Raw genomic sequence first — 111922 nt, forward strand, 5'->3', positions numbered from 1 at the left:
ACCTGTTTGATACTTCATTTATAATTTCATGTTCATATAGTATACGGAGTAAGAAAATTTTGTCTTAAAGTGGGCCCACTCTCGAAAGGCGAGGAGCTTCCCTGGGGGGCAGTTGCAACTATAGTTGCAACTATTGGAGGGAATTGTCAACTATAAAAGTTGAAAACGAAATTGTGGAATTCCTAATAGTGAAAATACAAAGTGTGAACGATAAATAAAAGCAAGAATAAAAAATGAGGAAACATTCTTTATTCTAACACATGGGCTGCAGGACATGAATCACCCAAGGTTATGTACCACGCTGAGAACTATTTCAGGTATACACATTGGAATATGTGTATCAATTTGATACACATGGCAGCCAATGTGTTTTAATTCCCTGAATGAAGTTAAGAAATAAGTGATTCAGGTGTTTTTCCGTAGAATAGTGTTGTGTGTGGGGAACGAAACATGAACACTATAAGAAATTAAAATAGTAATTTAAAACACATTGAGAATAATATACAAAACAAGTATGGTGGAACAAGAAGCAATCAGGAAAAGTGGAGAACAAAGAAATTGGATTTTGAAGAATGATAGAAAAATTGTTGGAAAATGGGGAAAGTGATTTCAATAGATGGATGACGATGAATATTAAAGCTTATACTGACATCAGGGTTACGTTATTAAAACTATACATTGAAACTACTCACTTCGACGCAAGAGAGTTGTTTGTCATGACATATTTCTGGTGATAATTTAAAATTGAACAGAACATTGGGTGACCATAAAAATGGTATACTTACATTTAAACTGAATTTCCATTTGTTACCTTCTGAATGTTTTCAAATACAAATGAACTCCGTACGTAAGTTTCATAGAGGTTATATGCCAACGTTCATTGTACTTTTAACCATGATCATACAAGCCAAACAAATTTTATTAAAATATTCATTCTGAAGTTAGGCAAACAAATAATACAAAACCAAACGAAACAATGAAGCCATCTTGAATATATCTTTTCAATACATTCAAAATACCACGAGATATACGTATTAATAATAAGGATGCAACAAACTGAGTCTAAATTAATTGTGGAAAGCGAACTTTCGATTCAATTACGATTAATTCTTCAGAGCAAACCATAAGTTTCAATGAGATAGTTTTCCCGTCCTTTGCTTAGTTTTGACTTTCTGTATCTCATTATTTTGTTGGTTATTCTATACACGACTTCACTTGAAGTAGGAATCAAAGCTCACTGAAAACGTACTTACTTGTGCCAGCGCAATTAAAATCAAGGTATTACGCATTTGTAATACTTATATGGGTGCCAAAAATGACGTACATAATTATATTGTTTATTGACACGAAAATATTTTTGAACTTAAACTAAAGGGAGACATACAGATGGTTATCAAAATAATAGATATATCTGTAGTTTGGAACACATTAAGATCTGTAAGGTGGTAATACGCAGAATGTGTGTGCAGTATCTTGTTAATGGTATGTAAGGTGATTATCTGTAGTGCATCAGACTAAGTAAGTCCAGTGTAATGATGCTGGCAGACGGTGGCAATGGAAAATGGGAGACTTCTGAGTTTCATAGAGGCGAAATTGTGGGTGTGTGTTTCGTTGGCGCAGGTATATTTCGAGTGACTGAAGCACGTTTCAACGCACACTGACCAACAGTCCAGCAATGTTCTTTAATAGTGCTACACGCTGCACAGTATTTCGGCCGTGTTTCAGGCACAGAGTAGAGGGTTACAACCAAGTTTTGCCAAATTGCGAAAATCAGCCATGAAAGCCTATAATTAGCTACAGAATGCTTACGGGCATGTAATATTGTCTAGACATGGTGTCTAGCAAATTTCTCTCAGCAATTTCCCGACTTTTTCCAGACTTTTCCCGACCATTTCCAAATTTTTCCCGACTCACTCTAAAAAAATGTTTTCGTAAAATTAGGAAAGATTGAATGTAATGAAAAAGTGTACGAGTTTTTACCTTATCATAGAATGTCTCCTTCTTCATATATACAATGAAACAATCTAATCGTGCAATTTTTTGATCTCCTTCTCTATGGTAGCAACCTGTTCTGACAACTGATTTACGATTTTCTGTTTCTTTGCTTCAAGTTCCTTTCGTCTGTGTTCTGCTCTTCTTTTCTCAGCGGCCCTGCGATCTTTTTCTGACATCACTTTTCTGCGGTGTTCTTCGGCTTCCTTGAATCTCGCGTATGCGTTTCTCATTGATAGAATCATCTGCTTTAGGATAGGAATGGCTTGTATGCCACCAGCCTCATTGACAGCATCATACACTACACGCTGTGCTACTAAAGAATCCTCTGACAAATTTTCAACTACTAATTTCTTGTTTACCGAAAAACCCCTTTCTAATGCTACATTACCGTGGGAAAGAATTAGGCATATCTTTACTACTTTGCACAGATATACATCATTTGGTGGTAACACACTCATCCAGAAGTCATCAAGTCTGTGTTCATTTCTTTTGTACGACTCCATTTTCTCCCGCACTTGTGTCTGATCTACTAGAGCATTGTATTCTCTGTCTGCCTTTTCTGCATCAGACGCTGAGGCAATATCACTCTGCACTAAAATTTCGAACGTTGCTCTCATTTGTCTAACAGCTTCTTCCTGTGAATGACCAACAGTTAAGGGATTAAGAAACGTCAGCGCTTTTGTAAGGGAATATTTTAGCGGGGACCTCTCCCGCAGCTTGGACACTAAATGTTGATAACATTCACGTACTTGCTTTCGGAAACACATTTCCTTTTCACTAACTTCTGTACATCTCCTCAGTGCTGACCTAGTTGCATACCCAAGGTCAATTTTCTTGATACGAATTAAATTAATATTGTGGCAACACTCGTTTTTCAAGTTAATAATTAGGTATAATTTCAAGTTTATTTTAATTAATGTTTGTATTGCAAGGATCGCATATTGTAAAGTATTAAGGTTAAGGTGATTAAGTATTACGGAGTAGATATAATGCAAGCTGCAGAATGTTATTATTTAAGAGTCAGCACAATGTTGTAAATAGAATGTTAATAAAATGTCTTCGTTGAGAGTCTGGCAATGCAGGAAGGTAATGTAGATAATGCGTTTATTCTTGCATTGGCCAAATTCTGTTCATTGTAAAAAGAGAAACTGTAAGCTTCCACACATTTCACAAAATCACGGATATGAGGAAATTGCTTAGAATCGAGAAATCAGAGTGTGTCGAGAGTTGCAGTTTTTGAGTCTTGACACATGGAAAGAATTTGTTTTTCCAAGTGAAAGGGGGTCGCACGTGCCGTCCAGCAGACGACAGAAGTTGGACCGGATTGAACAAAACTGGAGGACGAGAGAGCTTCAGGTTCAGTTTGAGAGGAGTTGGATAGATGAGTTCGAGAGATCAGTTCGAGAGATCAGTCTCCATGAGCAGTTTTCAGGAACAGTATCAACAAGAAGTAATTAGTAGTAATTCACATGATCAAGTCTTAGAGAGATTCGTCTAAGATTGCCAGACCGTCATCCTAGAAAACTTTATTCGGTCAACGTAGAACGTCGAGTCAACAAGAGCATTTGGGAGAGGTCCATAACTCAATGCTCGTCCACACCATCCAGTAGTTCGGAGTATCAGCTTGGAGAATCCACGTCCAACACCGAGGTCATCAGAGGAACATCAGAACCATCAGGTATGTGTTACTCCTACTCAGGGCTCAAAGGCTCAATACTCGATCATAGCAATACTCGTCTGGCAAATATTCCGATTATCCACGATTAACGCATCACAAACGCTTGCAGTCTCAAATCTTACTTATGAGAAATACAATTTTATTAATCTAATGAAGTTACTTTCTTATTTGTGTTAATCCCCATTTGGTAAACCTCTCGCACTTGAATACTGTATCATTCCCACTCATTCTAGATGGTGAGTGGAAGGCACTCAGGTTCACTCGAATTTGCATCCCCAAAATAGGCACAGAGTGACTGGGTTGTCAATATATAAGTTTTCACTTTTCTCCATAACATCAATAGCACTGATACTCTTCCTGGCCATTATTTCTTTTTTAACGAAGCGAGACAATACTTTCAATAACTGAGTAAGGCTACCATGCAAAAATGGAGTCATAAGAGTGTCTGACTTATATTCAGTCAGGAAAGGCTCACAGTCCTCAGCAAGAGATTTGAAAAACGCTAATTTTGCATAGAGCAACTTGTCGTTCAAATTTCTAGCTACTATTCTGAAACTGTTACATTGTCTGTTACCTTAACCGTTTCAACATACTTTCTCACATGCGGTAATATTTCTTGGCTTCGCTTGGCTACCTTCGCATTTTCTACCCAACGAATATGGCAAAATGGAAGTGGAAACAATGACGGACCTGTTATTTCAGAATGCTGGGCACGCCTTGCTGGTACCATTTCGTACAAGTTATACAAGGCTCTAAGAGAAGAAATCAAATCCCATCCAGTTTTTTGTATGCCAGTCTTAAAACCACCGTGAACAACGTGAAGACCACACGAGCCAAGTTCAAGGAGCTGTGGAGCGTCTGTACCAAGGGAGGCACAACGTTCCTCTTTCATTAGCCGTAAAAGCGTCCAATTTACATTTGGCCCATCCACTGAAACTTGCAAAAACGGATCAAGCGATTGCAATACATTCTGCAAACCTTGTAGTAGATCTGTAGCTGTACTATGATCCATAAAAACAGAATTCAAATACCGTGTTCTGACTCTGTTCGTGTTATCGTCCCAGAAGCGTACACTTACATCCATTTGAGTTCTTTGCGCAACACTATTTACTTCATCAAATCCAATGACATAATGTTCGCACCCTTGTAATACGGATTTAAGTTCACGTTGAAAGTATGGACACAATCCGTACACGATGCTATATGACATTTTATCCTTGTGCAATTTCATCTCGCTAGCAATTGTAGTGTCTGGAAACATCCTAGTGAAAAGAAGAACACTACTTTCAGCACTGCGTAAAGAGTTGTGATTCATCACCTCGTTTATACACCACAAAATCTCCGCCTGTGTGACTCTATCATTAGTTTATATTTGTCCTGGGTCGAAGTAGACCTACGAGTGGGAGAGCATGTTTCGCTGGATGAGCATGGAACAGGGCCAGTGCTGGTGCCAGGTTGATCTACATTTAATGAAGACGCAGGAACATCTAAAATTTCTTTAGGTTTTGTTGGGAAATGATATGTCATTGCGAAAGTCTTCTGTCGAGTCGCTCCAAGGTTTTGATGCTTCTTGCTCTTTGAATGACTGGTAAGAGCTGTACGTCCCATGGTGCCAAACAAAAATGTGTCATGACACCACACACATTCTGCAGTTAACTTCGTCTTCCCTTCTTTTACCCAGGGAAATTCATCTTTCCACCTTTCTTGAAAATTCGTTGACTGCATGATGTGCGTCAGACTCTGAAAACACAAAAGATAAATCATGGCAAAACTACGCGAATATGTTCGGTGCTGAGCTAATTCGTGGCCTAATTGACGATTACGTAAATAAACGTTAACCTAACGTTAGGAAAACTTTGCTTAGTTTTTTTTTTCTTTTTTTTTTTTTAATAGTTGGTGAAAAGTGTTGAATTATTTACGAAATCATTCCCCAGATAAACTTACCTGTACGTGAAAAACAATCCAACATTTAATTTATACTAAATATTATATACGCATAGTACGATGCAACGCCCAATTAACCACCCGTTACTCTTGAAACGCAAAAACCTTTCTGCTGTCAGCAAACACTGTTGCCAACCACTCGCTCACCACTCTTCTTCCCCCAGCACCACAGCAGGAGACATACCGCGCGCCTCACATAAATCGCAGAAAATCCACGGTGTACGAGATGCAACGCGTACCACGTGACCACTTCTACGTAGAAAATAAAAAAAAAACGGTTGAGATGGATCGCGATGTATTTAGGAACACTTTTTAAAAAAATACGATGTAAACGTACTACATCGCGATGCATTTGGGAACGCGAGGTTTATCGAAGTCGCTCCGACAAGCGTCAGCATCATTTCCAACATGTGGAATTTAATTCCATTTTTCCCGACTTTTTTCCGCAAATTCCAGACAAATCCCCGAATTCCCGACCATTTTTTAAATTTAAGACAAATTCCCGACTTTCCCGATTTTCCCGACTGCTAGACACCCTGCTAGAACAGGGGGTCCACTCGGGCAGGCTCCAAAATTTTGCCCATCTGGGCAACTCTAGGCTTCTCTGCTTGCTGTGTGCAATAACCAGTGTCGAACTCAGTGTTGCCAACTAAATGACAGTGAAGTGTATTTTTAGTCGCTCCGAGTTTCAGTGTAAGGTGGTGAATAAGGTCGAACGTGTTATTTAGTCTCGCTCCTTCTGTACAATAAACGACCAAGCAAGCGATGCATATTCCAGCGTATTAAAGTATGAGGAGAATGGCTGATCAAGGTAATTAGCAAAACGAGAAATTTGGAAAGCCGACCAGTCAGTACATCGAAATACAAATACAATCTCTTATTTTGTAGCAGTAAATGGTGATGGTGTTTCGTTTCTGTTCAGTAATGCACCCTTGATACCAGACACATATAACATTTAAAGACTATAAATGGAATCACGCAGGTGAACATGCACTGAATGACGACAAAAGTTTAAAGATTTTAACCTTTACAGGACGGATAGGGATTTGAGGAAAATCATAGACCTTTACATTGGCGGCCGTAGTACCCCTTCAAAATGTAACACGAACATGAACGATATCTCGTTGTAAAGGTTATGGAACACAGATTTCAATGAGCTAACTTTTGTGTTCCCCGTGCCAAACCCGTAGATGATGATTTTTGGAAATTTGTGAGAAGTTTGACAACCTGTTACTTGTTGTACGTAGGAAAAATATTTTCACGTGTACGTCGGACGTTGGGTACAATCATGTAAAAAAATGAAGGGTTATAAGTTCAATACAAAATGAAAAAAAAAAAATCGAACGTGTTTCTAACGAGAATCACCCTTTACATATTTTTCGAAATATTTTGGTCTACCCCGCCCCTAATTAGCACAGAGATATAAGCCATACGTAGTTGGAAAGTGTATGGGACGCAGATTCCAATGAAGTAACTTTTGTGCCCCCCGTACTCAAACCGTAAAAGATGAAATAAAAAAAAAAAGGGAAAAATTGTGTGACTATGACAACACTGTTATTTGTCGTATGCTGGAAAATTTTCACGTGCACACCAGACATTGGGTACAATCATGTAAAAAAAATGAAGGGCGAAAGTTGAATACCAAGTGAGAAAAAAATCCAAACATGTTTCCTACGAGAATCACCCTGTATATACGAGGCCTGTCTAAAAAGTATCCGACCTTAATTTTTTCCACGCAAAGTAGTGATTCTCAGGCGGCGCCACCGTGCACGGTGGAAGGAGGAACCTTAATGCGCATGCTTGAATTTTTTCACCGCGTTCGCGTGTGCCAGTCGTGAGCTGGTGGTCGCGAAGTGAGGTGCTGTTGGTAGTGTTAGTCGGATTTAGTGTTTCTCGCAAGATGACTGAACGAATTGAGCAAAGATACTGCATCAAATTCTGTCAAAGGCCGGGTGATTCTCAAAGCCAAACAATTCGTAAGATTCAGCAGGTGTTTGGAGAAGATGCGATGGGTTTAACACAAATTAAACAATGGTTCAACCGATTCAAAGATGGCCGCACATCAGTCGAGAGTGAGCAGCGTAGCGGCAGGCCCCAAACTGCTCGGAATGCAGCTGTTGTTGAGCGGGTGCGAAATTTGGTGATGGCAGATCGCCGTTTGACAGTGCGGGAGATTGCAGATGATGTTGGAGTGAGTAAAGATTCTGCACATGCAATTTTGCGTGACGATTTGAACATGAAACGAGTGGCTGCTAAATTTGTACCCAAGTTGTTGTCTCAGGAACAAAAAGACACCCGTTTTGACGTTGCACAAGACCTTCTGGACACCACCAACACTGATCCTGGGTATCTGAATTCCGTGATAACTGGAGATGAGTCATGGGTGCACGGGTACGACCCAGAAACAAAACAACAATCGTCTCAATGGAAGCATCCCGATTCTCCAAGGCCGAAGAAAGCGCGGCAGGTGCGAAGCAAAATCAAGGTGTTGCTGACTGTTTTCTTCGATGCCCGTGGAATTGTGCATCACGAGTACGCACCGGAAGGACAAACAGTGACAAAGGAGTACTATCAAGATGTTCTCAGGCGACTCCGTGACGCAGTCCGGCGCAAAAGACCAGACATGTGGACAGCGAAGAACTGGCACGTCCATCATGACAACGCCCCAGCACATTCATCCCAATTGATCCACACGTTCTTAGCCAAACATGGAATTACAACCGTTCGCCAACCTCTCTACTCTCCAGACCTGGCTCCTTGTGACTTCTGGTTGTTTCCAAAATTGAAGACGCCTCTGAAGGGATCCCGTTTTGAGAGTAGAGAAGACATAATGCGGAACACGACGACGGAGCTGAACAACATTCCAAAAGAAGACTTCCAGCGGTGTTTCCAGCAGTGGAAGGATCGGTGGGCTAAGTGTGTGGAAGCACAAGGGGCCTACTTTGAAGGGGATTAGGGTCCCAAATCTGTCAGGTATTCGCAACTATTTTTCTGGCCAAAGGTCGGATACTTTTTAGACAGCCCTCGTATTTTTCGAAATATTTTGGTTTACCCTGACGCACAGTGGACGAAATGCACAATCTAGCTGTGCAAAAGTCCGAAATCAAGTTGCTTGAAATTGCACCCATTGTACCCGTAAGGGATCACAAGTATACCACAGATGACAGAAACAACAATAGAAAAATATTACGTTATGCAGGGAAATGGTTTTGCACGAATAAAAGAGGAGTTGTGATACAGCCGCTGGTGTTACTAATGGTAGTCATATTTAGAGAGTGAAGGTTAACCCATCGTGCTCCCAAGTTTTTCCGACTGTTAGGAATCGAGAGTTGAGGCATTTCCTGCTGCAGGGATGCAGAGTTATATAAATAAAAAATAACTAAAAAAAAAAAAAATAAATAGGGTACCACACTAGCACGCATATAACATCAGAAGATGATTTTCCTACAAAAAATACGTTATATTGCATTTTAATGGAAAAACAGTAAAGATATCCGCCTATATCCACCTTGAAATACGTTTATGTGCAATAAATGAATGTTCTTTTAAGCAATAATAGTGATATCAGCTGCAGAAAACTGCAACTTTTTTATGTGTTTTATCTTTTCAGATACGATGTCTATATCCCGGAGAGAACTATTTCATATTTCACATGAAGAAAGGACCCTAAATGCCAAAAATTCTGCAGTTGCAACGTATGTCTGGAGCAGACTGGGACTGAACAAGACAAACACAGATAAAAACGAGTACATTCAGCAGCAAGTAAACAATTTTAATAGCAAGGTATATCAAAAATGGCAGAAATCTAATCGTATGCTGAAGGTATTTTTATCACACGAAGGTAAATGGGTGGATACCAATGTCACCTTTGTTCCTCAACATCAACAAGATGATCCAGAACCAGGGCCATCATCCTGCAGCACACTCGGAAGGCCACTGAATTAATTTGAACAATTGTTCATATCATCGAAAAAGAGGAAAGTTTCCTCGTTAGTGAAGACACATTCAACAGAAGAATTAGCATTTGCCGCCCAAAGTAGTTTACGTTTGTCTGGAAGAAGAGATGCCGCAAGCGTAGTGCGTGAGGTCACTGAAACAACACCAACGAGGGCTATGAAAATTAAAAAATCATGCAAATCATCGAACGTGGAACCTACTAAGTATACGCCGGAAGAAGCACTTGCATTGTATATAAACGGACGTTTTACCAAACATTCTTACAAGTTAGTTCAGTCTGGCGCTAAGGCACGTAATGCTAATATATATCCTTCCTACGATCAAATCCAGAACACAAAGAAAGACTGTTATCCCAATATGAAATCAATTACAGTTAGTGAAACATCAGCAGAGGTATCAGTTCAGGCACTGGTGGACCACACGATAACTAGATTGGTCATGGTTCAAGAAAATGTCTTATCTCAAAACGTTGATCATTTATCGGATGGTGTTACAGTTATTTTTATGTGGGATTGTGATGGTAGCTCTGGCCATTCCACATACAAGCAAATATTCTATGATAATGATGAAGATGCTAAAACAGATTCATTTCTATTTGCAGTGTGTATAGTTCCACTACATATGCGTGCAAATAAAACTAATGCTATTATTGGGCAGAATCCTCCACCTTCCTCCACAAGATTCTGTAGGCTTATTAAACTCTTATATGATCAAGAAACTGTGAAGGTGTCCAAAACGTGAAATAGGGATTGTTGAAGAGCAGATACAAGGACACTGTCACACTGTTGCCAACATTTGTGGCCACGATATCATATTTACTTCTATGTGTAAATTAACAATGATTGATGGGAAAACGTTGATATTTCAACTCAAGCATGTGGAATTTGTGGGGTGACTCCAAAAAACCTGAATAACTTCAAATTCATAGAGAAACTTTCGACGGATGGAAGCAAATATGAATTTGGTCTTTCAACACTGCATGTTTGAATAGGTGTTTTGAGTGCATTCTACACATCGCATATCGTCGGAACGTCAAAAAGTGGCAAATTCGTACGCTAGTGGATAAGGAACAGTTTCGTCAAACTAAGAAATGCATTCAAGGTGACTTAAAAAATAAAATGGGACTCTTAGTTGATATTCCAAAGCCTGGGTTTGGTACAACGAACGATAGTAATACTGCCAGGCGCTTTTTCGAGCAGTCTACTATGGCATCATCTATCACAGGAATCGATTAAGAATTAATAAAACGGTTCCACGTGGTATTGCAAACAGTTTCATGCTGTTATGCGATGAATGTGAAAGCGTTTCTTAGTTACTCAAAAGCGACTGCTCTATACTAAGGTTTGTTGAACTGTACCCTTGGTACTACATGCCATCTAGTGTGCATAAACTGCTCATTCATGGGGCAGATATCATCACAGCTGCTGTTTTCCCTATTGGTATGTTTTCAGATGAAGCTATGGGAGCGAGAAATAAAGATTTAAGACGACCATATACGCAAATTTAACCGTGTGCAAACAATGACAGACTTAATGAATACTATGCTATTTTCCTCTGATATTTCATCTCTTCCTTTTCTCAAAGTGGCCACATTGCTCGATCACGTAAGATTTGGGGACTTGATGATAACGTCAAATCTCTCTTGACACAACCCTATCTCATTCCTAACTTATCTCCAGATTGTCAAAGCGACCCTGATAGTAAATAATGTTCCGGTGACTGCTTCATACGTTCATATTTAGATAAAATGCACACTTATTGTAAGAACAGTTTTGATTTTTCGTACAAATTGAGGTGGCTTTGAACACCTTGATTTTGTCACACACAAACTTAACCTTACACCTTGTAACTATGTACCTATTGGAAAAAAAAAATTTATATTTTAAAAAAATAAGACTGAACAAATGAAAACTGAAGAAGAATAACCGGAAAATGAAAACAGTAGATTTCAGTCATCCCACCGGTCAAATTCACCCCACTTTACGGTACCCATGCTTTTGTTTAGTTTAGTTGTTACTATAGTGTTGCAAATAAATGTTTATGTACCACAGTGAGGCATTGTTTTTGATATATGACTTTTGCACAGCTAGTTTATGCGTTTCGTCCACTGTGTGACGCCCCTAATTGTCACAGAGATATAAGCCATACCTCGTTGGAAAGCTTATGGGACACCGAAGCCTTAAAAACTATATACCATGTTGCATTAAAATCTTAGATTTTTAAAAAAACGAAAGTTCCCACCGAGCCTATGTTTTTTAATTAAGGGAGAGAGAACTGGCCCTACATAAATTGGGCTAAATTCCCCACTCGTTCTTGACTGATCTTAATCCCAAGCACTCGCGATTCTGGGAAATCGACGAAAATATACTTAACATTAAATCAAAACTAAATAATTTTTACGAAAGTTATGGAATTTCTTTTAAAACATCGGGGAGAGGATAAATCAATTCCTTTGTTCTTTACTCATTTCGATTCTATGAAGAAAATGCGTGCTTCAAAGAAAATATTAAACGAAAATTGTCATGGAACATGTATCTTTTTTTTTAAAAAAAAAGTGCGAGTATATTAGCGCGGTACAAAACAAACTTACTTGGCGTTGAACTTTGGATTTCTTAAAGCTATTCATTTAGTTCACAAGACTGGTTGTTTTGCCTATTTAACCGAGGTAATTAGTATTTTAACTTTATTCTTCCTAATTTGTGGTACTTTTCAATGTATCTTAATATGGCTTAAATTGCATATTTTAAGACATCCTCTGTTCTTGTCTTTATGAAGTGCTGTCAAAGAAGTAATGTATATTTGTCAGTGGCATTACATTAAACTTCTTGGGCCTTATGCAGAGTCGTTTTGACGTATGATTAGCGTCATACTAAACGCCTGACTACTGCAGGAAATATATGTTAGTCGAACTCTTTAGTACTAATCACGCGTCAGAACGACTCTGCATATGGCCCCTTAAGTTTGTCCACCAACTAACTTACGCTTACACGAAAATTAATGCTCAAATCTAAATATAGCTATGGTACTTGTCTTAATAATAAACAACAAAGCATACAGTTCATCATAATCACTATCCTTCAGGAATTAAATTGAAGCTCAATAATTTTTAAGTTGCAATTAAATCGTCTCAATAGTTTTAAATCTGGAAATTGCATTCACGCTAGCGACATAATGTCTAAGCATGACTATGAACTATTAAGAATTAGCATTACTGACAGGCTGAGACGTTTTCCTTTTATACGTAATTATTAATATGTCAAAGAACTTTGCTCAAGAAAGTGAATCCAGCTAACGACAAAAATAATTTCGAAATAGGTTATCTTCCACTTTAGACAAAAAGGACTTTCCTCTATTTTAACAAAATGAGCTTATCAAGATTGAAAATATAAACAGAAACTAAAGAGATGCAGACCAAAGGCTATTAAGGATTAACTAGTTCATATAAAGGATTCACCCTTTTGTGTTAATTGAAAATACTTGTTACCTTTACTAAAATAACAATAATTACGTCATTGTATTCTAATCATTTAATATTTATTTCATGACTCGTATCTATATTGTTTCTTTGAATTGTGATTTCTAAAAGGAAATTTAGATACAAGACTGGCCACCCTGTGAAAAGTCTCTTTACAGCCGCAAGTGGATACTGCAACTCTGCTCGAATTCCGTAACTATGCATCGTTCTCTACAACGTACATTACACACGCTCTTATTCGGATTTGAAAATAATAAATAATAATAATAATAATTCTAAGATGTCGGGACATCTTGAGTGCTTAACTGTAATATTTTTCAGCACATGGTCATTTCAACCCTACAATGGCCAATAATTTTCTTTTAGGCAAAGCTTTAGTGCCACCATTCACAACTTTATTACGGACGCTGGGTTATGGTACCGGTATCCGAGGAAACCAAATGTTTAAATTACCATTCACCGTCATAACGATCATTTACATTTTGTTCTGACTCACTAACCATCGTATTGTGGTCGCTGGATCAGGGTACATCTACCGAAGGAAACCAAAGCTTTAATTCAAACTTGACTTGCACTCTGATCCACGCTGGATGTTACTTAACTGTTTATTATTATTATTATTATTATTATTATTATTATTATTATTATTATTAGACGACTATAAATCTTAAACCAACTCCACAAAAATTCAGTTCATTTTAACTATAAAATACACTTGATCAGCTCACGTCTAAAAGTATACCTAATGTTAATGTAGATTTTACTTACAAAACCAAAATAATGTTAATGCTTTCGTAGCCTATAGATCAATATAACTGTGCGTTGCCTTACAACACTTCGCAAGAAAAGCGTAAACTAGAGACGAATTCTGGAAATAGACATTGATTTCCTAGTACCGTTAATGAATTAGTCATTTACTAATATAATCATTTACAATTGATAATCATGCTAGATTTGTTGCTTGAAGTACAAATAAAACACAAACATACTTTCTGCACATTTTACTGTCCTTAATTTGTTTACTAGAAGACCATGTAGGCAAGTAATATCTGATAGTACAAGGTGACATGTATAAAGTCACGAAGAATTTAATAAAATTGCTACTAAAGTTAATATAAAAATAGTTAAGCAATATTTGTTATCACACTATGATATAAAGCAGAATAGAAAATAAAATATCACTTTTAACTGTTCTTCCAAGCGTCTGAATATACAGATACTACAAAGCATCATTACTACAATTTTCACACATCCTACATTGCATTATCACTTCTTTTCTTACGCAATTTTCAAGATTATAAACAAAGGATACCGATATATATGATTGTCACGTACTCACATTTTAAATAATATTCGTAACAGATGTATTTATCCAATGTTTGTGGCAAGAGAACTTTGAACGTAAACATAATCAACTATTAAATCAAACCTCTTACATATTGTTAGTTATGTTGTCCTAATTTCATACATTTACATCTTCCATTGAACTTTTTTTTTTTTAGTTTTGTGTGTGTACTTCAATTTTCATAAGGCTTTCCTGGATTGATGTTATTAAATTTACGATACAGAAGAAAAAGAAAAGTTCCTGAACAAAGAAACCAACAATAAAAAGTTTCTGAATATCTAATATTGACATGCTGAGAACTCTCTTAACTTTCCCCTCTTACACTTCAAGTCTATTACGAAGAATAATGCTAAACCTCAAAATCTATTGAAAAACCTATTGAGCAAGTAGAAAGACAACAGATGGGTGTTTTTCTCCAAAGCTCACAGAACAATTACTATTACTTATGCTAGAAACGACGTACACAAGCACTTTCGCAAGACGTATTATCAGATAGAAAGAAGTATGGAGGGAAGAAACAAATTAAAGAACAGAATTAACTTAGAATCGTCCAAGTAGCATCATGTTTGAATTCAGGATTACAGTCTAGTAGAAAATAAAAATGAGGGTCTAGAAAATAATATGAGGATCAGTAAAAGCACGAGAGGGAAGTAATTACTAAATAAATGAATAAACAAACTGAACAGTAAATGGAACAAAGAAAACGAAATGGTAGAATGAAGAAAGTGGGAGGAAACGAGACAACCCCGAGCAAACACACGCACACGCTGTTTGTCCACAACAAAGTTCATTTGGCGTGAGCTGGGATCGAACCAGGGGCCCCATGCACTAGAGGTGAAAGCTCTTCCACTGGGCCACCACGGCGCGATATGGAATAAAGAATTGAAAAATAATGAAAAATAAATAATAATTAAAAAATAATAGACAAAAAAAGAATGAAAAATATGTAAAAAACGTAAGTGTAATAATGGCAAAGATAAGGCAAAACATTGAAAAACTGTTTGTGTGTATGAGTTGCATGTTCTGAGAAGGGTAGATGCGAAATTTGAGCATTGCAAGAATAGTATCGGTGATTGTTGATGTGAGCCGAAAGAGAAGTGTGTTTCGCCAATATAAAAAGACAGTGGATACATGTAAGGATGTGAATTAACTTGCAAAAATCGCATCTTCTGGAATGGTGGGACGATGTTTCTTCGAGACAGGGGTTGAATAGTCAAAATGGTAGCGAATAAAGGACAGCTTTTAGATTTTTCTGACATTTTTTTGGGTAGCCAGCCCTACAGCTCTTTTTTGTTCCTTGAGCTTTTTTTTTTTTTTTTTTGCCCTATCTTATGAAAGAATTTTAGCGAAAGAGTTTATAATGTATTTTTATTTCTTAGTGCGTGATTATATCGGTTATTTTCTAGTAATTCGTTTCTTATTCGCACTTCCAAGTTCCTATTTTACAACACACACTTTACATCCAACAAACTCTGCATTATTTGAGATTTTTTTTTTTCATAATGTACTAAAATATTTCAATTTTAACAACAAAAAACATATTCATACAAATACATTAAAATAAGTTGTATTGCGTATGAATCTTTTTATGTAGAAACACTCATTTATAATTTTTCTATGAAAGTAAAAAAGAGAAGGTAGATGGTTACAAAAAGTCAATCACACATTTTATATATTTTTAAAAAAATATAACTGTCTTCGTTAACTACTTTATACTGACGAATTAACACACGAATGCAAATATCTAAGTAGATAAATACTAAAAATAAATATAACCAGCTATTTTAATTACCATGACAAAAGTCAGCAACAAAGTATATAATATTCCTTAAAGTCTCGAAGTTATCATACAAACTGGCTATTAAAAAAATATGTCTATACAGAAAACAAATTGACTTTGTATGATCTGACAATAAACTGCTAAAGCTGTAATTTATTAGAAAATATCGTAGTTACAAAAAATCTATTAACATAATATATAAAAATTAACTTTTTTACAAAAAAAAAATATAAAAAATATATATATATAACACCTATATATCTACTATAAAAATTCTATTATTCTACATTCGACAGTTGCCATGTAATAAAAAAAAAAAAAATCACATTTCTTCTTGTCTGTATATGAAATCTAAAGACCGACAAAGTACACATGGAAATAGTTTGGTAGCAAATCTTCATGTCCTCCTCTTTCAGACTTTATTGTACAGAGACAACGTAGTACAGATACATCATCCCCACTAAACCTAGATTATTAAAAAAAAAATCCCGTTTCAATTTTCCATCCCAAATTAATAAATGGATACTATGCAATTTAAAATGCTATTCTAATTGATTAAGTTAGATATGCAACATCACAAATATCAGAAAATAAAAAAGTAACAAAGAAAAAGGAATTAATTTTAACTAGTAATGTGTTTGTTTAGCACATTATCTTCTTGCTCGTTTGTTGTTAGTTTCCTTTCATAGTGATGTATTGCTTTATTCCATTCCTTTTACAATTAAAAACTATCCTGCAACGAAATGTCAATATAGGAAGAAAACATTTTACAATCATACATTATAATATTAAACAACACAAAGCCAAAAGTTAATATGCAATAACTACGAGCACAATTCTAATATAATTATTATCGCCTAGATGCGGTCTTGAAGAGTTCTTTCTATTGGATTATGTTACCTGTTACTTTCCCTTGAGCTGCCCAATTTTATTGGATTTTTCCTCCCTTTCCCGTCTCTCTTCGTAGTTTTCGGATTTTCTTTTTTCGTTTCTTTCTTTCTTTTTTCATTTTTAATTTTGTTGCGTCGAAGTGTGTGATTTTGTCCGATAAACAATTATTCGCTGCAGAAAAGTCTTTTAAAATTTTTCTTTAGTTGACTGTAAGAATATAAATACAGATTTACTTTCCTGATATTAATTTTAGTTATGAGATATTATGTTATATCCATTATCCTATTTGTATTTTTCACATTTGTCAGACAAAAATCTAGAAAGATCACCAAGTATTACAATAACTATATGTAAATAAGTTCTTTTAATATTTTCATTATAAGATATACACGATTACATCTATTAAAAGTAGTATTACCTGTACTTTTTCGAACTTTCCCTTCAAAAGTATACGACCTAATTTTACTAAGTTTTCCAAGTTGATGGATATCTGTAAATAAGATATTTATTGTGGACTAAAAGAAATCTCAGTACAAAATTTCCAAATGATAAACATATATTATAAAAGAAATTACATTTTTTTTTTTAATTATTCGTTTCATAATTTGCTAAATAGGAAACTATTTTGAAAGAGTCACAAGTGGAAATATGGTGAGCTTTCATTAGTTCTAAAATATACCGCTACCTGGCGTGGATAATTTTCTCAGTCTTGACATAAATTTGAACCGATCCATACACTATGCAAGCACGATTTTAATTATTATACTATCGTAAGTGATCTAAAAGACATCGCACACTGCCAATATAATTTCACCTTCAGAAGAATTTTTTCTTCACTTTAACCTGTAAATTCTCGATAATTTATATGTTATATACCTAGGTACATACATACAAATATACATATTTAATCTTTGGTTAAACAGCATCAAAACAAATATTTTTACTGGCCATGAGTGATATGAGAACTTGATTGAAAACCACAATCATTATATTAATATTTCTAACGTGAAGTACATTACCTACAAAACAGGGAACCAAAATCAAGGAACTACCTATATTCTGAAATATATGTGCCCCATAGGAGTGTATAATAAAAATTGTGTTTTTTATCTACACATTTTTAATACAACTATTTCTCTTTAAAATTCATTAATGCATGAGATAATCTTAGAATATTGACAAAAATAGCTTTCTTCTGTCTATTGTGCCACTTATTTAATTACAAAGAGAGGAAACTTGTTTTAATCGCGTTTAGCATCTAATGAAGGATCAGCATCAACAAATTGAAGAGATGTTTAAACTTAAACAACATCTAAACATAATCTGGCCTCCAGAAATATTAGACTTAGGGCGTAGAACGCGTTATATGAAATACTTGTCAACAAGTGCTCCTAGCTAGATGTATTCGAAATATCGGTCAATAAATATATTCAGTTATAAACAAGTATTTCAAATCAAAAATATATTTGCATTGACTTGAATATTTACTCCATGACTGCTAATATATTTCCTGTTAGAGTGTAATCACTACTCCGACGGTCGCATCTTCGTCCCTAGCTCGCTTTATGACTTCATCATCATGAAATAGCAGTCAGTCTCCAGTGTCACACGTCGCTCACTGCATAAATTATTCCAACAATTCTTAATCTTGGCCTGAATACACAATGCTGCGTACAGTCTTACGGTGTGCCGTCCACTTTATATATACACAAAATTAATCACTTTTCTTGCATTACCTTATTACATTTTAGTGTTATTTTATTGGTGCATGCCCAATTAATTGTATATAGAATGATAATATGTATGCAAACTGATATGTTATAAAAATGATTATTCATCCAAAAACACACCAATCTGCGACAGATGGTTACTACAAGCAAGAATTGTATGTATTCTGTTCAGAATAGGGCGAAGCTGAAGGACCTGCGTGTGGGCGAAGCGACGTTGGATGAATATTTTCTTAGAAACTACAGACACTATTCATATTAAAACTTACCTAGCATTTATTCTTCCTCTCCACGGTTCGCTTTGTGCAATACCGGAGAAATTCATGTGTAAGATTCTAGAAATTAATGTTGTCTTTGTCACACTTGCTATATCTGGCAGGTTATATCTTTCAGTACGCACTTTCAAAACGAAATGTTTGGAAGGTGTGGACAAAATTACGAATTTCGACAGTATGTATTTTGCAACACTGTTGTAACCATGGCGTTCGGCATGCAATTTGCATGTACTGCGATCGTGGCTGTGTGTGTCGTATTTACTTGTACCTTCATGTGTTTTTTGCAGTGGTTGAACGTGTAAGACATATAGAAACTAACTTTCGTGATATAAATAAATAATTGTCGCAAGTATTAATGTAACTACTTAGAATTAGCAACAATAATACAACTTATAGCATATAGCCTTAATCTCGTAAACTTAAAATACAACTCTCTTAGTTTGTGTAAAGGTACAGCGCTGCTGGAAATTAGTCTTACACATCCTTCATTTTGATCGTAAAATTGTTAATTTTTTGGGACGATAGCTTAAAATTGCACCGTGCTGATCTCCCGTTAGTCGCTACCATGCTAAAATACTTCATACAGAATACGCCCTATTTTGAATACTGAAGCGATACTCCTAACTCACCAGCTATATGGTTAAAAACTATTGCCGGTCAATGACAAGCCTCTACAACGAAAGTAGCTAAACTGCACCTCCCGCTCTAAATGGCAATACATAGGATTAAAGAAAATATCTCCCAAAAACTATACATAAGAGCTTCATCCGCAACTTCCAGGATTTTCTTCTAATTAGCTTGTGCGCAATTTCGTAACATTTTCAATAATCCCTACAATATTCTTTCTCTTCAGTGCGAAGAAAATTTTGACTATATTAGAGCCTCATAGTAGTTTAACCCTTCGCCACTATCCTATGCTTTTCTAGAAACCAGTCTTCAGCTTTTGTGAATTTCTCATATTTTGGAGTAATACGAGTTCTACGGATGTAGATGCTTTAATGGAGCATCAGTGAATCCATCGGGAAAGTTTTCAAGAAGACGAATTCATGTACGGTACGAAAGGTGATGCTTAGAAAGTTGCATACACAATAAATTCTTAGCTATATTCTAGATTTCTTGAATATGGAAGGTAATACATTAGCAACAGATGCTACTAAAGTCAATGCTAAGAAAGAAATCGATAAAGCGTTAGAATCTTATCTCCACTTTCGTTATAATACAGTTTCATATATTGTAATGCAAAACTGAATAAACAATTAAGAACAATAAAAATGACAATACTTTCAACATAAAATCGCTCTTTCTTTCTTTTTATAAGTGGTTCTTTTAATTTACAACGAAGACAATCATTCCAAGAATAATAATAACTCAATTGTTAAACTGCATATTACCTAACTTACAGATCTGTCTTGACATATACACAATAGACACATAAAAGGCTCCATAACTAACATACACATAAACTGTTCCATAGTTAATACAGATACAATATTTGATCAGGAAATTGAATTTGTCTGTATTAATACAGAGATAGGCTCCAACAATACCCAATTTTCACTAACCGTGAGCTTCGTAGCGTGAGGCTACGAAATCTTACTTCACGCCTGCCTAATCCAACTTGTAAAAAAACAGTTATTACTAGATTACTGACATAACAATGAGAAATAATATAATTGACTTCAATATTGCATAGCATATTATAATCAGTTTTGCCATTCTCTTTTACGCAAAACACCCTACAGGAACGTTTACAAATGAAAGCATTTATAACTAAGGAACATGAAACAAACAATATCTTTTCCCGTTATCCTATATCTTTCTAATAACTAGATTTTTCTTTGGTTTACACAGTTGGCAATACTTATTAAAATGTATATTTGGAATGAAAAAAACAGTCTTTTCATAGCTGAAAACAATCTTTTTCTATAGAAACAACAGGAATATACATACAATCCACTGATATATATTGATCATCATAACAGTCATTACTATTATGAGACACTCGCATAAGGATCACTCCACAAAAGTTAAAAATAACGAAATATTTACACAATACAGAAGTATCATTTAATTCTACGATCTTTCGTTCGCACATACTAATGTTATTGCAGGAAAAAAGAACTAAAGAATTAACATGAATTATAATCAAATAGTTTGCAAAAAAGGCACAGTTCTTCTTATTATCCCATAACACAATCTACCACCAGCGCGCACACAATTTTCCATAAATCCAAGGTTATCGTATAAATCAACCACTTAGCATTCAAAAAAAGTTTCGAATAATAATACCGAGATCTATTATCTTAGAATTAAAATCGAATGTTTTTATTACTACCTTCTTAGCTTCTTTAAGATTCAGATTTACTTCACTTCTTTAGTTTTACGTCTACTAAATGCTCTATATGCTTGTGGAGGCTGAACTTTACCAGAAAACACGATCGAAAGGCAAGAGTACTACTAATTTTCGATTTCTCAGAAGCCCCACCTGAGAGCATGAATGAAGTACGTAAGTCACAAATCCTTGTTTTCCAGAAAACAGCAAAATCACTTAGTTAAGCACTAAATACATATTGGACATACTCTGGCGTATTTACGATTTTGTTTCGGGGAAGGGGGGGGGGCTTTGCTAACTTTCGGGGTGGGCTTTGCCTGAAATTGTGAAAATTCTGCAAGATATTTCATATACTTTACTATAGTTAGTAAGATTTCGGGGGGGGGGAGCGCTTAAGCCTAGAACCCCCCCCCCTAAATACGCCACTGGACATACTGCATTATGTACTTGGTTAATTACCAGTATAGAGCAAAAATACTACCAACCATTCGTTGCGGACCTCCGAAAGATATACAAAACTGGTTTTAACTCATTTCGACAAAATTGGACTTAGGGACTTTATGCTCTCAGGTACAGAGTTAATCATTCTGTTTCATTTCTTCATACAAGTAAAAATATGGATGGAAAATCTTAAGTTTACAGTGACAGTCACTCAGTCTATATATTTTCACAAAGAGCAAATCCTGTAATATAAACGAAACTGAACGGTAGGCCATTACTCGCTTTTAATTTTTTAAATGATCACATCACAGCAACTAATAGGCCTACTTATATACAATTAACAATATAACAAAAGGACTACTGTCCAATAAAGTACGACTGTTATTCACTCCCTCTCAGAAAAATAATAAATAATACTAATTAAACATGACATGCAGTACACAGTAGATACTTAATATGTTAAGTAGTAGTTACTACCTGTATTCATTTCCCTAACATTTGTAAATTTTTCAGCTATTTCCTCTTATAAAGCAACCAATATGTTTAAAAGTCACTCTGTCCTTTGTAGATCTTAAGACTTCTATCCTTAGTAGATGTCATGATTTCTTACAAGTTACGAATTTTCATATATTAAAAATACAAAAAAAAAAAATTGTATCATATTCAAAAATTTATCACCATCAAAGATTTAATAATTAAACATTTTGAGAATATTTTAAAAAGAAAAGCAATCTCAAATCTTCCAGAGACAAACAGTTGATTACTTAACACGATATTCCTACAAAAATACACCTATCACTGAACTTGGTTACCTCTCTTTCTACAGCAAAAATCTTATTGTCACTCATTTTACACTTCTACTGTAACGACAATGACAATCTCGATTTTTATACACACACACAAACTAGGCCTTCCAAAGGCATAAAATCCCTTATCTTTGCTTTGCTATTCTATATTATTGTCCTTATTCTCACACATGATATGATTAGTTTAAAGAGTATTATGTATTATTATATAGCCAAATCATCTAATAAATTTTCATGATACAGTAAGTTCAAAATCGAATGTCAAAATTATTATAAACAATTTACTAAAATTGTGATATGTATGGCAAATTTATATACCAAAAAATTCTCAATAACGAGCTCTAGAAAAGTGCTCTGTCGAATGTTTATTTCACTGGAAAGATGTTCGTCAGACTAGAACAATCGAAGATTATCACCGCTATAATCTTGACTGGCGGTCAATGCCTTTATTTGGACTCATTGCATAAGATTAAGTTTACAAAGTTTCTGACGATACTTTTTCTAGGGATTTTTAACACGATTTCTCGATTATTCGCTTTCACAGCCAAGTTTTCGAGTACTTATTATATTCCTCTTCAATAATAAATACAATAAGGTGTAAAAGAGAAAAAGAAACAATATACTACGAAAAAAAAATTCTAAAATGCCTTTTCATATATGTGTAACAGTGCATTCATATGTAAAATACTTATCAAAAAAGCATTTCATCTATATTTAAGCCTATCTGTATGATATTAGTCTTCTTTGTAGCATAGTAACTTTGCTTAAAAGCCTCCAAAGTGCATCATATGAACTGTTTACAATATTCCATCGAAGCTGGATACTTACAAATTTATAAGACATTTAATACCATCTCATTACGGAATCTCTAATTGAAGTATGACATCTACATATACATACTACAGATCACTACAACAAACACTTTCCAGGCAATCATAGTATCACATATCCTTGAGAATATATTTATCCCGTTCGATCTGTCAAATACCAATTTAATGAACAAAGTAATAGATTTAATTATCATAATTTGATTTCAATTATATCACCACGCTATATTATAGTGTTTTACTCTACAATCACACTTTTTACACAAAAATTTTACACATCTGAAATCAAAACAATAGTGATATTTCTAATCTCATTGCATCGATACAAATTTATCGAACAGATTAAAGCCTTTTTAATTCCAAATGAATACATTAAATTAAATTATTTATCTTAACTCCCGCCATTAACGAGTACAATATTCAGTTGGGTCGTAAGAAACCGTGTTTACAAATGAAGGGTAAGGGAAAAAAAGAAGGAATGTCACAAAACTGCATTTTCGAGAAAACGGCGTTTTAATATTGCAAACCGCGTAAGAAGAATAGGGTTAGTTAAATCTTTTGCCCATTTTATATGGACATTTCTACATCTACGCATGCATGGCATATACAGTCAAACAGAACCAAGAGTCACCAACAGATAGGGCAAAGCACCCGAAAAAGCACATACATGGACATTCCTTGTTTTTTCCCCTTACCCTTCAAATGTTTTCCACGAAAGAAACACTCTAAGTTCCGTTTCCATGAACAAACTACCTAGTGTTTTCTTCCTGGTCTTGGAACTCTTCTTTCAACATTAATAACGGTTCGTAATTCTGTCATGCTATAGATCATGTTGAACTAGTGTAACACACTGACACATTTTTATATTTTTTTATTCTTCCTTTCCTATACTCTGACAACGATTTGAAAACATAATATACACTTATTTTTAATATTAGAATAAAAACCAAAAACAAGTCTTACATCTTATCAATTTTTAATTCCTGCAGTATTCTCTCTGATTTGAGAGAACCGGAAGTTCATCATAGCAAACTAAAGCCTGCCAATGAATCCGACCCTTACCAAGCTAATACAGCCTTTATTATAATCATTAAATGAAATAGCAACTGACAGAATTAATATATTACATTTTAAGAAAATCAAAGAAGCCTTGAATGATTCAAGACAAATTTAGTATAATCCTGGTTCTGAATTTGTCATATTTTAATATTATTACTGTGCATCGAAGAGTCAATCCTATGACATTAAACTCTAAGTTAGCACAATCATAGAATAAGGAACTGCTTCTCGCTACCACCACGGAAGACCATACTCGAATCAAATATATACCTCATTAAAATTTTAATTAATATGAAAATAGGAGTTATATCATACAGCATCCAGTTTCCTCTATATATAGTTTCCTGCTATTGTATACTTCTTACAAATCAATATATGGGCAGTATTACATGGTAACGGACAGGAAAAAAGCTTTACACGAACAACAACAATACTATACATTTCAATTACTTCTGAATTTGAGTAACATTTCTTTGGTTGCCTGCAAAATGGTATTCATATAATCAGCAAGAAGACAAAGCAGAGTATCACCACAAATAAAGAGTATCTAACAAAAAGTAATGGATTTAATATGCTTAATAGAATACTTTTTGAAGAAGAATAAATATTTTTACATCATTACAACTGTTATAAATGTTTCTATTTAAGAATGGCCAGTTTGATTTACGCAACACGTTTCGTCGTTGGGTTGGTAATATCGTTCTTACAATCTTCTTTATCAGTGATTATTGCACTGATAGGACACTATTGTTTTCAAGGCAAAAATGGGAATGCCGTGACAGTTAATGGAGAACAGTACCACGATATGGTTTCCCGTTGTTTGTAGGCGCATTTGAACAGAATTGACACTGAATTCACATGATTTTAACAAGATGTCGCAAATTTGCCATACTTCCCAAACGGTTCTTGCTGCGTAAGAATTTCCACGTCTGAGTTCTCTTCCCGGGAATGGTGGCCAAAGATGGTCAGCTATGTCATGTGACCTAACTCTTTTGACTACTTCCTCTGAGGCTTTCTAAAATTAAAGGTCTAATCCAATCAACTTCAAACAGTGCGAGAACTCAAGAAGGATGTTGTTAGCTACCTAGATTAGAAGTATGTGAAAAAGTGATCATAAATTTCATAGAGAGAGTGAAATCCTGCAGAGAAAGTCGTGGGGGATATATATCGAATGTCATCTTTCATTCTTAAATCGGATCATTTACCCGTTGTAATAAGTAAAAATAGTCCACTTTTTGTAAATACACAATATTTCCTTAAGCGTTTTAGATCCACCGCTTTTAATGGGACACCCTTATGCACTGAAACGACAATACCTATATCTACTTAACAACTAGCATCATTACATGATACACATAAAGTAGAGCACGGCCCTTATTACATAAATAAGTCAAGTCTATAACAGAGTAGTTTATGGCCCCTAACAACAAACATTTAAGTTAGTATTACTCACTGGCGCAAATCCTGGGGGTAGACATGTTCCCCTCAATCTTGGAACTGAGGGGGACTGTCCCCTCCAATAATTCGATTTGAAATGTGTTTTTGGGGAGAAATGTGATAATTTGTGTCTGACTGCCACTTCATCTACTTTGCCTGATATATAATATAAAACTGGTTCACCTCAAAAATCAGATTCATCTACCGTAATATGAGTCGTATCTTCGCCCCCCCCCCCCGAATAAGCCGCAAATCTGCCCGCCTCCCAATGTTGACGTCTCTGTTCCCCTGATTCTCCACAACATTGTTTATTGTTCTTCAACTTCAAAGTATTTTGAACATCGCTTAAAAAAAGGTCTTACCCCCCCCCCCCCCCCCCCAATGCTGAAGACGGATTTGCGCCGCTGGTATTACTTCACAATGATCTAATCAACAATTTTATACTTTATTGATATGTATCATGCACGATACATTTCCAGTCCTTACAATCATTTACATAAATAATTGTCCAGCATTCAAATGCATTTAAAAAAAGAAATCAAAATTATATTATGGTATATAATGCATACAAATTTTTGTAATATTAATAAACAAAAATAATAAGAAGCACCACTTATCAATTGAAGTATTAAACTCGAATAGATAATTTGTGCAACATATACATTTTTTACACGAACATTATGGAACAAAATCAAAATGGTTTTAAGCACCAAGATTCAAAATTGTTGAAATTTACGAAATGTGCTCAATTATTATTCAAAACAACTCTTCCATACAAATGCATTACGTACACATGATATTAAATCAATACATTTTATTACAGCAATCCTAATGAGCAAAGATCATTATATTGATAATTGTTATGTTGTTCCTTACATTTCTCCCAAATACATAGTTTTTCTTTCTTCCTTTTTTATTTTATTTTATTTTTATTTATTTATTTTTTATTTTTTTATTTTACTGACTCTCTAAGCATCTCCAACGTGAACCAACTGTTTACCAATATTGCCGCCATTCATCATGTTGACGAAGGCTTTTCCAGTGTTCTCTAGACCTTCTTCTACTGTCTGCTTTACCTAGAAAAATAATAATTAGCATTTCTTAAAGCGAAAACTGATTACATGTTATTAAAAGGAATTTTCCTTATACTAATATTACAGAATAATTTAAGGTGTACAGCAGTATTTTCTATGAATAATAATAATAATAATATCATGAAACAAAAATGTATGTGTATCACTGCATAATTACCAAGTATACACTTACACTTCAATATTATTAGCATTTCATAAAAAAAAAATAAATAAATAAATAAAATAAAATAAAAAAAAACGAAAAAAAATCTTCAAAAATGAGTCGTTATGCCAATCGATAGATAATAGCGAAGCGAAGTGATATTGGTAAGTGTAAAGCCTAAGGTACAGTTTTCGAGGGAAAAAAGAGTGAATTTGTTGATAAACCTAAAAAATGATGCTGCACAAGGACCACGCCATCTATTCACATGAAACTGATAAGGAAGTATACCATAATCAAGCTTTTCATTGTATCACTATAAAATTGACAGTACATGGTATGATTACTAAGATATAGCACGAAACTACTATTAACTCATAAACCTTAATTTCTGTTTAAATAAAATAACGTCCGAAGTTGACACGAAGTTATATCGAGCTTAACAAAATGAGATAAACTGAGAAAAAATTCCTGTGCGTCATTTTTTAGAAAAACAAACTTTTATGGAGCTAAAATGTGTCCAGTTTTGGCCAACAATATCAAGAAGTCTAAAAAAGTTTTGAGTCTTTTGCACATGAGATGGTGATGACGGCGTCCCAAATCTCAGGATATATGAGTCGCAGCGGGTCAGGCCTAACATCGATTGACGCTGGCAGTTGAAACTAGATGAGAAAAAGTGCGGAAATTCTTACAGTAATCACGTGCAAGATCTTGCGCTGTGAAAATAAGTGACCTTTCCGCAAAACTGAGCTACATTTTACGATTTACGATTTTATTTCGATAAAGGAACAAATGCTGGACACAATTGTAAAGAAATTGTGCTGCTTATGAGCATGATACGTTATGGAAACACCTAACAACAAAATATGCAGAAGATCAGGTCGTACTTTCAATATCAGTGCCAAATTCTGAACACAAATTAGTCAACTGTTTACCGCATTAATATCTTAACAGCAGCGCCATAGGCAGAAAGAAACAACAGACGCATTTCGTCTTTTGTACAGGACATGATTCATAAATTATGCACACTTTACCCATTTAACATTACTGTCTTTTTTAATTTCACTTTTGCTACAGTTTATATCCCTGCCTCATGACGCTTCATGATACTAAGTCCCAGTGAAGGAAACACTTATAATTCAGAAACTACTCAAGTCTCAGTAATGCAATTTTATCCACTTGTTACTTTGCAACTATCGTCTATTTTACGCAAATTTGGTAATTTTCATTTTTGTCCTTCCTGAGATATTTGACGGTGAAAATACTAGATTTTCGAAAATTTGCAATGTTTAAAAAATTTCAAAACATTAAGTACATGATTTTCAGACCTGCAACTAGTTTGGGACGTTGTCTACTATCTAGTCTCTATGTAGACAAAAAAGATTGAAGATGAGTCTCATTTATTTAGTTTCAAAATGGCCATTTCTAGGTTTCCAACCTCAATGTTCACAGTTTTTTTTTTTTTTCGACATTCTACAGTACGTCACAATTTGCACAGAACACAAAATGTTGTCCATTCCATTATCTTTCATATGGTTTTCGTGTGAACTCATTATCTTTAAAGCCTAAAAAGATACAGCGTTTAACGGAAACCTCTCAATAGTGCAAAATACGCTCAGGCGCCTATATAAAATGGCCGTTACGACAAAACATGCGAGGCTAAAAAATAAATGAATACCCGTTTTCAACTCTCTGAATGTAGTACAAACTTAGAAAATTAATAAATAAATAAATAAATTAATTAATTAATTTTCTCAGCAACCATCATTGGTCGATTTCATTTGAATAGCCCCAAACGTAAATGTCATTGGAACTCATTTTAAAAGTCTAGTACTGCCAAAATTGGAATATGCATCAGTGATCTGGACAGCTAAGAAAATAAAGTAGAAGAAGTACGAAAAAGATTCCTAAGGTACTTATAATTATTATAAGAAAACAGGACAGTTTGCTCTTGTAAATAGAATATCTCACTTTAACTTGTTAAGTGAATTTAATTATATTAAACTTTCTGATAGATATATTATTCCATAAGAAGTATGTCTACACAAAATAATAAGTGGCATATTTAATAACAGTGAAGTTTTACAATACATTAAATTTAATATCAGAGATCTATGTTGAGAACAAGAAATCTGCAGTGGTATTCGACATCCCAAACAAATACATACAATAATTCACCGTTGGTCAAATGTGTAAGCTGTATAGCAATATAGCAAAAGTGTAGAAGAATTTGATCTTAACCAGCAAGCGTTTATAAAGTTAATCAAATAGATTTTTACTTAATAATGATACGGAATAAAATAAATAGCTATAGGCGTAATTATGTCCTCTACCTATTGATGTATTGATGTCTTCTTGCTTGCAAGTGTATGTGCATGTGCCTATACATGTAAGCATATATGTATAGCCTATATACGTGTATAGTGTGTACTTAAATATGTGTATTTGGAAATATTTAGAAGCATAGACCTAAGAGTTGTTTATATTGATATTTATTATCTAAAATTTGTATCTAAGAAGAATGTTTCTTGCTATTTTTTATTTTGTACTTTTTTCAATTTTATTTTTATTTTTTCTCTTTATCATTTATCAATATTTTAATTGTTCCTTTAATGTATGTAATAGATAGTAAGAGCCTTCTGTAAATGGAGAATTTTTCTCTGTTGAAGGTAAATAAATAAATAAATATTCTGGCAAAAATCGAGCAAGACCAGCATGTAAGAAGTCATGACATCGCCAAAGACCTACACATCAATCACCAGTGTGAAACCAATCAGAGAAATCTAGCTACAAAAAGAAGCTCAACGCTTGTATGCCGCATGATCTGATGACTCAAAAAAACATTTCTCGATTCTACTGAAACGTAACGAATTCGAGCCATTCCTTAAGTGGTTGATCACAAGTATTGATAAGCGAATAATGTACGATAACAATATTTAAAAAAAGATCATGATCGAAGCACGGAGAAGTTCCACAGTCTGTAACAAAGCTCACACTGACGCCCACGAAGTTTACGCTGTGTGCTTGCTGGAACGGAGAGCATTATGCATCATAAAGTGCTGCCACTGGATAGAACGATAAGAACAATAGACTCTGATCTGTAGTCTACTATTGGCTATTAGCCATAGTGCACCTAGGAAGAAACAGATTTAAAGAAAGGGTGTCGTATACCACGCTGACAACCCTACACCGCATACATCTTTGACGACTCGTCAGAAATTGGGGAAACTTCCCTGGGAGGTTTTAATGCATCCACTGTATGGCCGGCATCTGGCATCGCCAGACTTTGTTTCGGTCTCTACAGAACTCCCTAGATGGTGTTAAGTTTGTTCCCGCCAATGTCCGGCAAGTACGCACTGTTTCAATTGAACGTCACCGCAGCGCTAGTGTCGGCGCTCCACGCATGTGTGCTAGACCCACTTTTTCATTGCCTCCCCACTGACACCAGTACAGTTGAGTCGCGAGTGTACTGTGTCCTGTAATCGTTTACAATGTTTAACCCGCATCTTCCCATTGCCCCAAAAACGGGGCGGTCTACTTTTTATTTTTTTTCCCTTTATCTACTATGTTATTTAAAAGTAATTATTTTACTGTTCGAAGGGTTTGGTATCTGGCAACATAGGACCTACAATTTCTGTGTCATTTTTTTATTTAGTGCTTATGGAAAGGAGTGAATTTGGCGGAAACTCAACAAAGTATCGAGTCGGAAAGAGTGAATTTGTTTTTTCTATCTTTTAGTATTTTAAATTTGATTGATGTCATTTACTCATTGTATTACGTCCTTTCATGTTCAAAAACAATATATATCTTCTTCGGATATTATAACTTTATATTATTAACTAACATAAAACTAGACGCCCCAATAATGGGACAATGGGAACTGTAGGCATGGTGGAAGTATAACCTACATTAAGTTGTTAGTTTGCGTAACTTTATCTGATAAATGCAATCTGGATGTAAATAGAAAACGATATTTACAATATTTACTTCTTTTATCTCCATTGCCTGTGCTTAACTCCTGACTGACATAAACACAAGTGAAATAATGGACAACATTCCGTATCAGTCAACGCAAAATTTGCGTATTGCAACACCGAAAACAATGCAAAAAGCAATTATAATACTTATGTCGATTAAGATTACGCAAACTAAAACGCAAGTTTTGCGTTGCGTCAACGCAAACCACTGTGGAATGACACCCAATATGTTCAATAGCGTTTTATTTCGCTAAAACCCTTTATTTCAACTGCTAATTAATTTGATTTCTCTTCTTGTAAACAATATTCATTCACAATTTCGATACGTAGACATGATATTGCAATGTAACTTATATATTCTGTGGACCTCATATCGTAGCGTTTGTGGGAATGTCAAGAGCGTGAGACTGTTAATATTAACAATCAGACTTGGATTCAAAATTTGGGATATGTGTACACGTCATATGTGTACACGTCTCGGGTATCTTATTACTATAGATCTCTATCACGGGTCATCTATACGAAAGAAAAATCCTGAGCCTAGAGTAGCAGATTCAGTCGTTTTGAATCTATTATTATTATTATTATTATTATTATTATTATTATTATTATTATTATTTAAGTTCTGTGCGGTTGTTGGAAGAGCTTAGGAGGAAAGGACATAGTGGAACATGAACTGTGGTAGTTAACAGGGTTGAGAAGGCATCTCTAAAACAATCGGAAGAAATGAAGAAAATGCTAAATGCTCATATGATCAAATAACATATAGTATCAGGCGTAACAGTTGTAAGGTACAGATAATAGTATTGTTAATGTTGCTATAAATAAGGAGGCAAATCTCCATTAAGGAAAGGATAGCATTGGAGTGAAACACTAAAAAGGAAAATTGATATAAGTCAACGAACATACACTGCAGTATACATATGTTGATGGGAGTGTTGACAGGTTAAATGAAAATGTTGTTGCTTACAGAGTCCACATTCGTATGAAGGAATGGTATCAGCAATTTCGAATGTATCCTCTCAATGCAACGACATGCAACGCGTATCATTTATACAAATTAACACATAGTAGATGGCAAAGCAACAACGACTTTTTGACATTCATGAGAACAGTCATCCAATCATATATGGGAACTACCTATGTGACACAAAAACTACCACCATATACACAAAGTAACTCGGAATGCAACCAACAAACATACTCCTGACTGCGTTCAGCTACACAAGATCGGACATCCAATAGGAAAAAGTGTAACAAAGGTGTGGAGAGTACCATAAAAATATTACTGAAGCATAATGTAAAGTGTAATGTCGGACTTCATCTACTGTTAAATAAACTTTCCCTCCTAAAGATTGATGGAGTTACGAATCGTGCTGTACGTGTCTGCTTTAGAGGCGGATCTAGAAGGTAAAAACTGGGGGCAACCAGAACCAAGACTATTATGGTAGGTATATTATGAATTTACTATAAACTTTCAAAAATATATAAATAATAGCTTCAATTATTTTTGTTACTCAAAAACTGGCGGGCCTAGGGTCCCCGGCCTGGCCTAGATTCGCCACTGGTTTGCTTATAGTAATGTATCAATTAATTACATTATTTAGTGATGTATTTTTACAATGATCTATATACACACATATATACTTTTTTCTCTGAATTACATGCTACTAGCATATGTTACCGTTTCGCTGGGTTGAAATAAATAATTTACATGCACACTGATATTGCTCATTTTGGATCATTTTAATGTATGTCATCCTTCCTCATCCCCCAAGTGTCAGGGCTGAAAATGGACTTACACAGCATCAGAAGTGTCACTGTTCATTCCGTGACCGCAAGAACTATAGATTCAACAGTAGTATCTGTCATTTTTGACCATTTATATATATTTATATATATATATTTCCCCACCCCCATGTTGCGGGCCATGTCATCGGATGTGTCACCGTTCATCTCAGCGACCTCAAAAAATGTGGATTCAGCACTAATATCGGTTATTTTCGATGATTTTTAAATATCTCTTCAAACCAAGTTGTGGGTTTGAATTTGGATTTAAACGAGATCGAAAGTACCACTGTTCATCTAAGGAGTCCAGAAAACTATAAATTCGACACTGATAGTGGCCATTTTCGATCATTTTTATATATCTCTTTTTTCCCCTCCCCCAAGTGGCGGGGCTGATTTTAGATTTAAACCGGATCAGAAATGTCACTGTTCATCTGAATGATCCCGAAAACTACGGATTAGACACTAATACTGGTCATTTTCGATCATTATTATACATAACTCCCCTTCCCCCTCCTCCTTGCTGCGACACACGGTCAGAATTGTCATTGTTAATCTCAGCTACTCCTAAAACTATGGATTCGACACTAATATTAGTCATTTTCGATCATTTTTAAATGTTTATCCTCCTTCCCATTGTTGTACCCTCCCCTCCCCAACTATCAGGGCTGAACTTGGATTCAAAACAGCATCAGAAGTGTCACTGTTTCTCTCATAGACCCCGAAAACTATGAATTAAACACTAATATCGGTCATTTTTGATCATTTTGAAATTTCTCCCCCCTCCCCTACGTTCCATCGTCAAACTGAATAGCCTAAAGCAATCCCTGCCCCTAAACTCATGTATGTTGAAAATTTGATTGAGATCGGTAGGGTGTTTCAAGAGGGATGAAGTCACAAAGGCAGTCATTTTTATTTTTACTTTTTTTTTTTTACATGTATCTCCCCTCCCCCTCCGCTACGTTGGCTCGTCAGAGACAAACGATAAAAAAAACTCCCGACCATCATATATGTTGAAAATTTGATCGAGATTGGTTGGGTGGTTCGAAAGTTATTAGATTTTATTAGTTTTTACTTATATGTTCCCCTCCCCTAGGATCTACCGTTAAAGTGAAATTGCAAATATGTTTTCAGATCCGAACCTTTATGTTGAAAATTTGATCGAGATCGGTCGGATAGTTCAAGATTTATTAAGTTACAACTATGTTGAAAATTTGGTTAAGATCAGTTGGATGGTTTAAACGCGATGAAGTCACAAACATAATCACTTTTATTTTTATATTTATTGATTTTTATATTTCCCCCTCCACCCCCACTCTACGTTGCTCCGTCAAAATGAAATTATTAAAATCATCCCAGTCCCAAACCTTATCTACATTGAAAATTTGATCAAGATCGGTCTGGTGGTTCAAGAGTTATTAAGTTTTATTTATTTTTTCTATGCCCCCCCCCCCCAGTTTTACTGTCAAAGTAAATAGCTAAAAATACTCCCAGGCCAGAATCGCATCTACGTTGGAAATTTGATCGAGATCGGTCGGGCGGTTCAAGAGATTGAGAGTTACAAACATAGTCACTTTCAATTTTATAATATAGATAGATTTTTTTTTTATTCCAGTTTATAAAATATAAGAAATAAAGTGCTAAATAGAACAAGATGTTCAAGATGCTCTCTTTTTTGCTTGTAAATATATACTACAAGTGCCTTTAGACTTCACTGTTACTTTTCATGTCACCTACACTACTGTGCCCACTGCCCCATTTTTGGGGCGGTCTACTGTGCACTGGTAAACGGTCAGAAAATAAACTGTCAGTTTCTTAATATCACTTGAACTCTAAATAGACTAATTAAAGCGAAAAACTAAAAAAAGAAAATAATTGGGAAGATATGGGTTAAAACCAGGGGTAAAAGTGGGGGGAAACGCGGGGGACCTCATCCCTCACTTCCAGAAAAAATCTATGGCATCTCCCCGTTTTCTAAACAATTACAATGGGCAAAGATAGGCACAGGGGACGGCTTTACGTCATGCGTCCCCATACCTTTACAGATTCATTTTTACACCTCCTTAAAACAATTGCTGAGCCTGCCGACTGTGAGATTTGTTCTAGTATCCTTTTTTTGAATTCAAGGAACATTGCGCAGGCCGAAATTCAGAGCCTTACGGTGAGCTTGGCGGTAAGCAATTTGAAAGTGACGACTAAGAAAGAAGAAGAAAAAAAAACGCTGTGGAGTTATGGTTGTCTTCACTGATGGGATGATTTTTTGAAAAAGGTTTGGACAAGTTAGTCCCCCGCCATGAGAAGTGTTTGAACATTGGTGGAAACTATGTCGAAAAATAGTTTAAGATGTGCTCTTTCATGTAAAACTAAATTTGACTTGGACAAACCTGTTTTATTTTATTTTACTGTTTTTTTCAAAACGGTACTTCGTTTCCGGACACGTCACGTATATATATGTACCAGAAACCACTAAAGTTCTACAGAGATGGAATCTTAGTGTTGCTGGAAAAATCTCACAAGATTATTGGACAAAATTATGCATGTGCTTTTATAATAATATTTTCAACTCAAAAGAAATTTATTTTCAATTTTGACCTCTAAAGGCTCAATACTATTTACGCAAACTAATAGCTGGCAGCTTTTATTCTGCTGGAAAATGTTTACTTATCTACTGTATATGTAAAAAATACACTATTAGCAAATTATATCTATTGTTATTGTTGTTCAAACGATGACACACACACACACACACATACTTCTAACAATGACATAGGTACTCTTAACATACTACTTGTACTTGAGGTTATGGCAAAAGGGTTCCAACGTAGAATATTGAAGAGACAATAAAAGTCACTTAGGCGTATATTATTATCTTTGGTTTAGCACAAAAGTAAAGTAAGTGTATTAATATTTTTAATCATTAACCCATAAGTAGGGGCCCGAGATTTCGCACTACGAATTTGAAAATTTCGCGTTTTGTCGCATTTTGCGAAGAAAAGTTCCACATTTTGTAGCTTTTGTGGAAAAGACATTTTTTACAACTGTTCCTGTTATTCATAGATCACTATAGAAATAAACCATTAATTGCCTAAAAACAAAATACACTGAATACTTCACTTGACACTGTAAATTTCACTTACAGAAAATTATATCTTTTTAATCAAACTGAAGGAAAGTCAGTAACTAAGTTACTACGAATAGAAAAGTTTTGCTGTTTTCTGAAAACACATAGACACAAGTTACATTTAAGCATTAAACATTAGCATGTTACATGTTTCCACATTTTCCTCCTCCATTGTTGTGCGTCAAGCAATTATCACTTCGGAACTGTCCATCCAGCTACGATGGTGATAGCAAAAGTGCACCATGTTCTCAATAGCCGTGACGGAATCACCCAAGACGCACCGTTCATGCCAGGTTCTACCATTTCGTCAGCGGGATACTAGCGTTTTTAAATTAATGAAAAAGTATTTTTAAAATTTCGCAATATTTTGCGTATTGTTGCAAATTTCGCGCAAAACTGTCAATTTCGCGTTTTATCGCGCAACGGAAGCCAATGAAAATACGCATAGAATATCATAAAACATCAAGAAATTGAAAACTACAAAATTCTGATGCATTTCGTTTTATCGCGCATTGCGAAAAACTCGTGCCTCTACCCATAAGCGAAAAAGGTTTCTGGAAATTAAAATGTGTTCAGGCAGGGTTTTCAATTATTTTACAAACAAAAACTGATAAATTGCACATATTTTGCAATCATTTAGGACTAACAGGAAAATCCTACATAGTCATACAACCTATTAATAAAAACTCTATTTAATGATCAAGTATATTCAGCACACGTAATTTGAGTTAGTAGGGAGAAACGAGCCGGAGGGATATGAGAAAAATTTCCATGTCTTCTTTTTGTTTTTTTGTTTTTTATAATTTTTAATCAATCTTCCCCAGCACGCGAAAAAATAAATCTGTCTCAAGTTTGTCTTACAATGTTTATTTCGCTTCGAGTGTAATGTCTTATTCTGCGGGTACATTTCATAACGGAAACTTGACGAGAGAAACTGTTCTAAAATTAAAATCCGAACCTCGAATAGAACCCGGAACTATGCATACATACAGGATCATGATGCTTAGCTATTATTTAAATAAGAATTCTGCCAATCCTTGAGAACACTTCAGTCGAGGAGTAAATATATATATATATATATATATATATATATATATATATATATATACATGCCGTATGTGAGATTAAAATTTACAACTGACACGCATCGTCTTGGCCAGACTATCGTCTTAATCCATATGACTACGCTAGCTAACGCCATCAAATAGGCATGTGGAAGATACAACTCTTATTTGAATCCCCTTCGCCAGCAAAAATCCTAAAAGATCTAGTAGTAAGAATGACTTGAGCTTAAACGTATTAACAGTACACTTTTTTGTTTGATTGTATTGCTACCAGCGGAAAAAGTGACTATGTCCCAGCGGACGAAACAAACTCTACGTACGCCAACTACACATCCGTTCGACATCCAATACTAGTCCCGTAAAACTAATCGATAAGAGTAGTTAACTGTATAAGAAAAATTTACATATATGCCCAATACTTATGTACTTAAAAAGATTCGACTAAGGCATGCAGTTCATTCAATAATATAAGACATCACAAAAATACTGAATATGAACTCCATATATCATTGACATTATAATTAATTGTGTGTGTAATGTATTTGCTTATTACATACTGCATGCAAGAAGAAAACATTGATCATACATGAATGAAAAACTCCAACCGGAAGTAGGCTCAAATCTTGCAAACGGTGCAAAATATTGAAAAAGTAATCGAAAATATTTCCCCTTTATGGTATCTCTTGCCAATTTTTTCCAAGATGTCTTTCACTTGTGTTTGTAAAGGAACATGTACAGATGTGAGGAATAACAAGGAGATTCATGCTCATATGTGAATGATGCGCTGTGTAGAGAGCGCAGGTTCAGCTAGTAGTATATGAAAATTTCTATACATGTAGCAAGTGACCTACCAGTAATGGAATAAAATCATAATTGTACTGATACAGATAGAAACCGGATCCCACTACCTTTGAATTCAAATAATTTTCCAATGCGAAAGGGAGCAAAAAAAAAATAAAAAAAAAAAAAATAAAATAAAATAAATAAATAAATAAATAAATAAATAAATAAATAAAATAAAATAAAATAAAATAAAATAAAATAAAATAAAATAAAAAAAAGTGTTCTAGAAATCAAAAAAGTGCAACCAAAACATACTCCGGAGTGTTTATTTAATATTTTCTTTGTTTTAATAAAAAAAAGTTAAAAAATAAGATGCAGCTCCTAAAATTGCCTAGCTCTAGTAATAAGCATACAACTACTGGTTAATCTCATGCTTATTGTTTGTTTAACTATGTACAGTAGTTTGTTTATAGTTTTTGTCAAAAATATTGGCGGATAAGGCAACTCTTCAAACAAGGTAGAAACTAGGATTAGCGTATCGTTGCATTGGAATACTTCTGTGCTATCTTTATCACCTGTCGATGGTTCGAACAGACACTATCATAGCGATTCTTTCCGAAAATAATCATATGAAGTGCAACTTCACGCATCAATATTTTTGAATACTACTCTTGTTAAAACTGGATATGCGCCATTCTTTTAATGTAATAACTAATTATTTTTAATTCATCTGCTCAACCGAACAAAATGGCGAAGAAAATAATTCTAGTCTAGATCTTCGAATGAGTTAAATAAAGTAAGCTGAACGACTGAATTACTTATTGCTAAAATTTTGTATTTTAGGCAATATATCTCACGCAGGTAATTTAGTGAGAAAACAAATTAAGATTAAAGATAAATACTACTGAAGTTTACTTTATAATTTGGATTTCATTGTTAAAAAAAAAAAAGTCAATCTACAACCAGATTATTCGTAATGTCCTTGATTTCTCCGATATTTACTGTATGCCGAAACCCAATTTTATGATAGAAATCTTTGAGCTTTGCGTCCCGCGGTTATACCGTGTGGGCTAAAGAAGACGGCGATGATGAGAAATGAATGAAATGTTGGAATAAAGAAAAAAGGGGCGGGAGAACCCCGAGAATACTCACGCACACAGTATGTGACCACCACAAAGCTCACTTGGCGCGAGCTGGGATCGAACCAGGGACTCCACGCACAAGAGGTGAACGCTCTACCATTGAGCCACCGTGGTCCTTCCAATTTTATGATAGATGACAAAGAATATATTGGTATAGATACATGATTTTCAGTTCAATGTACAAGCTAAAGAACTCACACGTATATACATGAATTTTTCGTTTGCAGCGATTAAACTTAGATGTACGATAAAGCAGGACAATTGAGAACGCAATTTATTCTAATGTGAGGGCATTTCGGCGAATGCAAGCATACCTGTATTAAAGGTGTAATTGGTTATTTTGTTATTACAGAGCTGGTGTTCTGCAATATACAAGACGATCAATAATGTAAGGAAAGATTTAACGAGTTATGTATTGCGAATGCTGCTAATTTGTAAAGATAATCGATTTTAATATAATTATGAGGACGACGAAAAAACCATGCTCCATTATCAAAATCCTCAACTATCTATCAGATGTTTCACTGCCAGCCACTTCAATGTAAAAGCATATTCAAATTAGTTGAATAATTTCGGATTACTGAAAAAACTCACGACCATGCTGTATACTTTTAGTATTTTAGTGAAATAATAAAGTTTTCATATTACTTGAACAGTCATATTTAATTATATAATAAAATTACCTTTCAATGCAAATATTTTGCTAGTTTTCCAATTTCTGAAATCTCCATCAGAACTGATGGATTCAGAGGAAAATTCCAATTGTCCTTTTAATTCCTAACTACACGATTCAAAATAGGGAATTCTCCGTATATCAGAAACTACCTAGACAGAATTGGGAATTGGCAACATTGGGTACAAATATGGCGAACTTTATTGGTGGCTGATAGTGTTAACAAGCTTGAAACTTTTAATCAGGTTATTATCTCTTAAATACAACAAAATTAGAAAACAACAGAAGAACGTAAGAATTATTGACTTTTTCTATATATTAAACATAAAATCTAAAGCCGAGAAGACAATAAAGATATGTGATATTCGAAATTTTTGATTCGAAAGAGCAACTCAAATTTTCCTCTAAAACTGAGTCCTCGTTTACATCCCAGGAGCTTGTAAAGGTGAAGTTTATCGGAAAAGGATCAAATAATACGCACTAAAAGGTAATTATTGTCATGGACTACATTAAATTCATTATTAAACTCATGTCCACGATTGCACTTTTAGTATATTACTCTTCAAACTGACTTGCAAAAAATGGTGGTCGGAAACTCTGGATATTTCAAAACTCATTTTATGATTAACTTTAGAATTTTTTATCTATAAAAACAGCTTTGTAATTCTGCCTTTGAATTTACTTTCACGTACCGAAGTCAGCTACCTTGCACAAGTCATCGTGTAAATTCATGTACTGAAAAACATGATGAGAGAAGTATATTCCTGTAGGTACTATTTCATCACAAGTACAGTAAGTGTACGACTTCAGCATTAGTCGAGGAACAAGACGATTTGGATTCCCATTGCGGCATTACATGATTGTAAGAAAAGGACACGGTATCCGACATGATCATTAAAGCTATATTTAAGACTACTGAATTGTATCATCTACAGGACTTATACCAATATCAAGAAGTGTAAGGTATGTACTCACTTCATATTTGTCAATGCCTAGTCAAGATACGGTACTTGGAACAATTGTATAGAACAAATACACGTAACTTACACGCATGAAAAACATTCCCCGAAACTCGATTTTTTTATTTCATCATAAACATTTTGTTCATGAGTATTAGTATAGTAATTATAGATATCCAGATTTTTAAGAGAAAGTTTGTTATTGCTATGATTACGATACTTCATGGCATAACCACATTATATTAATTTTATTATATAGTATAAATATACATTATAAGACAATGTATTATAGTTATTACACTGTATGTTTCCCATACCATTTTCTTTCTTTTTTAATCTCGCTTAGTAGATTTCAAGAAACCGACATTTTCTCTCTAAATTTTGAATCTTACCACTAAACGCCATTCAAGTGCGATCTTGCCAAGCATTATTATGGTTGGTTAGCAATACATTTGCAGTCCAAGTTGTCGTTTTAGTGAGAACTGTAATAATTCAATGTGTACAGAGTTGAAAGAGTTAATGAAAACATGCAATAAGCAGAATGTCTTACACATCATTGTTAACTTCACAGGAACAAAATTCACATTTCTACTGGTCAAAATTAGATAGTCCAGTTTTACTTTAAAAAAAATAAATAAATAAAATTAAATTAAAAAACTAAAAAAACTTGAAGTTTATCATCTCTTGATGTTCTGATGAAGCAAATCCCAAGAGTGTGCCCTCTCAAAAGAGCAACTGGACATGAAGAAATGTGAAGCACATACTTACTCCGTTTATATTCAGTGAGCGGTTACTGTTCAATGAATGCTCCACATTGTTCGCTTTCTCAGTTATATTATTATGTCTTTCAGTTTTAGCAAATCAGTTATGAGTGGTTTTTAACCAGTGATTTTACTCTACGGTTGATTAAGTTAAATAAAAAATGTCCATTTCATTTTGACTAATGAGAATGTGAGTTTTGTTTCCATTTTTTTCCTCCGTAGATCGTGACGGACGAAAGAAACATAAGAGTTCCTGGAAATCTTCACAAAATAAATATATACGCATAATGTAGTTTTTTTTTTTTTGTTTGTTTGTTTGATTTTTTAAGTACGTTAGTTAATGAAAACATATTTTGTAGAGACAGATTTGTCTTTCTTTAAAGCTGTAAGTCAATATAAACTGTGGTTACCTTCAGCTTCCCTTGTTTCAACCACAATGCCAACTGTACGAGTCCATCTGTAAACTGACTCTCATAGTTGAGAACCAAGAACCTCTCTCTTGTTATGTTTCGTTCCTTTAGTATTGACTGAATGTCATCACTTATAGGCGGTGGATACGGTACATCTTTATTATACTGGGAAATCTGACCACACAGAATAACATGACTGTTCTTCGTCATCTGTAATGGAGAAAGAGATAACATATTCGGTAACTCGTTCTCTTGTTCTAAATGTATAATCAATATTATACAACTAGTGCATACTCTTTATTTGGTTAAAAAAAAATTAGTTCTCGGAAATACGTTTCTAAATTACTTTCGTTACTTTGTACAAATATGTGAAAATAAGCTATTTTGTGCATAAATACAATGCCTATTAGTGTAATAAAATGTGTAGGTTCCGGAATATACACATACACAAATGCTGGTTTCCTACAATCTGTGATGCGATTCAAACAAAAAGAAATTTTGTTCCAAGCTCACCACAAACAACCGCAATAAACCACTATATTAGAAGTTATGGATTAAACAATAATAGCTAAGACATACTACACAACGAACTGTTATGCACAGAGGAGAAATCCTGAATTAAATGCACACATGGTCCAACTTACTATATTTATAGTATGCATGTTCTTAGCTTTCTACATACTTACACAAAGGTTAAGAATTTTTTAAAATTATAAATAGAAAAAATGCACAATTATCCCTCGCACGTCCATACGTTACGCAGCCATCTTTCTGAATAGTCTATTGCTCTTCCCACTTCTCTCACGAAGCCCCGTCCATAGGTCTAAAACCCAGGGGTAAAATGAAGTCTCCCACCCCGCATAACATACGAATTTTTATTCATTTCGTTTGCACTCTCATTGACTGTAGCAGTATCATGACGTATAAGAAAGGTATGTGAGAATATGTTATCAGACGTGAACACGGGTGAGGTTCAAACGTAAACAAAGAATGCATTATAATGTAAAAAAGAAAATGCAGAAATAAAACAAAATGCACTTCTTTAAGTCCAAAGCATAAAATAAAATGAATATTCTCAAAATTAGTTCATAATAAAAATCACTATAGAAGTTCAGTTGGCCGACACCCCAGAAAGCAAAAAGAACATTTGAATATCGTCCGTCAGGAATAAATGTGGCAGAAAGAAAAAGACATTTCCTGTAATGGAGCATCAAATAAAGGATGTGGCACTGTGAAATAGAGGAATTAACTTTCAATTTTCGTTTGATTAGAATTCTGCGCTGAAAACAAACTTCCCGCCGATATGCACGTGATCGTCTCTTCATGAAGGGTGCTCGACAGACATCACTGGCCTTCTTCAACTGTTCTCGAGTCCTGAATGAATGCGCAGAAAAATGAGAGCGATGAATGGCTGTCCCCGTCTTTTATTTTAATCTCAGTAGGCTCGCTTTCTGGCTGATGCTGATAGCTAGGCTCGCTGGCTGACTATTGGTTCTCACCTCGCAGTCATGATGGTGCACATAGAACTACTCTAGTGGATGTGACGCCATCTATATCTCTCAGTGATCGGGGACGCTCACAATATATAAACTCACTAATGGCCTACGGAATCCAGAGATTCAATGTCGCATTCACAAAAGCTCTCCATTGACTTCTGTCCTCAGCTAACTGGATCCAGTTTTACTTTGTATTCATATTTCTGTGATATTATCCTCCCATCTGCACCTAGATCTCCCTAACAGTCTTTTTCCGATTAGGCTTCCAGTTAAAATTTTGAAAGTATTTCTACTTTCTTCCATTCTGACCACATGACCTGTCCACGTGAACCTTCTAGACTTACTGATCGTAACAATGTTAGGTAAACCGTATAACTTACGCAGTTTTTGGTTATGGAAGTTTCTGCCATTCCCCATTCCCGTTTGTCTTGGGTCTGAATATTCGCCTTAGGATTTTATTTTCAAATACTTTCAGTCTGTGTTTTTGCCTTAAAATGTGCGACCATGTTTAGCAACCGTACAGTATAAAAGACATAATTATCGTTTTATGTATTTTAAACTTCAAATTCTTCGACATGATTCGCGAAGATAAAACATTTTAGACTGAATAACAACACGGACTCTCTGCTTTCAGTAGACATTTAATTTCTTCGTGGATATAGTTTTGGTCTGTTAATGTTGATCCTAGACATTTGAAAGTATCCACTTTGTCGGAAGTATTGTTTGATATTTTAACTTATCCATAACTTACAGTATTACGGTCACGGAGAACTTCCAAGTGTTTAGATTTCTTTGCATTTACTTCTTAACCCATGTGTCTACCAAGTGTTTAATAAAACCTCTCCGCTTCTTTCAATTGTCCTCATATCATCCCCTATTAGATTTACATCATCACCATAAGCCATAACCTGGTGAGTGCCACTCAGCTCTAGGACCAGGTTGCTATCGTTGATTCTTCTTATAGCATATTCTAGAACAAAAGTGAACAACAATGGAGAAAATGCATCTCTGTTTCACCCATTCTCGACGTGAAAGCTCGTAGATAAGTATTTTCGTACTCGGGTTTACTTTGAGATTCATTTAAACACATCTCAATCTAACTAGCTTTTTCAGTATTCCAAAATCGGTAAGAATGTTACACAATGCTTCCCTCCTAACAGAGTCGTAGACTTTTCTAAAATCAATAAGTAATTGATGTACCGAAGTACTGTATTACCATTTCTTTTCGAGTATTTGACGAATGGTAAATATCTGGTCAATAGTTGATCAATTTCGCCTAAATTCGCACTGGTAATCTCCAATAACTTCATCTGCATATGGCGTCAATCTTGTTAACGGTAATTTTATAGGTGTTGAGAAAACGGAAATGTCTCAATAACTATCACAATCAGTTTCGTCGCCTTTCTTCTGAACTGAGACAGTGATTGATTTCGTTCTTATCTTCTGGCAATTCATTCTTGTTCCAAGTGAGGAGTATAAATTTGTGCATCTTGTCCTACAGTTTTTCTTCTCCAGCTAAGATTAACTCAGCCAGAATTCCCATTACACACAGAGATTTGTGTTTATTTAATTTCTTTATAGCAATTTCTATAACACTTGGTTCAATCAGCACAAGAGAAGATATATTGAAATCATCAATAGATAGAAGAATAGATATCAAATAGACTATGTTATGATTCAGGACAAGTATCGGAATAGCTTGAAGGATGCGAAGACCCTTCCTGGGGCCGACATTTTCACTGATCGTAAGTTCTGGCTGAAGTGGATGTTCAATTGAAAAATGTAAGCACCAAGATGTTGAATGCTGAAAAGTTGAAAAACGAGGAGGTAAGAAATTTTTTAGTTGAAAAATTCAAAGAAAAATACTCAATCGAGGAAAGGATAGGTGCAGGTAGTAATAGACTGTGGAAGCATATTAAACTTTGCATACAACACATTGTAGAAGAAGCAATAGATTACCGCGAACACAAAACAGCTAAGAAACCATTGGTTACAAAACAGAGGAACCTGCAGAAACCTAGGGAAAGGAACACGTGGAAACAGGTTGATACAGATGAGGGCACAAAAATGTACAGAAGTTAAACAAGTTACAAAGGGAAACAGACAGGGCAAGGGAAGAGTTTTACGAAAGAAAATGCGAGGACATATAAGAATTAGAAACAGTGGGAAAATATGAGGAAATGTACAAGGAAGTGAAATCTATGGAACATAGGAGGACACGAGGGAGTATTACGATGACAGTAGAAAATAAGAATGGGAAGGTAATAAACGAGAGGTAAGGTCTTAGGAAGATGGAAAGAATATGTTGATAATTTGAGAGTACGAATCGACCGTGTGGCCTAGATGTTAAAGCAGAAAATGAAGTACGCACGAATGATAACGGGTTCAGTGTTTTTCGGGATGAGTTTGAAAAAGTTATATCCGAGATTAGAAATGGAAAGGCAACCAGGATAGATAATATACCAATCGAATTCATTAAGGATATGGGAGAGAATGGCAAGAAAGAATTATTCCAAGTCTGCAATGAAATATATGGAAAGGAGAGCGACCCAAGATGATCATGTTACGGATGGCTAAGAAATCGAACCAAGAGAGATGGGAGGACTATAAAACTATTAGTCTCATATCATATGCAGCAAAAATTTTGCTTCGAATACTGAATAGGTTATATGGAAGAGCAAATGAAAAAAAGTGAGATAAACAGTTTGGATTCATTAGAGATAAGGGCACAAGAAATGCAATTGAATTATTAAGGGTGATCAATGAAAAAATTTATAAGAAGGGAAAGAGGTTATATTTATTAATCTAGAAGAGTTTTTGACCGTGTGAATTGGGAATTGTTGTCGGGAGTTCTATAGAAATTTGGACTGGAATGGAAAAATCAAAGACCCATAAGAAACTTATATATAAACCAACAAGTAAGTGTTAGAATGGGGGAGGAAATGACAAAGGAGAGCGCAACTGGAGGGTTGGACAGAGATGCTGTCTCTCACAAACATTATTTAATATCTATCTACAAGAGATAGTAAAAAAGTCTTTTTCAAGATAGCATTTCAGTAGGAGGTAGAATGATTAAGTGTATACGGTTTGCAGATGATATGAAGCTTGTCCCGCAATCTGAAGAGAAAATCAATAAGATGTTAGAAAACCTGAGGAAGGGTTGTGAAGAATATGGGATGAAAATAAATGTTAGCAAGACAAAACCTACGCGATTGGAACGAAGCAGTCGGTGTCAAATATAGAAGTAGGAGGAGAGAAAGTAGAACAGGTGACTAGTTTTCGATACCTGGGTAGTATTATTAGAGGTAATATGAAATGCGAATGTGAAATAAAAGCAAGGATAGGAATGGCAAAAGAAGCTTTTATGACGAAGAAAAGTCTATTTTGTGGGACCTTGAATAGAGTTGAAAAAAAAAGACTTACAAAATTCTTCCTGTGGAGTATTGTACTGTACAGGGTAGAAACATGGATATTACGCAAAAATAATGAGAAACGACTGGAAGCTTTCGAAATGACGGTGTTGAGAAAAATGGAGAGAATTAGGTGGGTCGAGCGAAAAACGAATGAGAGGCAGTTAGAAATGGTGGGGGAGAAAAAGGCAATTTTAGATATTATTGAGAAGAAGAAAAACTGGTTGTCATTGGCTAAGAAGGAACTATATATGAGGGACGTACTAGGAGGTGGTGGCAGAAAAGAGAGGGAGGGAACAAGGGAGGCTACAATTGATGAACGATATCGAAACAACAAAATAGTACGTAAAGACGAAGAGGTTAGCGGACGACTGTGGAGCATGGAAGCTTCTTAGTTGCTGCAAGTGATGACCTACCAATAATGGTCAAATAACTATGATGTTGATGAAGCTCTGGAATATACGATTCCACTATATGGTTTTTACACTCTACACATTCATTATGTTTGGTGCATGTTGAGCAAACTGTCAAAGAAATCTTTCCATCTATTCAAAACACTATCCATAACCGTAAGTATTATGCCGTCCGTTTTCTTTAATATATACATGCAAGTTTCATAGTTTACATTAATCCCACTGAAGTATTGTGCGAGATTTCGTTGTTAAACTGTTTTGTTAAACTTATGTTAGGTAATCTATCATTTAATGGCTTTCTCCTATTATTCATTAAGATTTGTTGGGTGATGAAACTAATTGTTTTTAAAAATGCGAATGCTGGATGAGGTACATGCAACTCCTATGCTGCTTCATTAATTACTGTTTCGACAATTATTCTTCTACTGCCTAAGGAAGACTTCTTTTCTTTCTTTCGTTTTTCGTTGAATTATAAACCTTCTTCCTCAGGGATCAATGACGTCGTGACGAATTATACACTGTTTGTTATATAAATTCACATCGTTGGCTTGTCATATTTTTAGATAACTCTAGGGAAGAAATCGAAGGCTATTTAGGATTAGAGTTACCGTTATACTTCTAAATAACTCTACGGAGGAGACCGTAGGCTATTTAGAATTTTCTTTTCATCTTTCTTTATCCCCGGGCAACACTAGGTACTTTAGCTAGTTCGTTAATATTTTCCAAAATTTGACCGTAACCGTCATATATCCATTCGCAACTGAAGACATAGGAAAAAAAAAGGGGGGGAATATTGTAAAAGGAAAATATACATATTTTATTAAAGTCCGACAAAGATTCTACTTTAAATACCTGTTGGATGACTGTATCACTTATACTCCCACCAACATTGTCGAAATATACTTGTACTCCATTTGGGCATGCTTCTTTTAAGGATTTTGACACATCTTGTTTTTTGTAGTTAATAGCAGCATCAAAACCCAATTCTTCTGTAAGAACTCGACATTTTTCATCAGTACCGCAGATTCCAACTACGTGTGCTGCACCATCAAGTCTGCAAAAAAATATAAAAGATTACTTCCTTAACATTATTTTTTCCCTCCTTTCAATATATTTTTACTACTTTAATTAACATTTCCCTTCAATATTTTCCTGGGACTGTGAGATTATTCGGGATCTTCATTTTTAGGGGAAGAAAGAATTAGAATTTCACATTTCTCTTTCAACGAACAAAAAATATTTACCTGTTTTTAAAATATACAGACTACTGCAATTGAAAGAGTAAATGCAACATATTTATGACAAGCCAAATTTTAATTCGATTTTAATAGTGAGTGAAGGTAAAAATAAAAATTAATCTCATTTATTTCTATAAAATATCTAATTACCGGTAACAGTTACCTTTTTTGTGATTCTGTGAAAATTTACCTCGACCGTAATTTTTACTGTAACTACACCAGGCTAAGAAAGTATATTTCGGTTTATCTGTGATTAACCAAGCTTTAAAAGATCAGTACTTGTTTATCGGTATCATGTATCAATCGGCAATAACAAAGGAAATTTACTGATATTTCCTTCTGCAAATTTCAAAAACTCATATAAAATTTATCTGTGCATCAAGAAATCTAAAAGATTTCAAAAAATATCCTTACTGAAATAAACATCATACAAGGTGAAAAAAAAAAAAAGACTAAGTGTGTAGCTTGAAAAAGAGTGGAGTTGGCAAGAACTGTTTTGGAGACGTCATCCACACACCTCCTCTATCCATGCGGCCAGTTTCGACTTAACCTATCACGCCAGTTGGGAGTACTGCGTCATTGAATGAACACATGCAAATGCATTCTGCCGGAAAAATGTCTTAATGTAAAAACCAAACAGCGAATCAACATTAAGTTTCTTGTGAAACTTAAGAAATCAGCCACGGAAACATTTCAAATGTTAACTGAGGCTTATAGAGATGAAACTTTGTCTCGTGCACGTGTGTTTGAATAGCATAAGCGGTTTTCAGGGGAAAGGAACAGTGTGGAAGATGATGAACGTGCTGGGCGCCCAAGGTCAGTGATTACAGACCAAAACATTGCGAAAGTTCGTGATGTCATCCGAAGATTAAGTGTTCGCGCAGTGGCGGAGTTAGTTAACTTGGATAGGGAAGCTGTTCGACGCAGTTTAATTGACGAATTACACATGAAGATTTGTGCGAAGATTGTTCCAAAAGTTCTGTCCGATGACCAAAAACAGCCCTATCTGTCAGGCAGTTTCTGACTAGCAAAAACATTACTGTGATGGGGCATCCTCCTTATTCACCTGATTTGGCTCCATGTGATTTTTTTTTTCATTTCCTAAAGTTAAATCTTGCTTAAAGGGAACCCATTTTACCTCAGTTGAAGAGGTTCAGGCAAAAACAGAGAATCTCCTGAAGGGCCTTCCAAAAACCTCGTTCAAGAACTGTTACCAGCAATGACAGCACCGAATGCAGAGTGTGAGAATGCTGAAGGGACTACTTTGAAGGTGATAATGTCATGGAGAACTGATTCTGTAAGTAGAATGATTTATTGGACCAGTCTCTTTTTTTTTTTTTTTTTTCTTCACACCTCGTACACAAGTTTCAAAACTCAATTACTCTTTTCATTCGGAAAAATGCGGAAAATTGATTTTTTTTTTTTTCGTGCAGTGAATCTATAGAATCATTCAGATGGACGTACTTGTGCTCCAGATTACACAAAAAATACAAATCATAGCTTCCTTTACTCAAACACACTTTTAAATGATACTGATACCGAATAGATGCAGTATTGGCAGCGCAAAATATAGAAATGGAAAGAAAAAGAAGTTAACACATCAACAATACGGTTATGAAAGCTGAGTTTTTTATTACCTTTATACGAGCGATAAGTTTTTATATAGAATATAGGTATTTTCTGTCGTGATCCTGGCTGATTTTTTAAAAGGCACTATTAGTCGTTCTTGGAGCTCTGAGACACAAAGACACAAATACTATATATTAAGATATCAACAGAGACTTAGCTAGATGTACATTTAAATTTACCAATTTAAATGACGTCACAGGTCCCTGCTAGATGTTAAGTGCTAATTGTGGATTTAAAATGGAAGTAACATGATAAAGAAACAACAAAATCAACAAGCAAACAAGAAACAGACTTTTCCTGAAATTTGTCTTCCTACGAAATATACCAATTTACATTACCTAAGACACATACATGTTCAGACTAATGTTGTAACGATACTTGACCATACGTACCACATTTACCCAATTTTGCTTTACTTCTCACCAGGGCCGTACTGCAACCTAGGGGCCCACCGGGAGATACTTTCTATGGGGTCATGCACATGTATGTACTGCCCCCTTCCCCAACATGTATGTACTGCGTAAAAATGTGAAAATCTGCTTTCGCAACATCATGGGCTAGCAATGCTAGTCTGGAATTAGCTGAGTGTATTGCCGGTACTCGACGTGTTATCGTCCTCCCGTATGTGAGGAGTGCGTGACGTGTGCCTTTCTGTACATATACCGCTACTTACGATACGAGGCGGAGGGCCCACTAAAAAATTCACCGTCAGGGACTACCGGGAAATTTCTCGGTTTCCCGCCTGGCCAGTAGCCCAGCTTCTCACAAAGCTTAAAAAATGTCCCACAGCTTGAACCATATCGTTAACATGGCGTGTAAAGCTGGGACACGCTTTATAGACACAACAGGACGAAGTTCCGAATGATATCGCCAGATGCCGCCACAAGTTTTTTTTTTTTTTTTTTTTTTTTTGTCAAGATCTAATGTTACCCAGTCAGTGGATTTTCTTCTAATTATAGCAAATTTCAGTTTTTATTTTTAAAAAATGCAAATTTTATACTGCTCATGTTTGGATTTAGCAGATATTTTAAATACTCACAGCAAGCAAATTCAATTTATTTCCATAAAAGCACATTAATTTAACAGAATTAATTAGTATTTTGCAAGTATGCTTGGTATGCTGAATTTATAAATTTCAATTTTTCTTTCTAATTTCATTTTTGATTCCGGAAGATCGTTTTGCAATCAATGTCTGGTTATAATCAAATAAATATGGTAATTGTACACTTAGTCCTTTCACTAAGTGTAGTAACCGATACACGGTTTCATTTTTTATCTGGGTATACAATGTACTTTAACCAGCATTTATTTTTTCGTAACATTTCTCATTTTCAGTCAAAAACGTACAAGCCAAAACATTCTGAAATCATTAATTTTCTTTTTGATTTTTGCAGCGGACAATGTACTTTTCTATTCAAGAGACTAGCCAGTGTTTTCCAGACCTTTTGGTGGCAACGAGCTCTTGATAAGACATGAAATAACGTGGACACAATACTGCTTTTGTGAAGTTGAAAGCGTAACTGGGCGAAAGCCAAAGGAACGGTAACACATTCAGAATTGCTAATTTGTTATGAGTTGAGTTGATTTTGATTTTAACGTCCCTTTCAGCTGCGAGGTTATATGAGACGGGACCTACTGATTAACGTGGAATCCGAATCACATGAGCTTCCGCCAGGAATCGAACCCGGGTCTCCCACGCCAAAGGCGAGTATGCTAACCACTTAGCCACAAAGGAGCTCTGCTAATTTATTATTTTTTAAACTTATTCTGTGTATCGTTAACCTAAAACATTTGATCAACTCCATTACATTTTCTATTGAAGTCTGTTAAAATTATGTATAGGAGACTGTAAACTGTAAGAAATATCGGTTGGTCCTATTCTCAAGGAGGTAAAAGCGTGTAGTGACTTTCAGTGTTGCTCGAACTGAGCATGTCCGCCTAAAGGCAACTGTAGTACATTCATATATAGATTTTCATACCTCTACTAGTAACATCTTCAACAGACTACTACCAATACCGGGATTTTCCAGGTTTACAAGATAACGCCCAAACCTCACGATAAGAAACTTTATATTTCTCAAACAATGCATCCGTGTACTCCATTAGAATAACCTCGTTAGGTCGTTCTTCCTGTATTGAATATAGTGCAGTGATGTTCAACGTTTGTATTTTATATACATAAATGCTGTAATATAGTGAAAATGTGCTAAGGCGACAGTTAATATTTTTCACCCGCGGGAGATGGTTAAATCGTTTCCTGTGTCGTCCCTGGTTGATAGTGTGAGATCGTTGTCGGTCTATACATAAGACCATTGTTGTAGTCTAGCCATTCATCTTCACGCCGCTTGGATAATCACCAATACCATCTTCGCCAGTGATTCTGTGAATTATAGTGTATCTTGGTGAAGTGACACATAATGTATTTAAGATATACCAATTTGAAGAATGAAAATAGCAGTGAAAGAGCATAATAAAAGTGATAAAATTTTAGGTGCTTTTATCATTCATACATATTAAATCTGCGCTTAACGCGTGTAAGTGTTCATGTGTTATATTTTCAATAAATACTTAGTATTAAAGTAACGTATTCGAATTATTTTTATATGGTTGTTGGCATTTCCTCCACCCACTAGAACGTTGTATGTATATTTACCAGTAAGGAGAGAAAAGACTTAGTCTCTCCATATCTAAGATTTACATCTACGATCTTTTCCAACGTATTACGAGTGTTGAAAATGTCCAGCTTTTTCTTTGATTTTTTCGCTTTCTTTTGAACATACTAGGTTCCCGAACTGAAATTACCTTGCCCGAGGTATGTAATAATTACTACTCTTTCAGGCCAGAACGCAATTTTAAGGTTACCAGGAATAGCTTAGTTCGATGCAAATTCAATATTCTTCTTCCAAGGACTGGGATATAGTAAAGATTAGTGTTACATTCCCCTGAAATGTTCTAAGTGCCACATCTTTTCTTCAAAGAGACAGATGTTCCAAGATACACAATACGCAAGTTCATTCTTGTTTACGATTCCTATATCTTTCCGACCACGTCTAAAACCTTGTTCTTTTTTCTTCTAAACAATAATGTTTAATTCCGTTCATAAACCTAAGGAATTGAGAATTCAGGAGGACAGAATAATTTGATAACTTAGAAGAGAGATATAAATTGGATTACAATGTTCCAACGTGATCATTGTACCTGCTACTGTAAGCAGGTCATTAAATAAAAATCTCTAACTTTACTCAGAATGACAGACGAATGACTTTTTTCTTGAATGAAAGGTATTAAAAAATAATAAATAAAAAGAATCTCACATCGGAACGTCAAAAAGATTAAATTATAATATAACAGAAGTCTTAAAGTATCGAACTTGGAATTTTGAATTAGAGTGCACAATTACTTTCGAACACCGTATCCTGAATTTTAGCCCCAATTTGAAACTGAAAACAGTACATAATGATATTTTTAAAAAAAAGTGGCTTGTCTTGTGCCTTCATATTTGATACTTTAATTGAATATTTCCTATCTCTCTGGGAAAATCATCAGCACAATTTTTATTACTGTCACCGAATCCTTACTTTTACAACGCATTGTAAGTTTTGTTTTCTTTTAAAGAACAATTAGCACTCAGTATTCCGTGACTTAACTGAGGAAGGAAAAATCTAATTAAAGTATTGAACACGAAGATACAAGGTAAGTCACTTTTCTTATGAGTATGTGCTCTATTGATTCTATAATTGAATAACAATATTTTTACTTAAGTTCAGAAACAAAATCAACCTTGCAATCTGTCCAGCCAAAGATCCACAAGCGCCAGCTGCAGCACTAACTACTACAGTCTGGTTTGCTGTCGGCTTTATATGTCCCATCACTCGGATTCCTAACAGTGCCGTCAGACCAACCAATCCAAGACAACTCAGTATCATCGAGCTATTGTTATCAACAAGATCCATGTCCACCTGAAAATAAGAAAAAAATCACACTATATCATCCTATTTCTTCTAACAATGCCCACCTAAACAGGTAAAACTGACAATTAATATACAAGATGTTTTTGGTAGTCCCAACCAAACGACTCATCAACAGAATATAGAAAGAAAAGAGAAAATTCTATACAGAGAAAGAGAGAAGTTCAAATCGTCTGCCACTGCTAACCATTTTGGATGATGGTTATAACGTTCGCTAAGAGTGTATCTAGTACTTCCAACTCTTACTCCGCAGTAATTCTTGACTCTTTTTTGTATGTAGTCAAAAACTGGCTGTCACTACCGATCATTTCTTCTCGCAACATGTGTGGCCAACTCTCACTTCAGTGTCTTTATTTTCAAACATTTATAACTCCTGTTAATTTCCCGATCCAAGGAGTTGTTTCTCTATCTTAGAGCGTTATTCCAGATCTATATCTCTCTCCATGTTACGATAAGTAGTTAGCAGATAGGGGATGTCTCATTTTCTCAATGTCCATATCTCCGATCCGAATGTCAAAATAGGTAGAATACGATATAATATGCAATGTACCAATTGTTGATAACAGGTAAGTTTATTAATTGCTCGTTCTTTAGATTAAGACAAGAAAGTGGTTAGGAAAAAGCATGCAGAAATTAAAAGGATAAAAGTCAAGAAAAGTTACTTTCTCATCTTTTATGAACGGTTCATAGTAATTCGAAATATAATAGAAATAGTGAGTATAATTGTGCGTTCTATTACGATTTAACGTTTCAGCCAACTTTCGAAAAACACACAGAATATATTCACTGTATATTTTCTATTTCAGACACATTGACACTGCTACACACCGGTATGGGACTGCTTTGAAAAATTAAGTACCATTCTGTTGTCTTGAACGTTTGCTTTATTCGTAATAAATAGTGCTATTTGTGTGTGTGCTAGCCTTCCATGACTATGCACAGAGGCTAAGGGAGACGGTGATGATAAGATGGATGATAATGGTGGAATGAAGAAAGTGCAAGGAAATAGGAGAACCATGTAAACCCATGCACACGGTGTTTGTCTACCACACAACCCACTTAGATAAAGCTGGATCGAAGTAGGGATTCCATGTTACAGAGATGATTGCCCTACCACTAAGTCACCGCGGCCCTTAGATAGTGCTACACTAAGCGTGAAGTAATTAAGCTTCGTTTCTTTCTATATTTCATCACGGATCAAAATTTGATATGGTGGAATTTGTTCTCTATAAGATCTCAGAATAGGAGTCCTTGTTTTCGGTATGTTCCCTTGCCTTTATCATTCTGTTACACTAAGTGCTCAAAATAATTATCTCTAACTTTGATCTTAACTTCAAATGATTGCACATGAATTACAGCAAGCATTCTTTAGTCGCTCCATCATGTTTTCACGGATTTTGACACTTGCTGATAAACTTATTTTGAAACCTCAAAAAAGAAATTGGCGACGTAAGTCTGACTTCTAATAAGCCATGGACCACCTCTGTCAATCCAGCAATTACTGTAGTCTCAATTTGATACCTCACGTACTGTTGCTAAACAATAATCATGTTGAAATCACATGTTCTGCTCCTTTACGAGACATAGGTCTTCAACCAGGCACTTAGTTTTCGACAATATGTGTGTTTTGCTCACCGTTCATATTGTTCTACATAACTGCCGTGAAATAGGGCTAATGAGTTTGCCGATATACATAACAGATAAAGGATATTAATGTTCAACTGCCCTAGCGTGTGCTGAATAATGCACGAGGCATAGAAAAAGGCCGGAAAATGATAGAAGAAATTGATATACAATACATGCGTTGGCTATTTTTAGACGTAGTTACCATGAACCTCCAGACATTTGTGGTAGCTAGGCATATGATTCCATACACCCTCTGTGTAAAAATTTGCCGCATAAGAGTGCAGCTAGTCCAGAACTGATATGTTCAGCACTTCACTGTCCTTGAAACAGTGCAAGCCACTTTTTCAGGTGAAGAAAGAAATAGCTGCGAGCAAGGTCGGAGCTGTAAGGGGAATTATTAAATATTCCCCATCGAAATCTTTGAATTGTATCAACAGTATGAGCAGCTGTGTGAGGGCGGGTCAGATAAAAATTCCAGACAGTAGCATTGCTCTCTGCCGATTTTGGAAATCTTTTTAAGTTTTACATCCCACGATTATGCCGGTTAGGCTAAAGGAGACGGTGATGATGAGAAATGAATGAAATGGTAGAATGAAGAAATTGGGAGGAAACGGGAGAACCCTGAGAAAACTCACGAGCAAGGTGTTTGTCCACCACAAAGTCCACACGACGCAAGCTAGGATCGAACCAGGGACTCCAAGCACCGGGGGTGAACGCGATACCCTGAGCCACCGCGCCCCCACTCTGTCGATTTTGAATGGCACATCGCAGACTATTCAGTGTTTGGCAATATGCATCTGTTGTAATTGTTCGTTCTAGTTAGAAGAATTTCACAAGACTTCTTTTGGTTCTAAAACAAGGATGTCATGACTTTGTGAACTTATGGTGTTCTTTGAATTTTTTCACTTTAGGAAAACCAGACTGCTGTCATTGCATTGAGTGATGCTTCGACTCCCCAGTGGCGTACGATATCCAGATTTCATCCCCCGTCGCTACGCGAGAAAAGAGGTCATCCACAGCCTCTTCCCAGCGGGCCAAAAAATCACGTGCAGCTGTCATTCTTTGCTCTTTGTGAACGTCTCTCAGCATTTTTGGCATCTACTTTGCACACAGTTTGTGATAACCCAATCTCTCATACAGAATTCGATGCACTCTTTTCGCAGATACTTCTAGAAACTCTTTGAAGAGTTCAATTATTGTGAACTGACGATTGGACTACTCCACTTGGACGATTTGATTTCTGAAGAAAGCACAGAATACTAGGGCATGCTTCTGCTTCTGCTCAACTTTTCAGTGTTGCCAGCCTCACATAAAAAAAAATTATCGGCCCTTTGTTTTGACATGTGCCTCGTATATTGTGAAGAATTAATTTTTTTTAATCATAATAATTTAAATTAAATAACATCACAGATCTTGGATGTAGTAACGAATCCGGGTTGGAGACGTCAATTGAAGAATTTAATAAAATTTATATTAAAAAAAAAAAAAATTCTGAAGGTAGTCGCCGATTCGAAAAGTAATGTATTTGTATCTATCTATCTATATATATATATATATATATGTAGTTATTAATTGATTGAACTACATTTACCGTACCGATTTGAAAACTGTTATTGTTATTTCAAAGTCATTATTTTAGGATTTATATAGATACATTCTCAGTTAGATTCCAAGATTCAAAACGAAAGCAGTAATCGATTGTGAGAAGCAAGAAGAAAACAAATATAATTTCTTGTAACTTTTTGAAATGAGGTGCAATTACGTTCATTATATAGACACTGGAACCATACTGTAGTATTATTCTATTATAACGTAAAATTTGAAATATTATACTCAACTTTTCCATTATTGACTTCTTTTATTGCTTACAGCTGGTGAGATACAACAAATCTTTAACATTTTGACTGAGATGGACAACATCGATTTAGTTCAGCAAATAAGATCCGAAGAAGAAAGTTCCAATTATCACTCAGCTATAACTTTTGACTATTTAAATTTTATAACAGAATTTCGGCTGTATTTTCTTCTTACAATGGAATAAATTGTATAATAAAAGAAATTTCAAGGTTTTGGTCATGTAATAGGAATATCCCATCGTTATCATACAGGCAGCGCACACACACACACACACACACACATATATATATATATATATATATATATATATATATATATATATATATATATATATATATATATATATATATATATATTGTATTCAAGGCATAACAACAAAAATATGGCACATAAACAGACTATTATCTTCTCCATTCTGGCAACATTATATTTCATTAACCCATTTTTTTAAATATTCACACTGTCGAGTAAAATGTGTCGGTTTACTGAGCGATAATATCATCACTTATGTATGTCATCATTTCACAATTTCTCCATTTCAAAGTTTGGAGAGAAAAGTACAATGACAGATATGAGGAACGCTCTTTGTGATTGTAACATTAACTCACTTAATTCTAACCACTAAACCATACACAATAAATTAAACGTGAACTATATACAAATGAACATGCAAATGAAAAAAAAAAAAAAAAAAAAAAAAATACTGGATAGTGTTTTAGCGTTATTCCATTATTCATATTAGCTACTTGGGAACAGATTACACAGAAAACCAGATTTTGTGCCATTTTGTTCCTTAGAATTAAAAGAATTCACCCAGATACATAATATTCAGTATCTTGCAACTAAGGGCAGCAAGCTGATGCCTCAGGTGCATCTATGAACGAGATCAATATTACATCAGTCTACACCATGAGCCAAACTAATTATGCCATTCGAAAAACAAAAATATATGTCTAAAGTTTTCAAAGCTATCTGATTTCTAAATTGATCCAAGCACACTATATATATATATATATATATATATATATATATATATATATATTTCCAAATATGGCAAATTAGTGACACTAATAAAATAACGTAGCAATAAAGATGTTACCATCATTGTTCCAGAAAATTCTAACAGCCTGTTACGTAACTGAGACATCAGTGAAGACACAATTAAGGAATGTCGGGGATGTGTGACGCCGCACAAATTTTTAACCTGACATTTTGATATTAAACATTTTCATCATATATATCACAACACAAATATAAATAGTCACTAAAGATTATGCGCCAGTAATTATGATAATAGTGTGATCGTCGCCATATTGATTTTAGAAGTTTCGAGTTCCTGGTTATCTAACAAGATTAAGGAAAATTCGTATTACCTGAGTTTTGCAGATTTATATACCGGTAACAGCCTCCTGACACCACCAGAACTCCATCCCTCTCTAGGTATGAATCCCGGTCGAGTCGTGATGCTGCTCACGATAAAACAAGTCCACTAAGCCAATTCCATGACTGGCAAGTTGAACGTTCCAAAGTGACGACTTCAGGCCACATGAGATTAAACAAATTTTGCTTGGAGCTCCTTTTTCTAGTCAAACGTAACCAAGGTTAGTCCGAGATGATAAATTTTCACAGGTTCGCCGAAAGTTGTAATTCCGCTCACCAAATTTCTAAATCTAAGGGCTCCACGTCGTCACTGTCGTTTTTCTCAAAATGACACTTTCTTGTTTCTTCGTTTGTACCCGACCTACTTACTCGCACATCAGGCGTAACATACCACATAATAATAATTATAATAATACCTGTCATTACCAGCTTGGAATTAGAGACATGCATTGTTATTATTAAATATGTGCAGGGGTGTAGCCAGCAGGTTTGTGTAGGGGGGACCCGTCGTTTTTGAGGGGGGCCAGCTAGAATGTACAAAGCCAAAAAAAAGTGTGTTGCTGCTAGCGTTTTTGAGGCCTGAAAGAAAGGAAAATTTTGGTTTCCTTCTGGAAGACTAAAAACACTATTTCTTCTTCTTCTTCTTCTTCTTATTATTATTATTATTATTATTATTATTATTATTATTATTATTATTATCCATAAATTATATTCAATATAGTTTTTATTATGCATAATCATGAACTACTGCCAGGAACCAAACGCTATACTTTTGTGCATAACTATAAAGGTAACCAAGAAATTTCTGTCCCTTTTCGTGAAGGTCTGTGTTCAATTGGACCTCACACTGTGAGTTGAATGCAAGTGGAGATAAGGCGAACGTCAGTTGTTGGTGTGGGTATATCCGACATACTACCTGATTGTGGCAATTCAGACACACCGTGAACTTGCGTAAAGACAGAGGGAACATGGGACGAGCATGTATGCTGAACGAGTTCAAATGGAGGTCAAACGCCGCTGTACAGAGACATAAGATATGCCAGGCCTTTGGTGAGGGTGTCGTAACGACGCGGACAGTGCAGCGGTGGTTTAACAAGTTTAAGGACGGTGACGAAACACCCGAAAACACCACGTGCCAGAAGATCAACACATGTACAAAGAGGAACTGGGACTACAATTCAGTATGTGGTGAAACCATTCGGCAGCACATCCATCAACTTGTGAAGCACTACAAGTTGGGTCGATGGGTCTCTCATATTTTGACTACGGGCCAGAAGGCAACGCGGCAGTCGCCTGTGTTTATTTACTGTTTCGGAGCCATTTCTGGACAGGGAGTTGACATGTGATAAAAAGTGTGTCCTATACGAAGCTCCACGGCGCCGTCATCATTGGTTAGCATCCCATGAACCGATTTTAAAACAGCAGAAACCAGCACTGTACCAGAAGAAGGTCCTTCTGTGTGTTTGGTGCATCGTGCATCGGAAACTGCTACCAGCTGGTCAGAGTATCAGTTCAACTGTGTACTGTTAGCAGTTGAGCTGTGCTCAACAAAAACTCAAAACTCTGGAGCCATCACTTCTGAGTTGCAAATGGGTCCTGGTTTACGGCTAGGATGACTCAGGACACTATTTTCCGCCTTGGATGGGAAACAATATTGCAACTACTATATTCCCCGGGTATTGCACCGTCCGATTATCACCTGTTCCATTCTTTGGAGGATCACCTTAGAGGACGCCAGTTCAAATCCCTAGTAAAAGTCCAAAATGCATCTCATACTTTCTTCGTTTCACTGCCCACCAAGTTCTACCGCGATGGATTGCATGGCCTTTTAGGACGTTTTCAGAAGGTCGTCGATGCTGATGAGGACTACTTTTGATCTTCCAGGTTAGGTGACATATCGATGTTCGAAGGTGGTGGGTCAAAAAGCAACAAAACTTTTCTTGGTTACCTTTATATTTAAATTTAAGACCTTGTATACAGAACCTATCTACACAAAATGGATTTTCTTTGAAATTTCACTTAATTTCTTTATGGTTTCCTGACAAAAAATATTTATATTATTCGTGACTAAAACAAAACAGAATTATTTTATTACACTGAGTAGAAATAAAAGAGAGCGAATGAAATCCAAATTGAATAAAAGCATTGTTTCTCACCAAATTTTCCATCCTCTATGTCTTTTAAAACACTTGTTAAAGCACATAAAATATACTGTACTTACAAATCAGCGAGCCATTTATCAAACTCGACTCAACTTGAAACTCGACCTAAAAAACAGCGACTCGGTTCGGAACTCGACTCGAGAAAATTACGTTTGACTCGACTCGGAACTTGATTCGAATTCGAGTCGAGTCGAGTTTTAGCTCGACTCGTACCCATCCCTAGAAGGATATTCCTAACGTTGAATTAGAGGAATGACGAAGTTTACAACAGACATTCTTGCTCCTCTTTGTTAATTCTTCCTCGGCCGGAGTATATTGAAGGGGCAAGGACCCCACCTCTAAATATTGGGGGGGGGGGCAAAAGTGTCCTGCCCCCCCAAAGTCGGCGCCTATGTGCGTATGTTTCATGTAACTTGATAATTCAATTTAATATGCATTAGCCATGTTAGATTATGAACATAACACTTAACACATGCAGTTAATAGTGTGTTGCGTGTACTGCTCAAGTATAGAATCACCGATAAATACGTACTAATTATTTAATATAATTGTTCTCCACTGATATGGTCTGCAGATATAGAATATCCACTGATATGGTCTGCAGATATAGAATAGACAGGCCAATGAAATACCATGTATGTTATAACTTGACAATTCTAGTATAAAACATATCACGTCTCATTATCAAATTAATTTGAATGAAGGCCTACCACCAGGGTTGGCAAAAACCATGGTTTTTATTGAAAAAACCCAAAAAACAGGGTTTTTTTTGGTTTAAACCTTTTTTTTTTTTTTTTTTTTTGTTTAAACCAGGTTTTTTGGTTTAAATAATTTACTCTATGTATTTATATTAGATATGAACAGAAAAGAGTGTTTCGCCTTGGTGTTATTATGCAACAACAAGGTTATGCTGGAAGGGGTCACATAAGCTTAAAGCGGAATCCAAACCGCTTCTCGACTTATATCCAAGAGAAACTGTCCATTTGGACACGGACATTACACAAATACGATTGCCGACTCACTCACGAAAGACTCCTGATAAAAGTACGTTGTACTGATCTTTACATAGGCCTACTTGTTAATATAATTGTCAAGAGTCAATTCAGAAGGACAAAAAGATAAACAATTACACAAGTAAAAACATTATACCAGAATTATATATGAATCGGGAAACTCCCGCCTTAGCCATTGGGAAAATCCTGTTATTACTTTAAATGTATTTGTATGTAAAATTTTAAGGTCAACGTATCATAATCACTACGCTAAAACTGAGGTATTAAATTACAAATTTGGCATGTAGATATCATTCAATAAAATTAAAGTCAAATCCAAGTTGTTGTTGGAAGCTACGTAGGCAATTCATAAATTTTGCCAATTTCTATCAATATATTTAAACAAACTTGCTTCTTTATACAAGAACAGGCATTGATTCAATAGAAATATATAATTTGTTTTCATTTCGTATGTTTAGGCTTAACATCCTTATGAAATACCAAGGTTACCACGGAGAAGACTTTCGCTTAAAGGGACACCTCGAATCGCTACTTGGTTTACACTTGAAAGATGGGTTGTGGTTCGATCGAGAATTGAACACGAGATCCCTTGATTAAAAGGTGTAAAGTAGATAAACGTAATGCGGATGGTTTGATATGTGGAGACGTCACCATGAAGTTCACACGATTTAAAGCATTTTTCGTTGTTTTTTTTTTAACCAGTTTTTTTTTTTAAAAAAAAAAACAGCTGGTTTAAACCTCGGTTTTAACCATGGTTTAAACCACCTTGGTTTAAACCAGCCAACCCTGCCTACCACGTCATATTACTGTTTACGGCGCAGATAGAGATTATGTGCACCATCAAGGCATCATCTCAACAGTACCAAACATTTAATAAAAGGGAACATCAATAACGAATTCATAAGAAACACGAATCAAAACAAATTAAACACGAACACAAATTCAAAACATACAACCCAAACAATGTAATGTATCGTGACCGATAATTGGTACGTTACAATTGTGCCTATTAACTAATTAATATTTATTGCCAGATTCTCCATGAATGAGAATAATTTCTATTTTCTCTTGTACATATAAATAATTCATGCTTATGGATTGACTAAAGCACATAAACGATAATATGAAACGTAGCTAAATAAAATTACGAAACTAGGCAAGCTAATGCGAAATGTAACACAAAATAAATAAATGAAAGAACTCTCAACGAATGGAGTAAGAAGTGTCAAATTTAATAGTGTCAGTGGCATCAGACATCCGAACTGGTAAAAGTAATACAAAATAAATTAATGAAACAACTTCTGAACGAATTGTGAGAGTTTTTTTTTTTTTTAAACCAAGATATGCACTCCTTATTACTTTAAGTTGGCCACTTGACAGCATTGAAGCAACGCTATTTATATGCTGCTAATTGCAAATTCGCCTCTAATATGTTGGATACCTCACTTGCTCAACTGAAAATTCAATTCTAAATTTATATATTCTTTCTAATTCCTGGAAACATTTCAGAAATACTTTACTGTAATGTTTCAAAAGATCTATAAACTCAATTGAGAGAAAAGCAAAAGAGCCGTCCATTGCAAGTAGCTTTTTCAAAACTGCAGGAGGCGATGCTATTCTTTTTGTGGTTTAGTATGTACAGCTTAGCGTCATGAAGGATTCCCATTCATATTCTACAATTGCAGATTTGAAGTCAAGTTCAAGCGGATTTATTAAGCTACTTGATGCACTTTCTTTCCTCATGTATTAGAAGAATTTGCGTTCTGGAAAACATTTGCAGGAAAATACATACAAATGATGTACAGATTAATGTTTCTAAGTGTAAAAGAAAGGAAAGTCACGGCACAACTTCTTGTTTGTGAATCCAAAAGTAAGGCGGCAGTAGCGTCGTTCTTAGTGCGGCTACACAGAACGGATATTCCAAGTTCACATCTTGAAAGTGATTATCTTATCTGCATTCATCACTATAGAGGAAAGAATGTTTCATAGCGTTTTAGAAAGTTGAATTTATATTGAAACCAAACTGTGGAAAAAGGCAAACTTAAAGAGATAACTACTACACGCAGTGTTTCATGATGCAGAAATTATTTTCACTAAATATAATTTATATTTTCATTAAATATAATTTACTTGCTTCAAAAATAATTTATTTCTGACCATCTAAACTTGTCACTTTTGAACGGAACTAATGGTGTCCAACATACGTAGGTTTCGCTCATAGAAATTCTCAATGGTATCGTTCTTATTTATATACTTAAACTGGCAGGAAAGAAGCATAATGCCACAAACTCAAGGAAAGTCAGTTCTGGTTCCCAAGCCCTTAGGTACAAATAAAGATTTATGAAAACAAAATCATCTGCCCTGACTGCTGTTGCTTTTCCTTTACTTATATAAACTTTGGAAAGAGAGATCTTTTAAAGAAAGAACTTTTCATAATATTTTCTCATACTAACCTTGACCAACTGATCAGCTGAAAATATGTTGTACAACTGCCACGGCCAGACTAATGAAACTCCTGTTATGATTTGACCTTCAGCAAAATGACTACTATTGGTTCTTATAACAACTCCAATGCCACCTGCACCAACGCATGTTTCTCCAATTTGCCACGGTTTCAGATATGTGACACCTGTTTCTTCATTCATACAGCATCTCTGAAAGATAAAGAATACAGATGCTTCGTAGAAAAAGCATAATTTCGGGCATTCACTAAACCTTCGATCTAACTATAAATATTAATTCGATCTTTGCGTAACAAAAAGAAAGTGAAAACCGGACCCCCGAAAAGGGATGTTCAGTTTAGTTAATGCCTAACAACTCTCACTCGTGTTTTCTAATATGAAATAGTCACTTACCAAAACACCAATCTATCGTAAATTGTAAGAATATACTGAAAGACTCATTATTTGATGAGATGGGGACAGAGTGGACAAAAGTACCATATTTTCTATAGGTGGTCTGCATGCTTGGGAAAGAAGGTTTAAATATACTTTTCAAACATTTGCCATAAACTTATTCTTCCCGTGCTAAGAACGGGCATTGCAACTAGCTTTTAATAGGTAGAAAGAAAAATTTAAAATATTAAAAAAGAAGTCATTCTTGATTAGAAATACCTTATCATTTAAAATATAGTACATATTGTTCTATTACTTTTGTCATAATGGATGCAGATAACTGGAAATCATAATATAACCTAATTTATATTCATGTACAATTCATATTGATATGCAAGTTTACCCTGAATAATTCCACAATTTTAAAGCAAATGATACTGATATTCATGATTAGAAAGTTATGGTGAAAGGAGTACACAAAATTGTACTTAATTTAAAAAGAAAACACTTTTAAAAGGCTATATACTAGTTGTGTAATGCAATGCAAAGTTTTTGCAGTTTGCAAAATGGTAACATATTCTACACTGTATATTTTATTTTTCTTGTTTACTGATTAAAATGCTAAAAAAAAAAAAAAAAAAAAAAGTTAATACTACCATACATTATCTTTCTTTCGTCCAGTCATTGTGAACTGAATTCGCAAGATCATGGTGAAAGCGCCTGCTGTAAGATGTTGGGTGGCCAAAATATTGATACTTAAGTAACCGTGAGAAACACCCTGCAGAAAACAAGATAAATATCGGGAAATTCTGATTTCACTTTTATTCTAACATCACTTAAAGAAACCTAAAATCCTCGTTGATTACCAATTAAGAAAGGAAACATTATTTAAATTTTAAAAAATCAATAAAAATGATTTTTTAAAAAAAAGTGATTTTTTTTTCAACCTTGATGGGTGCTGATCACATCATCAAACGAATGGCTACTGACCAACAGCAGGTACTGTCAAGAATTGCTCTTCGAGATGAAGTAGATTTAAATGGCACATATCATTAAAACTGTCTGCTAGTTCCGGAACCGCCATCGCACTTTCTTAAGGATTCAAAGGAAACAAAAAGACACTTATGTGAGACAACTAGAAAAAAGAAAGAAAAAGCTTGCACTCTTATTGAGCTGACAAGCTACATAGAAACTTCAGTAGAAGATGGGACTTTGTTTCAACTTTTCTGTGTTGAAGCAAATGTATGAAGCACGCCTCGCCGCACGAAGCTGGAATTCAGAAAGTAAACAAGGTGTGCTTCAAAGAACACATTCTCCACTACAGTCCCAAAGAACAAGAACAAAATGATGCACAAGACGCTTATATCAGGTAGTCTACAAGTAGTGAGTTTTTGCGCACGAGATGGCATGTTATGTCCCAAAGCTCAGAACAGCAGCGAGTCCGGCAAAACATCGTTCAACAACTGATAGATGAAGCTCGTATATATATATATATATATATATTCTGGAATTCTCATAATCAGACGTAAGGTATTGCGCTGTAAAGATAAGTAAATTTTCAGCAAAACTGTGCTACATTTCACAATTTTATTTTGATAAAGGCACAAATGCTGCGTAGACTCATTAAGAAATTTGTGATGTTATTGGAATGTCATCAAAAGCAACAGCCAAAAGATTATTCAGTCGCTTTCGTTATGGAAATTTGGATGTCCAAGATGTTCCCCGCAGTCGGCGACAAATCAGAGAAAAGTGGATGATGTTCTACAAAAAGTCGAGCAAAACCCTAATGTAAGTGGTCATGACATCGCCAATGACCTAACACACCTCACGAAAGTGTCCGAACTTTGAAAGTTGGCTACAAAGGAAGTTCGACGTTTGCGTAACATGATGTGACTTACAAACATTTCCTCGATCGAATTTCTATATGTGGATCTACTGAAACGTAACGAACTCGAGCCACTTTTAAAGCGATTGATCAAAAGTAATGAAAAGTCGGTAACCTAGAACGAAGTGTGAGAAAGATTGTGGACGAAGCAAGGGACGCTTCACAGTCTGTGACAAAGCCCAAACGGACATCCAAGAGGGTTATGCTGTGCGTTTGGTAGGATTGGGAGGATATCGTGCATCACGAGCTGTTGTTGCCGAGCAGAACGATTGACTCGATGTGTAGTGTCAACATAGCATGAATGTATCTAAAAATTAAAAAGCAACGGCCGGAACTGGCCAACAGAGAGAGTGTCGTATATCACGGTGACAACGCCAGACCACATCATCTTCAACGACTCATAAGAAATTGAGAGAACTTAGCTGGGAGCTTTTAATTCATCCCACGGTATAGCCCGGACCTTGCTCATTCAGACTATCATTTGTTTCGGTCTGCAGAACTCGCTGAATTGTGTTAAGTTACGTTCTATAGCGACGCACAGTGGGACCAAAGCACTGAATTCTTGGCAAAAAGTAGGAGTGCGCAATATGAGGCACAAAATTGTAAGAAAACCAACTAGTTCGGTGTGTACAGTGGTTACAATAATGTATTCAATATGTAAAAGAAAGATTTGGACATAAAATAAATTTACAAGCAAACAAAAAAATGCAGCTTTTGGGTGGCACGCACCAAGATGCACTATATGAACATGTCTTTGGAAGTGTAAAAGAAGATCCGTGGGCGTGGATGTTTATATTATTTCGACATTATTTCATCAAAAATATAGAGTTTTACATCACAAAAGGGAATATTCCTTATATTCGAACCTAAATTATAAACAGATTATATGATTGGCATAAACACACGCATGGGCAATATGCTTTGATTTGGCAATTTCCGATGGACTTACATTCTTGCGCATGAAAGGAGAAAGTGAACAACTGAAGAATAATAAAATTAAAGAAAAGTTCTTGCTTCTCAAAATTATTTCAAAATTGCAGAGGATTCGTTATGACAATGAAGATGCAAGGACCCTTCAAACATAAAATTATCTCATCACAAGTTCTCGATATGAATATATTATCAGATATAGTAAACATTTTATGATTTATACGCATCGGTGATCTGTTCAGGCTGTTTCATATATTGCATCGTGCAACACGTGGGCTCATCTCAGGGCTTTGATTGGAACATTCTGAGCTGGAGCGAGCGGAGGCTCATTACAGTTGATTCCTATGTCACTTCTGTGCACGCATCACAAAGGTCCATAAAGATCTATAGAAATAAAAGAATGAGGTCTCTCAGGTATGATTGACAACATTGGTTTGTATATGGCCTGATAATTGTGCTTGATTTTCATACACTCCTCACAGTTGTTAATGAAATTCTTGATTTGAGGCCGTAGATATTTCCAATAAAAAGTTTTACTGGTTAACGAATATACCTTCTGATATCCAAAATTATCGTGGTATGCTTTTAATATGCGAGGTACTAGCTTTGGTGGTATACATATTTTTTTCTTTTTTTATATTTAAAGTCATTAATCACTAGTACATCATTTGATATTTGATATAACGAATTCCAGTTACGTGGACAGTCACAAATTTTCGGACACTCTGTTAAGTGTTTTATGATTTTCGCAAACTCTTCATATCTTCTTTCAATTCTTGCAACGATATTTCATTTATTTCATCCTGCAGAACTTTAAATGAATTTATAGAAAGTACTCTATGTTCAAAACTTGGAAATAACCTTGATGACATATCCACAGGTATGTTATGAACGCCTTTGATATACTGTATTTCAAAATCAAAGGATTGCAGTTCTAATGATCACCTAAGTAGACGACTATTATAACCTTGTATAACCCATATTTGCCCCCCGGGTCGAAAACGACCTATTTACGTCTTTTGTTTATTTTTCTGTAACTGTTACTGGGAAGAAAGGTTCTGTTGTTACAGGTGTTTTGTTGTGTTGTATGACTGACAACACTGTTGTGGAGTCAAGCAGCTCAGAGCGCCAATTCATTCTCAGTGTCGCCGAAACTGTGAATGGGACGTCAAGTTTGATTTTCAACGATGGAAGGACATTGAAATTTGTTAGTTGTATTATTATTTGCAGCAATGTTAATTATGTTTTGTGTTTATTTGTTCAAAGAAACTCGAAAGACCTAGAAAATAAATACAATTGTTTTGTATATTATATACACTTTTGTTGTTAGTGTTTTGTTTACGAGTGGGTCGTTTTCGACCCGGCGGGCATATCCGATAGCAATAGGCGTTTATTTTCTTTTTGAGTTGAAACCCTAAACGATAGTTTTTCTTGCAAAATATAAACATCTTTACATCCTGATTATCATTCTTATATTATTATTATTATTATTATTATTATTATTATTAGCCATTTTTGGCTGAGAACACCATTCTTTGGCAGAGCGTACTGCTTCACTCAGTTTTCTTGTTTCCCGGATTCTAGGGCAAAACTTGCACCCAGAAAATTTATGATGGAAATTTTGACATGTCACATATGAACTATACTAATTTTAGGGGATTAGAGCTAGTTGATAGGGCTATTGCTATAAGGGTTCTGGCGTGACAAGCAGTGGGTCGTGTCAAAGCTTCAAACTACTGGGATGAATCTAGCGAGGTTATGGAGGCGTTATGGTAACGGGAACAGTTAGAGAAATCGAGTTAAAAATTGCCCACTGACTGATGTGAAAACTATGAAGAAGACTGAAAGGGGAAATATGGATTGCTGCATTAATGAAAGTAAAGAAATATGTGCTATAAGATGGAATGACAACAGCGTGGTCACTATTCTGTCCAGCGAGCATGGAACGCATCCCCTTCGATCAGCCAAGCGATACTCCTTTGCAACTCTTTCATGGGAGGGGTTGATCAAATGGACAGTAATGTTGGCACGTACCGAATCAGCATCAGTGGAAAGAAATGGTATATACCAATACTATTCTGGATGATCGATGTTGTCACAAACAATGCCTTCCTTTTAGCAAAACATTATGGATATCCGAATGACAGTTTACAGTTTCGAAGAGATCTTGCTCGTGCATTGTTGATGAAGTACGGTACTCGACGATTGCTTCCAGGACCTAATCGCATTCTTCATACCGCAAAATTTTTACCGTACACCGTACGCAAGAGTGGTTCAGATCACCTTACTGTAACAGATCAACCAAGAAGAAGGTGTGCCATGTGCAATAACAAAACAGTGAAGGCGTGTTTTAGGTGTGGTGTAGCTCTCCATGACAAATGTTTTCATGATTTTCACAAAGCTTAAAAATTACCTGCCATTTCTCATATACTAACGATTGAAAAATGTTCGTAACGAATGGACAAGAAACATAAGAAAATCGTATATTTTATAAATTCGTTAGAAAATCCTACAATAATAATCATTAAAAGCACGTTATTTGATTTTAAAAGAGTATGCGGTATGAACCTGAAAGTATATTGACAAATATTGTACCTCAAATATTCAATCAATAAAACTTTTAAAAGCGATAAATTATTTATTTCATATATGGTAATGATACTTACACATTTTCCCCCTGGGTCGTTTTCGACCCAAGAGTAACAATTGCTGATGCTTATATATTTGCTCCCCGGGTCGTTTTCGACCCAGAGACGTAATTAGCCAATGGGAGAACAGCAATAAGCAATAACACGGAATTCACAAATAATAAGGCGAAAACTATATATTGTCAAAAATAAATAAAAATACGAAACAAAAAAGGATACGGGATTATATGGGTTAAGACGCCGTAATAAATTATGATCAGTCAATACTATAAAATGACGGCCAATAAGATATGGGGCGAACTTTTGAAGTGCAAAACGTACAGCTAGCAGTTCAATTTCCGTTGTTGTATATTCCCTTTCCACATTCTTCAGAGTTCGGCTAACACAATGTATCACTGCGGGGTCCTCAACAGATGCATTAGGTTGCCAAAGTATCCCCGAAATTCCGGATAACGATCCATCACATTGAACGTAAAAAGTACGATCAAAATCGGGATAGTTCAACTGAATATTTTTTATAATACTGGTTTTCAAGTTATTAAAACTTCGTTCTTGAGCATCACTCCATTGCCAAGGAGCTCCTTTTTTGGTCATTAAAAATAATGGTTCAGCAATTTCGGCAAACCGAGGTATCGATTTCCGGAACCAATTAAACAAACCCAAAACTTGGCGAGTTTCTTTTAAATTTGAAAATGGAGGTAAATCTTTTATTGCTTGAATTTTTGCTTCACTAAAGCACATACCCCGTGCACTAATATTATATCCAAGGAACTCAATAGAAGTCTTGAAAAATTTTGACTTCTCTAAATTAACCGTAAGTCCTGCGTTTTCAAGACGTTCTAAAACAGTGTTCAAACTTTTCAAGTATTCTTCAGGATTCTTTCCCATTAATAAAATATCATCCGCATAAAAAAAACTACGTTGGACCGAAGATCTTGCCCTAATACTTGATTTAAGCAAGCTGCCAAAGCAGCGCTTCCATTAATTAATCCAAAAACAACTCGGTTGAACTCGTACAACTGTCCTTCGAAACAAAAAGCTGTATAAGGTCTAGAATTCTCTTCTTATAATACCTGATTATAAGCCGAGACGAAGTCCAAATTCCCAAATATGGTATTGCCTTGTAGAGAACTGAGAATTTCATCAATATGAGGATACCTTACTTGCTGTAACCGTATATGTTTGTTTAATTTTCTCAAATCCAGGACTATTCTCGCTTGTTTTCCATCTTTCTTTGGTACAACATGAATAATAGGATTAAGATGTATACTTTGTGATGGTCTGATAATCCCATTTTGCAACATATCACAAATTTGTTTCCTCACTTCATCCCTGAATCTATACGGTATGATATAAGGTTTGGTTAGTAATTGGTTGATTTGTATCCACATCAATCGCATACATGAAATTCTTACAGCACCCTGGAACTTTTGAGAACACTTTTGTATGTTGGTAAAGTATATTCTTAAATTCCGAAATAAATTTACAATGTTCATTATCAAAAGAATCAGTACTTTCCTTTACAATATCATCAAATGTCTTATTTTTTTTATAAGGGTTTCAGTTGTTGAATTTTCTGTACTAATTTTACAATTATTTACATCTAAATTCACATTATTAATGAAAGGCTGACATTGACTTGCTATATTATCTGTAGCCGGTTATTAAATTCAAAATAATTTTGTCATTGAGTGAATTTACCGTAAATGTTTTATTTTCTAAGTCTAGCACAGCGCGTAGCTGAGTAAGTAAATCTAAACCTATTAAAATATTTTCATTTAATTCTTTAATGATTAGCACAGGCATAGAAATTTCGTAATTTTGTAAAGAAATTACTATTTGAACCTTCCCCATAACCCTTTTTTATGCTTTCCAGTATAATCAACCAAAATTAAATTGTCAACATTTTGCAGCCTTGGGTTAGAAATATCTTTCGTGAGGTAACGCCAAAATGAATATGAAATAAGAGATGCAGTTGCGCCAGTATCAATCAAAGCTTGCAGTGAAATATCATTAACTTTAATTTGTATTCTGGCCGTACAATATGTTTTTAGGAAAATAAAATCGTTATCAGTTACGTAGTTATCACTAATATTATCATCTGATAACCAAAAACAATTACGTACAGGAATATATTGGTAATTATTTGTACAACTTAGAATCTTTGGAATTGTTTCATCACTATTATCATATTCTTTATCTGCAGAAAATTTAATACAAGATTTTAAAGTATTGTTATCAAAAGAAGAACTCATAATTTTAGGATTTGGTATTTCAGTTGCTGTTGGTGTTGTTTCACCCCATCCCCACCAGCTGGCGTTAGTTTAAAGTAGAATTGTTCATCACATCTGCTAAGTCACACTGAATCGCACATTCTTTTGTGGAACTGTTACAAAGATTCGGTTCATTTCTTATCTGTCTACGATTATAGACATTTCTGCCATTTTCACGACTATAATTATGACCAAATTTGTTTGCATTCGTTGTATTAGGTAAAATACACCTACTGCTTCTGTAATTTACTTCATTTGTAATATCGGTAAATTTAGAACTTTTATTAGGTTCGTCTACGTTACCTGTAAATTTGGAATTTCTGTTTGTTTGATTTACGTTACTATTACGTCTAGAATTTCTATTTCCTCCACAGTTACTTTGTTGAACACTTATGTTATGTATAGGTATAGGATTATTACGTACATTATTGTTTGTATGACATTGTGTAACTCTTTGATTTTCGAAATTTTGTACTACTAACAATAGGTTATTGAAATCTATACATTGCGACGTCATCAAAACTTGTTGCAGTCTATAAGGCAACAAAACTAATAGATGCGATTATTCGTGAGTCAGGTTGATATGGATTCAATAATTTCAACTCATTATATGTGCTAATGACAAAGTCCATAATACTCTTATCTACACGTGGGTCATACTTTTTACTTCTAATATGTGCATCCCTGTTAGCCAGTATGAAATCATTCTCGAAGTTGGCTAATAAAATTTTCTTAAAATCATTATAACTACGTATGCCTGACTTAACTGCAAACTGAAATGAATCTTTAAGTTTTACGTCCCACGGTTATGCCGGATAGGCTAAAGGAGACGGTGATGATGAGAGATGAATGAAATGGTGGAATGAAGAAAGTGGGAGGAAACGGGAGAACCCCGAGAAAACCCACGCACACGGGTCCACTACAAAGTTCACTTGGCGGGAGCAGGGTTTGAACCCGAGACTCCAAGCACCAGAGGTGAATGCTCTACCACTGAGCCACCGCGGCCCCTCTGACTTAACTGCGTTAAACCATATAGAGCAAGGAGGTAATAAGACATGAGGAAGGATCTTAAGAAAGTTAGACTTACCGATTCCTATTAACTCACATTCTGATTCAAATTTTTCAATAAAAGTGCTCGCCGGTATGTCATCAATTCGACCACTAAATTTGGTTAATGACTTGATCTCACTAAATTTTACCGGTACTTTTAGACATTTTACATGATTAGGTTTAGCAGATTTTAACTTCCTACTGTTTACTTTTACAGAATTCTGATGTGTTCTTTCTTCACTCTTCTCACTTACAGAATCGGAACTAGTATCATCACTGTGACTTTCCAATTGACTACAATCTCCATATCCATACCGTGGTATGGCAGGATTTACTTCACTACTGTGTACTGCTTGATGCATTATTGGGCGTTGTATTTCATTATCAATTTCTGGAACTAAGAAATTTATGCTATCTTCTTTATTAGCACTCCTATTATTTTTGAGTTCCAAAACTTCCCTCTGTAATTCATGTATTTGTGCTGTATTACTGTCAATTCGAGCATCAATTCTATCAAATTTATCTTTCAAACTTTGGGATAATTGTTCCAGTTTGAGAGCCTGAGGTTTCTCAAACTGTTCTAATTGATCTTTATGCGATGTTTCCAACTGTTCCAAGTTTGCTGTTTGTGAATTTTCAAACAGTTCCAATTTCCTTATCATTTGCTGTTCTAAATTATTCGTCAGCTGTTCTAATTTTACTGACTCAGCTTCCATTTTAGTTTTCATTAACTCTTTCATTTGGAGTATAAAATTTTGAAAGTCCGTGTTTGATAATTCATGCGACTGTCCTTCTACAATTTGTTGAATGGTTTCCATCTTTTGACTGGTATTAATAACTCGTTTATTTCTTAATATCATACAGTCTAAAATTTTGGCTAACCTTACTAAACTTCAGATTGAATCCAAAAAGTCCTGGGACGAGTTCACCATTTAAGATATAACTATCACTCCAGTTCGTTTATGTATTATTAATATATTTTAATTTTATAACAAATCACTATAGGAAATTGCATACCTTAGGCAAAGAATAGTATTTTAAATCAATATATTTAAAAAATATATTTATTTTTCACTAACAATTGAAAGTATATTAGTACATAATGGCGTCATTGTTCATCTATATCCTTTTCTTCTTCCTCTTCTTCTTACTTGCGTTTTCCATCGTTGCCAATAGCAGAAATTATACAATATCATTCGTTGTACTCGTTGTACATATATCGTTGTACATTAATAACTTGACAATATGGCATTGATTTCTCGTCCATCCAGGTTCAACAAATTTTATACTCGGACTTTTCAGTGCATGCTTCCAGGAGACGTGTCTCATTATCACTTTTCCCCTTTAAATTTACTAAAGCTCAAAACACAATTTCCTCGATTCTTCACACCTGCTCTAACAATTCCATTAATTAATTTATCATTAATTCCCTTATATCAGTGAATTTCTCTAGGTAAAAATCCAGGAAAGAACGTTTCCAAATATCATAAATCAAAGGCGTGAGGTTCGGTTTTGAATGGAATCTAATAATTACATAAAACTACAGCTAAATGAAAAAGTTAGGCATTAATCCTATTATAATAATAGGTAGCCTCAAAACTGTCTATGAGAGTACGAACCTAACAATAAATGAAAACTAGACAAATACATTACACCAATAATTCTGAGTAATATGACTATACATACCAGAGCAGGATCAACTGATAAGTACGTAGTTCTCACTAGCACTTCACCTTTAGCCAAGGTCTCCGAAGGCATTGAGCATTCTTCGTAACCAAAGTTACTTTCTGTTGGTACACCGTCACGACCTAGTAACAGGAAAATTTGCAATAAATAAATCCGCTCCTTGCATAATTATTTCAAAATATGAATTGATGCATATTTATAATAATTTCTATACGTACGCTTTTCTTTATTGCGCTAACATTTAATGTGCTATTAATTGTAATATTTTAGTGCTTTCCGAAACCTTCTTCCGTAAATCCTGGAAATTTACTGGTAATCCATCTCACTTCTCGGAATTTTCTCTTGATCCCTATGACGGTAGGATCTTAATAATCCAAGTTTAAAGAAATATATCGTTCCTCAGAGTATAGTTAATGCAACAAGAATTTTGACAATGAACTAATTTGATCATTCATATTGTGTGAGAGACTTGAGGAGAAAGCTTGAATCCATTTAACATTCTATATTCACAATTTTTAGTTGAGAACTGTGCACGTTGTGATAACACAATCATAGCCTTTTTACCGTAACTGTAATGTTTACTCATTTATAACGGATTGAAACTTTTGAAATGAATTTTTGAACATACTACCTATATTACCTACTTCCAACTGAGTTTTCATTATGTCACTTTGTATAAAATGCATATCCTACGAGGGGAGGGAATGAAACTTTAATTCCAGAAAATCTTGCGTTTCAGGTCTATGTGATCAGATACGGGGTCTCCTCTCTCTCTCCAGCCACTGTCAACTTCTACACAGAATATTTTTAACATGAAACTCTTGGTGCGGCGGTTCTTAAGCCTATCTGTTTCTTCAGATACGTTGATGGTACTTCAGCTATCTGCCCACATGGATCTGAAACGCTACAAGATTTTCTGGAATTTCTCAACAGTCGCAATCCTCTGATCAAATTCACCATGGTGTTCAAGCAGAATGAATGTCTCTTTTTTCTTGATAATTCTGTTTGCCGTAAACCTGACGCAACATTAGGAACCCGGTGTATATAGAAGCTGACACATACGCACTTTTATTTCAATGCAAGCAGCTGTAATCACAAGTCACAACGTCTTACAGTTCTAAACACCTTGGCCCACGGAGCAGTCTCCGTAAGTGACCAGAAAAGTTTATTAGAGGAATTGAGTCATCTTTGTTCGTTGCTACAAGAGAATGACTACAGTTTTAGATATCAATATGGCGATAACAAGGCAGGGGCGGATCCAGGACCGACTTCTGGGGGGGGGGGGTTGTCATACTGCTACTTTTAAGGGCTACAAACTTTGGGATGGGTTTTATTTATATATATAAAATAAGAAAGTTTCATCTTCTGGGGGGGGGCGATCGCCCCCCCCCCCTGGATCCGCCCCTGTAACAAGGACCGTTACTTTCCAATATAAAGTGAACGAAACAGTCAAGAGTGAGAATTCTCTCTCCACTACTGTATTGCCTTTCTTCGGCCACACCTCTAGTAATCTCATCAGAATATTTGCCAGAATGATGTAAGAATTATTCACAAACTTCCACCCAACTTCAAATTGTTACTCAAACCAGTGAAGGACAATCTGCACCTGTACATTCCTGAAGTATATTGTATATCTTCTGAATGTGGCGGATCATACATAGAGCAAACTGGACGCACCATAGAACAAAGATGCAATGAATGCAACTGCTACATCAGACTTCAGCAGTCCAAAAAATAAGGACTAGCAAAACATAGCTTAGAACTGGGATACAAGAGTCAATTTTACAAATACTGCCACATAGTAGCCAAATCTAGCAATTTTTGGGACACAATAATAAAGGAAATCATAGTCATCTCACGTGAAAGCAACAATCTCAAAAGAGACAATGGGTTTCAACTCAGTCCTATTTGTCAGCCCTAAAGCGTTGATCAAAGACACTTCTCGTAGCCACAAAAACAGCTAATCAGGAGCCAGCGTTTCCCTCAACCAACCACAAGCCCCCATTCATAGCTGCGTCTTTACATAATCATTATACACATATCTTTGGTCTCTTCACAACAATCCCTGAAGATGAATGCAATGTCTACTTTCGAAATATCGCAAGTCAATAGTTTCACTTGGCTGATAGCCCGATAAAACTTACTAGAATATATAATTACTATACTAGCTAAAATGCCCCTTTTCGCACGGTGAGAATAGGTGTATGGAAAGTATTTGAACCCCTTCTCCCCTTAGGATATACATGGGTGATGAATTTGGACTAAATGACATTGAGTGTGTCACTAATTATCTCAGCGATGCCGAGATATATGAATTGGACACTAATACAGGGTTTCCAACAGGGTTTGCCCAAGTGGGCCCAGCCCGAAAAACCCCACCGGGTTGGACCCACCTGAAAAAACCCACCTGGGTTTTTGAGCGTTTTGTTAGTATATTGTTGGTACAACTAAGGTGATTACATTGAAAGTTATTTTTATCAGATTTTGGACTTTCCTGGGCAAATTAGATGCTTTCACGTTAAGGTATACAATAACATAAGACTTTTATAAACTTCTGAATGCACTGAATGAAATAAAAAAAAAAAATTAAAAAAAAAAAAAAAAACAATCTTAGCGTGAGGTAATTATAGAACAAATTAATGTATAGATTATGCGTATAGCCTGTTTAAAGTAAGATATGCAATTTTATATTTTAGGAAATACTTTCCGTGAAAAGTGTGCTCGCTGACTCGGCGACGCCGAAGGACGTTATCCCTCATCGGGTTTAAGGCCATAGGTGTTGGTACTCCCAGTAAATATGTAGTGCATTAGTAAAACTATTAGTATTATTGTTTTATTACCTTTGATGGTAACATAAGTATTCTTCAGTAAAATTTGTTTTTCCAACAATTACAGTTTAGTTCAGTTATTTGTTGCTACTCTTCCGCAGAATCAACACCAGCAATAGCGTAAAAATTCTTGTCAAATTTAAGAAGCTTAATGCTCGGAGTTCCGGAGATTACGTAACTCTTACTATTTCAAATGCTGAATTCAAACTTTCTTACTAGTGAAAGTTTTGATATACACCTAGAAAAAGCTGTATTTAAAAAAACCGTCGCAAAAGAAGTGCTCGGGAAATTCCCACAATACAACATACAAAGCGTCGCAACTGAATAATTCAACAATAACTATTTATTTTACACTGGAAGATATTGAATTTCATTTAAGACATTTTGAAACATTTAGTTTATAAAATATGAATTAATTTTCTGGGAAGTTAATTGTTTTAAATTAATTTTCTGGGAAGAGCCGTCTTGCAACAAGTGCTCGGGAAATTCCCGTAATTGAACGCACAAAGTATCGGAAGTGAACTCCAATCAGTGGAGGTGGTTGGACATTAAAAGTGGGGGGGGGGGGGGGGGGCAAGACATGATCTGAATATTTGATATGAATGTTAGTTTTCCTGGTTACTTGTAACACTTTGTTTGACGAAAGGTTGTATAACTATTAGGATATTGTCTTTTTCAGTTAAAATACCATATGTCTTGTTTCATATTTTATTACGTAAATTGATAAGAGCAACGCAAGTAGATACTAGCCCTTTGTACTCTTAAACAACGAAGGTGTAAGAAGAGATTTGATTCCTTGCTCATGAATATCTCTGCCTGGAAAATTGTGTGGTCAGATTAGGGGCCTATTTAATAACAAATTTGCAAAACAAATGAACAAAAAGGATAATATCAATCAAATAATCATAGTAATGAATAATGAGGCTTGTTTTGCAACAGTTATATTGAAACTGGAAATTAATGAACAACTTATATTTTTAATTCTACGCATGCTATTGTATGTGTTATTACTCTTAGAATGACAGTGAATACTACAAACATATGCTACGACATTTAAAGAAATACTTTTGCAGCTTCCCGAAACATGTTCGCTGCCATTAAGTACAGTTTTCACTTTCTTGGAATATATCAAAACTCAGCAATACTTAGTCACTCCACATTTCAGTTACACAAAATAATCCTAAAACCTAGAATTATGCTGAATTCACTAAATTTAATTGTATATACAAAACTGTATATGTACACCCCTAAACCTAAACTCATATATTACACTGCAAATTTAATATTCCTTACTGAGCTCCTTCGTGGCTAAGCGGTTAGCGTACGCGCCTTTGACGTGGGAAACCCGGGCTCGATTCTCGGGGGGAGCTCACGTGGTTCGGACTCCACGTTGATCATTAAGTCCACGTCTCATATAACTTCACTGCTGAACAGGATATTAAACGGAAAAAAATCAAATCCAAATATTTCTTATTATTAGAAAGAAGATAATACATTTTACGAACTGTCGATTTTTGCACAATTAAAGAATAACATGTGAAGGACTTCTTTTCTTGCGAAATGTTATCTCAATCAGTTCCAGAGCGGCTGACTAACATATCGAGCCCTTGCAACAATAAATGAAAGTACGGTCGAATTGTGGCGCTCCAATAGATTTATTTTTTGGCCATTTTTAGTGGCAGTTCAAACGCAATTCCTGTAGCTTTCTTAATTCCACGGGAAGACAACTAATACGTATTCATGGAACGAGAAATATTTTATGGCACCATTTTTATTCTATGAACCAATAATACATACCAAACTTTATATTTCCAAATGAAACTATATACATTAACGGGTAATTTAAAAAAAGTGGGGGCAACTGCCCCCTTTGCACCCCCTAATTGCCGCCCATGAGTCCAACAATAAAACTATTCATTTTGCACTGGAAAATATTTATGTCTTATAAGAAATTTTGAAACATTTATTTTATAAAACACGAATTATATATCTTTGTTTTATATTAATATATTTGGTGTTCATACTTGGCGAACGTCACTGAGGCTCCTGGAATGATTCGATCTACATTTGTTCGTTTCGACTGCCTGTACCACACATACAACAGGGTATCGCTTTCGGTCTTTAAAATTTAAATTTTCAGGGTACAAGCACGAGACACACTCAATTTCCTGTATAGATTTTGGCGGCATACCAACGTAAAATTTCAAAATAGCGGCCATTCTTTTTTCAAAATAGCGGATATCCACGGTAGAAAGTGCAATTTTTTGTCTTTTAAGTTGACATGTTCAGAGTAGAAGCACGAGATACTCTAAATTAGCTGTATGTACTTTCGCAGCGGTCCAACGTAAAATTTCAAAATGGCGGCCGTTTTTTCAAAACTGCAGTGAATAGAAGATTGTTGTGACAATTGTGACAAGTTGTGACAATGATAATCTTGAAATATAAATCACATTTTAACACTCTTACCCCCAAAACATTGAAATATTTCGAAAAAACCCAATTAAACCCGAAAAAACCCACATGGGCCCAGGTGGGTTGGGCTTTTTCAAGAAAACCCGGGTTTTTTCAAACCCTGGTTTCCACTCAAACTAAATAATGGAATTCACGGCTTCTTCACAGTTCAAAATGTTCGAATTTCACGGCCAGAAAACCTATAATAAACTTTATAACCGAACAACGGCAATAAAGAAACGTAAGATAACTTAAAAAAAAAAAGATAAACCCGACAAAACCCACATGAACTGTTTTTTTTTTTTTTTTTTAAGTGAGTTTTTTCAAACTTTTCTGCCACTGAGTTGCTCGATCCGCTAGGAAAGTATCAGGGAACACTGAAATAGTACAGTTAATAGTACATTATATATTGGACGCACTAAAGAAAAAAGCACTTTTACAAAAGAATCTGTTCCTTGGGTTAGAAGGAAATGAAACTTTTACATATAATCAACTGATACCATAGTTTCCTCGAGATATTCTTTCCCTATAGCGTCCTAATCATCTGTGCTATTTACTTCCCTTCGATCGTTGTGGTTCCCACACAATGGAGTAAGTTACATGTGGCGATTGAGACTATTGAGGATTACTAATTGATATGATGCGATGCATATTTTTTAATATTCCACCAGTTTTATTCTACACGATAAGCAGAAAATTTCATATATATTAGCTGCATTAAAATTTTAACATTATGATAGACATTTGGCCTTTACTTTGTTTGCCAAATGTCAAATGGCGACTAAACTATCTCTCATCTACCTACTGCGTTCAAATCTGAAATTTTACGCCCTACTTTTTGCTTTATGGTTATAAATAGATTATTATTATTTTCAAAGAAAGTGGCCTTAACAGTCTATGGATTTTTCTTCGAGTTCTCGATACCCCAATAATAGTTTTTTTTTTTTTTTTTTTTTTTTTTTTAAGAGAAAGGCAGTTTTTTCTCTTTTTTCGGTGCTTGTGGGGTAGAGCGAATTCTGCAACTGCGTGACCGTAAATCATCATGGAGTTTCTACTGTACCGTACGAAAAGACACATTACCAAGCAAGTCTGGCCTTTTTCTTTCAGTTATCTACCACTCGCAAAGCAAATTCCCTGTACTAATACCTAAATTTGCAGCTGAGAGGGAAAAAACAAGTGTGTTGCCATTTGTCGTATAGGATCCACACTAAATTTGCTGGTAATTAGTAAGAGAGGGAGCAATAAAATGAGCTACATATCCACCTTCCTTCAGGGTAGCATCATTAATACGCCAAACCTTCGTGGTATTGTTAATAGTATCCTCAGAGCTATCTGGTCACTTATCTTCATCAGCACAACGCACGTCCCCATATCACCAAGTAAACCCATCACTCTCTATCCAGAACACTTCATTTCTCCCTGACCTGCTAGGTTTCCGAATCTAAGCCTTACGAGCTCTGTAGGACAGGTGGGACAGCAACTGACTGCCAGTCGAGCTTCGGCAATGACCATCTCTCAGATAGACATACATCTATATGTAAAAACCAGGTATGCACCTGGACTGTTATTTGCGTCTACTTTTTTTTTCTTCTTTTTTTCCTGTTCGTTTTTGAACTGTCTGTGTAACATGTTCAGGATGTTTCATGGGTGCCATGTTTGGAAAAACTTTGAGCCAAACCCGCAAATTCCTAATCAAGTGTTCTGAAGCGCACTTGCAGCAGCGTAGTTCTATAGTCCTCATATATATTTAGATTTTTCAACTAACGAAATCTTAACTGATGACGCTCTTGATTTCATTAGAAATTTCGAATATTTCGTTTTCCTTCTTTCCCTGAATTCTTAATAAAATTAAAAGGTCTTTTCTTTTAGTTCTACATTTTCCTATGTGTTTGAACTTATCCCCAGCATTCCAATTCCTTTGCCATCCTCGTTTTCCGTTTTAATGTCTAAAATAAAATATATAGTTTATTTTTGCTATCATCCAGCTCCTCAATGTATTCTTATTTTGTTCCTTAAGCTGCAATTCGGTCATTAAAGGCTCATTTCCATCTTTAGTTTCTAGACTGTCACAGTATTTTTCCCTTGCTACTCTTATATTTATGTGAAATTAACCGTCACATACGTTATTCAAATTTCTCTGTCCTTTTTATTCCTCTTGCCAACTTTACTTCTATTGTATACTTCCCTGTCTTTAGTAGATTACCCTTATTAATTCGCAGATTAACTTTCAAAACTGTATTCCCTTCTGCAGTCTTCCATCGTGACGAAATCCAATCGTAGTTGGTTGAGCAATGAGAAAAGTGTGTGGGTGCAACAGAGACTACTTTCGCTAACAAAGGATTGTAGTTTTTTTTTTTTTTTTTTATTTATTTATTTATTTAGAAAATGGCAAACATCACCAAGACATTTCAATCACACCAAATTAATACTTAACAATAGATATTCTACCTGTTTGTCTCCTTCTTCCATATGAAATTAAATACTTTCAGCATTGATTTATTTCATAACCTCCACAAAATATTGGAGGGGGAGGGGGACGCGTTCCCCTGTCTCCATGCCAAAGACATCCGTGGACTGAGATAAGTAAATGTAAATATAACTGTATTAAAGGTCACTTTAATATCTCTATAGTGGTGCTAATTTCATACTTCCATCGCTTTTCATTTATGAAATACTGCATTTTACGTAATGTTGACTTCCCCACCGTTTGGTGTATACCATATTAAAAATATGGTTCTCGCAGGCATAGGAAAGGAATCTTATATTTAACACCATACACATACCAACCAACCAGAAACAGTTACGAATACATATGAAAAAACAGACCGATAACAGTCCAGCTACACTTTTACGTTTGTTTGTTGCAAAATCAATAACCTAATATCTTAAATAGACTTTTCCTGTCAATGGGTTGTCATTTTATTAGGTGTACTTACACGACGGTCTTTTATTTGCTTCGTAACCCACACTAAAATAAGAAATACTAAGGGGGCGAAGACAGGCGTGCACCAGGATAGTCAGGATGTCTAACTGTAAGGCACAGAAGCGAGTGCCATTCGAGGTCAATCAGCTTTAAGTTAGGCAAATGGACATTAGGTGTTGGAATATATACAGTGTATGCAGTCTTTCTTTCATGAGGGTTTACATTTCAGTGAGGCTTATATTATTTCTAATTTATTACTTAAGCTACAGGTTTGACACTTATGTAAGTAGTTGTTTAAGTATTAATCTTTATTTGAGAAGTACATTCTTATCCTTAACACAGATCATGCATCTGCCATCGAGTGATTTTCTAGTGGATAGTTTTGGTAAGCTCGTAAATATGGCGGTTTACATATAGAGTCCCCTTACTTTAAAGAGTATTTTGTGCTCAAATTCATACTTGTCTATGTGTGTTACACTATTAAGATACTAGTTAACTGAGTCTTCTATGGCGCGTTCAGCACACAAGGTAATCCAAGTCCATTTTTCGTCATTTTCCAGATATTTCTTGAAAATTTTCATCTGAAGCTCCTTTCAGAGCTTAAAAGGTTTGTGCAAGTATTGTAAATAACTTTTTTCTTTTTTTTATAACGGTAACTATTCCAGGTACTTACGTGTATAGTACAAACCTTTATGTCTTTTTCTCAAAATTGGTGGGTTACATTCCATTAAGCTCCTTCATGATTACCTGTCATCTTTAAGGAAACAGAATGTAATCTAATCTTATCCAAGATAACGTGTGTTTTATAAGCTGACGGAGATTAACAGACTTGTGCAGTAAAATATTCAGAACGCAATTAGGGTTATCAACTAACCGGTATATTTGTTAGGCTCAACGTTGCTGGTTACGAATAGTCTGTCAAATGAAAACGCGCTTTTCTTGCATTAAATGATTTCGCAAAACGTTTTAGACAGCCATTGCCCTGGCACATGACCAAGTAATATGCGTGCAGAATAATGTAATGATTACGTGCTATCGTATTATATGAATTATTTAATCACCATATTCACTCCTATCCTTAAAAATTGTTTCTTACGGTAGGAGTTGCATTCATGGGTACAGATACACTATACGAGGATTTCCCCCTTACGAGTGTCCAGACGTGTGCCATAAAAACTACTGTGCAACTTGTGCTAGGTTGCAACTAAAAGTGACGAAGGACAGGAGCGCAGGAAGAGGGAGGTACGGTAGCGTCCGTAAGGAAAAGCGCGTCAGCGACGGAAGATAAAACACGGAAATGAGGATAATCTAAGAAACAACTGATATTGTACAAAATTACACAAGTTAGAGCACTTCTAATGTTTCACATTTGTAACTCTATAGTTTAAACATAAATTATACGTTATCTATACCGTGCAGAAATACTACGCCGGTGGAAATTAGTATGTTATACAGTCGTCTTTGACATGTACTCATTCATTTTAACCACAGTACAGCCCTTCTAATGGTTTCATACTTGCACAGCCACGAACATAAATAAGTAAAGGTTGGAGCCATAAGAAATAAGGACTCTTACCTCTACTTATTTATGTTGGTGACTGTACCTTACACTTATAAACATAAAATACTGACTTCCTACGTTGTGAAAATTTCCTCCGAAAGTGGAATTTAATATCCTTAAAAAAAAAAAAAACTCTTTAATATCCACCTACTTATTTTAATCCTAAATTAAAATTTCTATTACGAACCACTCTTAATCAAAACTGACTCGAGTATATATTTCATGGTTTAAAATACAGTTACTCTTCATCTGTTTCCGGATTATGAGAGGGTGCTGGTAATTTTATTTTTCGCAGTTTGCAATCCTATATGTAATCCACATAAATGCGTCGGTATTCTTACACATTATATACAACAGACAATTATAGTAACGTGTAAGGATGTATAGTAGTAGTGATCAGCGATAGTAACTGATGCCCTTTTACTGTTCATGTATGCACTTAATATCGATGCGTTCCTCGTACCGATTATATACCTATTTCTGGAAATACAGACGGTTACGTATGTGTTTGAGCCGGTCGTTACAGAAGAGGACTTAAACCTACAACACTCTGCCCGGCAAGTCTGTACTTTGGCTATTTCATTAAGTTTTTCGATTCAATAATTTGATCTTTCGATTCCGGCTTTGAGAACTTACCTGTTCCGCTAATTTGATTGGTGGTATGAAGTCATGTGGTACGCGAAACTCTTAATGTGATCGTGGTGTCAGTGTCAAATGCGATGTAGATTTTTTTTTTTCTTCGATAAAGAAGTGATACGATATTTCAATTTTTATAAGCTGTCGAAATTAGTGTGCGAAACTGATATTGATGCTTATCGATTTTATTGTATTGTGAAATTATTGGACCTTACGAGGAGTTGCAGTGTTTGTTTAAAAGAGCACAAGCAATACAATCGTCAATGTTCGTGTTACTTGAAGCAGATGTCTGTGTGAACTGGAAGTTTTATTAGAAGATCTACGTAGGATGTGCGTGATATTCTTTTACTTCGTTTCATGTTCGTGTCCGGTAATTTTGAGGTATTTAGCTCTGTACTAAGCACCGATTGATGGAAAGGTTACTCGTCGTTAGATAGTAGTCAGTAAAAGCATTTAACCGTGAACCATTTTTATAACCTTGTTGACCTTGTAAGTGGGGCATATATGCAAACTATTGAGAATCTCTGGTGTCACTTGAAGAGAAGTTTGGGCTGCACGCATGGGTCAGAAGGAATGATGTTGCACTTTGGATATTATTTACGGAATAGGAAATTTTGTTCCGGATTGGACAAAAGTATAATTTATGAAGCATGCTGCGGAATTGTTCACGCAGCATTGAAATATCAGGTATTTATTTTTTATTATTTTTGCCGTAGTTGTAAAATATTAATCTGGTTTCGTTTGCAGTTGTTTCATTTCAAGTATATAGTTCTGTCAAATTTCCACTATACGTTAATTGTCGTTTCTTAAACTGTAATGGTGTAGGCACCTCTTGTGCTTTTTACATTATGAAAGTGTGATGGCTCTTGCTGTAGTTTCATCTATTATTTAATACGTATTGTATTTCAAGTTTTGTTACATTTAGAATTGATACGATACGAAGTTCGCTTAGTTCTATGTATTAACACTTGAAATATGAACTGGAGTTAAAAATAGTAGAATCATTACAGTCGGAATCATTATGATTTCTAACCGATAAGATTCGTAAGGAACGGGTTCTTCGTAATATTTAACGAACTGTTCCGATGAACCGGTTCTTTATGAATTGGTTCATTGAAATATTCAATTGAATGATATGGCCAAAGTAAAGACTTGCCCTCTGCCCTAAGGTACCGTATCATAACACGTTTTTTTTTATTTTTATTTCTTTTCTTTGATTTTTTGTAGGTAAACTTTACGCTCTGTAACACATTAACAAGTATTTTTAGTTTAGACCTTTCATCATTTATTTTTAGTCTTACTTTTTTCTTTCTTTTTTTTTTTTTTTTCGCTCCGATATGGAATTTGGGGTAATACAATATACGCTCCAGTCGCACAACAACAAAGACAGCCACTTTATGAAGGTAGAGCAGAGTAGGGAATAAGCAGAGTCAAGTTAGAGAAATTTGGAACCTTTTTGTTAAAACTGATAGAGCGTAATTTCAAGTGACTGCCTACAGGGGTTAAGTTCCAAAGTTGGTCGTCCGTTTCTAGCAAATTTTGAAAATTTAACAGGAAGAAATGGATAATTTGCTCGTTTGTATGCTTGATAATATGTAAGGAGAGTTGAAGTTCTGTTTATTTTTATATTTAAGCGGTTATAAAAATGGAACTATTTGGCAAACGGGAACTACTGCGCGCAAAGTTACCATATGATTGAATTGTGGACAAGTAAAGAGTATTTGTATTTGAACTTGGTTGCAGGTGTACAGAGACGCTCCACTTGGTATTCTTATGCAGATTTTAATTACACACTAATAATTTTAACAAAATGGGTCCAAACATTCCCAACCCTAAGCAAACCCGACCCTATCCTACCTTACTTATCCCTGCCTTATTTTACTCTACCCTACCCTACTGTATGTCCTTTGAGACCAATTCTAAAAATTGGTAAATTTTTAAACTTTCGTACCTATTGTTGTTGTTATGTTTTTGTCGAAAATCAGACGATTGACCAATTTCGGAATAAATGCCGCCTACAGGGCTGGATTTAAATTTTCCCCACCCCTCTCCCAGCCGTAGAATAACGTTCATAGACATTCCATTATTGAAAAAAAAAAAAAAAAGTTTCACACTTCTAAATAAATTTTAATGAATTTTGGTATGGTGGTAAGGTGTTATGAGACGCACATGCCCAGAAATGGTGCACGGGAGCATGCTACATACCAGAAAAAAAAAAAAAAAAAATACGCGCCCGCCCTCACGCAATTTTCTGAGGCAAATACAATGTAAAATAGCATTCCGTGCAGTTTTATTATATGGATCCATTGTATAAGTAGTAGCACAGAGAAAATAATAATTTTCTCTGTGGTAGTAGGATTGGGCTAGAAAACCCGCAGGTGTTTGCTGGGCTGTTCTCAACATGAAATGGGCAAATTAAAGCCTTTCCCAAATTTTTCCGTATATTTTAAAACTGTGAACCCGTATAGTAAAACTGCACCTATTCTGACTTTAGCCATGTTTAATATTAAAATTTCGGGATAATGTTTAGCAGAAGGGGTTCAGCTATTTTTTCTAAAAAATGTTATAATTTCGATAGTTTCTATTCACATTAGGTTAGTAGGTTACTTTGTTAGATTAAATTAGCGTAGGGGTCCGGCATAATTTTCGGAAAAAATATAGATTTCGCCTATTTCTATTAATATTAGGTTAGTTTAGGTAAGACTTGGTTAGGTTATGTTACGTCTAAGTACTTGCATCTTCCATTTCTCCCGTAAATTTTGCATTTTTTACGTACTTCTGGACCCCGTCTGCTGAACATTTACCAAATTTTTCATTTCTTGGCAAGGCAAGGCAAGACAAAATTTCTCATTTTGTCTTGCCTATTAAGTTTCCGTCCAACGTGCGCCCCTACACTTCGGCCGGCCATACACTATAAGATAGATCCTAGGAAATCTCTTACGATTTATCCTAGAGTCAAAATCTCAACGTGTATGGCAACAGATCCCATGTCATTTCCTGTGTTCTGAAAGATCCTATGAGATTTCTCTTGTTTAGAGCACGCTCTATTTCGGAAAGAAAATTCGTAAGATTTCGATTTAAGCGACATCAGGTGAGAGAAAGTGAAAACAAAACAAATGAAAACACAAATGATGAGGTATCTTCTGATCGTGCAGGTTTACTTTAGATGTACCACTCGAAATAATTGTTGAAAAATTATAATTTGTCACTATTTCCTAAATGATTTGCGTTGACCGACATGAAAATATCTTACATAGCATAGATAAAATCCCTGAAGGGGACCAACAAAAGCAATTGTTGATAAACTACAATTCTTTTACGATTTGCGTACAAATACGGGGTCAAGATATATATAGTATAAAAACTATAGTGCAAAAAACGCAAACCAAGTTGTGCTAGGTTGTTTCTAGAAAGTACGAATGCTATTTAACCGAGTCAGAGCAGGGCTAAGCGGAGTCCCGAGCGTCAGTGAGGGGGTGCGAGCGAAGGAAGCAGGCGCGTCAGTTGATGTAGTGAAAACGAGTGCGTTTTGGCAATGATACGAGTTTGAATAGCACTTGTCATGGTATCGTGGTAGTAGCGCTCCACTCGTAAACATAAATTATAGCTTCTGTAAACTATGCAGAAATACACCGGTGGTGGAAAATAGTAACACCGGTCAACTTTCATATGCACTCACTTACGTAAAAGTTTCGCAGAAGGGGTCCAGAAGTAAGCAGAACATACACAATTTACAGGAGAAATGGAAGATGCAAGTACTTAGACCTAACACAACCTAACTAAATCTAACCTAATGAAGTTAACTAGCTTAAACTAACCTAATATTAATAGAAGTAAGCGAAATTCTATCACTTTTTGAAAATTGTGTTGGACCCATGTACTAATATAATCTAACGTAACATAACCGTAACTAACCTGAACCAACCTAAACTAAACTAATGTGAATATAAACTACCGAAATTGTAGCATTTCTTAGAAAAAATAGCTGGACCCTTTCTGCTAAACATTGTCTCACCTATTTTAACCGTCGTTAAAACATTTATAATGATTTTACACTAGTAGCCCTACAGTTGTACACATAAAATACAGGTGTATTACTTTGTATTTAATTATGTTGCTTCCAAAAAATTTGTTCCTTATAAATATGTCTTTTCATGCAAAGTATTAAATTTTACTTGTAAATCTTCTAAAATGTGGTGCGCCAAAAGTATACCAGCACCTTTCTGACTTATGCTTTTTTTTTTTCTTTTTAGAGGTATCCAATTTAACAATATAGCGCCTGATATTAATATCAGTGGGATGTGCAGTGTGGTTAGCATAGTAATTCTTCAACTTTATACTTTTATTAAATAGAACTATTTCACAATGTTGATATACGTCATTCGGTCAGACAGGAAAAATCTTCACGTGTATGGCACACAAGGGTAAGATTTCCTACAAGATATGTCATAACATTTTTCCGAAGATAAATCCTAAGATATTTCCTAGGATTGATCTCGTAATGTATAGCGCGCCTTCCAGTCTAAGGGCCCAAAAGCTAGTGGGATTGTGAAGTTCATTCGGGATTTGTTCCGAAAGGGAAATCACGTGACCGGTCACAAAAAAATGAACCTCAAATAAATTCTTGAGGTTTGACTAATGCTCATATTTGCTAATATTTAACAAAGTTCTAATTTAACTATTTATATATAATTAAATTATCAAATGTCTCAGGAATTTTAAATCAAAATTCGAATATTTCCTTTTACTTACCTGGTCTAGATCGTAAAACAACACGATAATTTTTAGGCATTTTCTTCGGCGAATGATACACTCTATATTTTTACCAATTAGAATTTATTAACACCCTTTTCTTGCTATTTCTAATAAAATTTCAAGACCTAAACCAACAACCCTAACCTAGCGTACCATACTCCACATTGACATGCTACAATGTTGCCACTAACCCTTCATCAATTATAAACATAATCAAACAAATATTTCCAGTTTCAGCATCGAGACATTTGTATGACACAAGTCATCTGAAAATTCTCTGAAATCAATGAAAGCCTATTCGTGCCTGGTGCAGAAAAAGTTAAAGTTCACCACATTTTGCAAAGTTTATAGGTAACAATCAATATTTTGCATGTAAAAACATGTTAACAATAAGGGTGGCTTCAGGATTTTAATTTTGGGTAGGCCTGTTCTCTCGCTTATGGATACATATACACAGTTGCGCATTTACGCTTTTGTTTTGGGGGACTTTGCTAACTTTACTCCGGGAAATGTGAAAATTTTGCAAGATATTTCATTTACTTTAAAATAGTAAATAAAATTTCAGTTTGGTTAAGCCTGGAAGCTCCCTTAAATACACCATTGCATATACATATTTGATTGATTAATGACAGTAGGAAATTGCTTTTACAGTAGTGCTTGATGCTATTTGCTAATTATCTACCATTAGTATAAATAGTGGAAAATATATTTATGCTTTATTCTATTTTTAGCGTCTATATATTTTTCAAAATTTTTGGGTACACCGTGCCTATCCGGCCTACCCGCTAAAACCGCCACTGTTTTACAACCAGGGTCAGCCTTAAGCTGATTGGACAGATTGTTTCCAATAGGACCCTGCCTCAAAGTTTTCGAAGTTATTGACTGACAAAGTGATTTTCAATAAGATTTTAAGACACTTGTGGTATGTGATTGTGTGACAGCCCTGTGTTCTCTTCATTCTGTTGATATTTGGTTTTTGTGCCTTAATATGTCATAATTACTCCAAATTTGATTGACTAAAACTCTCGACTTTGGTGAGAGCAATCTCACTGTCAGATTCGATTCTAGTGGAAATATTCGATCGAGAAGGTAGTAAATCTTTTTTAAAGCGGTCGTCCTGATGGAAATTTGTACTTTGTTTTCTGTAACACTAGTCAAATGTTGGGATGAAACCTTAGACCACATTGCCACGTTAAATGAATCTTGTAGCTGTCATTAAAAAAAATCTTGAAACCCTACCATATTTTACCATGAAGCATAGTCTTGAAAGGGACGCACAACATTTTTTCCATTTTGCAAGGAGCTGAACAATGTGCAACTTTCTGGGACGTCTTGCTTGCTATATGCTATCGCCCTCCCGCCAATATAAAGGAAAAACCAGTTTCGCCGCTTCCAAAACAACGGATTCTTTTGGACAGGGAAGGAAAGTGCGCCAAAATACACGTTTTTAATGAGGAGGTTCACTGTTTGTCCACTAGAGTGCAGTGCTGCATGTGTGGAGACAGGACTAGCTCAGGAGAGTATTGCTCCCGGAAGTAGGAACGAAAAACAGTTTTGACTGGTTGGCGTTATCCATTTCTTGCTACATTGCATTCAAATAGCAGAAATCAAACGTTTGCTGCTGTCGGTCTTAGTAGCCGAGTGAGCTAGCGCTATATGCTTGTGAAGTGATTTAGTTTTGTGCAGATAAGTAGTAGTAGTAGTAGTAGTAGTAGTAGTACGAACGGGTTAGAAGCCCCACAGGGCTCGCTTTGTTCCACTTGTACTCCATGATATAAATTTTGTGACCAACTTAAAACAACTGGTTAGGATAGCGCATAAAACAGCTGGCTAGAGTACCGCGCGAAAAAACGCACTTGCGGGAGCATTACTCTCCCGAGCGGGTCGTGTAGAGACATCTCTCTTGCTTTCAATATATATATAGGGGCAGATCTAAGGGGGCTATAGGGGCTACAACCCCCCTTGACGCTCAGATATACACTGGATAAAATGGGCTTAAATTCTGCTTTATACTGGATAAACCGGCAAACTATGGTTTAGCCCCTCCCTTGATCATATCCTGGATTCGCCACTGTATATATATATATTGGTCTCCCTGCTGGTCTAGTGGTTATACCCATTTCTCTGTATAACGTTTTCCATCTGCAAAATGTTCTGGTGAAAACGCTCAGCCTGTTCATTGCTTATAGCAGCTAATTTTTTTTTGAGAAATAACTCAACTGGAAATGCAAACAGTGAGTGATTTTAAAATACATATTTCACTCTTTTTGCCTCGCAATTTTTCAAGAAGGTTCTGTATCAGTATTTCATAGTTTTCTTCTCTTACAAGTAAACTTATCGATGTTGAAATCTAGTTTCTTGACCAAACTTGGTAGAGAAGTGTGGAATATCAAGAAACGAGTGTAAGCAAAATTTAAAGCGCTTCCTTCCATAAAACAGCCGCAGTAGCCAAAAACCTGATTGTTCAGAATAAGCCATTATAATGTGTTTCAAGTTTGAAAATTTAATTTTATTTGTAAAACGAGTAAATGGATGAAAAACAAAAACACGTTAGCCGACACCGGGAGGAAGTAGACATCTATTTAAGGGTATGCGTATTATGGCCGCCATCTTGAAGTCAGTCTTGTATCTCGCTCGACATTTTTAAATAGGAAGGGGACCATGTAATATATCAAATTTGGTTTAAATTTTACGAGAAATAGAATGGTGAAGTCTATGTTTCCATAAGTTCATATTTATAAGACGTAATGAAATGCGCATTGATATGAATTCGTTGGTTCAAAGACTTCTTAACAGCTTTTTGAAAAGAATTCAAGCCAGAGAATGCTAATGAGAACATCGTAGGTAGCTACTTATGAAAGGTATAATCAGTTTGAAATCGTTATCGACTGCAGACGAAATGAAATGATGAGACGACACAAACCTTCAGGAACTGATGGAAGATGGATGACATTTTCTATTGGATTAGTTGAGTTAGAAGACAAACCTTCATAAACAGCCATCTATTCAGTACGCACATACATTCCGTTTCCCTGACTTAATTTTAAAAGAATCCACGGGATATTTCGCAGGAGAGAGCAAAGTTTGTCCTCAGGTTTGGTATTTTTAATATAGCTATAATAAAAAAAAAAAAAAAAAAAAGGATATGTAAAGGAGTCGCACTGACAAGGAAAAGTCACGAACTGGTCCGCTGAGATGCGAACGAGACAATTGTGTTTTAATTTGATATTTTATAACTAGACCAGGGTGCGAATTGCCGGGGGGGGGGCAGGGATTTTTCCCCCTGACAAAAATCTTTCCCACCCTGGAGAAGAAAAATTTTATCCCTGGCAGGGATAACTTTTTCCCCCTCTGGAGTATTTTTAAATGGACATAAAGATAAGATAGAAAAAGGGAACAATTCTTACTTTGCGTAGCTAACCTAAATATTACTTGAGTCAAAATTTATGAAAGATCTCACATCTCAACTGTTTTGTACTTGTTAGTGTATATATATATATATATATATATATATATATATATATATATATATATATATATATATATATATATATATATTCTGTGTGTGTGTGTGTGTGTGTGTGTATGTGGGAGGACTGGGTGCACATATGGGTGAAATTCATCCCCCCCCCCTGGGAAAATTTTTCAATTCGCACACTGAACTAGACTAATCCCAAAGTTACACGTGCCACCGGTCGGGATATCGTGTAAAAGCTATTAGCTGGCTCCTGGCAGAATAATTTGAACCGGGTCATTTGTTCGGAAACGGTTGAGTAGATGAAAAACTCGGTGAAGAAGTATCCCATCCTTTTTCAAGGGCATACTTTTTGGGGTAAAAAAAGTTTGCCGACGGTCCACCGCAGGGTCCCAAACGGGGTTCAACTCAAAAGTTTTAAATGGCAATGGGGCTTAAGTAGCACATCATTTGAAAGCTGTTGCGAAATGAAAGAAGATGGAGTAAGTTTGGACTCTCTATGACAATCCTATGCAAAATGGCGTCGGGTCAAAATTTAAACAGATACTTAATTGAAAAGTCTATGGCCATCCCTATAAATTGGAAACAGTGAGACAAATGTGAAACCAGGAAAGCACGTGTGGCGTTATTTTCAAAGTACACGATTTAAAGTAAAAATGTTTTGTAACAGGGCCCCCGCAGGGTTCCATGTGGAGTCCAACTCAAAGTTTTCAAATGGCAAGGGGGTATAGTAGCACATCGTTTAAAAGCTGTTGTCAAATGAAAGAAGATGTAACAAGTCTCGACTCTCTACGATAACTGTGCAAAATGACAGAGGGTCTAAATGTAAACAGACACTTAATTGAAAAGTCTATGGCCACCTTGAATCCAAGATGGCCACTTAAAACCTATGTCTTTGTGGTGGACAAACACCGTGTGCGTGGGTTTTCTCGGGGTTCTCCCGTTTCCTCCCACTTTCTTCATTCCACCATTTCATTCATTACTCATCATCACCGTCTCCTTTAGCCTAACCGGCATAACCGTGGGACGTAAAACAAAGATTTCATTTCATTTCATTTAAAACCTATGTCGAAAGTATAGGCGCTCCAAACTGTTGAAGATAGGAAAACCAAATTTGGCATGAATGTTGATCACTAAGCGTAGGTGACGAAAAGATACGAAATGTTCGAAAACACGACATATTGAGTTCCAAATGCCGCACTATGTATCGCACGCATGTCCAGCTCAAACCACTAGAGCTGGAGAAGCGAAATGTGGTATTTACGTTTATTTCAATAGTAGATATCCACAAAAAGTCAAAGACTTATCATCTGTGATCCAATAGGACTGCCATCGTGAAAAATGAGTTTTGTATATAAATGCTGACAATTAAGTTACATCTGACAATCACAGCTGACAATTATGTTGCATCTTCATTCATTCAACCCTTGAAATAAAGAGATCTACGGGTGACCCGACTGAACTACAGATAAGGTGTTGCCACCAGGCGGCAACCCTAACCGCTGCAGCAGACGATTGGAAGCATCATAGAACGGAGACTACTATTTTTTAAATTTATTTATTTACCATTTCGATTATTTCTTATTTCTTTGTTATTCTCACTCATTTTATATCCTGTTTTCACCATATATAAAATAGTCCATCATTGTGAACTCATCTTCTTTCATTTCACAACAGTTTTCAAACGATGCGCTACTATATCCCCTTAGCTTCGAAACTTTTGAGTTGGACCCCATCTGGTATCGTGCGGGGCCCCTGGGACAAGATGTTTTTACTTTAAATCGTTGTACTTTGAAAATAATGCCACACGTGCTTTCCTGGTTTGACATTTGTTTCACCGTTTCCGATTCATAGGGCTGGCCACGGATTTTTCAATTAAGTTTTAATTTACATTTTGACCCTATACCATTTTGCATAGGATAGTCGTAGATTCGAGACTCACTCCATCCTCTTTCATTTCGCAACGCTTTGAAATGATGTGCTACTTAACCCCCTTACCATTTTAAACTTTTGAGTTGGACCCCGTCTGGGACCCTGCGGTGGACCTTGGGGAAAACTTTTTTTTTTAATCCCAAAAAGTATGCCCTTGAAAATGATGGGATACGTGTTCCCCGAGTTTTTCATCTACCCAACTTTCGGAACAAATGACCCAGTTCAAATTATTCTGCCAGCTAATAGCTTTTACATTACAAAATATGTTCTAACTCACGATATCTCGACCAGTGGCACGTATAACTTTCGGATTCGTCTCGTTATAACGTATCAAATGAAAACACAATTGTCGCCAGGAACTTTTACTTAGTGGGGTGTTCAAAACAAAAGAGGGTGTGCCCCAGAATTATGATATATAACTTTACACAAACTCAAAGAAAGTGTTTTTGTGCCAAAGAGTGTGTGTAAGGAAATTTGAGGAGTATTAGAGGTGTGACGAGTGTGCAGAATACTCCCTGGACATATCTATTTTTACAACAGAAGTTGTAAACGTATAAAAATAAACTACTGCTACATTAAATTCAGAAAATATGTACTTGTACCCGGAAACTTGATACAAACTATTCATTTCCTTATTAGGGAGAGGCCATACCCTAGTTTATGGAGTCCATGGATGTACCTGTATTGCAATATGTTGCTGTGTACTTGACAACCGAGAGTAGCAGAACCATCTTAGCGGTACCATAACCAATTGGTTGGGGTCCCCGCGAGCAGTATGGCATGTATTAATTAGATGTATTAGGAGCATAATTTAGTCATAGGGACCACAACACACTTGTTTGTTCTCGGGCCTAATATGATGTTAAAACGGCAGTGGAGAATACAGTAGATTAGACTGGACAGTATAGTGGACGGCACTAGCGCGGGGCCCGATTTGGAGCAATCGGTTCAATCGGCTTAAGGCCGGCCCTGCACACACACACGCACACACACACACACACACACACACACACACACACACACACACACACAAGGAGAGAGAGAGAGAGAGAGAGAGAGAGAAAGGAGTTGAGTTGATTTTGAGTTTAACGTCAGTAGTGAGACTATATAAGACGGAACCAACTGATTAACGTGGAATCCGAACTACATGAGCTCCCGCTGGGAATCGAAGCCATGTCTTACATGCTAACCCCTTAGCAACGAAGGAGCTCGCAGAGGAAGAGAGAGAGAGAGAGACACTGTGTAAAATTTTACTTCCCAACTTGAAGTATTAGAAAACTTTCCAGTTCCCGAAAGCTAGTTGGAAAATTATAATTTGTTGCTGACTAACTTTCTTCTACAGAAATTCAATTTTGTAGCTCTATGTGCAGTTAAATATAGTGGAAAATTTTCCGCCTAACATCGCTATACATAATATCCAAAATTGTCCGGTTTATGAAAAGTTTTTTCCACTTGTTTGTACATCGTGATGAAAATTTTCCGATCTATGAAAAATCCTTTCACTTGTTTCTATAGAGTAATAAAACTTTCCGATTCACAAAAAGTTGTTTTACTTTTTGCTTCAAAATGATGAAAATTTTCCGACTCATAAAAAGTTCAATTTTTCCATATAAGACAGAAAATATTTCGATTCAGAGCGGCCATTCACTTGTTCTTACATAGTACTGAAAATTGTCTGAGCCATGAAAAATTTCAGATTCTTTAAAAGATCTTTCACTTTTTATCATTTCTATACATAAATTCAATCCATTTTATGATTGCTGAGGAATTGTTACTTGATCACCGATATTTTTTTTTAGAACGGAAAATTTTCAGGAAAAATATAACGGAAATTTTTCCGCGGAAAATTTTTCACCTCACATCACTACACACACGACCAACAGAATTGAAAGCAGCTCGTGTTGAAAGTTTCGTTTCTTATTGGATATTGTTCTTTATTCTCAAGATAGAGAACGACACGAATAATTGATTTCGTCTTCGGTGCGAGCGGTGGGGCCACTTGGTCGAAAAAATGTAATAGCTTTCTCAGGCCATGCAGCCATCCTGAGTGGTTTTTCCTGGGTTTTCCTCACTCACACCAGGCAAATGCCGGGATGGTACTTAACAAATAGGTCCCAGGATGCCGCTTCCTTCCCTCCCCATTCCTTTCTTTCTTCCGTTTCCCCGGGTGATGTGCTCGTCGAAGGACGTCATCCCTCAGACGTTACGGGCTTAAGGCCGTTGCTGCCGGTAATGCCCATAAAAAATGTATCAATCAATAACGAATAATTGAACTTTCGAATGTTTAGTTTTAACGGCCTATCCAGCAGCAAGGCTATGCGAAGAGTAGATCTACAGCTTGTCATGGTGTAGTCGCTACCGCTCTTGCCTTTGATGCGAGCAATCCCGGGTTCGATTCCTGGTGGGGTCACTTGGTAGAAAAGGTGTAATAGCTCTTTCAGGGCAGCCATTTTGAGAGGTTTTTCCTGAATTTTCCTCACTCACATCAGGCAAATGCTGAGCTGATACCTAACCCATAAATGCCAGGTCGCTTTCTTCCCGCACACATCCTTTATTTCTTCCTCCTTCCCCGGATTGTGTGCTCGCCGTGGAACATCATCCGCCATACGTTACGGGCTTATGACACAGCTGTCGCTAATGCGAGGGGATAGCTAGGACTTAATTTCGAGGGGTCCTTTAGCCAGAACTTACGTTCGGGGTTAGGTGGGAATCTGGCATTGACTGAGAAATGCGATTTTAGCTTTTATTTTAACAACTTTTATAAATTTTGGATGTCCAGACCCCGAACCCACCCTGGTTACTCCACTGGGTAATGCCCATAAATCTGTTTAAATAGATCTTATTCAGGGCTAAATGTAGAGCTTTTGGGAAGTTAAATTTCTGAAGATGTAATTACAATACTTTCTTTAAGATAAATTTAAAAGAAACATTGGAACGTCGGGATCGTAAATGAAATATACACAGTGTCTGACACAGAAACAAAGTCACGATGTAAAAGACTGACACAGAAGCGAAGTCACTAACACACCTTGAATCACATAATACATTATGTAAAACATCAATTATTTACGCGCATTCCTTACCTACGGTGAATACATAGTATTAAGTAAGTAAATCTTATGAGTCTAAAAACTATGTGAAATTTGAGATATTGCTAGCCACTATTCACCCGTTAATAATGTATAATTCGCTGTAATTATACAACACCAATAAACAATAAAAAACAACTTTTAACTTAGATATAATTACTTTCTTTGTAGAATCATATTCTTCAAACAGTATGCCTAGCACTACACACAGTGCCGTAACAAAACTCTTCGGGGCCCCAGTGCAAGAGGATGTTTGGGGCCCCAAAAAACATTAAAATGTTGCGAAAGTTACCAGTAATCTAGATTTTCACAATGTTTATTTCTCACATATAAGAAATGTCCCTATTGGCTTGAGTTGCTGCCCCCAATGATTTATTTCCGCATAGGCCCTATAAGAAGTGAATAATAACATAAGTATTCACAACTGAGGTTTTTTTTTCATATAGTTAGATGATGTTCACTCGTTCTCTACCTCATACGATCTCTAGGACACAGCTGCAGGTTTTCCAAATCGCAAGACGCTATTTGTCTGGGCGATAAGGATTAAAAAAAAAAAAAAAAATACATTCTGACAGTGTTCCAAATCACGCACCTGTTGCCGCGCGACAATGACACATAAAAGAGGGCTAAATCGTTCAGTAGCCCTGTCAGTGTTTCTTCCAGACATATTTTTTGGGGGATACGCTCCCCCCGGAACTCTGAGTGTGCCCCCCGGAGGAGACGAAAGTAATACTCTATAATAGAATAATAAATAGAGTAGTACCAGCAGTGCCCCCCGGAACATTTTTTCTGAAAGAACGACTGAGCCCTGTGATGGTAATACACACAACATACTTTCATTTATATATATATATATATATATATATATATATATATATATATATAGACTAGCAGAAATGCCCGCCCCTTGTACATCTAGTTTAGAACCTCTCCCTTAAGACTTCGATTGTCTACTACGAGAATAGATGCCACATCTAAACGAAACATTTCGTTAGAAACATCTCGGTCAGAACCTCTCGTTAAGAACATCTCGCTAAGAATCTCTCGTTAAGGAAATCACAATCGAAATGTCTCGAGAGATTCAAACAATCGAAATGTTTCCGCATAAAGTAATGCATTCCGATATTAGGACTATAAAAAGTATTCAAATTTTTTAAATGAAAAAAGTATATTCGTATTGCATTTAATAAAACAACAGAAACATCTGCCTGTGCTGTAGACACAAGTGTGAGAGCTGTAAACATATTATTGAAAGTATATGCATAAATGCACACTGTAGACCAGTAACGTATCGAAGGAGCTAACACGCTTAAGCCTACCCTCTCAAAGTATTAGTGATATCAAAAATTGATTATGCTAATATGCAGTATATTCCATTTGCAATCCCCTTTAATACGATTTTTCTTATAATTTATCACAAATATTATACAGTCATGTTAGAAACAAAACTTAGTTCCCAGAAGCTCCCTTTAACCCTACATAAGATTAAAGAAATTGGTTATGTACTGAATGTGGTCCGGTATTGGTTATGCTGTTTTCTTCTGTACTGTTTCTGCTATTGGTTCCTGCTGTTTTTGTTGTATTTGGCTCTATCATCTTAGGTTGTTCTTGATGGCTGGTTTTTTCATTGCGCTTGTGCTGGTAAGTGATTCTTTTATGCTGTAGCATTTCTGTCTTACGGGGTCGTTTAGGGCAATCTCCACTGGCGGTTCTATGGCCAAAGAGACCGGAAATACGGAAATAAATTAGAGATAAAGAGGGCTCCTTAGCAAGAAAGCTCCCCCCTTGAGTGATGCACCAACGTATATCTACGAGCACCTCCTACATGAAGTTAGAGTTTTAAAGCAGTATGTCAAATGTTGTGTCGCACATGGTTTTTATCCTAAGACATTTACCTAATAGTGTGTATTGGTGAAGGGAAGAAGAGTAAAAAAGAAGATAGGAAAGCACCTGAAGTAGTTTGTAGTAGGAGGAAACTAACCCGGAAACACATAGAGTCCAGGAAAACTCCCTTTATCGGTTATGCACATGCTGAAGGTATTTACGTGGTAAATCATACAAAAATGGAATGAAAAAAAAAAAACATGTAAAAACATATTTTACTGTGTAATTTTTTTCTAACTTGAAAAAGCTGAGTGTGAATTTGATTTGTTAAATGCCTGTATTTTTGGTGGGAAAGTTTAGTTAGTGGGACATAATGTTATTTTTGCAGCATGCAATTTGCGCTTCTTCTTCCCCTTCATCTCGTTGCCGCCTAGTTCGTTTTTTGTCTTAGCTGGTTCCTTCCTCTTCTTCCTTGGTTTAAGTTCTAGGTACTGTGGATCTGAAATATATGTGAATCCATTCGAGCTAGCGATTGGTTGCAAGTGTGCGTTCAATAGCTTTAATGTGGCTATTTTAATTGTTGTGGCTAGTTGTCTGCTGTTTTCTTGATATATTGCATTGATGATATGCTGGGTACCATAGGCGCCTGAGCCATGGGGCAAAAGGGGTCATTTGTCCCCCCACTTCCCAGACTGGGGTCGCAAACATAGCATTTTGCCCCCCCCCCTTTCGGGGCACCAAACAATATCCAAAAAATCTTGTCTTTCAGGGAAAACTACAAATACAAAGCACTGAAATAAATTGCTAAGTGTTTATCATTTTTAATTCTCTCTTTCTCTCTCTCTCTCTCTCTCTCTCTCTCTCTCTCTCTCTCTCTCTCTCTATATATATATATATATATATATATATATATATATATATATATATATATATATATATATATATATATAAATGTGTGTGTGTTTTAATGGTGTCAGGTTTTCATCTATAATGTTCAAGATGCATATGCTTGGATCAAAATTAGTGAACCATACATAGGCAACAGCTGGAAAAGAAAAATTCAAGATTCTCAGATTTTGGTAAACCATCCATACAAAGAGCTAGATTCCAGCATTCTTTTAATGCTAGGTCACTTTTAAAATGCGCATGTCCAAAACAATGTGGAGGATTAAAACATTATTATTATTATTATTATTATTATTATTATTATTATTATTATTATTATTATTATTATTATTATTATTATTATTATTATTATTATAAAATTCACTTAATCTTTATTGGCCAATTTTGCCCCCCCCCCTACTATTTACATGTGTTAAGCGCCTATGCTGGGTACTCACACAATGATCCTGTGTGTGACTGCTTTGGTGGCTTCATTCACGTAATGCTTGACGTGGTCTAGCACTGAGTTTGGTATCTGCTCTTGAGGTTCTTTTTGTATTTTTGTCTTTTGTTGCGTTTGTGACGGTGTATGTATCATCTTCTGTTGGTCATGATGTCTGCTTTCTCTGGTGTGCTGTTTGAAGAAGATTGTTCTTGTTTGTTGTGGACGCTCTGCGTGGTGAGGCAGCACATCAAGAAAGAACTAACCAACCTAAAAGTGGACTTCGAAAATATCACCAAGATCCAAGGAAAGGATGGCTCTGTACCACTAATCAGACTCTTTTCCAAGAGTCCTGACCAGATAAATATCCTCATTCAGAATGGACTTCAGTTGTTCCAGTCTCACCTCAAAGTTGAAGCCTCAAGAGCAACGCAAGACCACAACTATGCTGAAATTGTTATCAGTACGATCATCCTACTCACCTCTATTTTAATAAGAAGATTTGCTACAGATATGGAGAGAGTCATGATGAAGAATGTAAGATGCTTATAAACCCAAAATTCTGTGCCACATGAAAAATTATAGACCACTGAACTGGACATAGCAGCTGCCCAAGTAGACCCACACACTCCGTTTACAAACGCCTTCCCAACATCATCAATTCCAAACTGAAACCAGTCAATACCGCTACTTCCGTTTCATACCAGGCTCAGAAACAAACATCAACTTGTCCAATCGAAACTCAAACAGAAGAAAATGAACGACCGATCAGAGAAGAGCAAGCAGCTGGAGTACACCCAATAGAAAAAATCATCCAAGAAGCTATTCAACATGCCACCCAGAAGATCATGAAGTGGGTCGCCTCTATCCCTACAATGACAACTGCACCAGCTCACAACCCATTGCTAACCAAAGCCATCCAAAAAACATCAACACAAATTCTTAATGAGAAGTTCTTAACTTCTACGTATGGTGACGTATACACCACGCACTTACAATCAAATAAAAGGATTCACAACCAAGGAAGAACTCATATAATCACTCAACCCAACCCTCACCATCCGCACACCTATAAATATACCATCCGTAAGACAGAAATGCTGCAGCATAAAAAAAAATCATTTACCAGCACAAGCGCCGAGAAAACCAGCCATCAAGAACAACCTAAGATGATAGAGCCAATATAACAAAAACAGCAGGAACCAATAGCAGAAACAATACAGAAGAAAACAGCACAACCAGTACCGGACCACATCAAGCCCTCACAAGGGAACATCCTATATTGATAGTAGCATCGCCCAATCAAACAATGCGCAATCGATAGAGGAGTGAAGAAAAGTGAAAAAACCAAAGTTTTACGGGCTGACATCCAGAAACACAGGAGATACATAGGAAAGAAGGATGTAGAATCATGTGAAGATAGCAATGCAAAAGATACACTGACACAGAAAGAACTTCAAAATGATTAAAGTAATCAAAATGACATTTACTCAACAGTATAGTAAGGAGACATTGTACCCACAGACGGGGTAAGGAGGTAACGTAAAAATAACCAAAAATTGCCGACATTTGTGTCTAATCCAGGGGATTTAGGATTTAGATTTCTGGGCATTCTGCATCTAAGGCCATTTAGCCCTTCAGGATTTGAGGGATGACGTCCCTCGGCGAGCACACAATCCGGGGAAAGGGAAGGAAGAAAGGAGTGGGGAGGGAAGGAAGCGGCCTGGGACCTGTAAGTTAGGTACCACCCCGGCATTTGCCTGCTGTGAATGAGGAGAACCCAGGAAAACCTCATTCAGGGTGGCTGACCTGAAAAAGCATGTTACACTTTTTCGACCGAGTGGCCCCACCAGGAATCGAACCCGGGACCGCTCGCACCGAAGGCGAGAGCGTTAGCGACTACGCTACGCGGGGCCACTGTGTCCAATCCAGTTTTCGGGGTCTTTGAGATGACTAGTGACCCTCCTGATGAGGCTTGTGTTCAAATTCATCCCCCATCAACATGATGGTAAGGAGTGGGCGAAGGGAGAGATGTATAAAAATAATCGAAAACGAACGACCGATATTAGTGTTCAACTCATAGCTTTCACGATCACTGGGATAAACAATGACACTTCCAATGCCTTTCAAGTCCAAGTTCAGGCCCCATCGGCATGGCGGTGAGAAGGGGACATGATAGATTTTTATAATTACACTTTCATTGCGTATCTCAAAAGAAGAAGGGGTTCAAATACCTTACTTTCCGTAAACCTATTTCAACCGTACAAAGAACGAACATTTCGTCTAGTATTAAATAAATCATAGCGAAAATGCATTGCACAAATTATACATTATATACATGATGTTCATAGCACAAGGGTTTCAAGTTCAATTACCAAAGTTGAGAGAGAAAAAAAATAAAGTTGAAATACTTGGAGATACTCTGCTTAAATACATGGAGAAGTGAACAAAGTGTTTCACATTATAAGAGTTATTTACTATATCTGGACAAAAATCATTTAAGCTCTGAAAGGAACTTCAGGTAGAGATCTTAAATATGAAATATGTCCCAAATGACTTGACTCCTTAGTGCATTGAACGTCTCAAATATAGGCATAAGAAGAGTAGAATAATTAGCATTCTCACACAAGACAAAATAATACCGTGTCGAAATCCGGTTGAATATACAAACTATCACTATTTGAAATTTACTATAGTGACACTAGCAGACCTAGATGTGGTTGATAGAACCCATAATACTGTCATGATAGTGACCAAAACAATATCCTTATTCAACTGGTTCTCGAGGAAAGAAAAATTTACGACCACTAAGAGAAATTCTAATAAGACAAATTAGAGATTTTCAAAACGGAAAACCAATATTAATGAAAATAAAAATAATAAATTGTTAAGTGCAGGAAAGTAATTTCCACACGGTTATTAACCAAAATAATGGGTATATCATAACTTTAAATGCTAATTTACATATGTTGGGTCAAAAGAAAGACAAAAACGAGAAGGACGGTTTAATTTTTGCTACATGTTAAAACTAGGATACGTGACGGAACCTATTAAGAGGGCTAGCCTACGGCTAATTTAAAACTCCATAATTATGACACTTTCTTCCATCATGAAAATCTTTAAAACAAAGAAACTGTTTATGCAACATTTCTGTTCAAGCTACACAATGTATCACTTAATAAAGGGCAAATTTATGTTTCCTGTTTCTGCTGCGATGAACGCTTGAGCACTCATTGCTGCAGTTCAAAATATCACGATTTCACTGCTAAATGAATATGAAATTGCTTTGTTGGAATGTCCAGTATAGGAAAGGAGACAAGACACCAGAAACAATTTTTCGATTAAGGCACCAAATTTCCACTAGTAAGTTCCAAAGCATCTAAATTGATTGAAGGTTAAAATTTTCTCGCAATCTATTCAGAATATGATGTCAATAGATATCTCACTCAAATGATGGTCAAATCTTCCCAAGAACCAATCCCAAGGTCCAGAAAGACAGCTATAGCAATTGTATGACATCTCTCCAGAATATAGAAAATTCTATGAATAACTGGGAACAAAATCTTCTCCAGATTTTCTTGTTGATTTATAATAAATCCTTATATAATAGTTGAGAAGATTAAAAACAGCATATCTAGGAAACACCCATATAATGTCGAACATGGCGTAGGGCAAGCTCCAAACCGATACCGTGCATAAATATTCAGATAAATCAATAAATTTTAACGATGATATCGTACTTAGGTTCAGTACCTTATTTGCTTCTTATATTACTTTTTCTTAGACTAAATCATGATGTCCAGGTTGTAGATCACTTTTTAATTGAAATTTTCTTGGAGCATCGAATGTTGATACTTTCTCACAGGTTCATATTAGCTTTGCTATCTTAAATAACTTGAACTAGAAAAATAAATGACTGAGCAAAGTTTATTTTAAAATAATAATTGAGTGACAGTTCCGCCAACTAATTGAAGATATTGGCTTCATCCAACACTGTCAACGTGATGTGTTTGATGAAGCTAATATGTTCAGTTAGTTGGCGAAACTGCCACGGTTATTATTTTAAAATAAACGTTGGTTTATTCAGTGATTTTTTTTCTCACAGGTGCATTACGAAAAGGATGAAAATGCAGGAGATAAGATTGCTTGTCCTAGGAGATTGGTAGAAATTCTACACCCAAAACAGCTTTATAAATGTATTAGTTACTAAGAGAATTTAGAAACAATAACTAATGAAATGACAGAAATAATTTAAATAGTCAGTGAAAACTTGAAAGATGTTTTTTGAACAATCGGTGAAGATAAACTAATTGCAATCCCTGTTGCGAAGATCAGAGATTGTATACTCCTCTCTAGTGATGTGAGGTGGAAAATTTTCCGCTACATTTTTTCGGAAAATTTTCCGTTCTAAAAAATATCAATAGTCAAGTAACAATTTTTCAGCAATCATAAAATCGGTTGAATTCATGTATAGAAATGTTAAAAAGTGAAAGATCGTTTAAATAATCTGAAAATTTTCATGGCTCAGACAATTTTCAGTACTATGTAGGAACAAATGAAACAATTTTTCATGAATCGAAACATTTTCTCTGTCTTGTATGGAAAAATTGAAGAACTTTTTATGAGTCGGAATATTTTCATCATTTTGAAGCAGAAAGTAAAACAACTTTTTGTGAATCGGAAAGTTTTATTGCTCTGTAGAAACAAGTGAAAGGAATTTTTATGAATCGGAAAATTTTCATCACGATGTACAAACAAGTGGAAAAAACTTTTCATAAGCCGGAGAATTTTGGATATTATGTATAGTGATGTTTGGTGGAAAATTTTCCACTATATTTAACTGCACATAGAGCTACAAAATTGAATTTCTGTGGAGGAAAGTTAGTCAGCAACAAATTATCATTTCCAATTAGCTTTCGGGAACCGTTAAATTTTCTAATATTTAAAGTTGGGAAGTAAAATTTTACACAGTGTTTTTCTCTCTCTCTTCCTCTGCGAGCTCCTTCGTTGCTAAGCGGTTAGCATACACGCCTTTGGCATGCAAGACCTGGCTTCGATTCCCAGCGGGAGCTCATGTATTTCGGATTCCACGTTAATTAGTTGGTCCCGTCTTATATAGTCTCGCTGCTGAAAAGGACGTCGACTCAAGGTAAACTCAAAATCAACTCAATTCAACTCCTCTCTCTCTCTCTCTCTCTCCCTCTCTCTCTCTCTCTCTCTCTGTATATATATATACACAAAGTGCAGAGAACATACATCGAGTTCGTAGAGTACAAATATCTCATTATATTATTTAAAATTTCAATTTATTAAAAGTCATGAATATTTTCCGATTCATAAAAACAAACTCCACTTATTTCTAAATCGTTTAGCCGTAAATTTATTGGTGATAAATATTGTCTTAAAAAGTTTCATGATGTGAAAATCTAACGGTTCTTCATTTCAAGAATGCTTCAAAAACTTCAATGCTTTCTTCCCTCAGAGTTCACCTATGGTCTTACAATATTAGATTTCGTCCGTTTAATACTCGTAAGACGGTTTTCTCAAAGTGTTACTACTTTTATAGATTTACATATTGCAACATTTATAAATAAGTAGATATAATATAAAGTGCCTACTGTAAATTTTTGACCACCCAAAATTCGAGTTTAAGTAACTCATGAAGGCAAATACTGACCATTTTCCGGAAGTAAACATTTATTTATTCATATATTCATTCAGAAGAGAAAGTGAAATATAACTAATAAGGAAGCTGATTTGTCTAGTTGTTCTTCCAATAAAATAATAAAAGAAACATAATAAAAAAAAAAGCTGCACTATTAGCACTGCGGTCTAAAAGCAACAAGCAATTTCATTTTAATTTACAAAATAAAAAAACATATTACTTTTATATGTACTTGTTCTATCGAATCGTCATTATTTCTAATACATTTTTATACATAATAATGGTAGTTTTACAATACAAATATCTGCCCTAAGATGTTCATTATACAAAATTCCAATATTGAAATTATGATTTACGAGTGTTAAACACAATAAAAATATTTTTTCTATTTTTCTGTTACAAAAATAATCTATATAAGGAAATTTTATGTAATTATTTCATTATATAGGCAGGCCTACATGTAAAAAAGTAGTGGAATTTTCTGTTTCTGAAATTGACAAATTCACAAGTTTCTTTTCAATTACTTGTTACATTTTAAATATTGGAATGGGATATTTGTTCTCTACGAACTCGATATATGTTCCCTGCATTTTACACACACACACACACACACACACACACACACACACACACACACAGAGAGAGAGAGAGAGAGAGAGAGAGAGAGAAACACTGTATATTTTTACTTCTCAACTTGAAATAGAAAATTTTTTGGTTTCCGTAAGCTAATTGAAAATGATGATTTGTTGCTGTCCAACTTTCCTCTACAAGAATTGAATTTTATAGCTGAATGTGCAGTTAAATGTAGTGGAAAATATTCCACCAAACATCACTATACATAATATCCAAAATTCTCCGGCTTATGAAAAGCTTTTTCCACTTGTTTCTACATTGTGATGAAAATTTTCCGATTCATAAAAATTCCTTTCACTTGTTTCTACAGAGCAATAAAACTTTCCGATTCACAAAAAGTTGTTTTACTTTTTGCTTCAAAATGATGAAAATTTTCCGACTCATAAAAAGTTCTTCAATTTTTCCATACAAGACAGAGAAAATATTTCGATTCATGAAAAAGTGTTTCACTTGTTCCTACATAGTACTGAAAATTGTCTGAGCCATGAAAATTTTCAGATTCATTAAACGATCTTCCACTTTTTAACATTTCTATACATGATTTCAATCAATTTTATGAATACTGAGGAACTGTTACTTGATCACTGATATTTGTTAAGAACGGAAAATTTTCCGGAAAAATATAGAAGAAAATTTTCTACCTTACTTCACGGCTAAACAGCGATGTAGGAATAAGTGAAGTATGTTTTTATGAATCGGAAAATTTTTCGTTTCAAAATTTTCCGAAAAATTTTCATCACTATACAGGATAGACAATTTTTCGATTCATGAAAAATTGTTTCACTTGTTCCTACATAGTGCTGAAAATTGTCTGAGCCATGAAAATTTTCAAATTCTTTAAACGATCTTTCACTTTTTATCATTTCTATATATAAATTCAATTAATTTTATGAATACTGAGGAATTGTTACTTGATCACTGATATTTGTTAAGAACGGAAAATTTTCCGGAAAAATATAGAAGAAAATTTTCCACCTCACATCACGGCTAAACAATGATGTAGGAATAAGTGGAGTATGTTTTTATGAATCGGAAAATTTTCCGGAAAATTTTCATCACTGCTCCTCTCTCACTAACCCACTAGATTCAATTACTTAAGGGCGAAAATAATTGAAAAGGGTATAGAAAATCGATCTTATAACCAAAAAAGGGGAAATTTTCTCGATTATCCACCAAAGAGCGAAATCAATGAGATGATATTGCTCAAGAGCAGTAATCTGTTTAGAACATAAATATGTATTAAATAAAATTTACAAAGTAGACAATTTTAAGATTAAGAAATATGACTAACTTCAAATAGGTACGGCAGAAGTAAACTGTAAATGTTGCAACCTAGGAACTAACTTGCTATTACATGCTAGCGAGTTATACGAATCATAAACTATTAGCATTTCTTCTTTGGAGTAAACACTAATTTGATTTTCTCAAATCTACTTCTCTCTTTTTTCTGTAAGGTTAACTTTCCACGATCATGCTCCGAGTGGAAGGGAGTCGGTGAAGATGATAATACTGAACGAAAATGGTGGAATGAAGAAAGTGGAAAGAAATGAGGGAACCAAAAGAAAGCCCCCCCCCCCACACACGGACACATGATATTTTTTCCTTTATGGTGTAAAGAAAAAGTGAGATGTGTTTGACACATACTTTCAAGTCTGAAGAAGGAAATTGTTTAATTCTCGAAATATGCAGCAAATGATTTATTTATCTGTTAGAGGAACGAATACTAAGGTGAGTTTTTTAAACAATAATAATTATTATTATAATTTAAGATAATAAACTGTTGTACGAAAATATCTGTGTTGACATAGAAGTTCAAGTAAAGTTTTTGTATATCTTCATATATATTTTTAAATCCTGTGCACGGAGTTTGATAATGGTGAGAGGAACAGTAACATTTGTGTTTTACAAAATCCAACCACAAGTACGGTGGAGGAAAATTTCTATTTCGGCCTCATAACAGGTTGGTGGAATAGGTAGTGTGTCATGCACTCAGTGACACATTAAGACATGCTGCGTACTGGCTGTAAACTAATGTAAGTCAAGTAATATTATACTAAAGTTTTCCTGAAATATAGAACTGTTTGTGAAATATAGGATTTATCACTTGCTTTTGAAATAATCCGCTCATATGCCTTTCTTATAAATTAATTTGTATTTTTTTAAACAATGAAGTAGGAATGCAAGAACATTCTAAGTTTACTAATTGATGCGATGGGATACATATCTCTACTAACAGTAACTAAAAATTCTGATATGTTAAAATATCCAAAATACACAAAAGCTGCGAGCAGTTTCGAGGCACTCGTCATCCCCTCCTTACCTCATTTAAAGAAATTTTGTTGCTACATAAAAGACATGATGTATGAAATTTTCTACTTGTTCATCCTGTAGAATATAAGTAATGGGGTAAGTTTGTGGATCGATATTCATATTTCTTTCTCTTCCTAATTTATGGGTAGTGAAAAATCGTTGGAAAGTACTTATACGTAACATCATAAGTAACATAATTTAATTAACCATCTTGAACTAACATCAAATTGATGGCCTTGGGCCGTGGATCACTCAGCAAACTGATAATGTACTATACGCTGATAGTTTTTTTTTTTTTTTTAGTTAAAGCATTTACACACACACACACACACACTCAAGAGGAACTTGCGTGTGTAATAAGATTTGTGAATAAAAACCATAAAGCAACTTGTAACTGTTCTGTAAAATTAAACTTTTTCTTATTCCTTGTTCCAGAATCTGTTATAGTATTTCAAAAAGATAAACAATTGAAGATAAGACAGCGGTAGATTACGTTACAATTAAATTCTTTTCCTGAAAGTTACTCCATATATGGTACTAATAGGATCTGCTTGTGATGTACTAAGAGTATCAGTCTAACATTTTTCAACACTCTCGCATTGACTGTTTCCGGTTTTTCTTACATACTTTTAACACGCCGACAAGAACATTTAGTTTCATTCTTATCATTACAGGCGACTTATTTAAGTGTGTAAGATTTATGAGAATTTTTATTTATTATTAATTTATATTGTTTTTACTAGAGATGCAAGTGCTCGGAAAAAACCGGCTTTTTTGGAAAAAAACTCAGTTTTTTCTGCTTCGCTTTTTTGCTTGGGAAATTTTGGGCTTTTTTTAAAATTCTGTTTAAATTGATAAAGCAGACTTTGTTTCGCTTCTCTATAACACAAAAAGTCATTTAATTAGTGGTTGATGCTGATAATAATATAAAACCTCGAAAATAAACTATGAATTTCGAAAATATATTTCAAACAATTTTTCTTCAACATATTTACATTATGAATTCCACAGGATTAACCAATGTATATAATAAGAATTTTTTAACCTCCAATATACAAAAGTAAGCAGAGTTGGCAAGAACCATGGTTGTTTTTGAAAATGCCAAAAACCCGTTTCTTGGGGAATGTTTAAACCA

The 111922-nt window shown here is 35.4% G+C and overlaps 1 protein-coding gene across 1 annotated transcript; it reads right to left on the minus strand.

Moving 5' to 3' along the window:
- Nucleotides 1-14035: 14035 nt before the first annotated feature.
- On the minus strand, nt 14036-90710 carry LOC145694983 (prostaglandin reductase 2-like). Its single transcript, XM_081771810.1, has 7 exons — nt 90530-90710; nt 75379-75500; nt 64526-64726; nt 53847-54025; nt 48052-48253; nt 41881-42090; nt 14036-27045 (listed from the first exon to the last, which is right to left on the minus strand). The coding sequence occupies exons 1-7, from the start codon at nt 90567-90569 to the stop codon at nt 26938-26940; spliced, it is 1062 nt and encodes a 353-aa protein (XP_081627936.1). The 5' UTR covers nt 90570-90710; the 3' UTR covers nt 14036-26937.
- Between the last annotated feature and the right edge of the window lie 21212 nt (nt 90711-111922).

Source organism: Thermobia domestica, chromosome 9 (assembly GCF_964235325.1).
Source record: "Thermobia domestica chromosome 9, izTheDome1.hap1.1, whole genome shotgun sequence".
In the NCBI taxonomy this organism is placed as follows: domain Eukaryota; kingdom Metazoa; phylum Arthropoda; class Insecta; order Zygentoma; family Lepismatidae; genus Thermobia; species Thermobia domestica.

Bases quoted from the DNA above. Each gene is read 5' to 3' on its own strand.
- LOC145694983 (XM_081771810.1), bottom strand. From the start codon at position 90,569: ATGCCTAAAAATTATCGTGTTGTTTTACGATCTAGACCAG. The intron at 64,727-75,378 runs GTATGTATAGTC...TTTATCTTTCAG, and splicing joins TATCAGTTGATCCTGCTCTG to AGATGCTGTATGAATGAAGA. The intron at 48,254-53,846 runs GTTGATTTTGTT...ATTTTTTTGCAG, and splicing joins TTGGCTGGACAGATTGCAAG to ACTTGATGGTGCAGCACACG.